The 109,396-nt window shown below is 56.3% G+C and overlaps 24 protein-coding genes across 24 annotated transcripts; 11 read left to right on the forward strand and 13 right to left on the reverse strand.

Annotated features, from left to right (window-relative positions):
- Window positions 1-1,974: 1,974 nt before the first annotated feature.
- Window positions 1,975-4,008, reverse strand: ColSpa_08464 (uncharacterized protein; the record flags this gene model as incomplete). The annotated part of the gene is made up of 1 exon (XM_049274676.1): window positions 1,975-4,008. One exon carries the CDS (start codon window positions 4,006-4,008, stop codon window positions 1,975-1,977), a length of 2,034 nt encoding a protein of 677 aa, XP_049130633.1.
- A 464-nt stretch (window positions 4,009-4,472) lies between these two features.
- ColSpa_08465 (uroporphyrinogen-III C-methyltransferase) lies at window positions 4,473-5,799 on the forward strand (the record flags this gene model as incomplete). The annotated part of the gene is made up of 4 exons (XM_049274677.1): window positions 4,473-4,527; window positions 4,601-4,923; window positions 4,962-5,658; window positions 5,726-5,799. The coding sequence occupies 4 exons, from the start codon at window positions 4,473-4,475 to the stop codon at window positions 5,797-5,799; spliced, it is 1,149 nt and encodes a 382-aa protein (XP_049130634.1).
- An 839-nt stretch (window positions 5,800-6,638) lies between these two features.
- Window positions 6,639-7,156, reverse strand: ColSpa_08466 (uncharacterized protein; the record flags this gene model as incomplete). The annotated part of the gene is made up of 2 exons (XM_049274678.1): window positions 6,639-6,870; window positions 6,972-7,156. 2 exons carry the CDS (start codon window positions 7,154-7,156, stop codon window positions 6,639-6,641), a joined length of 417 nt encoding a protein of 138 aa, XP_049130635.1.
- A 10,307-nt stretch (window positions 7,157-17,463) lies between these two features.
- Window positions 17,464-18,692, forward strand: ColSpa_08467 (verlamelin biosynthesis protein B; the record flags this gene model as incomplete). The annotated part of the gene is given in 5 exon segments (XM_049274679.1): window positions 17,464-17,532; window positions 17,595-17,674; window positions 17,739-18,342; window positions 18,366-18,440; window positions 18,459-18,692. The coding sequence occupies 5 exon segments, from the start codon at window positions 17,464-17,466 to the stop codon at window positions 18,690-18,692; spliced, it is 1,062 nt and encodes a 353-aa protein (XP_049130636.1).
- A 1,780-nt stretch (window positions 18,693-20,472) lies between these two features.
- Window positions 20,473-25,310, reverse strand: ColSpa_08468 (dynamin-binding protein; the record flags this gene model as incomplete). The annotated part of the gene is made up of 3 exons (XM_049274680.1): window positions 20,473-20,589; window positions 20,659-21,753; window positions 21,804-25,310. 3 exons carry the CDS (start codon window positions 25,308-25,310, stop codon window positions 20,473-20,475), a joined length of 4,719 nt encoding a protein of 1,572 aa, XP_049130637.1.
- Window positions 25,311-25,818: 508 nt separating this feature from the next.
- ColSpa_08469 (uncharacterized protein) lies at window positions 25,819-26,621 on the reverse strand (the record flags this gene model as incomplete). The annotated part of the gene is made up of 2 exons (XM_049274681.1): window positions 25,819-25,869; window positions 25,932-26,621. 2 exons carry the CDS (start codon window positions 26,619-26,621, stop codon window positions 25,819-25,821), a joined length of 741 nt encoding a protein of 246 aa, XP_049130638.1.
- Window positions 26,622-31,314: 4,693 nt separating this feature from the next.
- Window positions 31,315-31,779, forward strand: ColSpa_08470 (uncharacterized protein; the record flags this gene model as incomplete). The annotated part of the gene is made up of 1 exon (XM_049274682.1): window positions 31,315-31,779. One exon carries the CDS (start codon window positions 31,315-31,317, stop codon window positions 31,777-31,779), a length of 465 nt encoding a protein of 154 aa, XP_049130639.1.
- Window positions 31,780-31,824: 45 nt separating this feature from the next.
- ColSpa_08471 (telomerase-binding protein EST1A) lies at window positions 31,825-35,245 on the forward strand (the record flags this gene model as incomplete). Its single annotated transcript, XM_049274683.1, has 7 exons — window positions 31,825-32,305; window positions 32,393-33,099; window positions 33,147-33,581; window positions 33,659-34,643; window positions 34,701-34,868; window positions 34,928-35,036; window positions 35,110-35,245. 7 exons carry the CDS (start codon window positions 31,825-31,827, stop codon window positions 35,243-35,245), a joined length of 3,021 nt encoding a protein of 1,006 aa, XP_049130640.1.
- A 444-nt stretch (window positions 35,246-35,689) lies between these two features.
- On the forward strand, window positions 35,690-35,974 carry ColSpa_08472 (uncharacterized protein; the record flags this gene model as incomplete). The annotated part of the gene is made up of 1 exon (XM_049274684.1): window positions 35,690-35,974. The coding sequence occupies one exon, from the start codon at window positions 35,690-35,692 to the stop codon at window positions 35,972-35,974; it is 285 nt and encodes a 94-aa protein (XP_049130641.1).
- Window positions 35,975-36,209: 235 nt separating this feature from the next.
- Window positions 36,210-38,102, forward strand: ColSpa_08473 (uncharacterized protein; the record flags this gene model as incomplete). The annotated part of the gene is made up of 4 exons (XM_049274685.1): window positions 36,210-36,794; window positions 36,837-37,199; window positions 37,250-37,381; window positions 37,482-38,102. The coding sequence occupies 4 exons, from the start codon at window positions 36,210-36,212 to the stop codon at window positions 38,100-38,102; spliced, it is 1,701 nt and encodes a 566-aa protein (XP_049130642.1).
- A 1,888-nt stretch (window positions 38,103-39,990) lies between these two features.
- Window positions 39,991-41,760, forward strand: ColSpa_08474 (uncharacterized protein; the record flags this gene model as incomplete). The annotated part of the gene is made up of 2 exons (XM_049274686.1): window positions 39,991-40,717; window positions 40,805-41,760. 2 exons carry the CDS (start codon window positions 39,991-39,993, stop codon window positions 41,758-41,760), a joined length of 1,683 nt encoding a protein of 560 aa, XP_049130643.1.
- A 62-nt stretch (window positions 41,761-41,822) lies between these two features.
- On the reverse strand, window positions 41,823-42,501 carry ColSpa_08475 (uncharacterized protein; the record flags this gene model as incomplete). Its single annotated transcript, XM_049274687.1, has 2 exons — window positions 41,823-41,996; window positions 42,079-42,501. The coding sequence occupies 2 exons, from the start codon at window positions 42,499-42,501 to the stop codon at window positions 41,823-41,825; spliced, it is 597 nt and encodes a 198-aa protein (XP_049130644.1).
- A 1,083-nt stretch (window positions 42,502-43,584) lies between these two features.
- ColSpa_08476 (uncharacterized protein) lies at window positions 43,585-45,657 on the reverse strand (the record flags this gene model as incomplete). The annotated part of the gene is made up of 4 exons (XM_049274688.1): window positions 43,585-43,686; window positions 43,741-44,475; window positions 44,539-45,024; window positions 45,112-45,657. 4 exons carry the CDS (start codon window positions 45,655-45,657, stop codon window positions 43,585-43,587), a joined length of 1,869 nt encoding a protein of 622 aa, XP_049130645.1.
- A 7,188-nt stretch (window positions 45,658-52,845) lies between these two features.
- Window positions 52,846-53,754, forward strand: ColSpa_08477 (uncharacterized protein; the record flags this gene model as incomplete). The annotated part of the gene is made up of 1 exon (XM_049274689.1): window positions 52,846-53,754. One exon carries the CDS (start codon window positions 52,846-52,848, stop codon window positions 53,752-53,754), a length of 909 nt encoding a protein of 302 aa, XP_049130646.1.
- Window positions 53,755-56,893: 3,139 nt separating this feature from the next.
- On the reverse strand, window positions 56,894-58,320 carry ColSpa_08478 (protein transport protein SEC24; the record flags this gene model as incomplete). The annotated part of the gene is made up of 3 exons (XM_049274690.1): window positions 56,894-57,219; window positions 57,306-57,956; window positions 58,206-58,320. 3 exons carry the CDS (start codon window positions 58,318-58,320, stop codon window positions 56,894-56,896), a joined length of 1,092 nt encoding a protein of 363 aa, XP_049130647.1.
- Window positions 58,321-62,610: 4,290 nt separating this feature from the next.
- ColSpa_08479 (calmodulin) lies at window positions 62,611-63,313 on the reverse strand (the record flags this gene model as incomplete). Its single annotated transcript, XM_049274691.1, has 3 exons — window positions 62,611-62,657; window positions 62,886-63,110; window positions 63,220-63,313. 3 exons carry the CDS (start codon window positions 63,311-63,313, stop codon window positions 62,611-62,613), a joined length of 366 nt encoding a protein of 121 aa, XP_049130648.1.
- Window positions 63,314-64,420: 1,107 nt separating this feature from the next.
- ColSpa_08480 (uncharacterized protein) lies at window positions 64,421-64,741 on the reverse strand (the record flags this gene model as incomplete). The annotated part of the gene is made up of 1 exon (XM_049274692.1): window positions 64,421-64,741. One exon carries the CDS (start codon window positions 64,739-64,741, stop codon window positions 64,421-64,423), a length of 321 nt encoding a protein of 106 aa, XP_049130649.1.
- Window positions 64,742-67,929: 3,188 nt separating this feature from the next.
- ColSpa_08481 (uncharacterized protein) lies at window positions 67,930-71,756 on the reverse strand (the record flags this gene model as incomplete). Its single annotated transcript, XM_049274693.1, has 4 exons — window positions 67,930-70,126; window positions 70,178-70,396; window positions 70,443-70,825; window positions 70,917-71,756. 4 exons carry the CDS (start codon window positions 71,754-71,756, stop codon window positions 67,930-67,932), a joined length of 3,639 nt encoding a protein of 1,212 aa, XP_049130650.1.
- A 1,220-nt stretch (window positions 71,757-72,976) lies between these two features.
- On the reverse strand, window positions 72,977-73,560 carry ColSpa_08482 (uncharacterized protein; the record flags this gene model as incomplete). Its single annotated transcript, XM_049274694.1, has 2 exons — window positions 72,977-73,360; window positions 73,474-73,560. 2 exons carry the CDS (start codon window positions 73,558-73,560, stop codon window positions 72,977-72,979), a joined length of 471 nt encoding a protein of 156 aa, XP_049130651.1.
- An 844-nt stretch (window positions 73,561-74,404) lies between these two features.
- ColSpa_08483 (ATP phosphoribosyltransferase) lies at window positions 74,405-75,578 on the reverse strand (the record flags this gene model as incomplete). The annotated part of the gene is made up of 3 exons (XM_049274695.1): window positions 74,405-74,775; window positions 74,830-75,399; window positions 75,506-75,578. 3 exons carry the CDS (start codon window positions 75,576-75,578, stop codon window positions 74,405-74,407), a joined length of 1,014 nt encoding a protein of 337 aa, XP_049130652.1.
- Window positions 75,579-77,913: 2,335 nt separating this feature from the next.
- Window positions 77,914-80,156, forward strand: ColSpa_08484 (general alpha-glucoside permease; the record flags this gene model as incomplete). Its single annotated transcript, XM_049274696.1, has 5 exons — window positions 77,914-78,374; window positions 78,435-78,460; window positions 78,523-78,834; window positions 78,889-78,960; window positions 79,012-80,156. The coding sequence occupies 5 exons, from the start codon at window positions 77,914-77,916 to the stop codon at window positions 80,154-80,156; spliced, it is 2,016 nt and encodes a 671-aa protein (XP_049130653.1).
- Window positions 80,157-80,760: 604 nt separating this feature from the next.
- Window positions 80,761-81,321, reverse strand: ColSpa_08485 (V-type proton ATPase catalytic subunit A; the record flags this gene model as incomplete). Its single annotated transcript, XM_049274697.1, has 1 exon — window positions 80,761-81,321. The coding sequence occupies one exon, from the start codon at window positions 81,319-81,321 to the stop codon at window positions 80,761-80,763; it is 561 nt and encodes a 186-aa protein (XP_049130654.1).
- A 2,877-nt stretch (window positions 81,322-84,198) lies between these two features.
- Window positions 84,199-87,159, forward strand: ColSpa_08486 (uncharacterized protein; the record flags this gene model as incomplete). Its single annotated transcript, XM_049274698.1, has 3 exons — window positions 84,199-84,512; window positions 84,629-86,453; window positions 86,611-87,159. The coding sequence occupies 3 exons, from the start codon at window positions 84,199-84,201 to the stop codon at window positions 87,157-87,159; spliced, it is 2,688 nt and encodes an 895-aa protein (XP_049130655.1).
- A 15,174-nt stretch (window positions 87,160-102,333) lies between these two features.
- Window positions 102,334-102,929, forward strand: ColSpa_08487 (C2H2-type zinc-finger transcription factor; the record flags this gene model as incomplete). Its single annotated transcript, XM_049274699.1, has 2 exons — window positions 102,334-102,542; window positions 102,605-102,929. 2 exons carry the CDS (start codon window positions 102,334-102,336, stop codon window positions 102,927-102,929), a joined length of 534 nt encoding a protein of 177 aa, XP_049130656.1.
- Between the last annotated feature and the right edge of the window lie 6,467 nt (window positions 102,930-109,396).

A 109,396-nucleotide genomic window follows, 5' to 3' on the forward strand; every position in this document is an offset into this window, starting at 1 on the left:
GGGCGCTGCGGTGCCTTGCTTGGCCTTGTTTAGTTGCCGAGTCGCTGGCGTCGGCACGTTCAAGCCGTTCGCCCACCATGTCCATCCAGTACCCGTTGTGGAAGCTGAGCCGCGCTGCGCTGCGCTGTGCTGTGCTTTGCTGTGCTGTGCTGTGTGGTACTGTCTTAACCACATGCCGTCGTCGCATTGTGTCATGTCGTATCCTGTCCCGTACCGTCTTAGGGCCCGTCGGTCTTGTCCATGTCTTTGGATGAAGACAAGCGAACATGAACAAAGTGTCACCATCTGCAGGGTTCTTATGGACCTGGGTTCATTGGCGGTTAGTGGTCGGTGCCGCGCATCATCAAATGCAAATACCAAACGCAGTCCTACTCTCTGATACGTCCAGAGCTGTCGTCTGAACATGGTCATGTCAAGGCCATGCAAGTACTGAGCTAATGCCGCCTCAACGGGGGCTACAGCCAAATGTCGGTCGACTTCGATGTCATCAACTGCGGACCGACGTCGACAAAGCCCCCTGGCTGGCCCACAACCCTCTCGTCGTCCTTTCTTTTTCGCTGCTCATCTTTCGCTGCACGTAATCTCAGAGGGGAGATGGAAGGGGAGCGCCAGTTGGCAGGTTGCCTCGGCCGGCCAGCTCCCAAGTTGCATCGGAAACCACTCGACCCCCCCTGGCCCCTCGTCTTCCCCCCACCTCTCGATGAGCCAAATATATACCACGAGTGTCCAGAATGCTACGGTCCAGCATGAGTTGCCCCCGTATTCCATTTTGTGTGATGCCTTACCGATACGCTGCCCCTGTTTGTTTTCAGGTTCCTCTGCAGGTGCTCCACAGGGTTCGTCAGACTTAACCAACAACGGTGCCGCTTCCATCAGCCTTCCACGCATTCCAGACCTCGCATTCCAGCTGCCCCAAGCACCACGAAGTGAGAGCCTCAAATGGCAACGCCAAGTCCCCCAACCGCCCCAATGCAGCTTCCAGCAGATTCTCATCTGGCCACTACCCGAGGTTTCCGATCGCCATTGACTATGCGAGATTACATGCTTGCTTGCACCTGTTTCGTCTTCCTCTGCTTCATCTGCCCAATGTGTCTGAAGCCACCCTAATGTAGGTACACGACACGACACGACATTACACGCCTCGCACCCCCCCTTTCTTCACAGCCACCGTGCCTTAAGCTTCAAGACATCCTCGTTGGCCCGGCTCCCTCGGCTCGAAAACTGCAAATGAGAGATGCGCTTTCCCCGGGACCATTGCCTGCCGCCAACAAAGCATCAGAGACCCTGCCCCGTCCTCGGTAATCCATATGCCTAGCAACACGTGGAATCACGGTGTAGCAACTATTTCAACGAGCCACAAGACTCTCTAGAGGACTGGGACACGGAGGTATGTCTCATCAGATGCGACGAGGAGACAAAGAAGGTTCGGTTTGTCTTCTAAGGAATTACACCATGTCCAGACGCATGCGGTCTGGGTTGGCTCACCTTGTCACCTTGTCACCTCACCTCACCTTCGGACCCGGCCGAGAGCAGAGTGTCAACCCATTGGAATGCGGGTAGGTATCCCACGGCGTTTTCTCCGTTGCTGTATTACATTCCATCCACCGGCTTTCCTCTCATCATCCTCGTGGCAAAACGAAAGACAAGGGCACGCTCCCGCGCGTTCGAAACATCAGTACCACTGCAGAAGTTCATTGGCGGTCCTGCCCCCCTCCCAATCCATGCGCGCTCGCTATCTGCATCTCTAGTGTCTCGCCCATCACCAATGATCATACCCATCCCATCCTTTCTCCCTCCAGGCACACAAGACACCGCAGGCACCAGCACCGTGGATTTGCACCACTAGGAGTCGATGCCCCAGGCTCCATGTCTCACCGTCTCACATTCGATTTGCACTTCCTTTCACTCCGTAGCCAAAGAACACCTTGACTTGATATTGTGTGTGTTCCATTCTCTAACGAGACCCTGTTCTGTTCACTTTTGAGCCCGCTCCTCGGCTCGACGCTTCGCCACCGCATATAGGTCCCCGTTGGTTATTCTCCACCGCTGCAGCACTTGAGCGACGGCTCGTCGCTCATCAGGGCCCTGATGTTGTTCCAAAAGATCTAGGAACCAGGCTAGACGACTGGTCCGTCCAAATTCACCCCTCTTGAACTCCCTTGTGACCACCGACAGAAGCGCCACAAGAACCTTGTCCGACAGCGCGATGTTGTGTCCGCGGAGCCAACCGACGCATCGACACACTTGCCGTAGAGCCATCGCGTCCGTGAAATGATCCGCCTGCGAGAACCACAATGCCATGTTCTCCATCAGCCTCGTCCTCTTCTTCATGAGCCGCTGCGGCTGCTGCACTGTTTTCCTGAAACTCCTCCCAACGCCGCAGTTGACAAGCTTCCAGATGACCAAGGGGTTAACAGACTTGTCCTCGATCATGGGCTTCACATAGTGCATCCATGACATCCAGTTCCACTGCGCTTTAAGCTTTCCGTCCAACTTGGTGGCGTGAGTCTCCAGAAACATGAATATCTCAAGCGCGGCGTTGTGGTCGCGACTAGCCATAGCTAGCAGCTTAAACGGCAGAATCGTCACTTTCTCCCTGGTCTCACAGAAGCTTTGCAGTGATGCCATAAGCTCCTTTTCCCGACCAAGCCGTCTTAAGACCCTGAAGAAGCTCATCAGGACCGCCACTTGTCGCCCATTCCTATAACCCCTTGGCTCCAGATCGCAGATGTGGGTGGCCAGCCAAGCAAAATTCAATTCTGGATGGTTGGAAGAATCGCGATCCCACGCGGCCTCGACAGCTTTGTGTTCCGACAGGAACCCGCGAGTAGCCCAGTACTGGATGAGAAGTCGGCTGAGATCTCGGCCGACGAGGCTGAACCGCTCGCCGTCAAAATAGGCGGACCTGACGCATGCGTCCAAAAGGTAGCTAGTGTCCACATGCGGCATGTGTGCCAAGGTCTGCAACCAAAGAAAGCGAAGCTTTTGGCGAGTTTCCTCCTCAAAGGCCGCCGAACCTTCGTAGATTGCAGCTTCCATCCCGTCGAGTAGCGCGCCGTGGTCGGTGGGCGACAGACAGCGGAGCGCAACGCCAATATCCGCGGCCCGTCCGCGCCCCGGTAATTGAGATACGGCTAGCGCTTGCACTGCCGCAACAATGCCCTCATGGGCATCGTTGACGTACTGGCGAGGAATTGCGTCGAGGGTAGTTTGAAACAAAAGAATCGTCGCGTCATTTGCCGGTAGTTGTGAGATCCGATTTAGCAAAAGGTTCCAAAGGCGCGCATCAAACTCTGACGGGCCCAAAACCTTGGAGGATGCGATTCCATTGACAACGGCCGAAAGAAACATCTCAATGGAAGCATTGACCACTTCGCCGTCAACACCCGTGTCGATCAAAGACGACGGAAATGTCGAAACAGCCATGTCCACAGCTTCGGAATCCAGTACTCCCATTTTAAGGTCCTCTTGCAGGCTCCCGATAAAGTTGTAATATGCTGGACCGATCGCGTTCGGGGTGGAAGCCGCAACGGCCGCTCGGGCTTTGGCGAGCTGACGGTGGAATTCGATTCCAGATTGGTGCTCGGCTCCAATTCGATCGAGCTCCTCCTCTTTTGGCTCAACCTTGTTTGTCCACCATTGCAGGATCCTCGATGGCACGGGTTGGCTTTGCTGGCTCTGTAGATCCCTGTTCTTCTCCGATGACCGTTGCGTTGGCGGCTGCCACTTCCACTGGCTCAGATCGACCGGAAACTCGATGGCCCAAGGAGGCAGCGTCGGCTGGGTGTTCATGTGCAGGTCCGTCATCTTCCTCTTGCCTAGTCGCCTCCTGTTTTCCAGCGGGCCGGGCACGGAGCTCGACTTCCGTCGTGTGAGTCGTGATACATGGCAATAGCGCTCAAAGGCACTCGCCAGCACACCTTCCGTGATCCATATGTTGTCCAACGGCGCCCGGATCTGTTGCTGGACTACTCGGCAGCAGCGCGCGGTAGGTCGTGACGGCGGCATCGGGAGTGAGTCGCTGAGGTAGTCGCTCGAACGGCAGCCCAAGCGACAAGTGATCAATCGTCCGCAAGATCGACCTATGCCATTGTCTGTTGAAGTGCTGAGCCTGGGAATGGCGAATTGACGCGCGATTGTTGATTGCCAATTGGCTCGATTTGATTCGATGGGAAACGGATTCGGAGCTGCTTGGTGTTGAAAAGCGACAATTTACCAGGGAGGTCGAAAAGAGCTTTGGGTTGCAAGGCCCACTTCCGTCGATGGGGCCACAATCAAGCCTCACTGTGGCTGGAGACGGGCCGGCTACCTCGGCGACGCAGGGAGCATGCACTCGCCATTGGAGGGACGGGCGGGAAGCTTTGGCGGGGTTTTCCAGCAGGCGAACCGCGGGGCACGCTGCATTTGTGCCTTCCGCACCGGTACCTCCAACATCGGCATTTCGCAACACATTTTCGTAGCAAGCCGACATCATGGAGTTGACATTCGAGCCATTGAAGAACGATCTGCTCCTTCGGGCAGCAAGAGGTACGTCCCGGATACATGTTTACGAATCTCCCAAAGTTGCATCAGTCCCGCGCACATGCTAACATTAACCAAGGCGAGACGGTCGAGCGCCCACCATGCTGGATCATGCGGCAAGGTAACGATGCCCTTCCCTCTTCGTCCAAAGATCAGGACATGAACACACAAGAACAGCCTCCTGACATATTGCGTCGCCATCGCGCAACAGCCGGCCGCTACCTCCCCGAATACCATGAGGCCAAGGGCAACCGCGACTTCTTCGCCTGTTGCCGTGACCCCGAGGTCGCCAGCACCCTGACCCTGCAGCCGATCGAGCGCTTCGCTGGCCTCCTCGATGCCGCCATCATCTTCTCCGACATCTTGGTCGTTCCCCAGGCCCTCGGCATGACGGTCGAGATGGTTGACAAGAAGGGCCCTCACTTCCCCGACCCGCTCAGCGCCCCGATGATGGGCAGTACGAAAAGGTCTTGGCCAAGTCTGTCGACGTCGCCGCCGAGCTCGACTACGTCTACAAGGCCATCACCCTTACCCGCAAGAAGCTCGCCGGCCGCGTGCCCCTCATCGGCTTCTGCGGCGCCCCCTGGACCCTCTTCTGCTATATGGTCGAGGGCGGCGGCACCAAGCTCTTCATGCAGAGCAAGAGGTGGATCTACCGCCACCCCGAGGAGTCCAAGAAGCTTTTGCAAAAGATCGCAGAGGTCTGCGTTGAGTACCTCGCCCTGCAGGTCAAGGCCGGTGCCCAGCTCGTCATGGTCTTCGACTCGTGGGCCGGCGAGCTTGGCCCCGAAGCCTTCAAGGAGTTCAGCGAGCCCTACCTGGCGTACATTTCGGCCAACCTGCCCAAGAAGCTTGCCGAGATGAACCTCGAGCGCGTACCCATGACGGTGTTCCCCAAGGGCGCCTGGCACGCCCTGGACTCTGTCATCGACATTGGCTACGACGTCGTTGGTCTCGACTGGCTTCAGGACCCCGCCGATGCCGTTAAGATTCGCGGCGACAGGCGCATTACCTTCCAGGGCAATGCCGACCCGGGCGTTCTGTACGGCACACACGAGGCCATGACTAAGGCTGTTGAGGTGATGGTCAAGGGTTTCGGCGGTGGCAAGAAGGGCTGGATTGCCAACCTCGGTCACGGTAAGTTCAAGCACTCATTTTCTCCCAAATGCGAGACAGAGCGAGCAGCTCGGCTGATAGGATCTAGGCATCACCCCCGGTGTCAACCCCGAGGACCTCAGGTTTTACCTGTCGGAGATTCACCGCTTGGCGGGCAACTAAGCAGGGAAAAGTCAAGTGTGGAGGTTTGGAGTGTAGGACTCTGGTGATTATCAAAAGGCATGCATCGTCAATGCTGAAAAGGAACACCCATGCAGGTATAAAAGGGAGAGAAACGGGGTAACATGGTCTTAAAATCTCTCAGTGTCTTGCTAGAGACGGGCGCGCGTACTAGAGCATCGCATATCACATGAAAACTTGGCCTATGGCCCTACCAATAAACCCGGAAGAATGATGCTCGTGACCAAGATTAGTCAGCCTCGCTATCATGAGAAGTGACATTGATCATGTCTTCATTCGAATTACCTGACGGGCAGAATGTCAAGAGATGGAATACGAAAACCCATTGAGGAAGATGAACAATTCCGATTGGATTAAATTACGCATGTCCATTGTCTCGCACCTTGTTTGGACCTTGCCAGAGCGCAGCGTCACAACGACTCAGTGCGTGGGTAACAACGAGTTTGAATGATTCAAGATTTAATAGATTCCATTGTGTACTTTTCCTTCCCGTCATAGCCCTAATATCGTAAAATGTGGTATCAAGAACTTTTTTTATGTCGTTTCAGACGTTTTCGACCAAACTCCCAAGAACGCCCTTAGGAACCCAGCCGTCGTCACTGGAGCATTTGAGTGGCATACTGCCCCCTGACCATGATGAACTCCGTCACAAGAGAGAAATAAAATACCAAGCCACAAACTCCTCGAGGCCTCTTCAAAACAGTCTCGATGACTGGTGTAATAACAAGTCGGATGCTGTGTCTAGGTGTATGCGAAATGTCGCAAGTGAGACGCCGAGAGGTATAAGTTGACTCAGGGGCAATCAAGCAGAACAAGAGAGCTCATGCCTTCTTGCCCAGGTTGTTGAACCACTGCTTGCCCTTGGCAGCAAGGCCGTTGCCCTTGTCCTCGGGAGACGGGCTCTTGCGGAACGAGGACTGTTCGTCGTCGACGGCGCTCGCGCCCTCGGCCTTGGCCTTGCGGGCGGCGGCCTCTTCCTCTGGGGAACCTTTGAAGACATTGGCTCCTCCCCTACCATAATGTGTTGCGCCACCGCTGTCGCGTCGAGGAATGCTGTGGTAGGAGGCTGGTCAGTTTCGTGATCTTCTCTCATGTCTAACCATGCCCAACCCGGGTACCATCCGCACCCCAGAAGAAGAGGATGGTAAACTTACGCTTCAACATCCTGGAGCGTACGCTTGACTGAAGAATCTCCCGCTACCATATTTCCATGGCCCCCACGGCCAGTGGTAACAACTGAAGTCTTCAACGTAGGCGTCTCGAGGTCCTGGGGGGTGATCTTGGGCGACTGTCCGGATCGGATGTTTCCCGCGCCTCCACGTCCCGTGGATGCAAGCATTGTGATTGTTTATTACTTATGTATCGTCTGCGTATGCGAGTATGTTCTTGGAGGGCGTGGTTGTGTAGTTGTCGTGAGTTGAGGGTTGGAGTCGTGAGGCAAACGGGTGAGTGAGAACGCGGGGTGGCTCGGTCTTATGCGCAACAGAGAGAAGGCGCGACTGAGTCAAACACACTCAAAATGATGTTTAGTACAGACAAAAGGTAACTCGAAAGAGTTTCGGTTGTTGTTATGTTCTTGGGTCTGAAGGTGTGTCTTCTCTGGTGTTGGTGTTGCAAGTCGAGCTTGGTGGACAGCAGATGGATGGGTTGGAGGGGCAGGCTGGATCAGAAGGGACAAAGGATTTAAATAGAGAACCGCAGAAAGGCACAGCACAAGTCCGTCTTTGTTTTAAGCTTCAGTTCCTTGGAGCAAGGATGGGATGGTGGGATCTGGCCGCAAGCAGCCATTGCGCGACCTTTCCCAAGTACGGCGCAAGTAGATCCTTGGCTCGGCCTGACGTAGTGTAGGGTACGCCAACAAAGTGATCACAGGGTCAGTCAGAGCTTTTTTCCCCTTCCTCTGGTCTCTTGGCTTTTTGCCTTTTTTTCGTCTCCACATACGCGCCATCGGGGGCCCGGGGAGCACGCAAAGCGCAGTTCTGGCTGACTGACGCTCGGTCTTCCAAGTTGCGTACGTGCATGTGGGCATTTCAATTTTTTTTTCTACGGTGGATACACCTTAACCACCTACTACGTTACTTGCTAGACCGCGCCGGCCCGCGCTTGTGAACGGCGAGAGAGAGAAAGGGAGAAATTTTACAAGGGAAAAAAGGGCTGGATTCTCAAAACGAGTCCGTCACCCGTTGCATCGGGAGCTTCGAGGCGTTGTGGCCGCGTTGCAACTCTGTTTGGAGAAGAGCCATGGGGGCGGCGACTCCATTGACTAACCAAAACGTAATGAAAACAACGACATCCAGTCGAAAACACCACGCACCCAGGCACGACAGCGGTTTCCCCCCATACACCCTTTTTTCCCTTCCTTTTCCCGAGAGGTCCCCCCTCCAAGTTCCTGACCGGCCCCTTGTCTGGGATAGGCAAGGTTCCAGGTGGTGTCATTCCCTGGCGCCGGTGTCACTTGATCGCAATGCTCCAAACCGTCCCATGCTGGCCCATGGCAAACGCCCCGAAGGAGGGGAAATGTCAGATTCCGCCATCAGCGGCAATACAATGTCGCTGGTGCCTTTGTTCCCCGAGTCGGCTGTCAGAAAGCGTAAACTCGGTGTGACGGGAATCGAACCAAGGCGAGCAACGTCAGAACAAGGCTGTCTTGTCCCTCAATTGACGTTGACTGTCAGACGTGTGTGGTCGGCGGTCTGGATCCGGCAGCGAATGGCAGGGCGACAGTCTACCCCGGATTGCCTGCTTGCTTTTCTCGCCGTGCAGGCGAGCTGCATGAGGGACTCGGCCACGGCGTCGTCCGATGAGCTTGTGACCTTGCTGGAATGAACACCTATTTTGCCGTTTCCCGACCCAGGTGAGCCGAGGACTCTACAACCCACTTTCTCTAATTTTGACAATCCGAGCCCATGGAACCAGACTCTTCGTTCCATGGCAGCAAACCCGCAAGCGCCCCTTGGCGTTGCGCGAATTTCCCAGCGCCAGAGGAGCCAGAGACAGGCGACTGGAATTTTCGCTCAGACTTCTTGGTCCATGTTGGTTTTCCTGGCTCTACCTCGGTCCTGGTACCCGTCGGCACCGCCTTGTCTCTCGGAGTTCCCCATTCTCTCTGTTGTCCGACAAGAAGAATGTGAGGGTGATGCCATGTTTGCCGCGAATGTCGCGAGCCCGTGACTCACTCACATCAACCAGCCCAGGCTCAAACAGGACACCAAAGAAGCTGCTGTTGCTCGCTAGCTCCCGCCTTGCTCTCGGACGTCATTTGAGCACCAGCCCAGTCACCCACGGATATTGAACCGTGCAGAGTGCCCCAATTGGGTCGAAACTGCACCCCGGATTTTCCTAGTTATTAACATCATGTTGATCGTACGTAATGATTAGTGCTACCGACAGGCATTGGCCAGTCATCGAGTTGCTTCTTGACAACCTCTGTCAAATGCAAGGGACCGGCCTTGTCGGAGCTCACCAAGCTGTCGAAGACAATACTCTGTGTGTATTTCGCTTCAGGACAGCTTGCGGAGGCGAAAGTGTCCGGTGTCGGCTACGCCGAAAAAGCATCTAAAATCTTCCCGCCGTCCCCCCAAACCTTAAAAGAGAAATGTAGCCTAGAATGGGGTGTGCTCCCACGGTGATTGGCTCCTTTTCGCACAACCGTCGACCATCCGGAGAGATTTGGCCACCCAGATCTAGCCAGAATGCTAGTCTATCTTGGAGTTTGTCCATGTCTTGCCCAGCCGTTCTTGCCGTTCTCGGCCCTGCCCAGTCATTTTCGGTGGCCGGCGATCTGCACCAGGTGAAGAAGCCCCCGATGGTTGGAGGGACGGGTGCTTGCGGATGACGCGCATCCGACAGAATCTTGTTGGTTCTATCGATGCCGCTGTAGACACCCTTTCAGATGTTCGGATCCAGGGACTTGGGGGGGCAAACATCGGGCCAACCAACATGTGCCGCCGCCTCGCATTCCCGTTGGCATTACACGCACTAAGACGGCCCAAGGTCGGACCGCCGCAATCACATGAGACAAACCACTTCTTCTCTCCTCTCACTGTGTTCCACCATCGACTGCCCCAGCCGATTGCGGAACTTGGTGGGCCAAGCCGAAACTCAGGCTCGAGACCAGCGCTGAAGTGAAGCTGAGTACTCATGTGAAAATCAGCCAGACAAGGCAGTAGTGGTTGGTGGATGATATTGCAGATCGACTTCTGGGCTTTCTAATATCCACCGATAAGCATAACTTGCTGCAAGCCTCAAAGAGCAGGTCACCAGCTAATAATGCATATTGTGATGATGTACTATATCATGACACCAAATAACCCTCCTGCTTATGTAAACGCAGCACCGATTTTCTTGGGTCGAATTTTGGGCTGTTTGGGCTCACACAGAGGCCATTGGCGGAGACATGGCACGATCGGGAGGGATCATAACTTCAGACGGCAACCCCTGGACCTTCTAGCGTCCACATAGACGGGTTGCCCTGGTGCTGGGAGTGTTGCGTTGAAGAACCAAGTTTCTTCTTTGGTCGATGACGACCTCTTTTGGCAGCGGCCCTTTACTGGCACAGTCGGATAGAAAATCACTTGAAAGCTCCCCGTGGCAGCTGTTCTGAAAGCAAGCTCCAGTGAATGCTTGTCAACAGCCTCTTTGTAAACCATGTCAATGGCAAAGGTGTCGATATGCGCCTGATTGAGGAGTCTTATGTCGTCAGTTTAGTCTGCTACTGTGTAATGCTCAGTACTGCCGGCTTAAATGCGGTTCGTCAACTGAGGAGCTTCCATGAAAGTAAGGATTCTTGAACTCATAGCAGTAGTACAACAAGGCAAGTGAAAACATGAGAAACTTCAATTTATATGTGTGCGTAACGAACAAAGTGTTGGTAAGTTATTTGGAGAAAACGTGACCTGATACACATCCTATGGGTGTGGATCGCAAGATAAACTCATCGGAGGCTGTCTTCAGACTTGAGTCCTGCATGAAGCCCGAAACCCATCTTAAAGGCTACAAAGTCTCTCCGAGCATCTGATGGCTGCTATTACAGAGGTCACGAGACCAATCCGTTACAAAACTTGACGTGCTGGTTAGAGTCTGAACGGGGTGACAGCGCCGAGTTGGCATCCAGGCGATATTGAAGAGTTTCTTTCCTTCAAAATGCGCCGTGTTACAACTATCATTCGTTATGGCTTGCATTTGTGCTCTCTCTGGACCGTCACTATCAAGGGAGACGGAAGAGAACCCATGTCAGCAGTCTATCCCGACAACATTGAACGGCTGGCGGGTTACAGCAACGCGATTGCCATGCCTTGGTCCGAAATTGAGGTGCCTTTCGAGGAACCACCAGACTACTCAGATATCTCGTCCTTCACACGTTTCAAACCAGACCAGGGAATTTCCGCGCCCAGTTTAATGGGTTTGAAGCTGACTGGCGGATAGCTAATGACATTACCGTGCCACAATCACCCGAGGCACACAATGAGAGCACTGTGGTGCCTGCCCTACCGATTGACATCCCCGAATCCATGATGGGAACTGAGGACCTGTATAAGCCCATGAACCCGTCATGATACATTTGACAGTACTTCTTCTCAGCACGGTGCCAGATCCTACAAGCACCGTGGGTCACAGGTGTGGCTTTCTCTCTGTCCAGTATCGTGTCGATCTCATAACGCCGCTCACCGCTACACGAATGGACACCGACGCTGAGATCCCGCCTCAGGCGGTTTCATCCCGCAGTCTCTCTGCTACATAAAAGTCACAAGAGCTTGAACCGAGTTGGCCCTCTAATTTTGACTCCCGACCGTCCATGTGAGCTTCCAGATGTACTTATTGGGGTCGACATGCAAAGCCTTCCAGAAGAGTTGCCCAGTGTTTTATTATAGCTCGTAAGCAGCTCATCATCTAGTAGTGGAGCTGCGCTTAGGCAGAAGCTGGAGGGGCTCTGGCTACTGACATAAGCTTCACTAAATTCTCATTGTTACTCAACTCAAAGCTGCCATGTAAGTGAAGTCAGACATGTTGAGCAAGCAGAAGAAAAGGATGAGCAAATTGCCGGGAGCTCCCTGCGCGCCACGTGTGGTCAGCCGGAGTTGCTAATCTTGGTCACCACGTCATGACCAGGAAGTCCTGGACTTTGATCGGGGAGATACTGTTCCCGTGCGGGCAGTCATTTTTATGGGTATGTAGGATCTTCCATTTGTAAACAGGCTGGCTGAATCTCTTACAGGTGTATCAAATCCGGGTCAACCCAATCTCGAAGATAGTGTCGCCGTCATCAGCCGGAATGAATTGGCTAGCAACAATGTTCCCGTAGACCGGCCTGCCATTGTTCACTACGTCAGGTGTAGCGCTGAAGAGTGCGAAAGTGCCGTCGAAACCGGAGCAGTTGGTGAGTTAGACTTTGTAGATGCTGGCCATATCGAACATAATATGAGATATGTGCTTGGCATGAAAGCAGGCTTAGAAGTGATGCACCAAATCAGTGCGATTGGTCGTGGGTTGAACTGAACTCTGACAACAGAAAGACTATTGATAACCTTTAACTATATATACTTGCAATTGATCGGCGTTTGCTGCTGAGATATGAAGCTCACGTACAGCTTGGTGTCCATCAATGCATTATCCGTCTGCACAGTTCCAACTATTCCCGAGATGTCCACTTCGAAACGATCAGCCACGAGTCCATGATATGATACTGGACGTCAGAACGTCTAGAAAGGTCTGCAAGCCTTCCTGGGTCGAAATCCCATCCATCGTGCGATGCAATTTCAGCTGGTAAGAAGTATACCAGCTCCCGACAGCGTTTACCCGCAACACGAGGTAATAGATTTACAGCTTCCAGTAGTCGAACCACCTTGGGAGGGCGTTTTAGACACTTATACGACTGAGATCTTCAGCGGTGCTGTGGATCCAGAATACGAGACCCGCGAAGCGTTGAAGAATTACATACAAAGACTCTATTATCCCACATGTCGTCTCCATTGCTCACTATATGTCAGATATCTCACTTGAACCTTCTTGACGTAAAGAATCATGCGGGAGCCTCTAGTGCAGTGCTCTTGTAGCTTGCAATCGTAGCCGTACAGCAAGATTGCAGCGTTCGGTGCCAATATTAACCCTATCCTCTTTTCACACGGGGAGCAATCATTCTCTTCAAGTCGGGGAAAGCGAGCGAGGCGGATATAGACATTGCCATTTCCCTTCAATCTGAAAGTCCCTGGAAAGTCTCTGGGACCACGTGATCGCTTCTGCAGGCGGGGAGGTTCTCAATGCCATCGTCACAGGGCTAGACTCGTTGCGTGCCATGTCTCAGGTTCAGCTCCAGCTATGCAGCCACGTTGTGAACTACGATTACCCCACTCCGTCTCTTGAAGAATGATTCAGCTACGCATTCCAGACGGATCCATGGTATAACTAAGACCTTCGTGCCGATGGCCGTATCCGATTTGGAGCAAAACGAAAGCGGTTGAGAGGCAAGCATGACACCTAGCCAGCCTCGCTCTCAGCCATAGGCGGCGAGCCGTTGGCGCAGGCCGGGAAGGCGGAGGAGAAGCACGGCCCGACTTTGGGAAGCCGAGGGCGGCCCGTACGGGAACGTGTTGACGCTGCTGAAGTAGGAGGACACCTGGCCGGTACCGGATAGGCCGGGCAGAGGGCTGCTGGAGTCGACTTACCCGAGATGGTTGTCGACGATGTCCTCAGGGGAGTTGGTCGTTTGGTAGCAAGTATCTACGGGGGAGTAGTTGAGGTACCGTCTTGCTGTACGAATACGACGTAGTCGTTAGTTGTTGTTGGGCATCTCGTAGACCTCGGAAAGGGGCGAGTGCTGAAGCTCATCGTCATCGAGGCGAAGGCAACATGCACCAGCCTGCTAGCCTAAGCGGTGGTTACAGTCGCCTGGAAGGACAGGCGCATAGCTGGGACTGATCTACCTAGCTGGCAAGGTTGGTTGCGGGGTGAAGTGTGCCATCTCGTCTTCAGATGAAAGAACCGCGCCCGTGTAGAGGCAATCTTCTCACTTGGGCTCGACGGGTACCCCACGCCTGTGCTGGCGTCGTCCGGACCGTTCTCTGGAGACCCTCGGACTTCGTTTCTAGTTCATCGGGTTCTCCACAGATGTTTGACAGCGCACCATACGTACCCCGCGGGACCCGAGCCAGTCCTTTACAGAGCAAGTCGTCGCCACCGCCTCTGCGGCAACAACAACATGGAAACTGATGATGGATTCGCGAGGATGGGCTCGGATGTATTTGAAGCCGCGGATCTCTGAGCCCAGATGATGGCCAAGATGCCAATCATGCAGGGCAGCCGTCCGTGTTGTCGCTCGTCTACCCATCCTGCTTGACAGGCCTACCCCCCCGGACGAGAACTCTGAGCAAACAAGGCAAAGGAAATTCAAATGCAACATCCAACGAACTGCCGCTCTAGAACGCTTATTTGCGCGGGCTAGACTGGTCGAGCCGGATAAATGCGCCAGGACAACAGCCAGAACAGCTTCATTTCCATTCTTGACCAAAGGCATGGGCCTCGTGGAGCTGATCCGGGTGATGGACGGAGCACAGTGGGTGGAGATAGGGCAACAGCCGGTGATGCATGTGCGTTGTCGACCAACCTTGGAAGTGACTTTGTGCAATCGGGAGATGAGCTTGCTCCCTTCGCACGCACCAAGGCCACCCTGACGAGTCCGAATCGGGCAGTTTGCTTGGAAAGAAAAGGGCCGTACCAAGAAAGCGACAGGCAGGGCCAAGGATGCAAGGGTATGCGATGGGTGGGCGCAGTCACGGAGAAGAGAGCGGCGCGGAACATCCTCGAGCGCCCCCCGTTGGACCCGTTTCCGAGACAGGAGGTGCGGCTGGAATGATGGATGTTCATTCGGTCCCCGTTGTTCTTCGTTGGCCCCGGGGGAGTGGTTTGGCACAGAATACGCAGACATGGTGCTAATGTCTGGTTATGCGTGTGGGCTGGATCGTGGACCAGAGTGTCGGGAATTGGCTGGCTGTTGGACAGGATGACGGAGGAAGGGGCTCGGCTGAGATGTCTGGTTTCGGGATGCGTCGACGACAAAGCGCAGTTGTTTCCAACTCGCTCAACTGAGAGTCGGCAAGTGAGACAGCTTTGGACCATGCCACGCAGAGATGGCAACTCATGGCAAATTGGTTCGCTGGCGTCCGGGCTATCTGTAATTCTTTGGGTTGCCCGGCACGGCATGCAGAGGTGCCATGCGCATCCGTCATCTGCAGAGCAAATCAGCGGGCGATAAGGGCTCCTGATGATTTGAGATACTTCCTGGGAGCGTTCCAGTGTAATGTGCCATGTCTATGCCTTGCCATTCTCGCCATGGACGCCGGATTACTGATGGACTCGAGGTATCCCGTCATGGATGGGCCGAACCGAGGCTTGTAGGCGCGTAGGTTAGGCCCGGCTCTGCCTGCCGTCACCCCCGTTTTTGTATTCTCTCGACATCCTAACCGCACTCTAGTGTAGATTGTGTCTTGTCTGACCTCGCCTGAAGAAGTACAGCACGGCGATGCAGGCAAGTTGGCGAGCCTACACAATGTACGTAACGACGCCCGCCCAGGAGGCCAGCCCCTGCACCGCAACGCGTCTCCAAAGGCAGGGCGGCGGCGCGCAACGTTCTCGCGAAGTGGTAGACGCCGCCGAGGACCTTGTTTACACCTAGGTAAAGACGAACTCGTCTGTTCTTAGATTGTCTGACAAGGATCTGGGCCTCCAAAAAACACGACGACCAAGGTCTTTGGACGGCACCTGGGAGGGCACGGCACCGAAAGGATGATGGGAAAAGAAAGAAAATCAACATGGCGCACGCACGCACGCACGCACGCCCCCTTCAGAAATAGTCAACTCCCCTGCCAGCGACACAAGGACCACTGGGGGGGGGAGAGGCAAGAGAGGGTCTTCACGCTCAAATGGTGAGTGAAGTGGACAGCAATCGGGCCCAACATTTGACGGCCCATCATCCGGTGCGGTGCGGACACTCCCAGACTCCAGTGTCGCGCATTGCGCATCTCCCAATACCCACTGCGGCCGCAACGCAAGGAGGCATGGAGAGACGGGAAGGGAAACGGATGGGCCGGCGGCACCAGTAGCCAGCAGCCAGCAGCCATCAGGCATTGATTGCACCGCACTTCATTGCTGCTGCCGGCCATGTCCAGCATGAGCAGCAGACCCGGCGGCAATCTCGCTCCGGGCACGGTATCCTTCTGTACGCGCTGCACAAGAAGGGATAGTGCGCGGCGTGCCGTCTGCGCAGTTGCTTGCCGTTTGCCTCTGGATCATGACATGACGAGATGGGGGAGGGCGAGGTTCAAAGTCTCTGGGACTGGCTAATTAGTGTAATGGATGGACCCTTGCCGTTATCCGGCCTTACCTAAGAACTTAGTCGTGCTGGGGACACTGCGGGCCGGCTCCTAGCTCTCTCTCTCTCGCGCTCTCTCTCTCTCTCTCTCTCCCTCTCTCAAGCTTTGTTGTGCCGGCCGAGAGTAGAAGTCTATCCTTCTCTATCTTATGCCGTGACTTGGTACGGTATAGTGTCCATGTGCATGTACCTGTAGTGTATGGCACGCAGTGTCCTTGCGCGCCACCATCCACCCCCGATGTGTTATCCTTCCACACTGGTACACTCTGCGCAGCGTGTCTCTCCACCCGAGAACCACTCGGCTACCCACTCGCGGTACACACAGACCACTCACACGCCCACCTTTTTACCCCCCAGTTGCCAGTGTCGTCGTCCCTTTGGGCCCTCACGCATCTCATCCCCCCCCTCCCCTCCCCTCCCTCCACTTCCCAAGAAAAGAGACCCCCCCCCCCTGTCACTCACATTCAATTGCCCAGCGTGAGTGGCTTGCTTAGCTTTCGCGCGTCTCCAAGCTACCTTGCCTGCACAATACCTTATTACCTACGTCGCCGTAGCTTACCGTACAAAGCTCGAGCGTCTTGTCTCCGAAACCCAAAACACCATTGTGCTATTTGAACCCAGCCCGTCCCGTCCCTTACCTGATTGTTATACCTGCCGTTCCAGTTCGCCATTCAATCTGGTTGTCGCTCAGGAAAAGGTACCGCACGGTTTCTCCATCCACTCCCGCCGCTGCAGACAGACACTTTGCTGTTCACGCGGTTCTCTCCACGTCGTCTTTGCTAACCTTTGCCATCGTTGTAGCTGCGGCCCGCCACCACCTCTGCTCCACGACGGGACACATCACGACCGCAGCCACGGGAGACGTCTAGTCGCAACCAAGGTCGCCGAAAACCATGAACTACGACCAGCAACACCCAGCCTCAGGCGGCTACCACCACATGCCTCCTGGTCCCTACAGCCACCTTCCTCCTCCCCCGCCCCAGCAACACCACCAGGGCGCTCCTCAGCACCACCAGCATCCTTCGAGCCAGATGCCCCAGCTCCCTCCCATGGGATACCCAGCGCCCGCGCCGGTGCCTTCAAACACAAACATGCCGCCCAACGTCATGCCCCTTCAACATCACCAGTCAGGCGCGCCCGGCGCACCTTCGGGCGCACCAGGCCAGCAGACCGCCCAGAATGCCGTACCGGCCCCGATGTCAAAGACCGATGACATGGGTAGAAAATACGAGTACGTCACGCCCGCGATACTTGATACTTGGTGATGGAGCGACCCGACTGACATGGTGGTTGCCAGGCTCGTCGTAATGCAGCAGCCCCAGCGAGCGCGCATGTGCGGCTTCGGCGACAAGGTGAGCCTGCTCTCGACGAACGATACATGGCGGGACGCAGCGGCTGACAAACTACCGAATAGGACCGACGTCCCATCACCCCTCCGCCGTGCATCAAGGTCGTCGTAAGGGATGCCAAGACCGGCCAGGAGATCAACCCTAAGTACGTGCGACCACACGGTTTGCGACAAGCTTTGTCGGGTCTCGGCGCTGACTTTTCTTACCAGCGATATTGATTCGGCGTTCTACGTGATCCAGGTCGACTTGTGGTCAGAGGACGGCACTTCGGAGGTGAACCTGGTGAGGCACTCGTCCAACACGGCCTCAATATCGACCACGCAGCCATTCTCGTACTCGGCGTTGCGGGATGAGGGTCAGGCGCCCGCACAGCCGATGCAGGCTTATTCCCAGATGATACCGAGCTACGGCTCTGCGCCCATGGGCTACGGCCAGCAACAGCCTCCCCCGCCGCAGCACATGATGCCGGGCTACGGCATGGCTTCCGGGTCCAGCTACCAAGGTGAGTTGTCCGACGGAAGAAGGCGCGCGCAGCACCCCAAAGTACTGACCATCTGCGCAGCGGCGTACCAGTCATCCAACCCCCAGTTCGCGCCCCCGACCCAATACTTCCCTCAGCACGCCAACCCGGCGCCCGTGCCCTCGCAGGCCGACATGGCGTACGGCGGCCACCGTCAGTCGCTGTCCATGGCGGCCAGCCAGCCGCAGGGCATGTTCACCAGGAACCTCATTGGAAGCACGGCGTCGAGTGCGTTCAAGCTCAACGACGTGGAAGACCATGTCGGAATCTGGTTCATCATGCAGGACCTGAGCGTGAGGACTGAGGGTCACTTCAGGTGAGCGCCCCGACGCGAGCCCTCTCGGGGTCAGCCAACGTTTTGCTAATCGTGTTTGTCCAGGCTGCGCTTCTCGTTCGTTAACGTCGCCAGGCCCCCAACCAGCCCTCGGCAGACGGGTCGCTGGTGAACCAGGGCAGCGCGCCGATCCTCGCCTCGACCTTCAGCGACGTCTTCCAGGTCTTCTCGGCCAAGAAGTTCCCCGGCGTCTGCGAGAGCACGCCGCTGAGCAAGTGCTTCGCGACGCAGGGCATCAAGATCCCTATCAGGAAGGAGGGCGCGGGCGACGGCAAGAAGGGCGGCGAAGACGATGATGACTTCCAGTGAGCGACGGTCCCAACGTTATTTTCGGTTCCACGACGGGCGCTCGGAGTTCAGGCACAACCAAAACACACACTCACACACAAACATGGGCATATGGATACAGCAGGCAGAACAGGGTTACGCGGCGACTTCATCTCGGTTACTTTTTCTCTCCACGCCGGCCCCCCTTCCCGGCTTGTAGTGTTAATGCCGCGTTCAGCATAGTGCTCTTTTTTTTTTTTTTTTTTTTTTTTTTTTTGCGTGCTTGTGTGGCGTATAGAGTAAAAAAGAAATCGCAAGACTTGATAGTACCACGCGCGATGAATTGTCGGTGCTGTGGTAGTTTTGTGGACGTGGAAGCGAAAGAGCCGTTGGTGGGCGAGCCGCCATGCCTCTCCGGACTTTCGCCCCCTCGACTCGGCCGGGAAGGAAGGGCAGGTGAGAGAGACAGAGGGAGAGGGAGAGAGAGAAAGACTTGATCCGCCGAAAGGGCTCCACTGCGTTGCATTTACGGCGCTCGCATCGATGGTCTAATAGGTCCCCTTCTTTAGCTTCCGCGCTGTCGCTCCTGGTGGGGACGGGGACGGGGACGGGGAGGGATGGGTTGGTGTGCCGGCCGCTGCCACCAACAAGGAATCCTTCCGGGATGCCTCGCTTTCCCCCCCCGTCTCTGATTCGCTCGTCTTCCGCCTCGGGGAATAGGGGGAGAGAGGCCTTGAGGAGTGCGAAAAGCGCGAAACTCGGAGGAAAGGGAAATGGAGATACGCGTAGACTAGTCATATAATCTAGGTTTGCAAACTGACGTTGCTCATCGTTTGTTTATCCTATACCTTTTCGCCAACCCTTTGTCGACTGGTAGCCCTGACTATGCGAGCCCGAAAAGTCTTCACCTCGATGAGGAGGCTGCGTCCAGCCTTGGAACTGGACGCATCCGCCATCTCATCGAGGTGGTCTTCACGGCTGCCGGAGACGCTCTCTTGGTGCCATTATACCGATTGGCGGGTGCACACTGTGGCTGCCGCCATTTCATCATATGGGCGGCCGCATATTTCGCGATGCCTCCCATCAGACAGCCACAAATTGTTGCTCAACCGCAAGCTATGGAGACACACACACACACACACACACACACACACCGCACACATCACACAACAAAGAACAAGCTTTGGCAATTCCGACACATGTCCCATTGGATATTGAAAAGCTACAAAAAAAGTGAAGCCTGCAGTTCTAACTGCGAGGCAACTCCAACGCCTAACACGCCCCCTTTCCATTCCCTTCACGGGCTCAACTAACAACGCTTTAACGCTCTCCCAAAGTTTTCATTGCTGAACCTCTTTCCTTCTTCATGAGAAGCTGCCGGTGATGTGTTACATCGGCTGACATGGTCGCATTCCATCCGTCAAGACCTCATTATGTCGCCTTTGTCAAACGCCATCTCTCGTTTCCATCTCGAGAACAAACGAAGAGACAAAAGGAAGAAAAACCGAGAACAAAATCGAGGTGGGAAGGTAAGTGTACACGCCGGGGTGGTGTGTCCACGACTGGAACCCCCCTTGAACCTCGCCCTAGCTTGCCTGCAATGAGAAATAAAGTCGCTGGCCGAGCCTTCTTTTCTTTCATCAATAATACATGCCATGGGGATGAACACATCCCGGCTCAGTTAACCTTCGAGCACACAAGCCTTTGTCAGCGCACATGTGCCTGACTGCACACAGACCTTGGCTTGCCCATAGCTTAAAAGAAATCAATCGTCTCAAGTGCTTTTGAAAACGCCGGCTGTGTGGTCGCGTGGGCAAAGACTCTATGAATCAGCCAGTTTCGCAAAGTGCTTGGACCAAATCCAACCAACTTGGTCGTCGGGGTCGTCTTGGTTCTTGGCAAGCCATAGCTCGCCCTTTTCAGCAATGACATCAAAGATCTGGGAAAACGTTACGTTAGCCTTGGACTCGTCGAGATACAGGACAAAGACAGATTGCCAACTACTCACCTCACCAGCCTGGTACGTGAGGTACGGGTACCCTGCCTCATGCTTTGTTGTTTCAATGTTGAACTCAAAGAGTGATGCTGCCAGCCAAAGCACGTTGTATCCGTTCCCAGCTGGTGTGCGCTCACGCGATGATGCTCGTGAGGATCTCTGACTTTCTTCCATGCCATCTGGCATAGGAAGAGCAGAGTGGAACAGGCCCGAGAACCTTCTCGGTTCGCTGCCAGAGTGCTGGGACGGGTAGGCCGGGTTCGAGTCTCTCCTGTTATTTGCTGTTGATTCTGAACTCTGTCTTGGCAGACCGTTTGTGTTGTGACTTTGGCCTGTGCCGGGCCGAGTAGATGGCGGAGGGACGTTTGCACGTGGTACAGGCGACTGATCTCCCGTAACTGGTGACGCCGTCACCGATGGTCGCTGTGCAGTTGCACCAGCATAGTAGTCTCGGTAGTAAAACTGATGGGGACTGAGAGGAGCTGTGCTGGGTGAGAGAGTAAACTGGCCACTGTGGCGCTTGGCAAACTCTGGTGTCGGTAGCATGGGAGCGTGGTCGCCATTGACCGACAAGCCCCTACCCCGGGGAGAGGAGAGCTCGGCAGGCCGGGGGCGGTGCTTGGATGTAACATCCTCTGTGCTGGCTGTGGTCGACTGTGATGTTCTGCCCTTGTATGCCGGGTTCAAGATTCCGATATTGGCGAACAGTTCCTGCGCGTACTTGTAATCCCGCTGGAACGTAGACACAATGTCTGGGACGTCAGGCGGTGGCCCCATCTCCCCCGTCACCTTCTTCACCTTCTCCACCCAAATGGAGTACCAGTTTGCTTGGATGTTGACGAAATTGCCAAGACAAATGTTACCGATTCTCTCCGTCAAGGCAGACAGCTGTGGAAGCTCCTTCTTTAGAGTCTCATTGAGAGCTTCATACTGTTCCACCAGCTCCTTGAGTCTAGGGTCCGGTGTCTTTCCGCCCTTCTTGATCTGCTCTGCTCTTTCATAGTCGAGACGCCGCTTTGCTCGCTTCTTCATCGCCAGCGACGGGTTGCCGTAAGCCTTGATGACATGCTCAAAGGGCTCGATCACATGCTTCCGAACCTGTTGGAGCTGCTTGGGTGTTAGTAGATGGAACAAAGCTTCTGCCACAGGCTACTCACATGGTCTTCCAGGGCAATCTTCTCGATGTCCCTCATCGAGACATTAAATTGCACCCATTTGCTTTCCAGTTCTGGATAACTGCCCGGTTGAAGTCGCATGACAAGCTCCATAGCGGACAAGTACTGAAGGAACTCGTGGACATAGGCGCTGACCTGCCGAGTGTAGAACTCGACGTCTCTGAGCACAACTTGAAGTCGTAGGTAGTCATCGCCAAACTTCTCGTGAAGCTTGGCATACACGGCATCTTCAGGGATTTTCGAGCTTGCAGCCTGAAGCTTGTCAACCCGCTTGCCAAAAGCACGAGCGAATCCAGCCTTCACATCAGACTCCTTCCTCTTCCGGCCAACAATTTGACCAACGAGCTCAAAGTTCTTCTTCGTCTTGTTGATCTCGATAATAGCCAGTTCCAGGGTTTCCTTGGCTGAAATCAGCTCAGCTCGGTCCGGATGGTCTTCCGGGGTATGTTTCAGGAGCTCTTGAATGAGGTTAGGGTATTTCGTAATTCGCTGCATGGGCTTGATGAGTAGAGAATCCAGATCCCAGGCTGCCGTAAGGTCCTTGGCTACCTCATTGCACTCGTTCAGCCAGACCTTCACGGTAGGGTCTTGCTGGATCTGGATCAATCGCTTGGCTGCGTGGTCGCTGTTTCTGAGGAAGCCCTCGTGAGCCACTCTCATCTGCTCAATGTTCCTCTTGAAGAGCGGGCCGATCGACGTGGCTCTGTCTTTGTCGTCACCCAATTCAGGGGCTGCTGGGTTGGCCGAGGAGTTTCCAGTCTGATCAGAAGCAATCGATTCCTCCTTTGGCAGAGGCGATCGGCGTCCATGGGGCACGTATACCGTACAAACAGCTTCCTTAAGCTGGGCACAGAACGTTGTGTGAAAGCTGATGATCTCGTCCGTGTTTCTGAAGACAAGCTTAATAGTTTTGTCGTCCAGTCGCGGGCAGGCCTCGGCGGTTCCCTTGTAGATCTCTTCCACGATGTTCATATCCCTGACAAACACCATCTCAGTGTCGACGAGTTCCCTGATCACATTGCGTCGTTGCACCAGGCGATGCCTCTCTTTTCCGGTCGGTCCGTCTTGCTCTCTGCCAGGCGTTGCGATCGAATCAACTGGGGTCTGGCCGCCGAGAGAATATTCCCTGGTCTCAATCGACATGTGATCGATAGATTGAGTAGTGGAGACAGGACGTGACACATCCTCACTCTCGCGCCGAGAAGACCCCATTATGGTACTTCCGGGAAGGGTATCGGCGTAGTAGCTGCTAACTGCCGTTCGCCGGCCCTCGTACAGCGACCTCGACTTGGGAGCAGGTACCGGCGGAGGCTCGTGTTCCGGACGTGGTACTGGGCCTGACTTCACAGTCGGCTGCTTGCTCTCGAGGTAAGGGATCGAGAAGCCTTCTCCAGTGTCCAACTCTGGCAGTTGATGGATAGTTGCGCGACCGGGCGGCTCAGTGGCTCCTGAATCCAATGGGCTGAAGTCTGGGCTGTAGTGTTCACTTTGTCGCGCGGACGAGTCTCTGCTAGAGCCGGATCCGTACGTGAGGTCGGACGCGTACGGCGGCTTCGGTATAGACAGGCCATCATCGAAAGTTGAGTTTCCGTGGTCGAGGGCCTCGTTGCTGTCGACAGAGAAGTCGGTCCACGCAGACTGCTGACTGGATCGGTTCACTGTTGCATGCATGGATGGAACCATCAAGCTGTGAGAGGTATCCGGGGTTTGCTGGCTCTCAAGACTCGTCTTGTGAGGGTCCTCTTGCGCATCAGAAGACTCGCAGGTAGACGCTCGCTGAGACGAATCGTTGTCCTTGTGGCGGTCGTTATAAAAGTCTTCGGGCTTTTCAAGGGTGTCGCTAGACGCTGCTCCCATTTCCTTCTCAGTATTGTGATGGAAGTAAGAAACGTCGCAGACGGACCCATCCATGTCACCGAGTTGACTCTGGTCATCAAAGTCATCATAGGACTCCATTCTTGGGAAAGGAATGGTTTCCTGTCGCGGCGAATCATACTCGGAATCCCGTCGAATAATCTTGACTGTCGTTTCGTACGAAGGGCTTGAGAAAGGGACGGGTTCGTACTCCTCAGATATCGGCCGAGAGCTAGTGAACGCACCAGGAATGGATGGATCTTCGAACTCGCTCCTGGTCGGGGTCGGCTCGGGCGATTGCTGGAGAGACGTTGGATCCAACGAGATCTTGATGGACACGAGGTCATCACTAGCAGACTCGTCCTCGAATGGGTAGTGGTACTCGGCCTTTTCTGGTGTCGGCGCCCGTTGCACCTCCTCAGCTCCGGCCTTCTGTGGCGTAGGCTGCTCATCCGGTATCTCCGTGTCCGTCTTCTCCGGCGTTGGCGGCGGTTGCACCTCCTGAGTTTCGGTCTTCTCGGGTGTCGGCGTCCGTCGCAATTCTTCCATCTCAGCCTGCTCATGGTTTCCGTCAGGTTGCGGGATCGTCAGCCCAAGGCCAGTCGGAGCTTGCGAGGGTTCAAGCTGCACAGGTGGGAGTTCCTGTGGTTCGTTATCGAACTCCGTCGTTTCCGATGTAGCCGAGATCGCGGATTGCGGGATTTGTTCCCTCTCGATGGGGGGACTCAATGCCGGGAAGCTGCCGGGCATGCCCAAGGTGGGAGAGTCGTAGGCTTGCGCTTGAGGCGGAGAGAGGGAAACGATGGGCGGCACCACCGTTGATATTGTTAGTGGCTGAGGCGATTGCGCGGGTGACGTTGGCTGCGCCGACGGTTCCGGTTCGCTGGGACTCGCCTCGGGCGGTCTCTCGAAGGTTTCACTGTGGTCCACTGAAGGCGACGCGGAACCGATTTGTGGCACCGGGGGGATGTCTTCTTTTTCTCTGGCGGCAGTGGCTTCTTGGTCTTTCTTGCGCCTCGCAGCGGCCTGTCTCGCATCCCGCACCTGACTGTCGCGAATAGACTTAGTATACGCGAGTCTGATGTGTTCACGTCTTTGTTCGAAGTCGATGGGTCCAACGGAGATCTTTCGTCTTCGAGTCGCCGACTCCTCTGTCTTGGAAGATTGTCTCGACACATTCTTGTGCGGCGACTTGGCCCTGTCGATAGCCTTCATGCGCGAACTTGCCGTGGTTGCCGTTGATACGGATTGTCGAGGTCGAGAGCTGCGCAAGGGAGGGGACAGCTTCGGAGGGGGTGCTGCTACGTAGGCAGTAAGCCGGGTGCTGTTATTTGGAGTGATGAGACCTCGAGGTGCAGGCTTGCGTCCTGGCGTGGCTTGCGTGGGCGTCTTCGCTCGCGTAGGCGTCTTGGCGCGGGTGACGGGAGTAGTTGTCCGGCTTGTCTTGCCCGCTGGCAGAGGACGCTTGAACGTCGACGGAGAATTGGCTCTGGAGCTTTCGCGGGTGGAAGGCGGACTCGTCGAGTCACTAGGCGTGGCGAGCTTTCGGACAGAAACAGGGAGGCGCGATGCGTCAGCTCGATCGGGTTGCTCGAGCTCTGCCATGGGCCGTGGCACAAGAGCCTTTCTCGCCATCGGCGCCCCTGCTTTCGAGGCAGCCACATCACTATGTGCCCGAACATGACCTCTAGCGGCGGGGACCGAACGTCCTGTTGCACCATTCGGTTTTGTCTTAGCAGAGCGGTACCAGTCAGTTGGAGACTCCGGCTCAGCGAAATCAGGGTCAGATTTCGTCCGTTGATGGAGCCTAGCCACGTGAAGACTTGACTCTGATGTCCTCCGCGGTCGTGAGCCTGACCCCTCGATCCCGAACCCGACGATCGAAGTGTCTCGCTGCTCTGGAAGGATTTCGCCAAAAAGCAAGCCGGATGGTGGGGGGGACGAGGGCGGCAGAGAAGGGGACTTGTGCTGGAGGTTTGTCATGGACTTGGATGCATGCGCATTGCTCGTGATCGAACTCGAATTTCGCGGCTTTGCGATGCGGCTAGCGAAGGATTGTGAATTGTTGGATAGTTGATCTTCGGCAACGAATTTCGTTCGTTGTGTTCGAGAAGCTGGGCCTCTACTGGAATCAGGTGTCAGTTCACGATTCACCGAGGTTCTCAGTGTAGAGTATGATGTTGACCCGCTCCCACTAGGTGTTGTTCTGTCGGCATTTGTCGCAGCCCTATTCGACCGTATCGGCACGCCTCGTACTGGAATCCGGGGCATCGCGGGCGCCGAGGTCTGTTGATCGAATCTCTTGGTCAGGTCCTTGACACTCGGCTTGCGATTTGTATTGGTCCTCGGGGCGCCGACAGGGGGTTCGATGGGGGCAGAGGCAGATCGCTGCGAGGGACGCAGGGCCGTACGGCCTGCTGGTGCCGGCGGGTGCTTTGGGTCCTTGCCATTGCCGTTTGGCCGCGTGGACGGATTGTCGCGGGCTCGGGATACGGAGGTCGCCATGTAGTCGGTATCTGAAGAAGCGGTTCGATGGTGGTGACTCGACGACTGCACGCCTCGATAGCTTCGGTAGAAATCATCCGGGTTCACAGAATCGTAAGCATGACCAGCGGCGGCGAAAGCCCCAGCCGTGTGGGCGGCAGAGGCATCCAAGTTCTCGCGGGTGAGGGCGTTCGCTACGGGGCTGCTAGGGAGGTAGTGGCGATGAGATTGGCGGGACGATGAGTCGGATTGGTGACGGTAGGGACCGGGATCGGAGTCGAGGTCGAAGTCGGCTTCGTGATAGTCGTAATTCGAGTCGAAGTTTGGTTGTCGATGAAGTTGGTGTGCGTACTGGGGAGGAGAAGCTAGAGGTTGCGGTTGGTGTTGCTGGAGATGGACCTGGCGTTGCACGCTGAGCGCAGAGGCCAGGCGGTCCTCCTCTTCTGGACTGCCAGATTCCATTGTGGCCTGAACATCAGTCAGGCGTGTCGGGTGGACTGGCTCGTCAGGAATTCCATAGACCCATGCACGCTGTGTGGGATGTTTGGGTTGGGAAGCATTGATGTGTTGGCCTGCAAGCTGAGTGGGCAGCGACACTTTGGAGAGGCGACGGGCAGTCCCCGGTTGGCAAGCGTTGGCAGTGTCTGGGGCCTATCGACAGCAAATCTTAATGCATGGATGGGTGGCCGCCGCAGGAATACCTAGCCGTAGTGCGACTTCTGCTCGGTGGGGGGTTTTCTGGGGGTTGGATATCTTTGCTGGAGTCGAGACGAAGGAGACCTGCAGGCCTTCGTTATTTTGCCAGCTGCGCGTGGGTAAATTGTGTTTTCGGGGTCTTGTCTTTGTGAATCGGACGCAACGAGATGGGACGGAGAGGGCGAGGTTGGAGTGGTGGGAAGCCACAAAAAAACGTACTTGAGGCAAGGCAAGGTTAGGGGAGATGCAGGCGCAGGCTCGCACGCACACACAGCAGGCAGAGATACCTCAGCACGCAAAGCAAGTGCGAAGCGGGAGAGGAGAATACCTCAGTGAGACAGACGTGCGCGAGTGAGGAGGCAGACGGAGAGAGAAGGAGGGGGGAAGGACGGGAGTGGAGGTGTGCACTGTCTTAGTGGGGTGTGGGTGTAGCGAGTAGAGAGGAGAAGGTGGCCTTGGATTGGTCGAGGAGCTCCTACCTCGAGAAGGGTACCTACTGGGGAAGGAGGGTGGGGAGAATTGGCGCGGTGGTCTTCTCAGCAGGGGGGAAAGAGAGCAAGGTTGGAGGGAAGGTACGGATTTTTTCGTACTTGCTTCCTCCAGAGCAGTCTGCCGTGGAAAAATTGAGCCTGGAAAGCTGGAAAGTGGCCGCCGGAAATTGATCGGCCACCTGAGGGCAGGTGCGGCCGGATAGGCCGTCAGGTCGTGGTTGATGGTGAGCTGAGACGGCAAGCGGGACCGCGGTTGCGAAGGTGAGGAACTCGTCCAATCAATCGGTCAAGGTGGGCACGATTCGGTCTGGGTGACAGCCGGGCAAAGATGGGAGGAGAGCAGTGTGATGTCGTGTGCAAGGTACGGATCCGGAGCACCCAATGGTACCTAGGCAGCTTGGCAGAAACCCGTACGGCGCAGGGACTGCGGCAGCAAGGAGACGGGGGAAGACGATGGTAATTCAGGGAGGGACAGAGTGTGTGGTGAGGGAGGGGATGACGGCAGGTGCTAGGTTCAGTTTGGTAGGTCTGTCCGGACGCTCGGGAAAGAGGGAGCAAACCTGGGGCCAGGGACTGGGAAGCCAAGGGGGGCTTGACTTTGGATTTCTACGTACCTTAGAGTACATGGTGTTTTCCACACACATCCGGCGTGTCCAGCATTGCAAAGTTGCAACCAAGGTTTTTTTCCGAAGCGGCGAATTCAGGCACGACAAACAAAGGGCGTTGGAGATCGACTTCAACGGCCGGCCGTCGACGTTTAGGTACCCGATCAAGGTGCTCGGTATCTGTACCGGGCAAAGAAAGGCTATCCTCACTTGTGCTTGTGCTACCTCGGTCTGTCTCTCTCTGGCTGTTTCTAGTGCATCTAACCCACTCACGTCGACGAGTCGCAACGGCAGCAGAACCCACGGAAATGGGCTTTGGCTGGGTCTGAATCGTCACCCAAGTCGTCAATTTATCACTCGTCTACCCTTCCATGTTGGCCTCCACTGGGCTGTTTGAACCTTGGAAAGAAAGAAAAACCATGGCATGGACAAGGTCGCCTTCTTCGAGGGGCCCAGATAAAACAAACAAACAAGCTCCACCGCAAGCCTCGATGCAGTTTGTATCTCGATCTCCAATCGCTGTGGCTGGCAGGGCACTTCTTTCTATCCTTCTTTCCTTCCATTTTTTCTTTTCCCCAATTTTATTCCGTGTGAATCAGGACGTATCTGCTTGCGGGGGAGAATTCCTGGATGACACCCTTCTCTCATCCAAAGAAGAAAACATGTCGATGCTCCGCAGGGGAAAAAATGAGCAAAAATTATTCAGACTATGGTGCGCGCCGCTGGCCCTCGCTTCGTCCCGTCTGAGGAAGGCCTCGCGGCGCAGACAAAGAGAGACGTAGGTAGACACTTGTTGGACAAAGAATTGGAGCGCACTGGAGTCCCCGTACGTACCGGTACCTTAGCCTCCTCCTCCACCTCCCTTACCCGCAAGGTAAAAACAAAGGCTAAAAGGCCGAAGCTCTGAGTGCCAAGAAAGCACGGCCAAGAAGCAACGTGAGACGTCACCACCAATCGGTCACATCTTTCCGTAGGCGCGCCCGGAGATGGCAAACCACTGTTCGGACTGAAGAGAACGGCAGCACCCGGTTTTTTCCATCGTCGACGGCGTTGAGCGTGGTGGTGGTTTGGGGCGTGGTTAACAGCGTTGACACAGCCGCTAGAGGTGCAAAATGACGGCAAACTCACATGCATTCCACGAGGGCTGAGGATCCATGCCAGGAACCCCCCCGTCAAACGCCGCACCGCACAGCGCCGGACATCATAGCCACGGAACGTTGTCAAGGTCAATTAAGTTGACGTGCGGCATATGTGCACGTCAATGTCCAAGTCGATGCCGGGGCCGGAAATGGTGCGCATGATTACGCATCGTGCCCGAAACGACCCAAAGTCGGGGTGAGGCCGACAATCTATAGTTTGTGGTCGTGGTTGGAATTGCATTCGAAGCCAAGTCCTCCCAGGTGCCAGGTTGGAACATCCAAGAGAGTTGATTCGTCCTCCAACAGCAGGATGCCTTCTAAGGTTCCTATGCAAAGCATCTCAACGCCTAACGCCCAACGCAGCTGGATTCCCCGTCACTGATGTTGGCTCGCCAATTGGTCGCGTGCATAGTGTTTTGGGCATTAAGAGAGGTTAACGACGTGTTTCGGTATCGAAACTGTTTTGGGACACGATGCCGTCCTCCTCTGCCAATTGTAGCGTCTACCTGTCATCATGACGGTATTGAAGCCTTGCAGCCTGCCTGGATTAGGTAGACCGTTGAGCAGTACCATCGACTGCTGCATTGCAGCTGTACGCTTACGCGGTTATTGGAACAGACGCAGCTCTTGATCAGCGCGTCCGGCTCCGAGCTTTGAGCAAGGCAATTCCCGCCAATGCTACCCGGGAGTCTGTGCTCGTCTTAATACATGCTACTATGATGTGAGGCAGTCACTGGATGATGGATGGATGGATGAATGGTCAGCCCTCGTTCCAGCTTCGGCTCCAGTTCCTGCCTCTAATCCGGGATACGAAGTGGCTTCCCTGGCTTAGTCGGATCCTAGAGGCCGGATCAAATCTTGTTGAAGCTGTACCTAGCACCGGGAGGAGGCGGTAAGCAATCCCTTCTCCCTCTTCTGCCGTGTGTGTGTGTTTTTGGCGAGTTTGACAAACACACTGACCGCGCAGTTCGTTGTCAACCAGACAACCACAACAACGAATCCCGGTAGTTCACTCAGACTCACACTACTTAAATTACAGAGAGTCGAGCCTTTGGCTATCATGGAATCCGACCCACGCTCGCCCACCTCAAGTGGCTCTTACTGCAAGCAATGCCGAACCGCGTCTTCCCTCGACTGGGAACCCTTTCCCACAGGCGTTCACATCATTCGCGATCAAGGAAATATTGAACATAGGGTATAACGTAGCACCGCAGGGCAAGTCTCCTCTCACAGCCCGCCGCCGCCGCCCGCACTTCCGTCCGCCCTTGCATCGGGCTCAACCCAGCCAAGTCCAGTCCAGTCCGAGGGGAGGACTAATAAGTGACGATGCACATCTAATTAGCGCAGGGTAGCGCAAGTGAACCACGTAGCAAGTGCGCCTAGCGCAGAACCACGAAGGCATGCTCTGAATAGACAATGCTGCGGCAGCCACCTTGAACTGACACCGAGGTACGTAAGGTATTCCCACTTTGCAGGGCCACATCCAACGTGGCCCCCGGAACCTGGGCCCGTCCAGGTCATGTTTGAAGTCTCCACGAACCCGCTCGACGAGCCTTGACACTTTGATGAGTTTCCACCACAAAGGTAGACGGAGTTGGTGGACCCCCACGACCACCAATCCGACACTCATCTCATCAGAGGCACCTGGAACAGGAGCTGGGGTACCTTAGCGGCCAACGGCCTTGCGCGCCCCTTGGTTGCTTGACCGTCCGTGAGGATCGAGTACCAAAGCCACCGTTTGGAGACGGCGCCTGTATTCGGCAGATCACTGGACGTGCACCGCCGTCCCACCGGGGTAGGTGCGCCTAGATCAGCCACTACCATCACCAGCCAGAAGCAACACCCGCCAATCAATGCGTACCGTATTGACCGTTCAGGCGCGATACGTACCGCCCTTGGACTTTTAAGCACTTCTTTTTCATTTTACTCTGCAAGACGCGTTGGGCCGTCGCGCTTGTCAACCTCGATCAACGACATCACCCCGTATCCAACCCTCGATCTGGCCTCCGCAATCTGACTACTCATTATTTCCCGGCAGATCACTTGCATGCCCAGATGCAATGACATGTTCTAGCGTGTGATTTCCGACCACCCAGCCGACCACCCAGCGCAGATGGTGTTGAATCCAAGCGTCACCTAGACCCGGTTCCCCTATGCGGCGACCACAGGTGGAGGTCACGAGTCTAAACCGGTATCGACGATGAGATGAGATCCCGCCACTACAATGGCACGCAAAAGAAAAGCACAGACGCTCGGGGGGCCGAATGAGAAGCATTCCGGATGCAAGAAGGCGAAGTTGGATCTGACCAAGAGTCAGGTCAAACATTCGGTCCTGCAGCAGTACTACGACACTGTTCAGACACTCCGCGAATACCTGCTTTCAAAGCTGCCAGGCTCTTCGAGACTTCGTCGCAAAAAGATTGCCTCGTTGGGTAAGGACGAGATTCAGCCAAGCAAGGAAGGTCATGATTTGATACTGGAGCTGTCCTTGTTACTGGACACGACCCTGGTTTGCACACATCATCGCCCCCAGGCTCAGACCGATTCTCGATGGGAGCAATGGAGGTCCTTCTCGCAAAAGGCTGACGAGTCTATCGTATCGGCTTCGGGCGATCTGGCCAGTGCTACTTGCTCACAATCAGAGGTGCCTCCGTGCAACCCCAACAGCTTTGTATCTCAGGCTGACTAGCGAATGCAGATAGTTGACTTCGTCATCTGGCAACTGTTCTCCAGGATGCAGTCTCATGCCACTTGGCCGAAACACCTCCTATGTGATGGCTTCAGGCGACGCGCTCAAAATGTTGCCAATACGAATGGTCAGGACAATGCCGGGTCCGTTCCGGGGCTTGCTTCTGTTCACCCGAATTACCATGTTCAGGCCCTTAAGGATACTCCGTGGCCGCAGACCCTCATGCTCCTTGGCAAATCGGGCGAGCAGATCATGATCGACCTCCTCATTGACACGGCCATATTTCTTCCTGTGAAGGCCGGCGTCGGCAATTTGTATCAACTGAGTGGTATCCCCATGTCGGAGACTGGGGTGTCTGTAGCTGTGGACCAAGACAAGACGAATCGTTCAAAAGGGGATTCCAAGCCAATAGATGCGGTTGACGAACGACTTCCTTCCGAAATCACGTTCGTGAGGAATCGCATGTTCTACGCCAGAGCAGCGCTTACTGCCAAGGGAACTGTCCACTACGGCCTCAGACATATACGTAAGCTGCCCCTTGGCTGCGTCAGGGACTTGCATTGACTCTCTGCAACAGACGTATTGAGCCGTTGCCCATACATCTCTTGTTTAGATGCGGCGTCGGAGGAAGAAAAATTGGCAGTTGCCCAAGCCAATGAGCGTAACACGAAGAAGACCCTCATGTATATTTTCCCTCGACAGTTTGGTCTACACAATGCGTTTACCTCGAAGATCGATCACTCCAAGACGTCTCAGAAGTTTGCAGACTACACCCTCCGTGAGGAGGAAATCTCGACACTATCTGAGAAGCAGAGGATGCGACTTCCCAAGAGACTTCGAGGAAATGCCAAGCGGCTTGTCGAGCGGTTGCAACTCCTCCATGGCCGCTGCGCCTATGCCGAGCTACTGCGGCATTACTGTCCATCTGCCTTCGATATCAAATCTGGCACCTCTGCGTCGGAGAAGACACTCAAACGGTCCCAGAGATTTCCGACTTCGCAGGCACCGGAAAGCAAGACTCAACTGACGGTGTCTTCTGACCTTCTTAGTATTACAAAACAGAGCCGTCAAAAGCCGCGGCAACCAGCACCGTCCTTGTCGGTGATCAAGTTCGATGCAGTGACTGAACTAGCGACTCCAACAGCCCATGTGTCCGCGTTTTGCCAGGCTGTGCTGGCCAAGGTTATTCCCGATGAGTTTTGGGGGCTTGGCAACGACCAGATACACAACAAAAATACCATACTGAAGAAGGTCGACCATTTTATCAGAATGCGGAGGTTCGAGAGCATGTCCCTCTACGAACTTGCAGACGGGATCAAGGTTAGAAGTCGTATGTCTCGTTGACGAGTCTCTGCTAACTCGTACAGGTGACAAGCATGGAATGGCTGGCGCCACCTGCTCTAAAGGGTCAGAGGACCAGCCAAACAGACATGAAGAAACGACTCGAGATTCTCAACGAATTTTTGTACTATGTTTTTGATTCTCTCTTGATACCCTTGTTACGCAGCAATTTCTACATCACCGAGTCAAGCTCTCACCGTTACCGTCTGTTTTTTTTTCGACATGACGTCTGGCGATACGTGGCGGAGCCAGCGATGACCACCCTCCGGACAAGCATGTTTGAGGAGGTGAAGTTGGATCAGGCGACAAAAATCCTCGATTCCAGGCGCTTAGGCTTCAGTCGTATCAGGCTCTTGCCCAAGGGGAAGACCATGCGACCGATTATGAACCTCCGGAGGAGGACCGCGGTCAAGGGCAACCGCGCCATCCTTGGACCGAGCATCAATTCCATTCTCGGCCCTGTACACTCCATACTCAGGTTAGAGACAGTAGGGATATCACTCATCCACTTCAGTTTCTTCTTGCTGACTATCTTCAGGAACGCAATCCATGCAAGCTTGGCTCTTCCATGTTCTCCGTGGGTGATATTTACCCACGCCTGAATGCTTTCAGTGCCGGCTTCAAAGATCAACATCCCAAGTTCTACCTCGCCAAAGTGGATGTGCAATCTGCATTTGACACAATACCACAGGCGGCCGTTATCCGGTTGATGGGGGACATCCCCAGTGAGAAACAGTACGTTATCAAGAAACACGTCGAAGTCAAAGCCGGGCTGGTAGACAGCCGGCCCCAAAAGCATACAGTCACGAAACTGACGCGACGGTGGCACTCCATCGCTGTGACGCGCAATGACACGGCCGACTTTTCAAAGCTGGTTGAGAGCCGTCTTGGGAAGAACCGGAAAAACACGGTATTCGTGGGCAACACGATGAGGAGGGAAGTCGACATCGGAGAGTTGATGGATCTGATGGCGTCGCACATCAAGCAAAACTTGATCAAGGTCGGCAAAAAGTTCTACAGGCAGAAGAAGGGCATCCCGCAGGGTTCCGTGCTCTCCTCCGCCCTCTGCAACTACTTCTACGCCGATCTGGAAGCGCAGCACCTCGCGTTCCTCGCGGCGGAGGATTGCCTTCTCTTGAGGCTGATAGATGACTTTCTTCTCATCACGACGGACCAGTCAAAGGCGCGCAAGTTTGTCGATATCATGCACGGCGGACTTCCCGAGTACGGCGTCACCGTCAACCCCAACAAGACGCTGATCAATTTCGACATGGAAGTCAGCGGCGTAAGGGTAGCTAGGCTGCCAAAGGGATCTCATTTCCCCTACTGCGGCTTGGGCATTGACTGCAACACGCTCGACATCGTCAAGGACCGAGATCATGTCAAGGACACCGGTAAGCCCCATGCCTCTGCTCAGGAGATGCATAGTTTTGTCAAGCTGACCAACTCATTAGTGGTCTCCAACGCTCTGACCGTCGATTACGGCAACAAGCCTGGTCAGAACTTCCAGAGAAGAGTCCTGAGTAAGTGTCACGTCGGCTCAACCGTTTCCATCCATGCCTTGACTGACATTCCCGCAGACGCATTCAAAATCCAATCCCACCTCATGTTCTACGACACCAAACACAACGCCCTCGAGACCGTCATGTCGAACCTTCACCGGGCCTTTGCGGAGACGGCCGAGAAGATGTGGGCTTACTGGCGGTGCCTGCCCGCATGGAAACGGCCTGGTGACGGATTGATCATGCGTAAGTTCCGTCCCTGAACTTTCTGCTCCGTTCCTCCATCCCGCTCACGCTGTACACAGAAACCATGGTCAAGGTCATTGACGTCGCCGTCGTCCTCCTTACTAGCAAGGCTAGGCGGGAGAAATATCCCGGCTACGCCTGCGCCGTCGAGAAGACGCACGTTACATGGTACGTAGCAAGCCCCCTCGGGTCGCACGCTCGTCGCTCGGAACACCTGGCTGACCCGGAAAAATACTCGTAGGCTAGCTCTCGACGCAACCAGGGAGGTCCTCTCAAGAAAGCAAGCAAACTTTGCGGGTGTCCTCTCGTGGATCAGCACCGAGCTCGGGAGACTTGATTCCAAGAAGACAGCACGTGCGAAAAGGGGCATTCGGTGAGCACTCTGTATTCATGCTTCGCCAAACCCACGCGGTCACACGTAGGAACAAGTTTGCTGCTCCCGCAGGGCGTTCTGCTTGCCGCCTGCGAGGGAATTGACTGGCCCACCTTGAATGCCGTACCACCTCCGTGCTCGTGCCGCCCGTGACTCGACACGTCAACATCCAGTGCATTTCTTCTAAACCCCTTTGAACCGGCAGTTCGCCGGATGCCTTGTCTCCTCCTTGTGTGGTGTAGTACAAACTGCGTCGCTGAAGATATCCCCCGCCCCAACATGCATCACTCCAATGCACCCATATCGAACCAGCAACCCCCTTTCTTCAGGGACTGTGACTCGTAGACAAGCCTTCACGTCTTCGATATAGCAAACGATGGACTCGTATCCCCAGGAAACGGAAGTGTACTCCTCATACTTGCTAATGGACAGAGAGGGAACCAACATCATGGCCGACCAAGAAGCCCGCTTCCTGGAGAACTTCGCCGCCGCTCCGACATACCCGGACACCCTGCTCTGCCAATACGAGGAAGCGGCGGTGGTCAGAGAACGGCGCGACCACTACGCCGAGAAGAAGGCCCGGTTGTTCGATGCGTTTCTCGGAAGGCGGGAGCCACTGGTGATTCTCGACTTCGGAGCGGGACCCGGCCCTGAACGCGATTCTGGTGAGGCTGCCGAGAACTGGGCTGCTGGTGATGGTGTTGGATGCATGGGCTCACATATCATGTTCTAGGGGACGTGCCGGCTTCGAGTTGGAAGCGGAAGGGGAAGCTGTACCTCATCCGCGACGTGGAGGGGCTTCGAAACAGGCTGTCATGGCCGAGTCCGACCAAGACCACGATGGAGCCAGGCAGTCTTGTGAAAGATCCGCCACTACGCGTCATGTATGTCATCCTCAGGGGCAGCTCAAGATGAAAATGCACTGACAACAATAACAAAGCCTCTTGGAACGTCTCTGGCCGACTTCGATGACGCTTAACCTCAGCGAGGATGTCCTGCTAGATATGCTCACCTATCATCAAGTCCCGGCCCATTTCCTGAGCTTCCTCGCGAGCGGTGGCGGGGCCTGGAGCTTCGCCACCAGCATGCGCTTCGCAGGGTTCATGAGTTGCTCTACGCTCCCGCCTCGGAAACGGCAGCCGAGCCTCGCGAGGCTCGGCCGCAGCGGTGCGCACGTGCAGGTTTGCCTCACGCTGTTCAGCATCCGCGAATACCCCCTTCACGCGTTGCCCGAGGATGCGGACCCTGTCCGGACACCTCGGTGGGAGACGCACTCTGCCGTCGTATACCTTCACTTGGACCTGAAAGAGGGTACGGCGGTTTGGCTGCTCGTGAGCCCGAGGTCGTATCATGAAGAGAAAGGCAAGGGTACGCAGAATCTTCTATGGAATACGCTGAAAGGCGATCTGGCAAGTGACTTGACTGCGTTTGCACGTCTCGACGTCCACGAGCGCTTTCGTGCCAGTCTAAGCTGTCTTCTTGCCGCCGCCCGGTGGTCTATTGGAAAGTTTTCGCGCCACCTTCAAGACACAGAGAGACGGCTCTCTGATCTGGTGAGTCAAAGTCCTCGGGATCCTCGTCGGTGATCGTTGCAGCATGCCGACAAGATACAGACCAAGCCGTACGTGTACCCTTTCGACGATGACGACATGGTTGACGACGAGCCACGGGAATCAATACACGCTCAGGATCTGCGAAGGATGGCCTTCATAATGGAGTCACGGCACGGGAGTGTCATGAGAGCCGAGAATAACCTTCGGGTCCTTCGAAACCTCCGGAAGTTCTTCGTTGATGAGGTGTCCGCGGACCTCAAGAACTTTGACGGTGGCCATGCCGACGGATTCCGTATGCATATCGAAAACTTCGCAGAAAGGGTGACGTCGGTGATCGAAGAGATTGAAGACCTGCTTGACAAGGCACTAGCTTTGGATAAGCTCGCCAAGAACCGAGAAGAATACGTGAGCCGTGACAAGCAATGCAGTCAGGGGCCAATGGCTAAAGTTGCTAGATTCAACGGTTGCAAGCGCACCACTCGAGCCAGCAGACGAAAACAATCGCAGAGCTAACGGCAGACGACTCGTCCGCGATGAAGCAGCTATCCTTCATAGCCCTGGTTCTGTTGCCCGTTACGGTAGTATCGGTAAGTTTGGCGATCCCTGGAGGTTTTGCGGGGAGATGCGAGACGGGAACAAGAAAAGACTGCGTTGATCGGATGCCAACACCAATTACCGTGTACGTAGGCCGTCCTGAGTACAGACATTGTCAAGTTTCAAGACCTTGAAAGCGAACACGAGAAGAATGCCACCGGAGGCACATCTGACGGCACCGTACCCGTCTTCCACTTCTCGGCCGCCGCGTTCGGCACGTGGGCCGTTGCGAGCGTGCTCATGACCATCGCGACGCTGATGATTGTCAAGCCGATCAGCAGTCGTGGGCGGCGCGGTAACGGTAGAGTTAGTGGCAGTGGTGGTGGCGAGGATGCGGCTGCATACGCGTGGGTACCTCAATTGAAGGGATGGACGTCGTATGCATGGAACTTTCGAGATGCCTTCGAATCGGCCGAGAAAAAGAAGTTTCGGTCCAACACAGAGAAGCCAAACCCGGCAGCGTCGGCATCCGCTCCCTCGATCCATGCGGCTCCGATGGTCACCAAGACGGCATCAAATTCGCCAGAGGCTCCGCTCGCGGGTGAGGGTGCTCCCGCTCCAGCCGAGACCCTTCAAACGTGGAAATGGATGGGACGATGGTTAGGCGCTGGTGCTTTGGACACTATGTGGCAGAAGGCAAAGGATAGGTCGAACATGACGGCAGCGGCGACGACACCATTACCCCGATGGGATAGTCGACGAGACGAGGGCTAGACGAAGCACGAGACGCTGGACAGAGATCGCGGCAACTGAGTTTGCAGCTGTATCGACGTCTTGGTGCGTTGGTCGAGGTGCGTTGGTTCTCGGAGACAAGCTTAACCACCCAGAAGGCAGGGTTGCATAGACTCGGAGAATAAAATCGGGCTGGTCAGATAATTAAACATATTCCAGATCCCTTAGATCCCTTCGGCCCCGTTGCCGTCCAGCCATTCACTGCCCTCGAAGCGGCCAAGGTTGAGCTCAACTTACGTTTGCCAGGCTTCAGCCCTCACAGCAGCCGCATCTTCCCTCGCGTATTGTCTCCATCGCATTACCATTTTGGATTGGACCGTCGTAACCGGAAGCGTCGCGCATCGGAGGTTCAGGCCAACCGGGATGGTGGCATGAGCGGGGCCTTCACATTCACGGGTGGCCGAGGAAAGCGACACTTGGACTGGTCTGATGCAGGGAGGGGTGAATGTGAATAGGCCACTACGTGGCAATGCCCTCCTCCGTACTCGTGTACGCACTGTCGTTTTCCTTGAATGTTTGTCTCCCGGCCGGGTTGTTCACGCAACGCGCAAAAGGGATGGGAACATTGGATAGTCGCTTCCCGTCTGTGCTGAAAGGCGAGGCCACCGACCTCCATGACGCTGGTGCATAAGAGGTTTTGGCGAATCAGGGCATCGCACGCAACGAGCGGGCGATTGGGGGTGTCGGAGACGCTCATCATGATTTGTTGCCTTCGGATCCGGCAAGGAGCCACCCCGCCTGGCCGACGTTTGTCCAGGGAAGGTCCCATCACCCGAGGCAGGTGCCGTAGGTGAGGTGGTGGCGGCCCGGACAGCTGACGTGGGGCTGCTTCCACACTATTGCCTTTTTCATCCCACACGGCGGAAGGAGGACACTTTATTTTTCTCTTTCGCGCTTGGAGAAGGCGAGTGGACTCCGGTACTTTTATCGCCGGGGGACTTGATTGACGTCAGACGAAAAGATGCGGCGACTCGAACAGCCTCTTTCTATACGACACAAACACGAAGGCGAAATCGAGAGTGTCGAACGAGCTCCTGCCCTCTTCCATCCGTCCACTCCTTCCCGTCTTTTCCCACCATTGGCCTGTCCTGTCTGCGTTCTGCCCCTATTCAAAGGCGCTTTGCCGTTTCAACCCACCCAATGATTACTCTGTCCATCCCAGCTCGCATTACCGTGCCATCCCATCCATTCATCCTCCCACCGTTCTGCTACCTATTTGAGATTTCGGTTTTGTTTCCAAAGGGGCGAAACACATCTTCACTTGCCCTGCTTTGTGGATGAAGATGAGAAGAGCCGACACACGCCACACACCACTTACCCGCTCACCTTGCACACACGCGCCGCATGTCGCATGACTACAGTCCATCGCATTTCAACGCTCCTGAGGCTCGGAAGCGCTCATCCCTCCCCCATACCCTGTCTTCGTCTTTTCGGTTGCGGGCTCTTCACGTCTCCCTTGCTGTCCGTCCCCCAATCGTACTCGGATTCGGTTCCTAAACGACAGTAAATACATCGACTCAAGCAGGCAAGGAAGGCCACGCAGTGTTGGCAAGGGTTGTGCGATATTACAGGCTCCAGTACTAAACATCAGGGTCAGGGCACAGCTACTTTCCACGTTTCCCCAGACTTGCTGTTTCCATTGCTCGTTATCTGGAGGGTCCTGTCTTCCACCCCCTTCACGTATTCGGGGAGTTGGCCGTGTCTTGCTGAACTTGTGGCCCATCTGAGTCAGACATACATACAGCTGTGGCTGCATGTACGTTTATTTATACAACCTCATTCCTCCCCTTCACCGCAACCGTCTTCACCGCCGATCAACCACAGCATACGACTCTGGGAACCAACGCAACTCTTCATGGTGGGAGACACCATGTCGCAACAATCCATCATGTCGGCCGATATCACCACGACGTTAGGCTTGCCCGACATCGTCACGCCTGTTCTTAGCAACATCACCAGGCCGAGTCTCGCCAACGTCAGCTCTCCGGTTCTTGCGACCATCGTCCGCGACGCCTACCGCGCCACCTTCAAGGCCCGCGTCGCGGCGGGCGAGGCAAGGCCCTTCGTGCTACCCTACGGCATCTTCGCGACCTTTATCGTTCCTATACTCTACCTGACCATTCCACACACGAAACGGCCATGGCTCTACCACGCAAGATGGCTTGTGCTTGCTTTTATCATCGTATTCAACCTCGACATCTTGAAGGACACCTCTAGCACTAACATGTCCATATCGTATTCTGCCGGGCTATCGGCGTTTTGGGGAATCTTGTGCAATCTTACCATGTTGGTATTCACGGCGCCACAGTTTGATTACGAAAGAGTCGTTCGCAGAAAGGCTAGGAAGCCAACATCGTCTCCCAAGTCCTCCAAGCCTCCTAGCAGAGCAAGCTCGCCCGCGGAACGCCCCGCCTCACCGAGCGGCTCTGGGCTCAGAAAGCGAGCTGGTAGCAAAAAGCGGAGATCCGGCCGGGTAACAGCACCGGAAGTCAACCTCGACGAGTACGAATATTATTGGCAGGCCTACCCTGAGAATGGAACTTTCCTCGAGAGACTTGGCTGGGTAATTGATCTCTACACCAACTTCAGGGGAGTCGGTAAGCACTATCACCTTCTCGCAGCACAGTGATCATTACTAACTTAGAAAGGTTGGTCTTGGGCTGTCCCGTCGGTACCTAGTCCAGCTCCCCCTGAACGCCCCGGCACAGGCGAGACGGTCAAGATGGACACAATACCATTGGAGACATTCGTTGGGTGTCAGACCTACAAGGACGAGAAGGAATTCTTGCGAAGGAAATTTATCCCTATCGGAGTCGCATATCTCCTTCTTGATGCCCTCAAAGTCACCATCATAGAAGATCCCTACTTCGTCCTTGGCCAAAGCTCTTGTCCCCTTCCTCCTCACCTGGCGGCCCTCCCGTCGTGGGCCGTTCCCATGTACCGACACGCTACTGTCATTGGCGTAATTTACACCGCGCTAATCATGGTCTTTGGTATCCATGATTTGTTCCAGTACTACGCTCTCAGCTACTTCTTTCCCATGCGGGGTGAGCTGTGGCAGTATTCCACAGTATTTGGCTCATTCACCCAAATCCTGGACAGGGGCTTGGCTGGATTTTGGGGGTCTTGGTGGCATCAGACTTTCCGGCATGCCTTCTCGGCGCCGGTTAACTATGCCGTCAGGCATGGATATCTGGAGAAGGGGACACGCAGCACAAAGATGGTTGGCATGTTGATTGCGTTTCTTCTCTCGGGCCTCCTGCACGGCGCTGGGAGCATCAGCGCGATCCCCGAGACGAAGTGGTGGAAGCCTGCTCTCTTTTTCTGGCTGTCGGGCGTGGGTGTGTTCATCCAGCAGATGTTCTGCACTGCCCTGAAGCCTCAAATTTCGAAGCTACCTCGCGTCTTGAGGAGGTTCGGAAATCTCCTGTTCGTGGTCGCGTGGCTGCACATCACCGTCCGGCCACTGGCGGACGACTTTGCGCAGACCGGCCTCTGGCTTATGGAGCCTGTTCCTGTTTCTTTGGTTCGCGCTTTGGGGTTCGGACGCGGAGAGGTCTCTTGGTGGAGGCCCGACATGGAAGCGATTGGTCATTGGCATACTGGACAGCATTGGTGGGATTCCGGATTCAGCTACTAGATAGAGCATTGGCGCGAGCCTCATTTGTGTTATAATCCGACCAAGCGATGTTTTCATGCATCTTATAGATCGCACAAGTACTCCTTCTCCTTCTTCTCGTACTGCGCCGCTTCAGCAACCTCGATGCCCGTGCCGGCTTCCTCCTGTCCGTCGGCTGCCATGTCAACATTCTGCAGGCGGCGGCGCGCAATGGCTTCCTTATCCTCGTCGCTCGGTCGTCGCGAGACGCTACAGTACTACTTGTCGCCCCCAAGAGACTAGGCCCCGTCAGCTCGTATCTCGCGCCATCTCGTCCTATCAAGTGCGCGGCGCCTTTACCTCCTGGACGCGGATCGCGTCGTTGGGGAATCGCTGCTCGGCGACAGCCCTGAAGTCGGCCTTCTCCAGACCCATCTTTTCGGCCTCGAAGACGTGGCCTCTCCTCTCGCCAAAGAGGTCCTTGGTCGCCTTCTTCGTCGACTTGTCGGGCGCGCTTTGCTGGGTGTGGGCGGTCGACATGTTGGACGGGCGAGTTTCGGACGATAACCCCGCCGACTTTTCGAAGGAGCTTGGGTTGAGGGATGTTTCGTGGCAGGTTTCGACCTGGGGTGCCTTGAAGTAGAAAGGCTCACACGGTCGATGAGTACTGGCCGGCTTGGTGAGTCCTCGCCCGGTGACGCGGCGGGTTGGCATGCTCCCCGGGGTGACCGGCCCCGTCCTATAGCTGGGGCTGTTGTTGTCTTCGTCGTCTGTCTTGTTCATTCTGGAGTCATGCGGTGATAAGTACGGTGCAAGCTTGGGAAGAGGAGGACAAGAGGCTTGTGGGCCCGGGGCGGAAGAGGGATGTGGGATAAATAGCTTATTGCAAGCTTTTACCACCTAATTTTGTTGTATCTTCTGTCAGCGTTGGTCATGGAAGATAATGTTGAGTGTGAACAGTCACAGGACTGAAGCATGATAGGGGTAGGAGTAACGACACATCCGCATACTTTTCTCAACTGAGTAACATCCACCAGCACATGTTCATTACCTTTGTGGGTTTCATCATTCTCACGACCTTAGTGTCACAATCGTTTGCAGCAGAGTCCAAGACTCAAGAATCGTCCGGAATGTCCTGGTGTTTTCAGCGATACAAAGAGAGGCGGCTCGAAACGAGTCATGGGCTACAGCCAGTCAGGGACAACCTCAAACGCCAACCTGGGATGGATATGGAAACTTTGAAGACTTGTTCGAGAAGAGAAAACCTTGCCACCAAGGTTCACCGTTACCCCTTTGCCGCTCCAACAGTGTCGAGGTAGAGAGGTGAGCGATACAGTCCGCAACCACGCAGTGATGCACAAGACAGCATACTCCACTAACACAAGAAACGTTTGCCACACAGTAAGTGTAGTCGATATCTGTATCGATTTTCGTAAAGTCGATTGACTAGCCATAGTAACCCTTGGTGACAGGAAGCAAGGGAAAACAAGAAAGGGGGTATCTGAAGCTGGTGCCAAAACCGAACCCAACCGCCATCCCAACCTTTGACCGTAACCCAACGCCGGACTCTCCTATTGAAAGAAGATGATAAGTGGTATCTCAAATAACCACCAGACCCAAAACCTAGACCGATCCAGTCGCAAAGATTCCCGGCTGAACAACGTCCGAAACGTCCGATACCCTGTCGTGATAGAAAAGACGGAAGAACTCGAAAGTGGATATAAGGTCGAGAAAAGTAGAGAGCAAAACCAATCCATTCCATGTGAAAGTTGAACGCAGGTTGAAGATGACGAGCAAAGAGCAAAAACGTCATATGCAGTGGCAGTGACTACAGCCTCTTTTCATAGGCCGGATCAAACGAGCCCATCAGCGAGAGGAGTTCTTCATTCCGGCCAGGATGTTGGCCATGAAAACGTCGGTCTCTCCGATCTTGAACGTGAGACCCTGCTGGGCGGCGGGCTCGACGGTCTGTTACACGTTAGCATCCACGTCAGAGCTCTCGCGAAGATGCCTGTTGCTTACCTGGATGCGAAGTTCGTTGGGGACGAAGGGAGCGCTGTCCTGCATCTCCTTTTCAGTGGCGTCGATCCAGTTCTTGAGGAGACCAGTGCCATTCATCTGCAGCTTCATCATGACGAGATTGGCGTAGCCACGAAGGAGCTGCATGGCGGCCAAGTTGCCGTCGGCGCGCTTGATGCGTGTAAGCGCCATGTTACTGACCCAGGCGCCGTGAACTGCGTTGCGAAGCTCGATCTCGGCATCCTGTGTATTCCGAACGCCGGTGAGGGAGAGGCGAAGGCGGACCTTGTGCTCGATGGCGGCGGCGAGATCATCAAGGCCGGCGGTGACGAAGGCGCGGCTGGCGTCATGCTCGGCGAGGGTGGTCTTAGGAGCGGCTTCACGAGTCGAAGCCTCGGCCTTCTTAATCGCCTTGCTGGAGGTGGCGGAGAGTTCGGCCTTGCTGATCGGGGCGAAGTATTGCGATGAAGTATTCTGACGCTTGGGGGCGGGAGTCTCCTCAGCCGCGGCGGCAGCGGCGCGTTTCTCATCATCCGAGGCAACGGCGGGGGCGAGGGACTCGGTAGCCTTCGTCTGGGCCCTGAATCCAGCGCCGGGGTGAAGCTGGGGCAGGCCCTTGTGCTGGTAAACCTGAGTGTGGTTCTTGAAATCGTAGCCAGCGGCCTGCTGAGCGTGCTCAGGGGCGTGGAGATAAGCGTTGGCCCCTTCAACAGTACCCTGCTGAGCATGGCCATTTGTCTAGAGCAGGAATATCAGTCGAAAGTGAATCAGATGAGTTGGGGTGAGACCATGTTATCATACCTTTGCACCACGGGGGAGGTTCTTAGCGGAAGGGAGTTGGGGAATAAGGTGCAAGCTCTGGGCTGAATCAGCCATCTTTAGACCAGACTTGGCGTTCTGGTCCTCGCCGAGAGCGGCATTGGGCTCCTCAGCGTCACGCTGCTTCTTGACGTTGGCCTGACGCATCTTCTCATACGTCTGAATGGTAGCAGCGCGGACGGGACGAGAGTTGGCAAGACCAATGGCGGCGACTGGGGTGTTGCTGGCAGGAGTACCGACGGACTCAGTCTCATTGACACTCTTCTTAGAAGAGGCAGAGGCCTTGCGACTCAGATCGGCGCGTGGGATGTACTCGTTATCGGGTGAGTTGGTGCTGTGGGCGTCCATCTCGTACTCTAGATCAGAATCGCTTTCGGAAAGAATAATCTTCTTCTTCGAAGGCTTCTTGGGCTTCTTCGTCGGAGTGGACAGATTGAGTGAGGAATTCTGATTTCTCGTGAGAACGGTCTGTAGAGGACGAAAAGAGAAGGAGGGAAAATCAGTCCGGGGTTCGGCAAAGAAAGGCGGGTGTGCGGGTATGGGAAGGGGGGTTACCTGAATTTGCTTGGGCCCATCACATGAACCCAGGCCTGCCGTAGCCTTATTCTTGCCATTACGGAACGAAGAACTTTTCAAGTTGTGCTTGTTACTGCCAGTCGACGAGGAACCAGCAAGACTAGCAGGTCTCCGCAAGACGGGAGTGGCCGAGGCGGGGTTACACCGGCCTCCCGAGCCGGTGCCGGGCGCGCTATTGCTGACCTGTGCGGCGCCATGACTGGCCGAGGTGATTGAACGGGGCTTCCAGTCAAGCTCGCCAATGCTCCTCTGAGGGTGGGTGGGATAGAGCTTCATGTTGCCGGCGGCGACACAGTCGTGGCAGATGGCAATGGCGCAAACAGCACACATCTGGTGAGCGACCTGATCGGCAGCGAGCTCTTCGCAACTGTCACACTTCACGTAGTGAATCTCGCACGGCGCCCACTGATGACGAAGTCTCTGCTTCTCCCTCAACTCCTCATCGCTGTCGGCCTCAATCTGGGCCTTGGCTTTCTTAGCTTGCCTGGATTGCTTTCCGTCCTTGACGGGAATCTTGCGGTCCATGACGGTCGTTGATGATGTCAAAGATGTATGTTTCGAATGGGCGAGAATATGATAAACGAAGTGCCGTCGCTCTGATATTCGAAGGCAGAAGAAGAGAGGGCAATAAAAGAGATGCAAAAGTTGTGTTTGGCGAGAGTAGAGCAAGGCAACGAAGAGGCAAAACTCTGGTGTTGAGGTGCTAATTCTGCAAACAGAAACGAACAAAAGGGAGGAAAGAGAAAGCAGGAAAGGCAGACAAGTGAGCTCTCGCCTGATTTGAAGAGAAGTGAGGGTAGCTCTCGCCGGTTGAGAAGACAGCTGGGGACAAGAGGCTGATGATGAAGTACGGGGCTCTCGCCCAGTGAAGATAGGGGAAGGCACTTGTCAGTTGTGAATCACACGGTGGTTCTCTCCCGGCAGTGAAGTACAAGACTCCAAGTCAGTACGAACAGGCAAGTTGGCTCTCGCAATTTGTGAAAAGGAGTCAGGTGTTTTCACTGGCGAAGGTGACGGAAGCTCTCGCCCGTTTGGCAAAGAAAAGAGTTGTGTCTATCACCATCTATGAGCATAAACATTGGTCCTCACCGGGTGAGACAAGGAGACCTGTTTCTTGTCAGCCATGAAGAGACATGATAACTCTTACCAAGTGCTAAGAGGGCCAGCCTGTTACCAGCTATTAGAGAGACGTGAGTGCCCAGATCTAAGTATGAAGAGGCGAGCTCCACTAAAAGAGGGAGGTAACCACGGCTGACGATAGCTCTCAGATGAATGTAGTGAATTGTCTCCAAGTATAAAGTGATGCAGAAACGCTCACCACGAGATATAGTGACGGAGATGGAGCGTGATTCCAGCTCTCATCGGGTTGGATAACAAACCAGGGAAAGTTTTGTAAACGAGAAGAAGAGCACTGGCATTCGTCGTTATAGATGGGGGAAGAAATGCGGCATTTAGTTGACGGAAGCTGGAGGAAGTGGCGCTCCCTATGCATGAAGTACAAAGATTCTGCCCATGCCGCGTAAAAACTAGCAGCAGAAACCTCTCGCATATTCGAGCCAAGTAGAAACAAGTGGTGACTCTTGTGGATAGTGAACAAAGACAACAAATGGTTGTTGTCAAGGTTGCAGATAGAGAAGAGGCAGCTCTCACTGAACGAACCCAAAGACAACCCAAATCCCTTGCCGCTTCTTGGAGAGCACGAAATGGTGGCTGTGACTGAGTGTGATGATGGAGAGGGCATTCATCCCCTGAGGCGGAGGAGATAGGGAATTAAAGCTGTCAGTCCGTTTATGACGAATAAGCTGCAATCGAGTTAGTTGAGGAAATGAACCAAGCCCTTGCTGAAGTTGTGAAAAGAGATATGATGACTCTCGCCAATCTTAGGAAAATTGAGATGCGGAAAGAATAAGCAGAGAAGACATCGCCGGTATACCGTGTCGCCTCTGAGTCGCTAGTTCTCCCCAAGTTGTATGAAGTCGCAATGTCCTCTCACCGAGTTGAGACTTTTAAACGACCACAGCGTCTACTTCTTTTCCGCTGGGGCACTGTAACCACTGCCACGTTGTTTTCAGTACTTAGTAAAACCTATTGGGCTTGAGGGTACCCGCCTCTCGTATAGCTTCGAGTTGTTGCTTGGCTACTTGACGAATTAAAAGGTCATGTAGGAACACTCTCGCGTACTTGGGGCGGTGAATGATTGCTAGTGGTGTAGAGTATGACGAGAAAATAGACAAAAACAGAGTGTTACTCAGGGATATATACTAGAAACGATAGACACAATTTATTCACGATACTAACGGGGTCAAGCACTAAACACACCCAGAAACTCCCAATAAGCTGCTCTAAAAATGATATGATTCACGCGAAAGTCCCTCCCCCTCGGAAGCAGTTTTGGGGAAAGACCCAATAGCGGACTTAGGATTGGGCTTGGCATTAATGGACTGAAATCGATTTTGTCAAGTTTGGTCCTCGTCAAAGAATACGAAACCTAGGCAAGAACCAAGATGTACAGGCAACTATAGTACGAACAGTAGAGGACTAGGAAGAACTGGAAATACTTATACAATCGGATTGTCGAATCGTCGAATAGACAACATCATGTAGTACTTGCTGATTTCGCCGACGACAACGAAATCTGATCCCGAAGTAATGGACAACATGTGCACTCTTGTTTGCAGCACAAGAGCAATCAAAGGGCGGAAATCCATGCCTAGTCAAGGCGCACTTGGTGTGTAAACATGTGTGAAGTCGAATGGGTGTCATCGATGATGTCAACCCCAATAGCTCAACAAGCCATCCATGCACCGACAACGGCGCCATAACACCGACTTGTCAAGAATGAGGACGCGGGCACGAAGAACGTGCTGAGAAAGGATGCTGCAATACAGGCACTTGCACCCGACGAGTGCTATATCCGAGCATAGGCACCTGACTTGAGCACTTGGGAAGTGCTCATGCGCTGTCGGCGATGAAGGATTGCGTGTCGCGGCCGTTAGACAAGAGCCAGCCTACCTTGGCTTTCTGATGGACTGGGGCTACGTCGCCCTCAAGACATGCGTTCTAGTACCAAAAACCTGCATTATAAGCACGGGAGCTTCAGCGAGCCCTGTTTAAGCCTAGACAGTGCTTGCCGATACATGTACTGCGTGGCCGTTTGCAAGTCCCACCCATAGTGCTTATTATGTCCAACTATGTGAGTCGGGCATTTGCGATACATGACCAGACCCGCACTTCTGAGAGGACAATATTCCAAAACTTCTCCGACAACGTCAAATCAGATAAAATTGGAGAGCGAGTTCACATAAGTCGAGGATGCCATTGCTGTGGCCATCGTTTATGGTCAAGGGATGTGACAATGAGAGGTCGCGCATTCGAGGTCGCATTCATATGGCAAACACCGGTCAGGGAGTACAGTAGAATGGAGGCTCGAGGAACTCTCACGGTTCTTGACATGCATTATTTACCAGCTTGCCTTGACAACTCCGAACCCGAATGCATGCCACATAGACTGGGAGCTGTTTTGCGTTGAAGTCGGGATGAGTTGAGCGAAGGTAGATGCAGGTTCGCCGCCATCCAAACCGCGTCGCGGGGAAACCTGCAACAGATTGGGGTTTTTTTTTCTTGTTCTTCTTCTTCAGGGCGGCGGTCAAAGCTTCGCGGGATCGACCGGCAGACCCTTTTCGATCACGGGTGGTGGGTTAGCTGGAGTTAATATCCCCAATCGAGCGCGCGCCCGATCGTTGCCAGGACGACTTTCGCAACCGGTTTTGCGCAGCGAAAGAGATTGGCTGGCGGCCCAACGTGGACGATAGTTACTACGGCGACTCGGGACGGGGAGCCTGCCCGCGAAAGGGCAGGGTCCATGAGAGGGGAGAAATCGGCGCACGACATCGCCGCACGGGGGAGAATTCCCCCAGCCCTGACAAAAAGCCCACCGCCTCCAGCCTTCTCCGCAGACCGTTTGGGCTCCAGAAGCCCTCTCGAAACAGGATGGTGGGCTCGCGAAGCGGAACATGGCACCCACGAGGTGAAGTCTAGAGGGAAAAAAAAAGTCGACGGGTGACGTTGGATTAGATCGGGTACGTACCCTGTCGAGCAGACGACCCACAGCGCCGCATCTGGCGCACTGTGTCGGGTGAAACGGTCTGAGGATACTGGGCCAATAGCGTTGGACACCCGCTCTGCCTCAGCTTCTGATTCGTCAATCGGACCTGCATGCAATTTAACGCGACCCCACCAGACCGACGTGTCTTTGACGCGACAGACGCGTGCGGCTCGCGACGACGCGACGACGGCATCGACAGAGTTTCTCAACGGACACCGCCCACCTCTTTTCCTCTGGGTTCTCTTCTTTTCGCCCGACCCGTTCGACACGTTTCTCTCGGTCGTTGGCGGTGGCGTGCGCCCTGCTGGCCGAGCTACGGCGGCAATCGCGGGATTTCTATACTTTTCGGTGTGCTTGCTCGGTCACACACCTGGCGCTCACCTTTCCGCAGGTGCCGATGCCAGGCCCAGAGTCAATTTGGACGTCATCGTTGAGTCCACCTGAACCAACGAAAGCCATCGAGCATCTTCCACTCGATAGTCACAAGAGGCGAGCGAGCATGGCCGGTTGGTTCCCTTGTCGCAATCGCTAAAGTTGGATGAGAGGCGGGGCAGAGTAGAGCGGTAACCCACGATCCTGATGCAAGCCATTAAAGCCCGCCCCTCTTCAAGTCCAGGGCGTCCACCTTCCCATGTAGAGCGTGCCATTGTTCCTGATACGATTGATTGCGCCCGCGCGGATCATCCGCTCTTTGTGACGTGCCGCTGTGTGCCGGCACCACCACCACACCGCTCACTCACGCGCTCATGGCCCCCCCCGTGGCTACCTCGACGGTGGCTCGCGACAGAGACGAGGTGTGTCATGGGGGCGGTTGGCAATTAACGGGGGGAGATTAAGCAACCCATGGAGTGGTCGTTTCGAAAGCAATTAACCGGCCTTTCGTGACCAGGAGCAACGAGCCCCTCCGAGTCATGGGTCACCTGGACCCCAAGAGAGGCTTTGGGCGCAGTGAGTGTGACGAAATGGTCCTTTGGGAATCCGCGTGGAAAACAAGCTTCCGAGGGAATTGGCAGCCTTCAAAATTCTGACTGCTTACGACTCTCATCAGGTTGCAGTCGGGAAGGTGGTGTGCCGGAACCATGGACCATGAAGTCGTTGGGGGCTGATCGGAACATCTCACGAGCATGAGACGGACGAAGAGGACCTGGCTCCGTCCAGGGGGTCGTGGGCTAGGCTGGAGACCTGGAGGCGGCGACGGCCAGTAAGCCAGACGAAGGCAAGGCGACAGCTGGCCTGCATACATAGAGATTACAGACCTAGGCCGCGGATAACTCGCGTCCAAGAACCCTTTGCGCAGCACGATGCGCCCTCCAGAGTGGAGACCTGGGACTGGAAGAGGAAGTCTGAATGGAAGTGGTGGTTGGTGGCACGGCATCGGCAGGACGTTTTCTCCCCCCTAAAGGCCCGGCTTAAGCCCCGCTGGATGATTCCTCTGATTCACTCGCCGAATCTGCCGAATGGATCAAAGCATCGTTTGCCTACCTGTCAGTGATCGGCCAGTTGTACTCGCGTCTCTTCTTCGGCCCAAGAAGACTTTCCAAGCAAGTCACGGCGGACAGAACCAGATAAGCGGGAGACTTCTGATTGACAATAAGCAAGTCTACAGGGCTGGACCGAGGGTGAATCTATCATTGTCGGAAACAATGAGGGGAGACGCTGGCTCGCGCTAGGCTCTGGGAAGCCATTTACAAAGGCATCATAGTCGATTATCCGTGCGTCTCACCCTATTGTTTGTGGCAGAGTGACAGAAGGGAGGGCGCGAGCAGCGCGACCTCTAGCATCAAAATCGGAGGTAACGTAGCTCGCCCAAAGAGGAAGAACAGATAGCGGCGTCTATCGCGCGCTTCCCGATAGTATGGGGGTGAGCGGGGGAGATGGAGCAATAGAGTGAGACGAGGGAGCAAGCCAGGTAAAGAAGATGCAAAGTCCGCGAGGGACCGATTGTCTTGCATGGCATGAGGCTCTCTCTTCCGGCCGCAGAAGATCCAGGGAGAAGGACCATGGGTGGCAGTTCAAAGGTTGTGGTTCGTCATGACCGCTCGAGATGAAAGAGAGACAAGAAAAGATGAGGGGGTTTGACCTCTGGCCAGAGTCCGCCTTGCATAAAGATGGGAAGAGACACTGGAGGTGGGGATGGAGAAAGGGCAAGGTACGCGAGACAGGCAGAAAGAAGCAAGGAGCAAGAATAAGGCCGGCAGGCAGTCAGTAGTCGCGGTTAGTGACCGTGCCTTAGTCAAAGAAGGATCAGAGTCAGAAAGGTCGAAGGGAAAAGGCGAACAAGGGGGGTGTTGGAGTTGGAGATGATGGTGTATTTGCTATTCCGAGACGACCCTTGCAGATGGATGAGGATGCAGGTCTGGACGAGAAGGGGGAGCTACTGCAGGTGGGTGAGGGAGTCGAGGAGGGAGGAGGTGTGTGGGAAGCGGGCGACTGAAAGAAAGGAAAAGAAGCAAGCACGCCGTCCCAGAGTCGAGGTACAACCCGATGCGATTGAGACACGACATGGGCACACTCGAGACAGTGTGGGAAGAGAGTCGAGGTCGAGGTCGAGGTCGCGTACCTCTTCGCGCGGTGTGCTCAGCCGTTGTGGTCTGGAGGACTACTTCGTCCATACTTCTCTCTCTCATGTGTGTTGGGTGCGTGCCCGTCATGTTCGTCTGGTGGGCTGCTTCGGGGACCCCCATCATCATCATCATCATTGTCGTCATGCTCAGCGGATGGACTACGTGTCTGTACTGCCCGGCCCGTACTGTGAAGTGAAGAGTCGACGCATCGTCCGTACGGCCACAGTTAGTCAGTCAGCGGCATACGCCATAGACGTACGCCGGACACCCACGGTTGGGCTCGTGGGAAGAGAGGACGCGAGGTCGTGACGGAAGGGTCGGTTCAGAAGCTCGGGCCTCCTCTCTCTCCCACGGCCATTACAATCCCTGGGAAGGGTACGTACCGTCGAGCTCCAGACAGTGAAAGAGCTTGCATACAGGCGCATTCTGGCGGGCTTTCAGACACTGTGGTACCCACACCGCACAAAGTACGTGCAGCACGCAGTTTGCGCCCAGCCAGTGGACGGACCCTGTCAGGCGCAGGTGGCCCACCTGGTCCGCCAGGAAAGCCATTTTCGCCCTTCCCAGACTTATTAGTCCCCCATTAATCCTCCGCCATCCCATCTGCCACCTGCCACTCTTGCCGACATCCAGGTCCCAGCCAACCTTTCCCTTCTTCCCATCCACCACCGCCTCTCCCGCCGAACTCTCTCACCGACACACCACTCACCAACTCCCTACACACATACACACACACGCACATTGTTGCTTCACCCGCATTCCTCACCATCGCAGAGACAACAACAACCCTTACACATAATCCTCTGATCCAGACCCAAAGCCTGCGAGACCAATAGCCTGGCCCTTTAAACCCCTTCGCGCGCCCTACATACAGAGTCTCCCGGCGCATTCCAACCAAGATCCTTCCCTCTCTCCTCCTCCTGTCGCAGTCGCGCACAACCGCAGGAACACACTCCTTGCTGTCGCGAACCCGTCAGCCCATACACGCCGAGTCGCATCGACCAAGACCGCGACAAATACAAAAGCGCATACCTACCGCCCAACATGCTCATGCCCTCCGCCTTCTCGTGCGATACGTCGCAGCCGCCCCTCACCCGCCTCCAGGCCTCCTTGTTCGCATCGCCTCCCGCGAGCCCCCCAACCCTCTCGAACCCCGGCTTCGGGAACATCTTCGACACCTGCCGCTCTCTCCAGGCCCTTCTCTCGGCGCCCCAGCATTACCAGACCGCCGCCGCTCCCACCTACGACGCGCAGCAGTACTCGCTGCCCACGCCCGCCCAGCTCCCGACGCCGCCCCTCGCCCACGCGCCGTCTCCCCTCAAGCTCCGTCTGCGCTCGCGCGCGAGGCAAGATGGCGCCCTCGCCACCAGCGACCACCTTCCGCGCAAGCGCATCGCAAAGCGCGCACCGCCCCGCGGCGTGAACAAGCGGCGGCGCGCGGCCGACGATGACATGGCCCGGGGTGACACGGATGAGGACGTCGAGAGCGACCTCGAGATCTCGCCGCAGCGCCAGTCTTTCTCCGAAGACCAGAACCAAAACAACAACAACAACAACACCCACACACCCTCCGCGCCATCCACACCCAAGCGCGCGCGCATCGCGCCCGAGGTCATCCCCCTTGGCCTCGACCGCTCCGACTACCACACGCTACACCTCCTGAACGGCAGCGACCGGACGAACAGGAACGACACGGAGGAGGAGCAGGGCTCCAACGTGGAGGTTGAGGCCGACGGGGAGCGGTGGAGCGCCGAGGAGGACCGCATACTCGTGGAGCTCGTGCTCGAGAAGCTCAAGCTCAGCAAGACGGAGTGGCAGGACTGCGCACGCAGCCTGGGCAAGGACCGGAACTGTCTGTCGCGGCGGTGGAAGAGCCTCATGCTGCAAGGGGACGTCGGCCTCAAGGGCCGGAGGAGTAGCCGGAGGACCAAGCTCCACGGCACCTGGCGGTAGTCTGTTCGCCGCTGTTTGGTCAACCGTTTCTTCTCATTTTTCTTGGATTGGGATGCCGTATGTGGCTGGCGTTGGAAAGGGCCCGTTTCAAGGGCGGGAAGCCCGGATTTGGCTTATTGTTTGGGAACTACATATTTTTTTTTTTTTTTTTGGAGCGGTTTACAGCGCGACCCGCCTTGCGCGCTTGATCTCGAGCTGAAGTAGCTTTTGAGTTGGCGGTCATTATTTTATTTTTCTTTGTTCTAGTGTGTCACTCAGAATGAGCACCAGAAAGAGCTTCCAGTAGCTTGCGAGACACATACGTTTGAAATAGCCTCGCGACAGAGGCGCCGAATACAGACCACACACACTACAAACAACCCATCCATCCCACCCGTCCCGCGTGCCTGTGAGCAAACCCTCGCCGCATGCGGCCCGGGCATGACGACGCTGCTGCCCGTGATATCACCTCGCGCAGGGTTTGGGACATGCAGCGCCGTCGGTCTCGAGCCCGCATGCGCCCGTCCTGCCTGTCTGTCACGTACGTCCGTCCGTCTTGTCTGCCAGACAAAAACACGCATGCAGCAAAATGCAGGGCAGAGTTTCCAACGCAGAACTTTGACTCTATTTTCCCCCTTTCTCGTCTCCTCCCCCCACCAGCCGCCGCCGCCGCGCCTCCAGATCCCATCTGGGCGTTTCTTGCAAGCCAGCTACCGCGCGCCGCACCTGTCAAAGAGCCGTCAACCGCATTTCGCCCCTTCCCGCGGCGCCGTTTAAACGGCCGTGTGGCCGCTCAGACGGAAAAGGGGGGGGGGGGCCGAACGGGCGGCCACTACCTGCTTCAACTCACCCGTTCTTCGTCGTCGTCCCATCAGACGATGGCGCGCGCGACCGTCTCCTTCGACCCGTTCCCGCGCGGCGACGACGGATTGCCGTCGCACCAGTCCCCCGGGTCGCGCGACGTTCGGCCCCCGGCCACACCCAGCCTCCTCCCCCCCTCCCTCCCTCCCTCTTCTTCACGGTCTAGGTAGGTGATAGTGCACCAGTCTATCGCGATAGTCGCCCGGTAGCGAAATGGGTATGCCCGTCCCTGTCCGCGAGGGGACCTAAAAGTAGCAACGCGGCCCAGCCGCCCGTGGCCCGAGGGGGCTGGGCCTGGCTGGGGGAGAGGTATGCGGTTGGGGGCGCCGCTGCCGTCGAGGTAGTCTGCCCGTCCGGGCCACATGCGCTCGCTCACGTACGGATGCGGCGCCTCCAGGCGAAAGGCAGGGGAACCCCCCCCAACCTGCCAGCTCGGGTACGGGCAAACTCCTCTCCTCGCTGGCCCCCTTCTCGACGACGCGAACCAACACGTCTCAAGGTCTCTACCACAACAAGGACGAAAAACCCTTGGAACAACCAGGGGAAACGGGCAAACAAAGCTGGGAAGGGCGAGCCTTTGGCAGACCATCAAAACAAACCCAGACCGACCGCCCAGCCAACCGAGCCCCCGAGCAGCGCAGCACGGGACCATCGCGGGACGCAAGGGATGGCTGGGGGTACCTACTTGGGAGTTCGTCGATGGTTGGGAAAGCGGCGTGCTGAGACATTGTGGGGAGAGGAACAGGGGAGAAGGGGGGCGCGCGCAGGCTGGGACGAACTCGGGACCTGCAGCAGCTCTTTCGGGGGGGGAGGGACAAAACATCGTGAGGGGGACTGGCATGGAAACGCGCCGTGTGCTATGGTTTGGTAATGGGGGGGCGGGATAGCGATAGCGCCGAGACCCTGCCCTCGGCAGGCGGACGCTGGGCCTATCGGCTCGCTGATGTGCCTGGATTGAGGGGTGGTCCCTGGGGGGGCCCCTCGGCGTGAGCCGCCAGCTGCGCAAGCCAAACCCTGTCCTCTTTCAGACTTTCAGAGCCGACGTCCAGTCTGTGTGTGTATGTGTATGTGTAAGTGATCCGTAGATGCGTGTAATTGAGAGAGAGAGAGAGAGAGGGTATGTGTGTGGAAAACGCGAGCAAAAAAAGTGAGCCTGTGTCTCGCTCGCTCAAATCACATCAGCCCACCTCGCCGCCTTGGTTCCTCGCCGAGATCCGAACGGGCGCAACATTGCCATCTCGCGAGCCCGATCGCCGTCTTTCTTTTTTTCCCAGAATCCCATCTGGCCTCCAGCGCAGCTCGCCCGGCCACACCCCCCTCCTTCCACGAGATCTTCTGCCCCCCGTCTCTCGTCTGTTTTGCTAGGTGTCGCGCGGTCTACTGCGACGCGAACCAACTTCCTCAGCGAGCCCCAGCCGTTCATACACCCCCCTTCTTCCGTCTCGCGAATCTGGGGGATGAGGACGAGGAAGGGCCTGTGTCTCTCTCTCTATTTTTCTCTCCTGACAAAAGAAAGAACAAAACAAACAAGCCAAACGTCGGCGGTACTTCCAAAGAGGGGAGAGCCAATGACAACCTCGAGCCCTCTCGACCGATCCAGGCCCCCCCTCGCGGGCTTCCCATGCACAGCGACAGAAATCGCGTGTCTCGGCCATCCCTTGCGATCGTCGACCGCTGTCTGTGTCCAAGACACGCTCTGGGGGGAGGGGGGTCCAGGAACAGAACGGCAGTCATCGTCGCGCATCCCTGCCTTGCGACGCGCTGTCGACCCGTCATTTTGGATTCCCCTTGCTCACTAGTCGGTGTCATCGTCGCGTTGGGACGGCAGAAGGGGCAAGGGGCATGTGTAAACAACTGTCGCGTGTATGGCTTTCGCCGAACAACACCGGCTTCACGACATCCCCCCTTGGCTGCTCTCACCGAGGTGGAAGCTGGACACCATCGTCGTCCTGCCCATCCCTCCCGTCTTCATTGTCACGAGTCACGATCCGTGGTGCCAGGCACCGCGCGAGTGTCTCACTCGATCGAGATGGTCCTGGGTGAAGCGAGCGAAGCCGAGACCAATAACACGTCTCGCGTTCTGAAATTCAGGGGCTCTCAAAAGGGCCAAAGCTATGAGATGAGGTAACGATTGTCCCGAAACCACCAGGCCGAAGCATTCTCTGTTGCCATCCTAATTGCCGCGCGATGCTGAACCATCCTATTCCCATCATGAAGTCGTCATAGCAAGTCTCGCAGCCCAGTCCTGGCCTTCCTGGCTGCACTGCACGCATTCTCCGACATCCGAGGCCGGCTACGTCTAGTCGTCATCGCCGTATACCTCCTCGTACGTCTCCTCGTACTCTTCTCTGGCCTCCTCGAGGCGCTCGTGGTCGCTGCTGCTGGCGTCCGAGTCGGCGGCGGCAGCGAGAGCCTCCTCATACTCGGCCCTGGCATCCTGAACATCCTCGCGGTCGCTGGACGACACGGAGTCGCCGTCCGCGTCGGTGGCAGGGAGGACGGCCGGAGGCGCGTTGGAGTTGGCGTAGGGGTCGGCGTAGGGGTCCTGGTAGCCGCCGTACTGCGGCTGAGGGGCGGGCGCGGCGGCAGGTGCGGCGGCGGCCTTGCGCTCGTCATCCGAATCATCTATAGAGTCAAAGTTAATGAATGATCGCAATACAAAGTGGGAAGAATGGCAAAGTCGCAAGAATATCCTCGGTAGATGCACTTACCAAGAGCGTTGGCGATCAAGGCGCCACCAACAGCACCAACGGCGAGACCACCGGCGGCACCGAGGAGCATGCCGCTGCTGTTGCTCTTCTTCTCCTTGTCCTTCTCGCCGTAGGGGTTGGTACCGCCCTGCTGGCCGTAGGGAGCCTGGCCATAAGGAGCGGGTGCACCGCCATAGGCGGGCTGGCCGTAGGAGGGGGCACCATAGGGGGCAGCGCCGCCGTAAGAAGGAGCGGGAGAGCCGTAGCCGTGGCCCTGGTCGCCTCCGAAAGCTCTGGTGTCGGAGGAAGGGTGGGGAGGGACGGGAGGCGGGGCGTAGGAGGATCCGCCCTGGGGGCCGGTAGGAGGCGACGGGTGTTCCCACTGGGAACGGCCGGAGCTCTGGTCGACGTAGAACCAGCGGTTGTGGGTGGTGTCCCACTGGACGAGCCAGCCGCGCGAGACGGGAGGAGCGGCCATGGGGGGCGCGGCGGACTGGGGAGCTGGAGGCGGCGTCTGGGCGTAGCTGGGCTGGCTGCCGTACCCGTGATCCGGGCCGGACTGAGGCTGTGCCTGCGAGGGGTAGGGGTAGTTGGAGGGGGGAGCACCGCCGCCGTAGCCGCCGTACTGCTGCTGCTGCTGCTGCTGCGAGTGATCACCGTAGCCGCGTTCGCCTGCGAATAATGCGAGTCAGTAACTTTATCGTAACGACAGTGGTATTTCGGTTGAATCTGGCTAGTGTCGAAGCGGGAGGGGGAGGCATGGAGCGGTTCGGTTCACGTAGACAATAAATAAGGCAGGGTTACAAACGACCAGGTTGGAAGAATCGTAGATGAGTTGTGATGATTCAACAAAACGCAAGTGACATGTTCCTTCTTCCTCGTCCGTCTGGGCAACGTGGATTGATGTGCAGAGTCACTTACCGGTCTGGTGCTGCTGGTCGTCCTTCTTCTCGGCAGGCTTGTCGGCGGGCTTGTCGTCGGAGAAGGAGGTCTTGAGCTCCTCGAACTCCTTGGTGAGCTTCTTGAAGAAAGACATGGTGGCCCTTTCTTGTCGATGGGGTTACGCGTAGAGCAAGGTTGATGACTTGGTAGGGCGGATGGGGATATGTGAGATGGGTGGTGCAGAGACGGGGAGGACGGATGAGACGGCAGAGGCCGAGAAATATCGAGGGGCAACCTGGGAAAGCGCGGCGCTGCGTAAGCCCTTTTCTTTATTCTGGAGGGCGGTCAGGAAGCCGTGGCAGGAAAGGAAAAGAAAGGACGGAAATAGAAAGACCCTCTCGGTTGAGGAGGAGCTCTGGCGGGAGACGGGAGGGTTCCAAGCGAGGAAGCGGGATGGGGATGGGAGGGCCTGGTGAGATGGGCAGCTCGTTGGTCGACTGCGAGAAGCTACGGCAGGACTTCTGGGCCTCCAGGCTCTTGTACTGCGGAGGACAACGGGCTCCGCGGGTGGATCACTGGCAGCTTCGCAGTTAAATTCTGGGGTGCGAAGTGAAGCGTGCAGGCAGAGTGCAGCGCATGTGTTGTGCCTGCGTGTGAGGTGTGTGAGGGTGCCGATGGGCTCCCTCCCGGCGCATATTTGTCCACGGAGCCGAGCTTTGGAAGCCACCTGCCCAACCTCGAATTGGACCAGTCAGAGAAGGTACGGGGCGCGTGAGGTTGGATGAAAGCTGCCGCCGCACTCATCAGATAAGCTAAGGGTACCTGCTTCAGGAGTGAGGGGCCCTCTTCTGAGCTTAGACGTTGCCGTGTGAGGCAATCAACTAATCAACTGATACTCGCCCGAGCGACGGCGAGCACCAAACTCTCTCCATCACTTGTTCTCAAGGCATCCGGATGGATGCGAGTGGCCCCCTCTCCACTGAGGAATCGCCAGGCACCGTCGCCGGTGGCTACCTGTTACCGAACCATTTCCGTATTGCATATGGAGCAAAGGTAATTAGGTACGGTGGATGAGGTGCTCGGCGGGGAGGAAAACTACGGAGAAGATGTTAGTGCCAGGTGAGGCCATTGTACATACATAGTGCACTACACTACCTGGCGGCTGGCGGCCGATGATTGATTGGAGCCCTCCGGCAAGCCGTCAGACTGCAGACACCTGGTAGGGCAGGCGCCGGCAGGGGTCCAACGGTCTAAAACGGAGCAGGGGTTCAACATGGGGCTCAGCCGGCCCTTACCTTATCCTGAGGTCCTAGGTTGCATCTGTGTGTCTGTGTGTGTGTGTGTGAAGTGAGAGGAGCGGACGGCGGCACGGGGGGATGTCAAGTTCGAGACGTGCTTCACAATTTTGGGGGGGGGCCATTGGACGCGAGGTGGATGACAGCAGTTGCTTGGCCGTACCGGCGCTCCGCCCTGTCCGCCGCCGGCCACCCGTCTGGTTTTGGACAGGGTCAGTCCGTGCCGAATCCGGCTTAGCCATGACCTGAAGCTCCCTGAGAGCTTCCAGAAGCACCCCTGCTGAGTGAGTCTCTACCTTGTTACCTGTGGATGCTAACGATTTCGCAGCAAGGTTGGGTCTAACCGCCTCGGGAAGAGATATCTCAACCAGCAAAATTGCCGCCATGTCATGTCTTCATACCTTAATGCCACGTCCATGCACGCGAGAGTGTTCACTCACAACTATGCAGCTATGCCCGGGTGGCCTGACCTTCTGAATGACGACTGAAAAGAAAAGCCTCAATTGTCTCGCATCTCGCGTTGGGCAGACACAACCCATCATCCGTCGCCACTGCTCGGAGGCTGCATTGCCCTCCTTTATGTCTTCTATTGCTGCGCTGTGTGTGTTGTCCATATGACTGGACGTCGGCCAAGGATGGTCTCAGAAAAAGCAGCCTCCAAACCGTTCAACCGGGCTCGGCAACGGGTCCCAAGACCTCCTTAAACGGTCTGCCGAGCTGAGGAGCTTGCAGACAACCTAACGCTTTTCGACGTGGACGCGTACGCCTGCCAAGAGCGATCCTTGGGCTTGGCTGCGGTCCTCGATGCCGACATATCCACCACCACTGTCCACCAAGAAACCGACCACAGTACGTGAGTAATTGGAGTTTCCGTTCGATAGGGGTCGTGCACATGGGAAACTGCCAAGACAGCGTCCGGCTACCATGTACGGATACAGAACAATTAGTACAGAGCTATGTGAACAACCGCCCCCTGCTCCGCCCTACAGTGAGCATCGAACTTTGTGCAAGTCGCCGTGGCTCAATCCATGCGGTGCCCAGAAAATCTTACACCAGATATCACTGCCGAAAGCCCGGTATCCCGGCCGGACCCCATGTTTCCCTCCTGCTTCGCCCTGAGCCCTGCTTTCACTGGCCCCCTTCTGCTTGCGATTCTGAACTGACATTGGTCGAGGTGAGGTGACCGTTGGATATGCGCTGGGAACCCGTTTCGCCAACAGGCGATCCGCGGACCCGAAAGAGAGAACGAGAGGATGGGTGGGACCCTTTTTTCTACGTGAGATACGGATAGGCCGAACAGGAGCGACTCAGTGGAAGACCCTTGGGTCCGCCCCCCCAAAAAAAACAGAATCACCAAATGTGTGAGGCGTAGCGTCTTGGGCAAAGGTGGCTTACACGTAACGCGCGTGTACTTCTGACCCAATGTGGCCAGCGGCTCGCTGACGGAGGAGTAAGAGGAACCACCAGGCCGAATGGTGAAGGTGGTGTGGTAGTGCCTTGACTCTTGGGGTGCGATCCCGGCAACTTGCGACCCCGGGTAGTAGGTACTAACTAAACATGACCGTCCTTCTCCGTTGACCGAGGGAGACCTCACATCCACTACCACCCCAATTCATATTTCCTTCCCGCCCATCCTATCTTTTGTCCTTCCCACCCCCTGCCTGGAACTTGGAACTCGCACCTTTCCACCTCCTTCACTCCTTCCCAGCCCTTTTCGCGTCTTCCCTTCTCCTGCGCCATCTTCAACCGATACCAACTTTCGCTTTCTTCACGCGCATCTCATACACGACAGCTTCGCCTAATCACCAACGCCCTCATAACCCTCGGCCAACATGTCTGGATACCCTCCTCAGCAGCAGTAAGTCCTCACCGCGCGCCCATCTTCCAAAATCGTGAGATCGCGACGGCTGACAAGCACCACCTCCAGGCCCTACTACGGTGCTCCCCCTCCTCCTCAGGGTGGCTACCCTCCCCAGGGCTACCCTCCTCCCGGCCAGCAACCTGTAAGTCCATCCTCACTACTCGTCACAAGTAACCCCCGTGAACAACCGGCTGACAGTACGGCTAGATGTACTACCCTCCCCAGGGCCAGGCTCCCCCTCCCCAGGAGGAGAAGAAGGATGACAAGGGCTGCCTCTACGGCTGGTAAGAATCGCCGGCCCTCCCCGCCGCCAAGCAACACCGCCGACTGACCCAATCTCTAGCATCGCCACTCTCTGCTGCTGCTGGCTCTGCGGAGAGACCTGCGAGTGCTGCCTGGAGTGCCTGACCTGCTGCTTCTAATCGCCAAAGCAACAAGAAAGTTCCCGAGTGCGAAGACCAAACACAGAGATACCACCACCACCACCCCCGAACGCGATCACGGCCTCAGCTTTCTTCTGGTTTGGGAAAAAAAAACGGTACGATGGGATAGGCGGTTGGGGCTGCGACTCGGCGGGACGGGCAAACGCGGATCGGGGTCGAGGCACACGACGGCGACTTCTTCTGGTTTGCGAACCGCCCTCTCATTCCCGACTTTAAGGGTGATGCGGAAAGCATTGCCCTCTGCGCGCGCGCGCAAGTTTGTTCTTTGTGATGGGGGAGGACGGATGGCTACACGGCATTGGATCCTCCTCACGGCAGTTTTGACCACCCCCTTTTCATCGATTATTCACCCTCTTACGATTACCCACATGGCGATTGTGTCTCGCTCACTTTTCCTTGTTGTTAATTCCGGGACGGGACATCCACGGGCCTTTGTCTATTGGAGGAGAGACAGACACGCTTTGCAGTGGTCTTGTGCTCTAGGAGATAGAAACAGACGAAGAAACCGATCCCACCCAACTTGACCATTTCGTAAGCAGCTGTGATTGTGAGAGTGCGTGTCTGATTCAGTTTCAGTGTGTGTGTGTGTGTGTGTGTATTGTGCGTGTGTTTGCCGTATGGTTTGTATTGCCAAGTTTGTTTTACGCCCGTCAAACCACCCCCTGGACCTCCCTGTGTCACCACCGTACCTTCATCGGGGGGAAAGGGTATCAAAGACAGCCGAGTGTCGTGCTTTTCCCCCCTCCCACCAAGACATGACCCAAACCCATTAAAGAATACCCAAAGAAAAAAGACACCACCGAGTCGTCTGCCTGCGCTGCGGCTTCCCGCCGAGCTCGACGCTCTTACTTCTTGAGGTCTTTCGGGGCCATGAGCTGGACGAATTCCTGGTCTGTTGTTTTTTTTTGTCTCCCTGTCAGCCGCAAATCCTCCGAAAGTAAAGGTTGCTAAATATGGAACATTGAGTGGGGGCGGGGTTGGGAAGCGAAATGTAAATGGGGGCCGGGGAGGTGGTGCAGGGCGGACAGCTCCGGCGGGTTTGCGCGATGCGACCTGGACCTGCAGAGCGCATGTGCGGATTGCAGAAAGACTGGAAACTGGGGAAAGGGGGTTTGCTCACAGTCGATGGAACCGTTGCCGTCGAGGTCGGCGTGCCTGATCATCTCCTCAATCTCCTCATCGGTGGCGCGCTGGCCGAGGGACAGCAGCACCTGGCGCAGCTCCGAGGGCGAGACGGAGCCGCTGTTGTCCTTGTCAAAGACCTTGAAGGCGGCGACGAGCTCCTTGTTGGTGTCCGAGTCCTTGCTCGACGGCGCGGGGGCCTCGCTCATAAGCTGGAGGAATTCTAGGCAGCTTGTCAGCTCGCGGGTTGTTCAAGTCCGCAGTGGCGCTCAGGAACGCAATAACGGCCGAGATCGCGCTGCGCTAGGAGTGCCTGGCTGTTGGGTACTCACCGTTGAAATCAATGCCGCCGTCGTTGTTGGGGTCGACCTCGGCGATGAGCTCGTTGACCTCCTTGATGCTGGGGTTCAGGCCGAGCGACTTCATGGCGATCTGGAACTCCTCGGCGTTGATGGCACCTGGTGCCGCAAGTCAGCGATGTCAACGGGTATATGAGGTGTATGGGAGCTGTCGCGTGAGGGGCAGATGCGCGCGGATGCGGTCGAGGAGCAGGTGCAGGTGACGGGATTGAATAAAATAGTCAAGCTGAGCTGGGTTGGGCAACTCACCAGTGCCATCGCGGTCCTATTTCGTGGGCAAACCACAATTGTCAGTGAGAGGTTCATCCCAAAGAGCGATAACGCATGATAGTGCGATCGATGGGAGGGGCTCGGGGCGGGCTGGGCAGGGTTGTCGCGACTTACGAAGACGGAGAAGACTGCCTTGTAGTCATTGTACTGCTCCTCGGTGAGACCGTACGGAGGAGCCTTGCATGAAGTCAGCGTCTGGTGTCGATAGCAGAGCTATATCTGAGCCGCGAAGAGAGGAGGGGCAGCAGCTTCGTCGGCGTCGCAAGCGGAAACGAACCATTTTTTGAGTTTAGCGGGGTTGGAAAGCGAGCGAATGTTTCGTGGGTGCAATGAGGAGCGTGTGCGGACGGAGCTTGGATGAGCTACGGCTTCGGTCGGGCGGGCGGTCGCGGTCGTTCGTCTCGGTATTATCGCGTGCAACGGGGCCAGATGGATCGATCGTTTTGTTGAGGTGCGAAGAGTTGGAGGGGAAGGGGAAGAAGAGGGAAAAAAAACCATGTGGTGAGGAATGGCAGAGCGAGCCCCTCGTCTCTGTTTCTCGCCTGGCCTCAGCCTGATTGAATCACTGCCTCCTAGTGCCACCCTGTTGCTACCTCCCAGGTTGCTTGCCATGGTTTACAAAAAAAAAAAAAAAGGTACACATGGATGCCGATACCGAAAACGGCCCTTGCCTTTCGAGACTGAGCTGATGCTTGTTGCTCCGTCCCTAGCTAGCTTCGTATTACTCTATTTGAGTCACTGGCAGCAACAAACCCGGGTGCCTGGAGAGGACATAGCAAGCGACATCTCATACAAACATGTTTTGCATCAACAGCAGCGCGCTTCTGCTCATCCGTCAATCGTCGCCATCGCTCCCCCGTCCCTCACACACACATCAAAGGTACCACCAGTACCCTGTCCTACCCTACCTCACCCAGGTCACAGTGATCACCGCCGGCATGTGAGGAATGACGCCAGGCTGCCCTACGGCGCCGTTTAGCGCCTGTGTCGCCTGAGAGGGGCTTGGCGCCCGAGCCTGTTCCCGCCCGCGGGCCTGCGAGGCATACGCGGCCGCATCCACAACATCGAGCCGTTGCTTGAAACGGTTTAGGCTCGCGCCTGTCCGGTCCTCTGAACTGGAGCCCGGGCAGACACACACAGACAGGAGAAGGTGGCATGGCATGGCAGACACCGATGGGATCCCTCCGCCCTCCGCCCTCTCTTTCCCGTCTGCAGGCCTGGGCATTTTCGTCCCTTGTCTCCTGCTGTCCGCGGGAAGGGGAGGGAGGAAACTGACAGCCGAGCTGGTCTTGGCAACCCGAGGGGATGTTCACCAGCTATGGGCGAGTGTGCCTCATGCACCCGGCTGCTACACCTCTGCGTTCAATTGGACGTGGGCGCAGTGGACGCAGTGGACGCATATGTTGTTTGTGGCGATGATGGTGATTCAGGCTCACTTCGCCTTAATCTTAAAGTAGCCCAGTCTATCTCATGCCTGCATTTCAGCGTGGCTTGCTTGACATTTCCGCGTACTTTGTTGAACCCTGAGCTATGCCTTTGCACGTCCACGTCTTAAGACGTTGGCCATTGGAACTGACCGACAGTCCCAAGAACACCCAGCTCTTTCATGTCTCTTGGAGAGGCCACCAACTGCATGAGCCAACCAGCTTCTGGTATATTGCAGTTGGGTTGGTTTGTGGTAAAAACAGGTAGAAGCCTCCGCCAAACGAGCAAGCGTCCTTGTTGTCTTCAGAGGGTGGTGTGAATCTCGGGCTGAGCAGCTGCCCAAGCGCTACACAAAACGGCCCCCGTCAGGTGCAATTGCAACCGAGTGCAGCTCCTCCCCCTTGCAGCCCCTCCTCCAACCCCACCACTCCGACCTCAAGGCGTCTCATCCTGGGCTGCCTCTCTCGGGTTGCCCCTCCATCCATCCCATTCCACCCCGACGACCCCAAGTCCCTTCCCGGCGCAGGAAGCTACCCTACCTACCTGCCTTGCCGTTCTGTCCCGTACCCGTACCGCCCTACCAGCCAGAGGTATTCGTACCCAGCGAGGTATCCGTACACTGACCTGAAGAGACTCTCCACTGCGACCAACCGTTTCTCCAGGAGGGACGGATAGTCGCTCTCACATCTCACCCAACCCCACAGCGCCTCTCTCAACCCCCCCCTCGCATTCCATTCTTAACGACACCGTGATCTTCCGAGTCCGAACCCATTGAGGTTCCTTAGGCTCCTCCTCTCTGCAGAGCCCGGTTTCCAAATTGCTGCCTTTCGGGAAAGCCTTGTGAGCGAACCCGGCCACGTTTATTCACTCATAGTGGGTTTGGCCCTCACCCCGCCTTTTCCGGTTGCTGGCAACTCACTCACATCCGTCACAGGAAGCGTGTGTGTGTAAACAAAAACACATCTTGCACACCACACACCCCGTACATCACTCGCACAGCATCAATTGACTCCGGCAGGATGTCAGGTTACCCAGGACAGTACGGCTACGGCTCCGGTGGCCACGATGGAGGCTACGGCGGCGGCGGCGGCGGCGGCGGTGGCCACCACCACCAGGGAGGTTACGGCTCACACCACCAAGGAGGCGGAGGAGGCTACGGCGGGTACCAGCCGCCCCCGGCCCGCCTCCCTCGCAACAATACGGAGGCTACGGCGGCGGCTACAACCAGCCGCCTCCGGGCCCCCCTCCGAGCCACGGTGGCTACGGCTACAACCAGCCGCCGCCCAACCCGAACCCGGACCAGAGCTACATCGGCAGGTATGCCCCCCCTCCTCACCCGCCGCCCCCCGGCCTTGACGTCTACGGCTACCCTGTCAATTCCGGACACCAGGGAAGACCCAGTAAGTACCGCCGCCTCCCGCCTCACCTCTTGCCGGTACTGACTCAACCCCCGAGATATGCCCACGGTGAACTCCAACGATTGGGCCCACGGCAACCGCAACGCGCCGCCTCCCCCGCCCTCCGGCGCCCAGCAGTTCGGTCACGGCGCCCCCGAGGGATACAGCTTCCAGTACTCCACCTGTCAGGGCAAACGCAAGGCCCTGCTCATCGGCATCAACTACTTTGGCCAGTCCGGCGAGCTCCGCGGCTGCATCAACGACGTCAAGAACCTCTCCGCCTTCCTCGTCGAAAAGTACGGCTACAAGCGCGAGGACATGGTCATCCTCACCGACGACCAGCAGCAGCCCATGGGCCAGCCGACCAAGAACAACATCCTCCGCGCCATGCACTGGCTCGTCCAGGGCGCCCAGCCCAACGACTCGCTCTTCTTCCACTACTCGGGCCATGGCGGCCAGACCGAGGACATTGACGGCGACGAGGACGACGGCTACGACGAGGTCATCTACCCCGTCGACTTCAAGGAGGCCGGCCACATCGTCGACGACGAGATGCACCACGTCATGGTCAAGCCTCTGCAGCCCGGTGTGCGGCTGACGGCCATCTTCGACTCGTGCCACTCGGGCTCCGCCCTCGACCTGCCCTACATCTACTCCACAAAGGGCGTCCTCAAGGAGCCTAACCTGGCCAAGGAGGCCGGCCAGGGCCTGCTCAACGCCTTCACGGCCTACGCCTCGGGCGACCTCGGCGCCGTCGCGAGCTCCATCTTCAGCTTCGGCAAGCGCGCCATCGCTGGCGACGGCGCCTACGAGAAGACCAAGGAGACCCGCACCTCGCCCGCCGACGTCATCATGTGGTCCGGCAGCAAGGACAGTCAGACATCGTGAGTGGCGAATCGCGCCCTCCCCCCCTCCCCGCCAGCGCAAATGGCGCGCGAGACAAGCTGACCAAGAGAACCTGCAGGGCCGACGCCACCATCGCCAACCAGGCCACGGGCGCCATGTCCTACGCCTTCATCACCGCCCTCAAGAACAAGCCCCAGCAGAGCTACGTCGAGCTCCTCAACAGCATCCGCGAGGTGCTGGAGGAGAAGTACACCCAGCTGCCCCAGCTCTCGAGCAGCCACCCGATCGGTAAGTCGTCGCTCGTCCACTGGCCTCGCTCGGCCGTGCTCACTCTTTTTGCAGACACGGATCTTCTCTATGTGATGTAAGCTCGCCCGGCTACGACGGGACTCTGCTCGTAGACCAGCGTCGAAGCGTCGACAGGGGACATGCGGAATGGGAAGGGACTTTTTGGTTGTTTTATTTAACTTGTTTCAAGCGCAGCAATGAGAAGACTCACTGAATGAATCCGAGTTTTGGAAAAACGTGTGCCATTTCTGTCTCAAATCGCCTGGGTATCTATCTGTGCCTGCCTAGCTGTCAACGCCAATCCGCCGCCTTGCTCTGCGAGAAACGCCTTTGCCTGAAATCCAACCCTCAACGCAACCAAAAAACACGCTCCCAAAGTGCTGCAAACCCAAACTCAAGTCGCGCTCGCCATATCCAACTTGATGGACCAAAGCTCAAAGAAGCCGATCAAAACCCCCTAATCCTCACCAAAGGGGTCGTCGTCGAGGAGGTCAAAAACCGGCGGGCCCCTTTTCTTCTCGGTCGCGCCGAGCGGAGGACTGTCGCCGCAGAGGTCGATGACGCCGTCGTCGCCGTCCATCTTCCTCTTGGTTCCGGCCGAGGCGGGAATCCGGGTGGTTCCCGGCCTCACGTTGGGCGACCTCGCGGCCAGAGCTCCCGGGGCCGCGTTCGCTCTACCGGGCGCTCCGGTTCCCAAAGAAGGCGTCCCCCCTACTCTGGAAAGCCCCAGGTTCTCCTTGCCTTGCGCGAGGCTGCCGAATCTCGACTTGCCGGAAGATGTTCCTGAGCCTACGACATTGCCGGAGACGGAACGCACTTCCCAGGTCGAGCCGGTACGCCGCTTCTTCGCACGCTCCGCGCTCAGAACGGCCGCCATGTAGTCCGGTTCGGCGCTGGCGGTGGCCGGTGAAGGACTGCTCGACGGGCTTTTACCCCTGACTCCGACGCCTAGGCCTCGGCTCGAGGCACCCGTCAGAGAGCTTGGGCGCGGTGTTGTGCCATTCGGAGAGCCGGCCACGGCATCTGGCCGTCGCGTGCCAGATCCACCAATGGCACTCTTGCGAATCGGCGGCGGCGGCGGCGCGCTCCTTGGCAAGCCGGATCTCCCGAGAGTAGAAGATACAGGCCCGTCGATTCTTCGTGCCCCAGATGAAGTCGCCGACTCCGTTCTCTTCGTAGAGGTTGTCGCGGTTGACGAATGGCCCAACGCTGCCTTGCTACTGCTTCCAGGCGTTTCTTTCGGTGTCCGATCCTTATTAAGAGCCGCTCGAAGTCGCTCTGCCGATACATCGTCGTACTTGGGTGTGGAATTCCGCGTGATCTTGCTCAATGACTTGAGGCGATCTCTTGTCGAAATGCTGCCAGTCTTGGGGAGACCTTGGGTGCTTCCTGAAGTGGGTTTCTCCTTTTTGACCGCGGCGCCGAACATCTCTCGAACATCTTTATGACCCGAGCGTCCCGTCAAGTCAGAACCTGAAGAAGGCTCTGCCTTGACGGTGCCCAGGCTGCCGTGGCTCTCAAGTTTGGGCGTTGCTTCGTCACGTCTTGTTTCTGTGTTCGGTCGTGCTTCGCTTTTGGTTTGGGATTGTTGGAGATCCATTCGAGGCGTCTCTGCGGGGCCCGGAGAAGTATCGGACGTAAAGGACGAGCTTGTTCTCGACAGCCTAGCAGCGCTGGCGGACGGTGAATCCGAGGATCTGACAGGCGTGTTTTTGGGCGCCTCTTGAGACTCTGCGTTCCCGAGCCTCCACATAATCTCTCCCTTGTCTTCGAGGAAAGGCAACAATCTGTCTGGGTCGAACTGTTGCACAGTCTTCATCGCCTCCTGTCGTCGCAACTCTCCAACCGTACGCAGGTTCTCATTGACTAGAGAGGTCTTGGTTAGCTGCATTGTCAAGCTTGCCTCGTTCTTGCCATAGACGACTGTCTTGATGGGCTTTCCTTGCTGACGAAGCTGGGTTTCGATGTGATCTACTATAGCCCTTGGGCGCACGAGATGAAGAGTCTTCCAACTAGGCTGTTCGAAATAAGGGTCGAGCGTTTGGCAATGACTGCAACACGCAGCCATGTGCGGTATACAGTCTGGATCTTGTTCGAGTCGGCCAGAAACATCTTCAAAAACAGCCTCATCGTACCGTTCGAAGATGGCTTGAAACAAACGCCGGAACGCCGGATTCTCAGGATCAGCCAGGTCTTGAAGTGTCATCAGTAATGGCAGCCAGAGTGGTGCCATATGAATGGGCTCGATTTCGGCGACGTGTTTGACAATGTGGTCTGCCAGGTTGGTTACTTGATCATGCATGCCGAGCCGGTCAAGGTTCCTGAAGAGGCCAGCAATCACAGTGTGACTGGTTGGAAGAGGCTCCGACTTATCGTGGAGAAGCTCTTGCGCTGGCTCAGCAATGCACCAAGCCTGCCGAGCCGTCTTCGCTTCGGCGCTCTGGTCTTTCGTGGCGTTGCTGACCAGACGATGAACCTGCCAGAGCGTGTGCGATGAGTCCATCATTTCTGCGTATTGTTGATAGAAAGCCGTCACTTCGTCAACAGGAAGCTTGTCTTTTTTCGCCACCTCGAGAAGCCTGTTGAGCAATCCAAGCATAAACTGGTTGTGCCGATTAAGTTGCCGAGGCTCGCTGGCAATCGCTGAATTTACACTGTAATCCATTAGCACGCCTATGTGATCGGAAACCTGGCGAAACACTTACATATCGCTCCAAGTCGCAAAATCCTTGAACAGCTTTAGAAAGTTGACCACAACCCGACCGTGACTTGCTGATACGGGGTGTTCGAGTGTGTCAAGGGTGTCTTTCACGAGTTCCGAGACGTTTTTGGTTGTGTCGTTATTGTCGGAATACGCAGGCAGCTTGTCGATAATGCTTGCTATTTGCAAAAAGTTCTTGCGTTTGAACAAGAAACGACGGAGTCTGATGGGCGTCAGTCATGTCTGTTGAAGAGGGGTTCTGAACTCACCCATAGAGCACGTCGGCAGCGGAATGGCCATAGACGCTAGCCTTCTCACACACCCAAGTGTAGTCGATACGTGGCTCAATTTGAGTCTGAGCAATGAGGTTGCTGCAAAGCTGACTGTCCTTGACAACTAGCAAAGCTATGATCAGTTCGCCCATGATACTAGAGTCGATAGCGTCGATCCACTCCTGACGGTTTCGAACTGTCATCCCGAGGACGCGGGTCTCTGTGGGTATGTCGTCTCCTTTGGGCCACACAAAGTTACACAGAGTTTGCACGGCATCGAAGTAAGCTGCTGAATCCGAAGATTGATTGCACTGCGTCAGGAGGTACCGCCAGATGTGAGAAACAGGCTTTGGTTGCTCAGCGATATTGATGAACTCTAGCTGTGTGGAGAGAGGTACGAGGATTATGGCCTAAAAGAGAATCAGGCACAATGCACAAGGATGGTGAAGACAGGCATCAAATGAGACTGACCGGTGCATAATAACACCCAAGCTCACCGCTCGTGCCCGGGATGATATTCTGATACCACTTGGGATTCGACTCGCGAACTCTGCGCTCTTCTTCGAATTGCCGCTGCTCTTCTGGTGATTGCCAGAAGAACAAAGTGCGGCGAGCCCTTTCCCAAGCGACATTCCTTTCGTCGAGAACGTTACCCTCGGGGCAACTTACATTTTCCGCGAGCGTGGGACCCGTGAAGCTGTTGAACTGAAAGATACTCGGCGAGTGCTTGACATGTTGGTATGGCTTCCAGAAACCGTTGTCTCCGGCCGAGGCAGGCTCAACATGGCCGTTCGCTTGCTGGACCCAAGCATTGTACTGGCAAGTCGTTCCTGTGTATTTCAGGATGACAGGAAAGACTTCGAAGCCCGATTTGGGGCATAGGGAGCGAAGACGAGTGATGAGCGCAGAATCGCTGGCAGACATGTTCTGTCCCGTGACCCAGCTTTCAAAGTCCCGAGAGTTGCTTGGCGGATGGAAGTGATAGACGGCGGTCTGGCTATGTAGCGACCGATCCTCAATTCTCGACTCCCAGTGCTTCAAGCACTTGGCCAGGCAAGCACAGGCGGCTTCCAGCGGCGATTCAGGGGTCGAGCAAGGCGGTGCAAGGGCAGCATCGTGGTTCGTCGCGACAGCATGAGGTCCTGTGTCAGGCTTGGGCGCATTGTGGTAAGCGGGCGCGTCGGACCCACCAGCCGCGTAAATGGCTTCGATGGCGGCGTAAAGTGCATTTCGCAGCGCGTCGCTCAGCGGCGCGGCGATTCCGTGCAAGACGCCGGGCCGCTTGCAGCGATCTGGCTCCGGGTCCGACATGCTTTCATCTCATCTGGTGAATGAGCCGAGGATGGAATATTCGCCTCAGACTGGCGACCTCGCAAGACCGTGGCGCGTAAGGAGATTTGGGATTGCTTGTTGGAAGTAGAAGAAACGAGCATCAACGTGACCGTGGGGTAGCAGTGATTAATCCAGTAATTATCTGAGCTGGCAGGGGGTAGCTACCAGTGCTGAGACACAGACGCTTGCCCCGCGGGCAGCCCCACTCTAGCCGGCACTGAACTCGATCGGATGTAACCTCCCAAGCGGGAGAGTCCCATACTTGAATTCTCTATGACAAGCTTGGAAGATCTGAGTGTTGGTGGAAAGAAAAGACCTAACTATTGTGCTGGAAACTGGGTTGTGGTAGTCAGATTTATATATCAAGCTCCATGGGAAGGGAAGGGAGAGATTTCTGGGAGAGGAAAGAGCAGTTCCCTTGTCAGTTGCTTTTCGTTCATGCCATGGACCGAGATTCTTCTCGAAAGCACTTCTCATTTCCCTCTTTCAACACTCAGGGTGCTGCTCCTTTTCCTTTAACACATAGCTCACTGCATATACTTGGATTTTGGGTCTTCTGGCGTCTATCTGCGCCTGAGTCTGCTTAACGGTACCCTCCGCTTAGTGCCTCATCCAGTGTTCTCATCACACTTCGATCACCTTGAGAAAAAGCGCCTCGACCTTCAAGATGCACCTCGTCCTTAACACTGACACTGACACCAGACATTGGGAAATCTTTGAATAGCCATAAATTCTCAGATTCCGTTCAAGCGAGTCCCAGTTTTTCGTGAATCTTGGAAATGTCCCGGCGCATGATAATAAGCTCTTTCCCGGCGTCAAAAGGCCATCTTGCTATCCTCACCTTCAGCGAAACCTGCGGCCGCTCAGCACGCAACGGAGAAGAGGACGGCATCGAGATGTTGCAGGCTCCCAGATAAGAACGAAATACAGTCTTGCCATGCATTAGTGGTCAACGCGATGGGCCGAGTGTCAATGGTGGCGAGACGAGTCAGGCATCACATCCCGCCCGTCGAGTGGGTCTAGAGGGATGCACAGTGGCAAGGCGCGTGCGATAATACGGATATTCCCGAGTCGTTCGTCTCAACTTAGGGCCATGATCCCAAGAGGCACCGAAGGACCAAAATCGCACGCGGCGGCAAAGAGGAACTGCATCAATCAAGCATATCGACTGGCCGCGTGAACATTCAACCTCGTTCCATTCAGATATCAAAGGCCCTGTTACCCAGGCTTCTCCACGCCCAACTGGAAAACAGCCAAATACCCCAAACGATGGCCAGCGACGCGAGCGCCAGCACCACGAGAACGTGTCCCCTCATCTGGAACGCGTCGTCGACCTCCATACGCATCAGCTTCTTCTGCTTGCTGTGATAGTACCACTCCTCCTGCTCGCCCTTGGGCCTCGGACCCTTTGGCTCTCTGACCTGCACGTAATGATACGGAGAGCTTCGGTACACAACGTTGTGCAGCCATGAGGGCATCCAGCCTCCTTGGCTGTGGTTTCTTGATCTCTTGATGGTGTACCTAATATCAACCCACACCAGGGACAGCAGGAACGAGACGAAGATGACGGGTGTCACGAGACTCTGTGGGTGCATGTGAGCTTACGTGCTAGATGCAGCAGGACAGCGCCTGGAAGCTGGGCATCGAGGCGATGCCATTTGAAGCACTAGATGAACCTCGACAGATTGGTGCTGACCTTGTAAATCGTCGACTGCTTGATCGTTCCGACGTCACTGCCGCCCCGCGTGGCAGTGGTTTTGGTGGCTGTCGTTGATGACGACATTGTCCCGCTGGTCGAAGCGCTTCGGTATACACGGACGATGGAGATCCAATTGAGTTTTCAATGGTAGGCGGGGTTCCTGGGCGTTGCCAACGGCTTTCACTGCGTGGCGGGTGAGGTGACCAATATCTTGGGAAAGGGAGACTTCGGTGATGACGGCGTGCGGAGGTGAAATACAGGTTAAATATTTCGTCAGTCCGTCGATCGCGTCGGGGGGTTCGGTGCGGCCTGGGACCACCGGCCGCGCTGCTCTTGGTGCCACCACCTCGGTTTCGTTCGTTCCCTTCAGCCCTTGTTCCACGCGCGCGCACTGCGGACGGGATACGGGAGTGACGGAGGTGCCCCACTTGGCGCCCCTTGGAGATCAGCAGGAGACGTCCAATTGACATTGGGCTCAATATAACCAGAAACGCTGTCAATGCCCCCAAACACACGCCATCAAACTGCGGCCGCCCAAAGCTTCGATGGGACGGACGATTCGTTCCCGCGGGATGCGAGCAACGAGCTTGCTGATCAGGGGTGCCCAGTACGTGGCCTCGCAGTCTGCCCTGGAGGGTCCATTATCAGGGCTGGTGTGGCCGAGTAGGTGCAGAGCCTCGAAATGCTACGCTAGCGACGCAAGCGATGCCTACGCTCGATGCACACCTCGCCATTCACAGCCACAACTGCGACGATTGCGTCGTGGACCCTCGAGCGTGTCACCCAGCTTCAGCCTCACTTTTCTTTCCCCCCTTCTTCACTCCTCGAGACTCATTCCAAAAAAACGGACGTGTCCGACCTCGTCTCAGGCGCATTACATATTTCGTGGTCTTCGTCTCTATTTTTTCTTCTTCACATACGGCAAAATCTATCGAGTGTTGTGGATATCGAGCACCAAAATGTCCTGAGCGCCCACGCGGGTCAGGTTGTCCATCACGAGAGCAATCTTCTTCTTCTCGACCATGGAGCTGACAGCGACCCAGCCCTCCTCATCCAACGTTGTGATGGTCGGCGCCCGCTTGCCGGGGGTGATGGCCTTGGCATCAGCCAGGCGGGATCTCTCGATGTTGTACTGGCACAGGACGAACCTCTGAGCTGTGATGACACCGCGGATACGAGCGGCGATGAGCTCGACCAGCTCCGTGTTCGACGGCGAGCGGGACTTGATGAGGCAGGCCTGGGAGTCCACGACGGTGTCGATGGCCTTCAGGCCGGCGGCTCTCATCGTCTCTCCAGACTCTGGGCATCCATATTAGTGCATGGTCAAGTTTGAGTCAATTCGAGGTAACTTACCAACAAGGTCGACAATGCCATCGGCGACGCCCAGCGCGCAAGCGGCTTCGACACTGCCGCTGAGCTCGATGATCTTGGTGCGGAGCTTCTTGGGCGAGGTGTTGCTGTTGCCGTCGGAGTCGATGCCCAGCTCCAGCTTGGCAAAGTGCTCCGCAGCCAGGTTCACGAAACTGGTGCCAATGGTCTTGCCAATCAAGTCCTCCGTTGTCGCGTACGCGCCCTTCTCGGGCACCTGGGTCTGCAGCTTGCAGTGGCCGAAACCGAGCTCCATGACCATCTCGCAGCCGCCGACCTTCTGGATCTCGGCGCCGTCGCCGCTCAGCTCGACAGAGGCCCTCCGGGCCTTGTTGCTGGCGATGACTCCGGCATCGTGCTCCTGGACCTGGTCCCAGCCCGTGATTCCGAGGTCGACGCGGCCCTCGCCGACAAAGGTAGGGATGTCGGCAGCGGGGAGGAAGATGAGGGCGATGGGGAGGTTCTTGACAAGGGCGATGTCGAGGCGGTTCTCGCGGCGGAACTGGATGTCGGCTCCCTCAAGCAGGTTGAGCGTGGCGGAGTTCAGGCGGCCCTCTGCGAAAAAAGAGGCATTGTCAGTTTAGGGCCTCTGGGCAATGTGCTCTTTGGGGGGGGGGGGGGGGGGGGGGGGGGGGGGGGGCGCCTGGAGGGGTTGACTCACTCTTGGGCACGGCGAACAGAAGCCTGCCCTCTAGGCTTTGCGTCGTCGTTAGCTTCTCCTTGAACTGGCTCATGGCGGTCTAGATGGAGGGGTAAAAACCAACTGGTTCACCAGATCCATGGTAGGCAAAGGTAGGGTATGGCGAGGTCGCGGGAGGCGGATTAGGTGATCGGTAGGCGGAGAGAAGGGACCCGTGATTCGAAACGGGATTTCAGGTTGGGTGGGAACGTCGGGCGCGTAGGGATGGAGCACAACGTCGCAGTGAAGCCAATGGTGACGAGATTTCTGCGGCGAAAGCGGCGAGGGGTCTGTGATAGGTCGCACAATGCAGTTCCCAGCGCAGAGGTTTGGGGAGAGGGAAGCGAGAGTGATTCCGAGTCAATTGGTCTGCCTCGGGGACGGCAGATGGTTTTAGGGCGGAAAAGTCGTCAGGTCTGCGCGACTTTCGTTTCCTGGTTCGTGTCTGCGCGGAAGCTGTCCGTGGGGGCTTTCTCGGTTCTGTCTGCGGGTGAGTCAAAAGCCGGGCCAAGAAGAGAGAGGACGGAAATTTTGTGGTGTGGGTTGGCCCGGTTCTAGTGTGCAGCAGACTAGTCGTCACCGCGGGCCATGCCACCACGTTGGCCTATGTCGGAGCTGCGACTGGACCGCAGCGACCGTGAGAGAGCAGCGCGCACGCATACTGGGATGGCGGGGCACGCCGTTGAACGCGGGGCAGTCCTTGGGCTGAGCGACGGCAGATGCCGGAGGGGCAGGGCGGCATCCGACCCCGAAGAGGTGCTGACGCGCGACTGTGCGGCATTGCCTGATTCGTAGGGGAACCCACAGCGGGCCACCATGCCATACAGATCTCACAGATGGGAATATGAGATTGCCCATGTTCAACCGATGGAGGTCTGGTGTCTTTAAAGACACCATGTACTCAGGATGGGAGGTGCGTCGTGTGTCTCGGTCACTGAGGCACGAGAACACCCCAATCGGTCATTGCTTCGGTTAATCTTCAACAACCGGGCGCACTCTCGGGTACGCAGTACTACTAGATGTCGCGTATTCCAGCTTGCCCGGGTTCTGCAGGGGTTCGTGATTGACAATGTGCCGGCGTCTTCAGAGAAAATCACGGAAAGGAGCATCGCCCTTTCGGTTTCAATGTTATGTGTTATTTCGGAAGCGTGTCGTAATTTCCCGCACGCTGCCAGCAGCTCGGTATCTCGACACAATCCAATCCGACTGACGATAGTAGTCCGGGCCAAGCGTCTCTTCCTTGCGACAGTACAAGCAGCACGCAACAGTCCTTCTCTAATCTTGTCACGCCATGCAAACAAGCCGTGGGCCAGCTCTCTTACACAACATTGTCCACTCGTAGTTCCCATCATCCAACCTTGCCCATGCTGTCCGTCGAGTCGACCATGACAGGTCCAGGAAAAATCAGGTTGGATACTCGCCTCAGTGAGATGCGTTGTTACATAGTATCAGTGTGCCAATCAAGCAGACACTCGACCCTGTCGATTGGACGTTCTCCCGCTGGGCTGGAGTGTCACATTCAAACTTCGGAACCCACTGCTCTCCCTCGTTCATCCCCGATGGCCAGAGCTTCCGCCCGCACAGAAGCCTCCGGATATTCTTTCACCAGCCTTCCATTCCAACCGGCGAGCACCTCCCAAACCCTGGAATGTCTTGCAGAAAAGGAAGGGGGAAAAGGCTACAGTTGCGAAGCAGGGCAAACTAAGTTACTATTTGCATGTGCCACGCGCAGCCGTAGCTTTTAGGTGACACCACATTGTCACAAGTCACCCCATGGCCATACTTCTCCCTCGCATCATTTGCAGATTGACTCCCCTCCATCTTATCCACGGATACTGTTTCTTGTACATATTCTTCCCCCAAACGAGCCACACGTCCTGTCCTGGCTTCCTTCCGCCATGTCCAGCCTGCTCCCTGTTCTTGCTTCTATTCTTATACACGCTGCAGTGCTTATCGCCCCCTTGCGTCCACTCCTGTTCCTAATAGTTACTTTATCATAAGCCCCCAGAGCTCTGCGCAATCACACGCCGGCTTTCTTGTCCGACCAAAATCTACCAATCTCGTGTCGCATCGCTCCCTTCCCCGGCCTGATTGACCGTCTCCCCCGGAAATCCAACTCCAGGTGCACCGCAGCTCGGCAAGCAGTAGCTTTCCCGCCCCCTCGGCCTGCTCGCTGCACCTGGCTGGCCGGTCTGGCACTGCACTGCCTGCACCAGTGAACCAATTGTGGGCATGACGCGCACCCAGTCTCGAGCAGATCCGCAGCCGCCGCGACGCCCGAATTACTTTAAACTCGAATCCTGGTCCACATAACCATCGCACCCCTGTTCCCCCCTACCTACGCCCACCCTGTCTCTTGACAGCTTGCGTAGCCCAGGGTGGCCCTTCAAATGGCCCAGACGTCGAGCTCATCGACGTCGCAAGATTCCTCTCACTCTCCTCCTCCTCCTCACCACTACCCTACGTTCTCTTCTCTTGACGACGACGACAACTCGGGTGGGAAATCGACCCCGATTAGGACGCCCTCGAGATCCTTCAGCAGCAGCAGTACCGAAGTAGATGACGTCGGCCCTGCGCCTGTCATCGCGATCCGCAAACCACCCCAAGCGCATCGAGAAGGGGACACGAAACCCTCCGGTCCCCACGACTTTGCCGGCCGCCGAAGGGGCGATTTCAACTACGACAATACCGACGATACCGACGACGACTACGACCACGCAGAGCACGACGCCCTTGTGCTAGAAGAGGATCCTGCCGCCGGGATGTCGAGCTGGGCGGGCCAGCCCTCCATCAGGGGGAGCTCGGAGGCCATGCGAATGATTCTCTTGACCTTCAACACCCTTGGTATCACGTATGTGGGATTTTCTTGCGCAGCGCTGGGTATATAATACTGACGTTTCCTGAACGACAGCTTCACATGGGGAATTGAGATGACATGTACGTAGCCCGCTACGCCAACCGTCACCTACTCCCTCATACTGACATGCCCCGGCAACTAGACTGTACTCCCTACCTCCTCAACCTCGGCCTTACGAAGAGCAACACCTCGCTAGTGTGGATCGCCGGACCGCTGTCTGGATTGATGGTGCAGCCCATCGTCGGCGCGATCGCCGACGAGTCCAAGTCGAAATGGGGCAGGCGGCGGCCGTTCATCGTCATCGGTTCCATCATCGTCGCCTTCAGTCTGTTGACGCTGGGGTTCACCAAAGAGATTGTGGAATTCTTCATATCCGACAAGGAGACGGCCCGGGTCTTCACCATTGTCCTCGCGGTCTTGGCGATCTACGCCGTGGATTTTGCAATCAACGCTGGTGAGTTGGGGTTGTAGAACCCGTCGTAGCGTTTTTGTGGCTTACTCGATCCAGTCATGTCCTGCGCAAGGAGTTTGATCGTCGACACGCTGCCGATCGAGAAACAGCAGACCGGTGCTGCGTGGTGTAAGTGAATTCCGGACCCGTCTCCGGGTTGCATCGCTAATCCCCACAAAGCTAGCAGGATGTCCGCCATTGGACACATGCTGGGCTACGGAGCCGGCGCCATCGACCTCGTCGGTATCTTTGGCACGAGCCTGGGCGACTCGCAGTTCAAGCAGCTCACCCTGATCGCGACGTTCCTGATGGTCTTTTCGTCAGGCGTCACCTGCTGGGCCGTCAACGAGCGGGTCCTGGTGTCAACGAGGTACGACCCACGCAAGGCCACCGGGCGGTTTAAGGTGGTCCGGCAGATCTGGTCGACGCTGCTCCATCTCCCCCCTCGGATCCAGGCCATCTGCTGGGCCCAGTTCTGGTCCTGGATCGGCTGGTTCCCGTTCCTGTTCTACAGCACCACGTGGGTTGGCGAGACCTACTTCCGCTACGATGCCCCCTCGGAGGGAAAAGACTCCAAGGACGCCCTCGGAGACATTGGCCGCATCGGCAGTTTGGCGCTGGTTATATACTCAACCATCACCCTCCTCGGCGCCTGGATCCTCCCCCTGGTCGTGAAATCCCCAGACGACAACAACTTCACGGCGCGGCCGCCCCAGGCCATGGCGCCGTATCTGGACAAGTTCAACAAGAACAAACCGGACCTGATGACGGCCTGGATCTGCGGCCACCTCATGTTCGCCGCCGCCATGTTCCTGGCCCCCTTTGCCCAGAGCTTCCGCTTCGCGACCTTCCTCGTCGCCTTCTGCGGCCTGTCCTGGACCATCGCCATGTGGGCGCCGACGACCTTCCTCGGCATCGAGGTCAACAAGCTCAGCGGGGCCCGCGAAGGCGGCGCGCCGTCGTACCGCCGCCTCTCCAATGACTCCAACATTGAGCTCCCGACGCGGGGCCAGGACCAGCCGCTGCACCTCGAGCACGGGCCGGACGAGGGGGGCCAGCAGGCGACGTCGTCCACGGGCGAGCTGTCGGGCATCTACTTTGGCATCCTCAACATCTACACCACGCTGCCGCAGTTCATCGGCACATTCATCAGCACCGTCGTCTTCACCATCCTGGAGCCCGGCAAGAGCCCCGAGCTCTCGGACGCGCCGGAGCACGAGCACCACAGCACCGACGGCCCCAACGCCATCGCCGTGTGCCTCTTCATCGGCGCCGTGTGCGCCGTGGTGGCGGCGTTTGCGACGCGGAAGCTAAAGTACTTGTGACCTGGTTCGGAGGCAGGAGCTAAGCGAGGGTGACACTTGTTGTTGTACGAGTAGTGTGGGCATAAAACGGCGTTTTCGGCAGAGGACTTGGACTTTTCCTCGACATCTCATGTTAGCGACAAGGAGCCGCCGACACGGTCTATACTGCGGTTAGGAGTTGGTAAAGGAAATGCTACGAGGCTGCGTGTGTCCGCGGCCGGCTTCTGCTACATGCGGCAGCCATTTTTTGTTGTTTGTATACATCACCGTTCTCCTCAAGGAATCCGTCGTCCAGAACCAGTGCGTGTAAATCAATGTCTTTGTGTGAATGTTTGTACGTGGAGCTGCTCACACCGAAGCATGCTGCCGAGGCCTTATGTACAAGTAAGTCCGCTTTCATTGCCGCCAAGCCGTCCCTGCAGTCGCGCATGTGCCGGCGCTTGCCCAAGGGTATCTCGAATATCTCATCGCGCACATTGGCCCCCCCCCGGCCTCTGCCGACTACATTCCCCATAGCACATGGCGGGTGGTTCTGCATCGCTCGAGAGGCGGTGTTGATTATAGTTAAGCTCGTCGTGGTGTGTTATCCCCCTCCCACCCCCACATCCTCCCTTCGTCGAAACGCTCACTTGTCCTTCTCGTTCTCGTTCTCGGAGACCTTCTCCCACTCGTCCTCGGTGCTAACGCTCGACTGCGTACCCCCGTTCGTCGAGTCCTCGGCCCCGGCCTCTGCTGCTGCTGCGGCGGCGGCGGCGGCGGTGCGTCGCTTCAAGTCGGCGGCCTGCTGCTGCTCAGGCGTCTCGACCTGGCTGCTCCCCGCCGCAGCACCCTTCTTTCCAGCCCCTACGCCGCTGGCGACGGCACCCTCGACCTCGGTGTCGCTATCATCGGTCCCCTGGTTGTTGCCGGCGCCGCCGATCCCCGAGGAAGAGGCCTCGGCAAGGCGGGCTTTCTTGGCCTCCTGCTCAGCGTGGATGGCGAGCTCGTTGACGAACCAGTTGATGGCGAACCAGAGGAAACCGCTGAGGAAGGAGAGGATAACAAAGTGGATGCTCCAGGTCGTCAGGAGGAGGACGGCGAGGAGGACTTGGAGAGAGGCAAAGGTTGCGTTCGCGGCGCGGACGAGGGTCGGGGTCGGGCCTGGGACGAAGATTGACTCCCAGAGGTTGGTGATGAAGGACGCCATGGTGGTTTGTGGTGGGTGGTGGTCGGGCGAAGTATTCGGATGGGATACAGTCGCTCGGGTAGAAGATGACGCCTGTCGTTGTACGGTTCGGTCGCTCGTTTGTTCTACTCTCGGTGATGTGATGCGCGAGACCGGCGAAGCAGTGCGTGAAGCGCGCTGAATGTGGATGCGAATGGTTTGCTTTGGGTGGGTTCTGATGGCGGGGGCCAAGCTTCGGAGGGGCGAGCGAACTCCTCTTGGTCGCAGATACGTAAGATCTATGGGGCGCGATGATGCAGTGAGCAGCTGTTACCGTGAATGTTTAGCGTTCTCGCGGCGAATACAATGTTGGACTGTGTTGTTCGTTGCACGTAGTCAGACAGCAGGATACTGGCGGTAAGAGCGCATAATAAATAGCGTTATGGGTTGAGGAGCGTCAAATGGCTGGGGGGGCGGAAAATATGGCGGTGTTGGTGTTGGTATTGGTGGGCAGGAGAGGGGTCCGACTGCTTGAGGTAGGTGGTGCAGGTGAGGAAGGTAATACGGGTGGTACAGTACCGTGGGCAATGACACAACACGCCGGGTCGGGGCGGAGGGGAGGGGAAGGGTTGAGTTAAATGTACCTCTTTTTTTGCCAAACAACACAGCGAACAAGACACGTTATGAATCGGTTCCGAGAGGATGCAACGTGGTCACTCGGTTACTGAGGATAGTAGTTTTTACTTTAGTAGATCGGAACGAGTGGCATGCCGACAGTGAAAAGGTGACCGTGGCCTCGCGATGGTTGAGACCGAGTGACGTGGAAGAAAACGTAGGTCTGTCTGCCTCTTTGGGCGGGCCTGGGGCGGAGGTGCATCAAATACCAAGCGGTCTACTCAGTGTCATACGGAAGCCTGTTAGGCAGGCGGCTTCTTTTTTCTCGGTGAGGTCACGTAACCCCCCAAAGAGAACACGAGAAGGTATTAAAGCATAATAAACGGAACTCTGTGAGAGACGCTGGCGCCATGGACAGCACGCGGTCCCCTTTGGAACGATCCCATACGGGGGACGAAAAGGAGCGGTGGCAGTGGCCGGAATGACCCCTCCATGAGCTGGGGGAAACGTCACCGTCGCGGCCATTTCCGTGGGGTCGTGACCTCTCTCTTACACAATGCTTTAATGAGCCGAAGCGAGGCGACGGGCCTGCTGACCACGGATTCGGTGTCAGCCGTATTGGGGATTGGGGGCATGTTCTATTGCTGTTTCCTTTAGTTTCCCGATTTCAAAGATGCACGGTATTGATGACTGGATAGGCGTGTTCAAGACTTGCGGCCTTCCTTCAGTGAGCATCTTGCGAGCTTAGGGTGTTTAGCATGGCAGACTGCGATCGAGGCGTCGGCTTCAAACTCAGCCAGGAACAGGAAACCCAAGAATGCTTCTGGGAGTCAGTTAATGCAGCACCGGCTGCAAGATAGGAAGGCCGGTTTTGTCAAAGAACTTTGACAAAGACGACCTCCAGATGGTTGTTTGTCCTGTGTGTCAACCGAAGATCGATGGCATGCGGGTCATGCGTAGAAGCTTAAATGCTCATCGTCAGTGCTGTCGAGCCAAGCAAGAGGACTGCTTGGATGTCATGGCGTAGCTGAGGTAAAGCAATGGTGAGCGGGTTCCAGCTGAATCGAGCTCAGTTGATGAGTGGAACAAGACTGATTCAGATATCTGGAAAGCCACAGTTGTTGTGGCAAGGCTGACTGAGTCTAAGAGAGGAACTGGAACACACACCAAGCAGCTGAACCTTCAGGTCGCACTTGGTCGAGATGCCCATGTTCCCTCGACTGCCATCCGGGGGTTGGAAGCCGACGCTTTTAATCTACTTGATTCGCATGGCTGGCCTGTCTGTGTGAAGCACGCGGGCTGGTCTGGCGTCTGTCCCCAGGGTCGTTTTCAAACGGGGAAGGAGCTCATTTGTTTCCAGTCACTGGTGCCGCCGCTCGCCAGAAGCAGGAACCACATTTCCGGGGTACCGCCCCCAATTCCGTAACTCGAGGAGCGGGACTTCCAGATTTGTGGATCTCAACGGAGACACCCCTGCCGCCATGCTATGCCTTGAATTGGTGCCTCCCAGTGAATAGTGACGAAGCACTCCCCAAGACGAGGGGAAGCTTTCGATACGGAGTAGCGTACTGGCTCTTCAAGGAACATCCTGCTCTGTGCTTCGTCTCTTCTTTTTCTCCTCCCGTCCCGTTGCAAAGTCGCAAGTATCTCGCTTCGAGCCGGAGGAGTCGGAGTTTTCCAACCTTCAAGCAACATCAAAAGCTGAGGTAAGCTAGCCCAAGTAGGTACCCTTGATATCCGGGGAACGTGTGACCGGGCCATCCACCTTAGCGCGCGCGCGGAGCACTTCGAAGGCTGGAAAGCTGGTCACCACAGACCAGACACCAGACACCATCCGCACCGATCGACGACTGACGACAGACGACCAACCACAACCACTACCGTCGCTTCCTCCTCACCGAAGAGCCGCAGCGAAAATTCATGACACCCATGTTCGCCTTTCCCGACATGACATGATTGGCCTCGCTCGACCAACACCGTCACTAGCCATTTTCTGATCCCCGTTGACGAAGCGCTTCCCGCCTGCGGTCTCTTGATTGCTGTTTCTTTCAATCGCCTTTCCGACGCGCACTCCGACCCCCCCATCCGCGGATCCGACCTGACGTACGCGCCTGCTCATCTAATCTTCCCGCGATTCCTTCGACCGCCTCCTCTTGACGTCGCCTCATCCACGGTATTAACCTTACAAAAGAACCCCACTACTTCAGGAAAGAGAATCGAACCACATCACTGTCACGGTTGATTCCCTCGACTCATCGTCGCTGCCGTTGCGATCCGAAGCATGCGCCGCGGGCCCTTGTGATCATGGCCCCAGCCCTGCAAACAACAGACACCACGACCCATCACGCCGCCGAGTCGCATCCAAACGAGGTCGTGCCTCCTTATCACAATGGCGCACAAGCCCACTCCTCGTCCGCCGACAACGATGTCAACCCCGATGCCGGAGCAGACCCTTCAACCGTCATGCGCAAGCTCATGAAGGGAAAGGACAAGGAATGGGATGCTGTCGTGTCCGTTCGCTCGGCGAAGAAGAAGCTCACCCTGCTTGAGCTGCCTGTGGACATCTTGAGGCTGATTATTAAAGAGGCAAGTCGGCCGCCAACTCCCGCTTCAATACCGTATCTGGCCTTACTGACCTTTGCGCTTCTCAGATCACCCACACGAATGACCTTACCTCGCTCGCCCTGACTAACTCGAACCTCCACAACCTCGCGATTCCCCACATCTATTCCAGGTTTGACATTGTCTGGCCTGACGCCACACAAATGACGACGTCCGACTCCAAGAGCGTCGATGCCCTCACCTATGGCCTTTCCACCATCTGCCTCGGCAGCTCCTTCGCCCGCCGCACCCGCAAGATGCTCTACCCAGGCTACACACCTAGCTACGGCCCCGCCGTCCGACGACAGAAGAATGACTACGCCAAGTACACGAGAAAGTTTTCGTTGGGAAACGGCCCGCACGACTGGGTGGCGGAATACATGATATCAAAGGAGAGCGGCAAGATGCTGGGCACGCTGGTGGCGCTGGCTATTGAGAAGATGGTCAACCTCGAGACCTTTGTCTGGGATATGCCGACTGGCGTTCTGTCTGACATCTTCATGGCGTTGGCGTCCATTCCAGAGCAGTGCCCGGATGGCGAGTCGAAGCTCGAAAAGGTCTGGGTGAGATGGCACGACAACTCCGAGAGTTCGAGCTCTTCGGCATCCTCGAGCCCCCCTCCGCCAAACCCGCCCCATGCGACAGTGCCCGCCGGCAGCAACCTCACTGCGATCGGTATCCTGATTCCCTCGGACGCTGTCCATCCGACACCGCGGGCTGCGATACCGTATGCGGAAACCCGAGTCGAGTTCCCTACCTTCAGCGTCCTGCCTCCGGTCAAGAGTTTGACTGTTTTGGACATTGACGAGCTCGCTTATCTGGATGAGATGGCAATAGTCATTGAACGATCCAAAGACCGTCTGCAAGAATTGCGCGTGGGCATATCCCCGAAGGCCATTTACAAGGACTTTGTTCAGACATGGGATGGACCCGACTTGCGGCAAATTGACCGGGATGCTAGATGGCCTGGCGAAAGCACCATTGGCGAGAGAAGGCTGGGCGGAGTCTTGGGCGTTCTGGTCGGCCGAATTTATGACATCCGTCGGAAGACAACCTCGAGGTCCAAGGAAAAGGCTCCTGTGTCGTCCTCCTATGGGACACAGCAGACGGACACAGCTCCCGATTCGGACTCCGTAGAGACTTCTACCACACTAGGAGACCCCGAGAATACGGGGACAGACGACCTGCAAGCGGACGTTGCAGTCGAGTCGGGTCAGGCCGCGGACCTTTTGACAGGAACAGGATTTGCCTCGAGCACCAATGAGGATGGCAATGGCAGGCCGATGGAAGACGTGCAATTCGAGAAGGAGCCTGCGACTGGCGACATCAATGCCAGTGAGGCACCGTCCGGTTTGTCACGGAAGAGATTGGACGGCAAGCTCAAGCTACGTACGCTCGAGCTAGAGAGAGTTCCTCTGTCAATTCAGGTTTGCTGCCAGGCGATCGACTGGACAGTCTTGACGACACTGACTATACTTGAATGCGCCCAGCATGAGCATCTCTGGAAGGCTCTGCGGAGGCAATTCGCCCCCACTCCGATAACGAGACTCGGGTCTCATCATCACCAGATCGGCCCTCACAAGCAGGCCATGGAGTATCACCTCAGCCTCAAGAGCATTCACACCGACGTGACTTCGACTTCTCTCATCAGCTTCCTCAGGGACACCTTGGCACCAAACAGCCTGGAAGTCCTGTTCTTGCAGGATCGGAGACGAGCCAGTGGCCCGCCGGCCGTGACTATTGAGCAGATCTTTAAGGGAGTCATCAAGAAGCATCGGTCGAGCTTGCAAAAGGTGCTCCTCGACAGTTCGGATCGGAAGCGCAGTAACAGTAATGCACCGACGGATGCCTCCCGTTGGCGCAACTGGGTGCTGCCGACAGACATGCTGCTTTACATGACGAGCGGGCGCATGGCGAACATCAGGGAACTCGCTGTCTCCCTGTACTACAAAGATTGGGTGAGTATTTCTGACTTTCCCCTCCTATTTTGAGCCCACCTCACGAATCAGCTGTCAAGTGACGGCCGTCATATTGTTCTTTGACTACCTCTGTTGGGAGACGTGCGTCGATGATGACGTTCAGCACTGACTGGTATTACAGCACACATTCCTCCAGAGGCTGCCGAATGTTCCGCAATTACGGTCACTTAACCTGCAACACATCGCCGATCACATACTCGGCAATTTCGACTCAAGAGAGTTGGCCCTGCAGCTGGTGGACATCATAACTCTGCGCCCTGAAATCCAGCTCTGCTACGTGGGCATTTCAACTAAGTGTTTCGAAATCCTGGAGAGCAAGCCGGTGGAGGAGGGCGGTGCTTCAACCACGAGCGTCACGGCCGATCACGGCGTGATGGGACACGACTCCGGGATCGACGGGGAGGACGACGAGGACGATGAGGAGGATGGCACGGACGACGAGACGGCGAGCCAAGTGGACGAGGATACCTCCGAAGAGGAGGCAGAGGACGATGATACCCCGGCGAGTGCGGTAGACGTGGAGGACTCGCAGTCGGAGGCGTCCGTCGGGGCACAGGACTCGGACGACGACGATTCGATGCGTGACGTCGATTGCGGCCATTCGCGGCCACGTCTCCGGCTTCGCGAGATTCTGTTTTATGACGACAAGGTGGCAATCTTCAAGGCTCGGCACGGGAGACTGTAAAGCCGTAAGGGCAAGACGAGGAGAGAGTGCTTCAACGACAGGCAGGTTATTGGTTGGTTACAGGACAAAAAAAAAGAAGAAGCTTGCATAACAGAAGCGTGGCATATGCAGCCGTTACAGTGAACGAGGTTGAATACTGCGACGACGGGTTTTTTCTCCTCTGGGAGCATGTTTCTTGAGAATTTTGGAGAGTTTCTTTTTTCATTTTAGGAAACTAGCTTGTCTCTCTTTATTCTTTCTTTCCTCAATTGATATCCACCTCCTTGTTGTCAAAACCACGAGGAGTATCGTTTGTTCACCAGTCACTTTTGCTGCTCTTGTGTCCCCGCTCATGACCGTATCATCTGATGCTCGGTTCACGGAGCTCGGCCTGCCTTTCGTTTGCTTCTCTGAACGAAGGGGCAACTCGGTCTCCGATCTCGCGACTTATGGGTATACCTGCTGAAGATGTGGTGGTGGGTGGTCTCGCCGCATACCCACGCAACGCCCGCATACTGCGGCCCCCGAAGCTACCTGCAGGACGGACGTACAGGATCCAACGTCGAGAGAAGAACAAGGAGAAGCGGACTGGCTAGGCCGGAAGGGTTAGGTTCCATGATGGAGCCACTGGCACGTTACTTCCTCCCGAACCCCGTCCTCTCCCAATCTTGTTGCCTTGATTGCTCGCCCCTGCCCCGTCCATCCTTGAGGGGGGGGGGGAGGGGTTATCGATTCTCAAGGAGGGAATGGTTGTGAACATCGAAGGGTGAAGGTGGGGGTATGGGATGGGATGGGATGCGGATGCGGATGCGTAGGGCTTGCATGCTTGGCCGTTTCCTTGTCTGCGAGAAGAGCCAAGATGTGCCAGGCAACCTTTTGCTTGCGCGCGCGCGTGTGTGTGTGTGGGTATGTGTATGTGTGTCCATGGTGCTGGAGATGTACACGTACAGGACGGGTCTAGGACAGAAAGATGAAGCCTAGAGACACAGCCCTGCGGTTAAAGTGAGCTGCAAGCGCTGCTGGGGGACGACCATGGTGGCCCCCCACCCTCAACTCCCCTCGCCTCCGCCTCCCGCCATTGGCCCCCGTCTCTTGAGACCTCGAGGAGCTGTGAGGGTCTCAAAGGGGTAGGACCAGATTCAGACGTCTCTGAATGGCCTACTCAAGAAGGAGGTGGGAGGCGTGAGCAGTCCAACGGAACTTAGCCCGGCGGCCACCACACCACTCTGCTCTACCCCCCCTATCTCTTCGCCTTGTATTATACCTCCTCCTTCCACAGGGCTTGTATGGGTACAGCTTGTCGTGGAGTCCTGCAGGCTTGGTCAGCCATGGGAGACGCATCGTGGTGATAACTAGCCCCCGGCGGCTGTCCGGCGAGTCAAGGGGGCCCAGATCCCCATGAGAAGAGAGGAAAGAGGGGGTTAATCATTGCAGGATAGCTCGGCTACCCTTGGGAGATCATGGGCTCATCTCCTCCGTAGGTAAAGTATGCCTGCCTATCCCTTACCCCCCCCGCTGGCGAAATCATGTCCCGTTTCCGACACTTACAGCATATCCCCATCCACTCAGAGTCTTCTCGGCGAGGAGGATCCGATTGCAATCAAAGGCCTGCGGGGCGACATCAAGGTACAGACCAGGCCAGCAACACCCTCAACCAGCCCTATCCGGGAGAGGCGCGAGGCGCGGTTCCTTGGGGGCTCGCTCGCGCTGCGGCAAGGAAGGGGAGGGGAGGCAGCAGGGAAAGACAGGACTGAATGGAAAATTTTCTGACCAGAGACGTGGGAAAGGAATCAAGCGGGAGGATCTCAATCCTTGTCTTCGTTGAAGAGGGGGGGAGAGGGGGGACACCAAGGGCAGGTGGGATAGGACAGAACTGGACGCCGTTAGAAATCATGGTGCTGGGAGCGGCGAACTAGGGATTCCCTCACTTGCTGTCCGGCCCGTCGTCCTATTTGCGATCCCGGGTGGGAGGTCAGAAGGGAGCTGGACCTTGGCAGGTGCTGAGTGGCCAGAACTGGACATGACTACATACGGCCACCGCACGAAGGTGAGGCCATTTCGATATGACCACGGGCGGAGGCTCAAAGTCGACATGAACTCAATGATTGGTAGAGAGTGCGCTTACTTTACGCTCGGGTTGGCGATGTGCAATGCCGACTTTGATGTCAGCAAGCCAATATTGGACGGGAGGAAGACAGATACAGCAACAAGGATTACGTTGGCGCTGGCAAAGCTGCTGCTTGATAATCCCAGTGAAAGATATGGCAACTCGGCACCGAGTTCTGAACCGAGTTGCAAAGGGCATCGAAAGTAGCACCGAGAAAAGCAGTGGGCAAAGGCCTGTTGAATCTGGTTCTCGAGGATGGATAACCCGGCCTGACAATCTGACATGCACTGTCGAGGTCTCGAGAGGCGGCATTACCGTGGTCCGCTGGCATCGAAGAGTTCGTTTATCGTGGGCCCTTCGCCATGGCATGCCGTCACTTGTCAACAGAAGCGCAGATGATGGGCTCAGTCGACGGGGAGGGAGGACTAGTTTGACCTGATTACAATCACTTGCGGTCAGAGCACCGTTTGCCCCCATGTCAGGATCCCAACAGTTTCCTATTCTCTACGGCAGCAAAGCCTGCCCCTACAGGTCTGATTTAACCCCAGTCACCACTTTCCCCTCTCGTCCCCGCCGAGAGATGTAGACAGGCAGACCGTATGACCGGACTTGGGTCCGTCCAGCAAGAGCTTCCGTGGGGGACGACAACGTGGCTGTGGCCCTCCCCCATCGACTAGAAGGGCAGCGTTCTATGCAGCTTCAGTGTGTCCATCCGCATCGAGGGGCCCAGCGCCCCGTTCAAATCCTTCCCATGGCCGAACCCCCTCCTCCTTCGTGCAAAATCATAGGACTCGCTCCGTCCATCGACCGACATCTCGGCCGGCCGCCGACGGATAAACCAGATACCAGGGGCCAGGGACGTGAAACCACATTGTGCCATCGAGATCACGTCCGTCCAAAATAGAAACAAAAGAATCTTGGAGCCTAGAATCTGTCATTGCCCCTCAATGTCCGGACGGCGCGCAATGGTTGGTCTGTGAGGCCCGTAGGATCGGCCTCCCTGTGTGGCCACGCCCCGTCACCGCCGGTGCCCCAGCCACAGCTTGGAGGAGCGCCCGCATGCCGCTCAAGCCACGTACGTCCGCGAACCGCAGAGACGAACAGCATCGGCGTTGGCTAGGTCGGACTGGGCTGAGGTGAGAACGAGGTCGTGATGCCCACGAGGCTGACAGGTTTCGTAGCACCCGCCAATGACATCCCGACAAACGCGCTCGCGTTCATCGTTCATGCCTTGTCCTGTCTCGTCTGATGCTTCGACTCGACCTATCCGGCACCTGCTTACCGTCGATGACGAGTATACGCCGCAGTGCATCAGACTGCCGATACCAGAGCTTCGAGAGGTTGGATCTTCGCCGCTAGCCTCTCAGACGTCGCTCTGGAGTTGAGACATGCCAGTCATCAACCGGCGTCAGCCACATTGCAAGAGCCCATTGGCCTCACAAGCCGTGCGCCCCCTTACCAATTCCACGCACACAGGCATTTGTAAGTCATCTCCACGGTACGGAAGGCCACATGGAAGCCAACAGCCCCGAGTGGCATCGGGCGTCTGAGCCGGATCGGCCACGACTACAGGGCTGATGTCGAAAAGTCCGACCGCGAAGCCGAACACCTATGGTTTCTGGCGAGATGGTGCAGGCTGATGAAACTGGCGGTGCACACGAGCTGCATCCGGTTGTCCCGACCATCGCAACGTTGATACTGCTCCTTTTCTCCCATTTCCTGCTCAAAGACATACTTTCAAAGTAGTCGAGTCTGCGCTTTGCCTAGAAAAAGAGGGAGAATGGTCCAGAACGACAGGCCACTGGCGCCTTGTTCTGGCATTACAGACGTTAAAGTTCTTGTTTCTTCCAGATCGATTCTACGGTGGTTGGAGTGGGCGGGTAAACAGCGGGAGATGGATCGCGGAGCGGGCCAGGTGCTCCCACCAGAGGAGTTCTCCCGCGTAACTGCGGCACGGGCGTGGACGGAAAAGAACTGCTGCAAGGACGACGGATTACATGCGCCATTTCAACGGTCCTCGGCGCCCTGTTGGCCCAATTTCTCTCTCTCTCCATGCACCAAGACGGGGGGGGGGGGGCGTGGTGTCTCTGGCAGCTCGTGGCCGTGGTCGCTCAGGGCGCTTGGGGCAAGACGTTGAATCCTCCCGATGAGCCAAATCATCCATGTCCACAACGAACCTGAACTGAAGGCGGCCGCGGGATGGATCGCACCGTTGCATTCCTCGGCCATAGGCACCCGACGATGGAAGGACCGTAGTTTATTGTGATTTTGTGTGGGGTTGGCTGGAGGGCGCGATTGGCACGTTCGGTTTCTTCCACGAATTCCCCACAACGAACCGCAAACAGAACCGAACCGGCTGGTGAGAAATTCGTATGACAGTAAGCCGCGAAGTCTCCATAACCTAGAGCGGGGGGAGGGGGGGAAGAGAGGGGCCAAAGATCGCCGGTAGGTGAGTCTTTGTCTGTCCGTGGGCGGCGCAGCCGCAGTGTTCAATACCGTAGGGCAACCGGATGTAACAGTGCTTGGCCACGTCGAGCGTGCAGGTGACGACCCTAGCTCGAGACATCAATTTGGGCCGACTACTTCAGCTCACCCGTTTACAGGGGCTCTGCAAGACGAGACTGCTCCCTCTATAGGTGGACAGGCGGTCATCACACTGTTTTGGAACCTGCTGCTGCATGTCAGACTTTGGGGCATTCCAGGACGCACTCGGAGAGCGGTTGGTCCCTCGTAGGGCTGGGAGGAACATCAGGGGTGGCAGCGGAAGGATTCTAGGTGTGTTGCCTGGTCAAAGGTGGGCGAGCGAGTACGGATACAATCGGGTGGGTTCGCCTGCATAGGCGTAGGTGTAGGAAGCAGCTGGGTCGAGGGCGTACAGCCAAGCGTCAAAGGCTCGCCTGGTTCGGCCACTGCGTAGTGGAGCGTGCGAGAGAGAGACAGAGGGAGAAAAGGTACCAAGTAGGCGGCCAGCGCAGGCCGGGCATGACGTCTTGGGTGCGCGTGCTCGTGGAACGTAGCTCGAGACACTTGTGGGAATGGTGGAAATTATCCAGGATGAGACCTCTGAAAGGCGCGAGAACGAAGTCCGTTCGTGAAAAAAGGGGGCGTAGAAGCAGCGTGGAACTTTGCAACGGGTGTATGATGAAGATGACGTCGTGAAATCGAAGCCTGCGCCGTCCTCGCGCATATCTCACCCGCGAATCGGCAAGCACAGCAGGCGATATTTTGGCGTGCGTGCATGCACACGCACGGAGAGGGAAACCAGAAGAGGCAGCTCAACCCTCTCCCACATGCAGTCTGCCGTCCGGTGTGAGCCAGACGCGTCGTCCCAGGCCAGCCCTACATTGGCTCCCTCGCCCTATAGGGCCCAGATGGATGGGCATCGGGGTCCTCGGCTTGTGCAAGACGGCGTGGCGGGCCAGGTTGCGTTCAACCTAGGAACGGCTGGAATTTGCAAAACGGCGATCTCGCGTGTGGCATTTCAAATATGCTGACACCTTTGGCGACGAGCGCCCGCAAGACTGTGTAGCATGCCTGTGTGCTGCCCACAAAGTGGTCGGAGGCCGGCGGAGGGTCACGAGATGCTGCTGATGGGCGGGGCTGGGTCCGAGACGGAAATCATTGCAGCTTCCACCATGGACATTTGTGTAAGCTTGATGTTGGTTCCCAGAGGCAAGGTGTGATGATGGTGCAGAATTACCGAATCGGAGACCCAGGAGAGCTCCTCGGCGACTTTTGTCTTCAACGGGTGAGCCTAATGACAAACCGGGGCAACAGGCATGGCGTGGATCGGCACGACATGCGATCAACTTTGGATTGAAGGCTCGCTCTGGGTTGTGGCCCAATGATAGACTGCATAGGCTCTCGCGAGTGTACAGTAGAGCTATTGATGGATATGACTCGGCCATCGAGTGGTGTTTACTGGGACCGTGTTGTAGCTTTTCCTGTCAAGTGCTACGGGACAGCCATGCCAGAGAAAATAGACACCTCTGACCGACTCGCGATCAATCGGCGACGCTTACAATGGCAGCAACCATGACACCTGGGAGGGTTACATCGATGCGCACCAATCTTTGGAAATGCAAATCGCGGGGGCCAAAGCTGGACGGCGGAGTTCTGGGTTAAGGGGTGGGGTGCTGCTCGGGTTTGTTTGTCGGCTGTCAAGTGCAGCGGAACATTCTGGAGGAACCGCGAAGCAAATCACAGTCAACCGTAACCCTGGTGAGCGTCCATCTGGGAGGAAAGATAAGTCAACAGTCGAACTAAAGACCTCAACCCACGCGTGTTGCAATATCCACGGGAGGGGCCGCGACTGTCAGCGTTGGGTTACCTAGCAAAGGCCCTCGTCTTTGTTTTTCTGTTCATTTCCGAGGGAAAAGCAGTTTCGGTGCAACCTCGCCTAGCGCCGTTGTCATTGGGTCTACGACTTGGCGGTCTCGTTCTGACTTGTCCTCATTGATGCATTTACGGTTAACTCCGAGAGATACGAACGGAGCGTCTGTCAGGCTGTCCGACCATGTCGTTGGGCGAATCCCGAAGTCTCAGTGCTTACTCGCCCTCGTCCGTCCGTGGCCTGAGTCAATGCGGGCCCGACCATCTGGTCTCCATTTTGATGGGCAGTCACCAACGTGGCAGCCATTCTTGTTGGTTACCAGAAGGACGACGTGGATGCCAACCGGGGTCATGAGCACCTGTGCCGCTGTGGGATAGAGTGAACCGGTCTACCGTTACTATAGTTTTTTCCTCGTTTGCTGTGTCCTCGCATTCTCATCTAAGAAGCGGGATGATGATGATGATGATGATGCTATCTCCAGGATTGTCGTATCTGGCGACCGTGGTAACCAGAATAGGCGCCCAGAGACCACTGATGAGGCCGTGACAGGCATCAATATGATTCGTAAGTCTTGGCGAGATTATCGAAACATGAAGACAACCCATGACCAAGCGGAGCAGCCTTTCCACTATACGCAAAAGACAGCAAACTCCTTGGATTCTTACATACATTGCATAGAAGCCATTGTCGATCCGAGGCTGTGGGGATACCGGGGGTCATCCGAAGTCTCACTTCGTGGCCTTTCCCGTTCAGGTAATTCGTAAATCTAGCCAGACGATCGGTGAGCACTCATCTTCGATCTCTCCCGCTTCCTGCGTTTCCATCCTTCTATATCTCACATAATCGGGGGAACGGACAGGGGTCGGCCTGCTCGATGAGAATGTAGCCACCCGGCGCCGTTGCGCGAAATGCGAGAACTCAAAACATCGTAAATACTCCTCTCTTGGTGGCATGAAGCGAATCGCACCCTGGCGATAGTGAATAACTCTGGGTGGCGTGAGCAAAGTGATTACCCAGCTGAACCTGCAGCAGCGGTTTGTGACCCATGGGTTTCCTGGAAGGTCTCCAATGAGCCCCCGCGAGCTGCTTACATCCCGTGCGGGAGTTGTTGTTTGATGAGAAAGAGTCTCAGTCTTATTGCAGGAGCCAGTCGGGAAAAATTCAGGCGCAAGGGAGTCATCATTGTTCACGAGCAACCCTCGCTGCAGTGGCCTGGTTCCTGAGCTCTCATACAGAAAACCTCCTGTTCACATGCTGCGATGACTACTCTCGCCAAGCGCGTTGCTTCGCCTTCCGGCAAATTTACCCAAGAAAGACAGCCAGTCAATAGCATCAAATACATCAGTAGTCGTCTGTGACGACCACACTATGTATTTTGCTGGTCGCCAGGGAACTAGCAGTCGTTGTAATGTGCCCAAGGATATGCCATGTAGTTGCTTTGCGGGTTTCAGTTGCTACATTCACAACTGTATCCGATAATGGTGGCTGCAAGTATCCTCGGACTGGGTGATGAGCAAATGACTGTCTCTGGTGCTTTGTGGAGTGGTCACTGCTCGAGGCTCTTGCATGCGCGCCTAAAATGACATTGCATATGTGGATGGGCGGGCAAAGCACCATTGGCTCGATTACACGCCCGCTGCTCTCACTGTTGAGCGTCGCTGCCAGACAAAGCAAACGGATTGGTGTCTTCGTCTGCTTTATGGTCGGGGTGTGTGGCCTAGCGATGAGGTATCGTGGAGCCAGCCACATCGGATACAGAGGGTACTCCGTTTCCAGGTAGGAAATCGGACGGACTTAGTGTGGTTTGAGCCCGAGCAGCGACACGTTAGTGCGACCCAGGTCTAAGCCTTGTGGATCTTTGGTGCCGCGTTGACAGGGAATTGCCTGGCCACGTTGTGTTGTGAGCTGCACATCTTCGGTCGCCGGTGCTTGGTTCAAGGGTCCATCTAAAGTGTCAGTCGGGACATGTCCGCTCGGAGCGTGGCTCCTCTAACCGTGGTCCGATGAGGTGAGCAACTATGTGTGTTTTGGCCGAGTCCATGAGCCCGGGCCTCGCTGGGGCCTGCGCCTCGTCCGAATGTTGATTTGGCTCCTATTCTGAGCGCCCCGAGAGCGACGATCGCGCTTTGCGTCTCAGGGCAGCAGTGAAATGCACTTGAGAAGAGTTGCACTAGTTTATCCGTCTAATTTAGAACTTACAACACTTTGGGGACGCCATCCCACTGGTCAAGGTGCTGCCGGAGGTCAAATACAATTCGGCCACGACAGAAGTCACGCTGCAAAAGAGAGGCGTAGGCGTGGGTGTATGTTCGAGCATGTCACCAAAGAGACTTGAAACAGCGAGAAGCAGCGTGGGCTTCCGACGGGTGCGACGACGCCAACATCGACAGTTGAACAAGCTCACAGAGGGTGGGGTGTGGACATAAGACGCATGCGAGGGGTATTCCGACAAGGCAGCGCATGGCAGCTGTAGTGGTCGTGGTAGGACTGGGTGTTTCCAAGATTATCTGTGAATGAGAGTCGTCGAAGAGCAAGTCGCGCCCTGCGATATGTAGTTGGTGGGAGTTTTGACGTATGTACTATCATACAGGCGCGCGTTGTCTGCTGACGACTCACTTGGATGAATGACGGCAATAGAGCGAATAGTAGGGTGTCGCGCGATCGTCCGCCGGCAGCTCGTTCGACGTATCGTCGAAAAAAGATGGAAGAAGAGGAAGAATAAGCCGAGCCGGCTGCTTGCTGGCCGTCCCCGCAGGTTCACGATGATGGCATGGCGTCAACGAAGGGGGACTTTTGTTGGCTGCTGAACGGTAAAAGGACACATGCATGCAGATTGCGACGGCGCATCTTCGAACGCCCGCAACGACGACAGTTGGAAATTAGAAGGACGAGACAGGCCCGCGTCACCGGGGTGAGCCCTATCCGTTGTTTAGTGAGCTCTCGGGTCGAGGGGGTTTTGAAGCCAGTCTCCGTAGCGCGGCAAAGATGCGGCGCGCCTTGGGCTTGATGTCCGACGCCCCCAGCCCTAAAAGGCGTCTAGGTGCGGGCGACGGCGTCATGTGCAATCACTAGTGGATCGGGAAGTGACCGAAACGATTTGAGGGGAAGATGAGAAATTCTAGCCGCCAACCGTCGAGGGCCAGGTCGAAGCAGACAAAGATGAACGGCAGCGGCAGCGGCAGAAGGACGAGCTGGAGCGAAGCGGCAGGCTTGACGAGGTGCAGGAGGATGAAGCGCGGCCAACGCAGGAAAGAAGGAGGCTGCCTAGAGGCGATGCGGTGAAGACAAACTGATTAGCGAGTTGTGTGCAAGGAAGCTGGAGATTCGGGATGTGCGTGGAGAGGTTACGGCGACGGAAACATTTACTGGGGAGAGTTTGGCAGGAACCCTGCGCTTTGCTTCGGATTTGACGACTGCCTAGGATGCCATGGATTCAATGTGCCTTCCCTGCCCTCGGTATTGCCCAGCCCAGCAAGGACAGCCAGAAAGAACGCCGAGTGCTCGGGACCGAAGCGGCTCGATGCAAGCGGCAAGCCCCCAAGGCGCAATTTGCAGAAGATTGCAAGGGAGACGAGATGGACGAAGTGAAGTGAGCCTTGCAAGACTAATAAAGCACGCACCTTCGTGGAGGAAGTCGTAGGCCATGCTTTTCCCTCTTGGTCTCGAGAGCAACGGGTGCGGCGACAGGCGGCAGGCAGCGTAACACAGCGTGGATAGAAAGGTACGTACCTGATGGTATGTACGATGGCACGGGTCTCCACGTGCAGATCAAATGATGATGTTGATGATGATGATGACTAAAAAGACCGGTCGAGCACGGTCCAGGTCTTGGCACTCACATGGCAGGTCCCACGGAGGTAGCAGAGGGCTCAAGGTAGCATTCGAGACGTCGACCTTGGAGCAACTGAAAGGGCTACCAGTGTCAGTGGGGCTGGTTTATGATATCAAATGCGAGGGCGACGGACGGCGTGGTTTGGGCCTACTTCTCCAGTCCGAGAGAAACGAAAAGGACGGCCGTCCGATCAAGACACTTTCGTTGTACGCTCCTGTCCGACAGTCAGCCCAGCCACAGGAGCGGAATGTGCCTCCGTAAGACCTAAGAAAGCAACGCCGAGTTGCCTCTGATCGCCCGACCTGGTGTCGCTGAAAACAAGGTGAGGCACACACGCACGGAGGGCAGGGAGGGTGAAGCAGCGCAGAGCTCAGCTGAGTGCGGGTGAGACTCGAGATTAGTAGGATAAGCCGAGGCGCATACGTTGTTTTCACCACTCACAAAATTAGAGTCATGTTCAGCCAGTTGGTATTTACAGTGTGGCGTCCAAGGAAAGAAACGAATTATTGCGATTTGCTGCTGACGGGCGCGCTACTTGCTCGTTCCGCGTGGAAGAGTTACCCAGATCCCTGCCGACATCAGCAAGGGCATTTGTTGCCGCCCGAGGTAACGCGAAATGATTCCGAAATAACCAAGGCGGGCCAGTTGCAGCTAAACTGGACGAAAAGAAAGGTAGGCGTCACCAAGGAGGAACGAACAGGTGATGGACGTAAACCAGACACACAGCTGGATGGGGGGACAGACCAAAAGAGAGAGAGACACACACAGACACACCACACAGCCCAGAAGACAGAGACACACACAGACACACATGCACACAACAACGCCCGCCACCAGTCGTCGAGACATTCGATACACCAGCACACCACTCACTTGGGCTTGGGACTTGGGCATTGGACAGCAAAACGCCTAGCGCACGTAGCGCACCCACTGCGGCTACCCTGGCGCAGACTTCCCACACGCTCGTCTAACCTTCTAAATCGAGCCAAAGTAGGTCCCGTTTGCCGCTGCGGTACCCTTCGGATCAAAAGATGGAGGTAAGTACGGGGACATGGTAATGTCTTGGTAATCCATGCGTGTCATGTGTGCGACTTACGTACGGGGCTTTAGTGTTCGCCTGTATCCGTGTTCTGACTTCCGTGTCTTTTGACGGGTACGGACTCGGAGCTGACAAAGACCAAAAAGCCGATCTCTGGCAGGGTTCACGGGGTCTGTCAGTGAGCAAAAGGGACCATGTTCGTGTTCTCCCCGCTGGGATCACCTATCTTGATGATGATGCTAAGACTGTGGATACGGACTGCGATTGACTCTCTACGATATCTTACAGGGTGTCCTCGAAGCGGTCAGTCCAATGTAAGAAAGCAGTCCGTATCCGTACGTGCAGAATATTCGTAAGGCCAAGGAAAGCAAGGTACCCTCATCTTCGTGCTTTGCTTTGCTTTGCTTTGGCGTCCCATCCCCGTTCTCGAGATGGTAGGTAGCTGTACGAACACCTTGCTCTGCCCTACTGTGCCGTAGCGTCCGTGCCTTACTCTTCCTGGCTTTTGGGGATGCGCATCTGACTAGTTCATTTTAGACTAGCGTCCCAGAGCTTCATGGGTACGTACTCTTCTCCCACAGACCGCGTACCGTCCGTCCCCACTCCGATTTTGACGACGAACGACGGCTCCATTTCCCTGGCCCTTTTTATTTTTCCTTTCCCCAATTCTGGTCTCAGCCATTCTGCTCACGTTCACTCCACCACCATGCCCGAGAGGGGGGACCGCAAACAGGACAAGCAACGACAAGGATTTCGATCCTTTCTTTCAAGTCTTTGGAGGTGTCCATGTACCTTTTTCTCACCATTCCCGCACCTTTTGTTTCTCTGTCAATCCAGCCTCTATCTGCTGTATCCGTGCATCCCTTTCCGTCTCTCCGCTTTCGTGGGTGTGCTCTTCGTGGTCAATCTCTCTACTGAACGTCGACTGCATTTCGATGGAGACGGCTACCACCTAGGGTGTTCGATCCCGTCTTCCCATATCCTCCATTCCTGCCTTCTCCACCTTACCTATACAGGCATCTTGTTATGCTGCGATGCTGCGGTATTGACTGGCTTGTGCATCCTTCGTCCCTGATTCGAGAGAACCCGCCGGTCTTGGATGCTGTCCGAGCTGCCGTTTCCAGAAGCTGGCATTTGAGTGGCTCATTAAACGGTTTTCTTCTCCCGACGGACAGCCCTTTCTTCTATCTTCAGTCGGGGGCTCGCCGCCGGTGCTCCCCAGCTCCTGGCGCTGCCGTCGCCGCTGCCAAGGAGGCAAACGAGCGGAAGAAGAAACGACATTCAATTGTGTTGTTGTTGGAGAGCACTGTCACAGCCCGTCGGGCCAACCAACCTGCCACCTGCATCATGTTTTTGCCCTGGCCAGTACCGGGCTAGGCTTGCTACGCAAAGCCGCCGTCCCGACGTACTGGCTCCCGGCCCAACGCTGCCATGTCCTGGGGTCCAATGTCCAATGTCTAGTCGACTGCTGCACCTTGGACATCATCCTGAAGGGGGCATACGCACGGAATAGTACTCAAGACAAACCACTCGCTCCTTTCTCCAGCCCACACTACCCAGGTCCAGCATCCCAACGTCGCGGTACCTTGCCTCCCGTCAGTTGTCTCCCCTACGCGCCTGCAACAATGCCTCCCACTGACTCTTCGCTGCTTGCAAATCGCCGGCTGCCCTACACTACAAGCGCGAGCGAAGGGCGCTCTCATGCTGGCACGGCCCTGATTCCAGGACGATGTCGAAACCGCTGCCTCAACCGGGAATACGGTGTAAAATCAAGTAAAGCTATCCACTCTCCTCTGGTCACAGACCGGCTGGTACGGGCTCCAGTAGCTCCAGGTCGCCAACATCCGTCCCTGTACGTAGCAGACAGACCCAGAACCAGGTGGTCTGTCTCAAGCGAGGGGCCAGCCAGGGGTCTAGCGATGCCATCCGTCCTTTCTGATCCCACACCTTTTTTACCTTGCCTTGCCTTATGATGCCTTAGTGCGGGTTAGCCATCGCCCTGCAGCCATCCCAAGCAGGGACGTTGAGGGTACCGACCGGGGCGACCTCGCGGCGGACTGCCAATGCTATTGCAGAAAATGCTGGAGCCTATCGATCCCTTCCCCGTCCCCGCCACAGCACCATGTCTTTCTTCACTTGTCCACTGTGTCCATCTGCCCATCATCCCCTCCCCTCTAGCAGCCGGAAGCCTCACTCCCCCAGGTCCTAATTGTTGCATGTCACTCTTACACTCGTACACTGCGCTCATTCCCTCACGCACACCTCTTTTGCGCTCTTTCGCTCTTCCACACCGCACTAGGCTCTCACCTGCGTTTACACGCCCCCCAGCTCCAAGCGGTTCTCATCCACGCCTCTCCCTCTCACCCACACCACCCCTTTTCACACCCCCGGTCGCCGTTAGGCCACACGCCTCCTCACACAATGGGCGCTGGTACCTTACTCTCTTCCCCATCCTGGTCACTCAATCCCATCTTCTCTTCTTCCCTGAACCCCTGCCCACTGTCTGGACTTACCTACATGTGGTGTAGCTTGTCTCCTCGAGCATGCTCGTCTCTCGCCTTTTCCCTCTCCTCATGCACCGAGAGAGTACGTCAAGAGGTCGGGATCTGGGCTGTTAACTCCACCATACCATCTTTTTCACTGCCCACTTGCCATTTATAAGACAGTGCCCGCCTGGACCTGTGAGGCTGAGATCTTTAACCTTCTGATGATATCCAAGTTTAGCATCCGTGATCTCGTTGAACCGAAAGCCTCCACCCGGCAAGCAAGCAATCCTTCCTTCTCCAGATCTCAACATCGTTGCCTGATCGCATTGGTCCCGTTATAAGTCCATCTCGGTCTCCGGCTGTCAAACATCGTCACTGGCTTGATACCTTACATCAACTTGCGGACGACGCTTGGACATACATACAAACTCCAACAACACATCTCGACATCGACCTCTTTCCAGCAAACTCGCCCGTATGTGCCATCCAGAGTTTCTTTCTAGTCGTCCTTCTTCTTTATCAATGGCTTCCAGTTTTTCTGAGCAGGGTTGCGAGGACTCTTACTCACTTCCGCCCAGATCTCGAGCAGGGAGCCGCGTATCAGCTACTGCTGCTCAGTTTGCCAACATCCAACTAGTCGACTCCCCCAGAACGCTACCGTTAGAGTCCAGCCCCTCGGTCAGGTCTGAGGCTCTCCACTCCTCCGGCTATATCAGTCCCAACCCGCCCAACTCGGCCACCTTCCTGTCCTCCTCCAACCCACAAGGATACTCGCCCTTCCCCCTTCTACCACCCGAGATCTTGAATGCAGAGTGGAACGAACACGAGGTGCATCAGACTTCGGATTCAACCCCTCTTGTCAGAGTAGACCCTGTCCAGGACTACTCCCTCAACCAGTCCTCTCCATCACTTCGAACCGGAGCAAGCATGAGGTGCGCCCCCAGTGCTGATCCACTCCGAGCTATAAATCCAGTCTAACATCTCTCCCCCTTCAGCGCTATTGCTATGCAGTTTGACCCCTCGTTCACTATGGGAAGCCGATCATCTTTCACCTGGCCTGGTAAATAACTTCTTTTCCCCCCCTTCTCCATATCCCCTCGGGTCTTCTAACACGACCGCCCTGAAGGCCTCGACAACAGCGAATCAAGCGGAGCACTACTCGGCCACAACCTCTCATCCCTCGGGCACGTACCAGACGCTAGCCTCACACCTCCCAGTGGATCCAGATCAGTAACAGCGAGCCCGCCGCGAGGGACTCTGACGCCGGAGCAACGAGAGCTGAAGAAGCAGAGGGACATGGCACGCCGGGACTCGAAAGCATCGCAGCGCGTCCGGAGGGCAGGAAGCAACCCATACGTCCACTCGCCACCACTCAGCCTTCCAGACGTATCGTCCACGATGGGCGTCCCCATCTACACGACAGCACCAGCCCCGATCTCCCTGCTCGCAGAACCAACAACAACAATGGGATCATCATCATACCTGCCGTCCTACAGTCCGCCTTTGTCAGACCACGGCTACCAGAGCGGGTACCCGCCAATGGCCCCGGCCTACAGCATGGGTGGCATGGATTACTCGCACCAGTTCCAACAACCAACACAATACGGGTACGTCAGCCACCGGATGGGGAAAGGGTGCAAGACCTGAAACTGACAAAGAACCAACGCAGAAGCCGACCGCAGATGCCCGTTGGACAGGACCCGAGCATGATGTACGGCGTACCGCCCTCGATGGGCGGCGGGCCCGGAGCCCCGGACCAAGGGGGACACGTCAGGGTGGTGCAGAGCCGTCCCAAGCCCCAGTGCTGGGAGCACGGCTGCAACGGGCGCCAGTTCTCGACCTTCAGCAACCTCCTGAGGCACCAGAGGGAAAAGTCCGGCCAGGCCGCCAAGGCGACGTGCCCCAACTGCGGGGCCGAGTTCACGAGGACGACGGCGAGGAACGGCCACCTCCTCCACGACAAATGCAAGCAGCAGCAGCGCCGGAACACGTAGATGTTGGTTGGACAGTATGACATCTGACCTGGAACCAATCGACAAACCAACGGGACCAGCCACACAGACAACCGGCGGGCAGCGTCACCAAAGTCCCCTTTAACGGCCTGCTTCTTACCGGGGGTCACCCTTGCCCCCTCGTCTTACCATTCGATGTGTACATGTTTAGGGAGGATGGCGTTATTTTATTTTATTTTTATTCTATTTTGGCTTGTTTCGTTTTGGGGTTTTTTTTTTCCATTGGGAGGAACGGAAGAAGAGGGAGAGGCCACAAAAACGCCGATGCGGCGGCGGAGTCACATCAGCCAGGGTTGCCCGAAATGTTCCCGACATTCGGCACAACCTGCAGCAGGAGTTTGTTTCGCGGGGTTTTCGTGTTTAGTCGTCCACTTTTTCTTTTATTTGTTTTCTTCCATCTCTCTTGCTTGGGATTCAGGGTGGTTTTCTGTTTCAGCATTGGACGGGCACATTATTCTGCGCTTTCTCCAAGAAAGCACCACGACAACAGCAACGACAACGGCTAAAGGGGGAGAAGGGGGGGGCGGAAGAGGTCAATCTCCCTAACCCCCCGCCCCTTCATCTTCTTCGATTTCACCATTCTGGAAATATACCCTTTCACTAGCGTCACAAAGAAACGCATCTTTTGCCTATACATGGTGCTCATTACACCCACTGGAACATAGTGCTACTATCAATGGACATATTCCTGCTGCCTTGGAGCATTTAAGATTGCAGTGTACGTCATGGGCAAATGTGACCTACCTCTTCCTGATCAACGGGTGCCGACTACACGTGAAAGCAGCAATGCAACCTAGGAAAATTGACGCGGGATAAAAAAAAGCAACATGAAAAAGCTCGAACCCCCCCCCCCCCCCCCCTGGCAATCTTGAAATTGTATTGCCCGCACCCGGCAGCCCGCAACGTCTACCCTAACAAAAACCCGAAATCCAAGCTAAGGCCGTGGACGGCATGGTTGCCATCCCAAACAATGGGAATTTTAGAGAGGAGGGGATCTGTCTGTTTGGCGGCCGCCACAACGCCGGGTCCCATATCGAAGCGGTCGCGGGAAAGCAGGGCCCCCTTTTGGTCCAAAGGAGGGAACAATAAGCATTGCTGGGAAGGATTACGAGATTTGGCATGGAGGTCCGATTACACGGCATGGTGGTAGCCTCGACGATGCGGTACTCCGTGATAGGCGTCGGGTGGGGGGGGAACAAGACAAGAAATGGGACTCCTACTCACACCACTGTCGCTCTGCATCCGATATCGTTGGATCTTTTGTCGAGCCGTCAGATGGAGATACGACGGGTTATGGAGGGCTGGATGTCGGACGGCCAAGGTTTGGATGAAAGGGGAGGAGGGTGGCGACGTTTCTAGCGACCATACAAAGGAGGTCCTAGCTCTCGGGGTCGCTCTCCGTTCATGGGGAGGGGACGCTGTTGCATAAGCGCCAGCGCCAAGTAAGCTATGAGCCAGGGGGCTTCCCAGTGATGTCAACATCAGTCCAGCGGAGTTTTTGGCGTAGAACCAGACGTGCTTTATCCGGCCTTTGCAGGGGCATCTAGCAGAGACCCAAGGAGGCCCCCAGTTCCCAGCGATGGAGTCCCACGGATCGTGGGGCCATCATGCTAGGAGACCGGCGGGAGCAATTAATCATCCACGTGTAAGTAAAGGCGTCCGCTGGTACCCGGCAGCGGGCGCGCAGCAGGCCATACCGCTTACCATAACCCAACGCAATCGATAATACCACGGGACATTTGGGGGGTTTCTTGGTACTGGTGGAAAGGGGCCCCTCCTGGCGCTGGTGCCGGGACCCAGACGGCGCGGAACCAGCACAGAGCTTTGATCTTTGCGGATCTCATGAGTGAGGCCTTTCATGACTTGGAAAAGGCGGGATAAAGCTCCATATACGAGTCGCGCGAGTGGAAACCGGCAGGCAAAGTGGCAGAAACGATGCCGTTGGAAAGCTCGGTGCAAGTAGCTGCCGTGGAACGTTGAGGACCCGTGGAGTCGAAAAATGGTTTACCAAAAGGACGGGTCTATTGGCGTAGGATCGGCGCCCAGATAGAGATGGAACGAGAAGCGGACACGCAGATTAGACCCCTAACGAGGCGACTTGGATTTCTTCTCAGCGTCCCATCTGGTTTCATCGCAACTCTTGCCCTATTGACGGCAGTAGAGGCACCGAACGTTGCATCAACAAGGTAAACGAGACAGGCGTGACAGCCATGAAGCCCCGAGAATCCCAACTGTGCAGCCCGCTTTGGGCTTAGTGATGCACTCGGTGAAGAATTCGCAGACGAAGCGAATGGTAGGGAGATGGAGGACGTGGCGGCCGAAACGGGGATGGCGACTTGCATTGTGCCATCTCGAATGAAAAGCAAGAGGGGCCAACCGACTCAACCAAAGCGTCTTCAGTTTAGTCCCGGCGGGCAATTGAAGACCCGCTTCCCGTTGCAACAGACCTGGGCCTGGCTCTGGCTCTGAACCTGGGACTTGGTACCTGGGACCCGGGCTCGGGGCTCTGTGGGAGCAACGGGTAGCGATCGTCGCCGCAGATAACCCAAGCTTGGTCAAGGCAACGACGGTCTCCTGCAAATGGGTTGCGGGGAGGAAGGGGGTTCGCTATGGATGACCAGCATGCCCGAAGCCCATCACTGTAGGTAGACAGAGGGCACAAGCACAACGTAGGCAAAAGCAAGGAGTCCGTACCCAAGGCTCATAATGGAACTTGCTTGGTACTGGTCCACCGTACGATGGACGAAGAAAACAACGAACAACGCGAGGGGACGGGAAAGTAAGATGAGCGAGGAAAGGTACGTACTATAGCTCAAGGTGGAAAGTGAACGCATGTACGGATAGCTCCCCCGCCTTCCCACGCCCCCTCCCCGGTTGGACACAGCCGCGATGGAAATAGGACGGGTCCTAAGTCGTAGGGGTTCTGAAGGTTACAGTGCCCCAAATGAGCGCCCATCACCGGTTCAACGTCCATCGAGGGCTTCCGACGATGATTGGTCTTGGGGTTGCGGGGAGGGGCGTTGCGATGCGACCAGCCTCTATTTAGGCATCGAAATAAGGTCGAATCAACAATTCTTTCGGGTTTCCTTGAGTTGAGAGGATAGCTGTTTTCCTTGCCGTATGAGACTTGGAACGGGTCGTCTGGGCAAAAAGGAATAGCAAGCGGGCGGGCGGTCGATGGCGGCGGCGGCACATGGCGGCTGTCATTGCTGGTGCTGATCATATTTCGTCCTTGGGATGACGAGGATGACAACCTCGTCGCTTATCCTCTGCCATTGTCCTGCGTCTCTCGTTGGTTCGACGGCGGCCACGCGCCTCTTTGTGGGCACCCGCGCGGGAGACTTGTGCATTGGGCAAAGTGGTGCTGCGTCAAGGGCGTGTCATCCTCCGTATGCAAGAAAAGACACACGCATACACGTAGCGCAGGCCGAGATTAACGTGGGATTGAGGAGCCATTTGCAACGTGGTGCAGCTGAAGACGTCGTGGGTGCCACCCAGTTGGTGTGCAGGGCCGGTGGCGGAAAAGTTGACTGGCGAGTGCGAGGAGAGCGAGCAAAGTAGTGTAATCGGATATGACTGGGCAGCCCGGACTGACAGCGGGCCCCGCCGCTGCCAGCCAGCCCTCATCCGATGGACATGGGGGAGAGACAGGGGGGAAGCTGCGGATAAGAGTGAAGAAGAGACTTGCCTGGGAGTGAGGTATAGGGCAATTCCACGGCGGTGGATACGAGGTCCTGGTCCGCCAAGTATGTATGTTGCTCACCAAACCTGCGAGTCCCTCCCGGCTTCCGTGGTGCTAAGGGTAGGTTGTGACTTGTCAGCCGAGCAGCATCAGAAGAAGAAGCAGTAGTCTTGCGTCCAAACAGAAAGTAGTCTCTTTTCTTCATGGCCACTTCTCACGGGAGACGTGCATATCCCATCAACTCAAAACCCCATGTTCGACCTACATTGTACTCACTCAGGGGCCATTGAGGCTTTCGGTCCCGAGCTTTCGTCCGAATCTCTGCTGGGCTCCATCGATGAACCCGGTAACCCCTTGGCCTGTTTGTCGGAGACTCTCCGCCCCCAAAATCGGAGGGGTGGAGCGACGGTTCAAGTCGCTACCCGAAACTCTCGCAAGGGCCAAATGTTGGTACCTATTGCAACCTCAGTTTTTGCCAAGCACGTAGGTACTCTCAACGGCTTTCGTAAAGTTGCAGCAACATGACTTCTCATACACACCCATCCGCTACTCTTCTCCGACGCTTCTTGAGAAAGTCCGAGTTCCGAGCTCTGCCCTATGAGGCACATGGCTTGCGGAGAAACGCCCTGGGAGGGAGCTGGGAGCGTGGAGATAAGCGGCTTTTACGGGAAGGGGTGTGAGAACCATTGGCTATCCGCAACCCATTTGCGTAGGTGAGAGAAATGAGGGGGGAAGCAGCTGCTTGAATCTGAGGTCATCTCTCGCAACTCGCCTGCATCGAAAATCAAGCATATACATGCCGCAGAATGCCGAGCCATTGGAGTGAGGGACGAAGTCAAGTACCGTAAGCCGCGCGCACGAATATTGTTGCCGATTTTGTTCTGCGGAACAATCAGTCGAGTTCAGCTGTCCATCATGTCAGACTTTGACCAGTCAGCTGGAAGCAACACGCATCGACTCTTCTGGCTTGCTTCGCTCTTTTTCCGGGCGAGGCAAGAGCGACTTCCCATGTATCCCCCGCCGCCTCTTCATGGATTCTCCGAAGTTGCATCCGCCGTGTCGGGAATTGTGCTTCGTTCCTTTGTAGACCCAGCCAGCCTCCCCTGACCCCCGCCTAGGGCTCGCTAGCTACAGATCCTGTTCAACGGGGCAGCAGGAGCTTGGCAATCAGGTCGACGACCATAACAGAGGGACTCACACCCGTGCAAAGACTCGACACGGGGGTGGGGGAAGAAGCGGGGGTCGGTATCGATGGAGGTCCCTATGATACCCGAAATGGTCCCCGATGATAAACTGGTCGCCGATGAGACGCTGGTCCCCGATGAGAAGCTACCTTGAACTCAAAAAGCGTGAAGACAAGGGTGCCAGGTGCCTTTGATCTGAAGCGCACAGAAATGGACCATCCTCCCTTATTTTCTGGACCCAATCTCCCAGGTTATTGGAGTGGCGGTATTCTGCCTCGATTGTCGGCGAGCCTGTTCGGGTTCAAACAGCGAAAGCATGGATGCTCAGGTTCGAATAATTGTCTGGGTTTTACGGATTCAATCGACGTACTCCACCCCCCTGGGCTGTGATCTGGTGCTAGAGGATGCTAGCCTCGGCGGACGGCTCTATCAATCACTCGAGCTTCTTCATAGGGGAGATTGCAGTCATTAGAGTGGTCTCATGCTCCACATGAACATGCCGATGGACCCAGTTGGATTGCAAAGAACCCCAAGCTCGTGGCAAGTCGACCCTAGTCCCGGGCGGTCGTGCGTGGTCGGCCCCGTTACGCCTGTCGGGGAATGTCTGCGAACGGGGGACTGGGCCATGGAAATGTCGGGCATGTCGGTATTCTCCTCCGGCCTTCGTCTTGCGCGGCCTTGTCCTTTGCCCGCATCCGCATCCGCAAGCAGTGGCCCAAACCCCTGGCACAGCTAGGACTTCTAGGACGATTTGCATTGCAAATGAATATGAGGGACAGAAACCGAGAGGGGCAGGACTCGGCACAAACAATAAAAATCTTGCGACAGGCCAAGGATCCGTCGGCTATAGGGGAAAATGACAAGACTGCTGCTAGCAGGCCTGCACGAGACCAGGAAGCGTGTTTCTTTTTCTCCCATGGTGGCACGCAGCTATGTGACCTGGCGTTGTGCCCCTGAGTTACACGGTCTCATTGACACTGGTTGCGAAGCTCATACTGGCTCGGGTTTCAGAACCACACACTGATTGAAGCCGCAGCTGACGTCCTCAGTGATGTCGACCGACGGATTGGCGTTTAGACTGCTCATAACCCAGCACATGAGGCTCCCCCAACCGTTCGTGGCAGATTGGGGGCCGAGATTCGACCTCTAAAACTTTACGTAAGCTGTCACCAGCTTCTCATTTGTACAGAGTACGTAGCTACGACTCCAGAGACCCGGTAAGGTAGGGGATCCGTACCTTACCACCGTGGGGAATCCTCTCGAGTTGAGGTTGCATCGGGACGACCCACTCTGTGGGCTCGACAACTGGCCACAACGGCTCCTGTGTGCTGTGCTCTCTTGCATCTCCGTACATCATTGGCTGGAATACTCGACGATGCTCAGTACGTAGTGTACTTTGGCTCTTATTGGCTGTCATGCGAGCTGCAACTTGATTCCTTCGAGACTCAACGTGCACCTGCGATTCGACGGTCGAGATAGCGAAGTAGGCGCAGCAGTTCGGGTGAGATGCTGGAAGACAGCTTGACCTAAAGCTACATTCTGCACTTCTGGGGTCTGTGATGGTGACGAGAATTTTCTCGAAC

Source organism: Colletotrichum spaethianum (genome assembly GCF_022836535.1).
Source record: "Colletotrichum spaethianum MAFF 239500 DNA, contig23, whole genome shotgun sequence".
In the NCBI taxonomy this organism is placed as follows: Eukaryota; Fungi; Ascomycota; class Sordariomycetes; order Glomerellales; family Glomerellaceae; genus Colletotrichum; species Colletotrichum spaethianum.